General features: G+C 45.7%; 1 protein-coding gene across 2 annotated transcripts; it reads right to left on the bottom strand.

Annotated features, from left to right (window-relative positions):
* Positions 1-34,042: 34,042 nt before the first annotated feature.
* Positions 34,043-83,824, bottom strand: BOLA3 (bolA family member 3). 2 transcript variants are annotated; one of them, XM_085633452.1, is made up of 5 exons: positions 83,668-83,824; positions 82,950-83,073; positions 64,464-64,552; positions 62,323-62,427; positions 34,043-34,338 (listed from the first exon to the last, which is right to left on the bottom strand). In XM_085633452.1, the coding sequence occupies exons 1-4, from the start codon at positions 83,701-83,703 to the stop codon at positions 62,365-62,367; spliced, it is 312 nt and encodes a 103-aa protein (XP_085489578.1). In that variant the 5' UTR covers positions 83,704-83,824; the 3' UTR covers positions 34,043-34,338; positions 62,323-62,364. The 2 variants fall into 2 exon arrangements, with proteins under 2 accessions (XP_085489578.1, XP_085489576.1); XM_085633450.1 differs by lacking the exon at positions 62,323-62,427.
* Between the last annotated feature and the right edge of the window lie 33,604 nt (positions 83,825-117,428).

Raw genomic sequence — 117,428 nt, 5'->3', positions numbered from 1 at the left:
CTCCCATTCATAGTGGCCAAGCCAGGCATCTTTGATTGAGAGGCTTTGTCAGCAGAGGCCCTTGGCAGTAATTTTCCAGAGCCGTACTGCCACTGGGGAGCAGCTTTTAAAATACCTTAGCCTAAGAACGGCCCACAGAAAGAGTTGCCCCAGTTACTTATCAGTAATCTTCCTTACTCCGAGTATTGTCTTCCTTGCCACATGCTAAACGAAGTGAGCTTCAGGCCACACCAAAACCCTCCAAAGCAAGAGTTAGCCTCCCATGCTTCCCATCCTTTCCCTACATGGCCGCCCAATATCACCCCTGACCTCTTTAAGAGGAGGGTCGGCCCAACCCCCAGCCTGAAGAACTACCAAGCCCAAATATGAAGCCGATCGCACCCCAGGTAGGGATGGAAACTCAAGTGGAGAGGAAGACAATACTCAGAGTAATGAAGATTACTGGTAAGTAACTGGGGCATTACCTCCTCGTAAGTCTTCTTCACCACATGCTAAACGAAGTGAGCACATACCTAAGCCAAGAGGCTTCACAGTGAACAAGTAATCAACAACAAGGTGTACATGACAGCAAAACAGGATTTAACCGAGAGTATAAAAATACACAGGACAAACCACACAGGCCCAACACAGAAGGCCATCATCAAGGGACAGAGGACCCAGCACCGAGAACCACCTGCGCAAAATCCCCAGAAGAAGAACCACCCAAAACCACCTGGTAGTGCTCCATGAACATGTGTGGGGAGGCCCAGGTCGCAGCTCTGCAAATATCTTACGTAGAAACCCCCTTAAACGAGGCCCAAGAACTAGAGAGGACCCGGGTGAAACAACCCTGAACCCTGGCTGGGAGCTCAGACCCTTGGGACCTGTAGGCCAGCAAGATAGCCTGCTTAATTCAACAACTCAACGTGGAGACAGAAAGCTTGTGACCGGACCGGGTCAAACGTCACAAACAAATTGTCACAACAACAGAAGGTGGCCGTGCGGTCCAGATACACCATGACCGCCTGCCGAACATCCAGCAGGGACAGAGAACATCAGAACCCGAGTAAACCCCCGGAAGAAAAGAGGGCAAGACCACCTCACGGGAGCGGTTAATGACTGAAGGAACCTTGGGAAGGAACCGAGGGTCAGGGTGCAACACCAGACAATCTGGGAGACCCCGCAAGAAAGGAGGAGATCGAAGGAAGGAACCCAGTTCGCCCATCCTACCAGCCAAGACAATAGCCACCAAGAACACCACCTTGAAGGTGAGAAATTTTAAATCCACCGAGCCCAGCGGCTCAAAGGGAGCCCCCTGGAGGGCCCGCAAAAGCAAGGGGATCCCAGGCCATAGCAAGGCGAATAGCCCGAGGCCGCAGCAAAAAACAACTCCGCAGCAAGCAAGCCACCAGAGGATCGAGGACGTCCAGCCCCAGACTGCGAAAAGCCCACAAGGCAGCCCATTGAGGGCGCAGAGTGGAAGGAGCCAGACCCAGGGAAAACCCCTCAGCGAGGAAATCAAGGACCCGCAAGGGATCCACCGAGACAGGGTCAACCCCGTTCAGCCCGCACCAACGAAAGAAGGAAGACCAGTGCCGGGCAAAAGACAGCAGAGTTGAAGACCTGCGGGAACCCTGAAGCAAGTCCACCACCTCTACAGAACAACCCTGAGCCAGCAAGGTCACCCTCTCAAGAGCCAAGCCTGCAGATGGAGCCGGCGCAACATCCCCACAGGGAGCTGGGGGCACCGCAGTGGGTAAGGCAGATCCTGAACAGCAAGCTCGCTCAGGAGAAGAAACCAAGGGCAGCGAACCCAACCGGGAACCACCAACAGGACAAATGCTTTCTCCAGGCAGATCTTGCAAAAGACCCACGGGATCAAGGGGAAAGGCATACAGGAGGCCGGCCGGCCAAAGGAACGACAACGCATCCACCCGCCATGCTCCGGGGCACAGATGGAGAGTGCAGAAACATGGCAGGAGAGCATTGAACTTGTCCGCGAACAAGTTGATCCGCGGACCGTCAAATCAAGCCACCAGAAGCCTGAACACCTAGAACCTCAGGGATAGGGCAGACAGAGGAGGAAACAGGTGACCTGCCACACCATTCTCCTTCCCTGGTAGATACACCGCCCTGAGGGACAGGACCCCAGACTCCACCCAGGACATCAGCTCCTGGGGCAGCAGCCAAAGGGAGTGAACCCGCCACCCCTCCTGATGATTGATAAACCCCCGTACCACCTGATTGTCCGTCCGAACCAACACATGCTGAACCTGGAGAGAAGGGGCAAATTCCCAGCATGTCATGAGACCCGCCTTCAGCTCTCGAAAGTTAGAGGAGCACCTCGCTTGAAGCTGATCCCACCCACCCTAAACATACCATGAACCCAGGGTCGCCCCCCCAGCCAAGGTTATTGGCGTCAGTCGGGACCACAACCGTGATGGGGAGACCATGAAGGGGAGACCCCTGAACCCTCAACCACTGATGGACCAGGGCAGAATCCAGACCAAGGAGAGAACCCAGATCCCACCACAAGGTGTTCCGCCGTTCCAGAGGCAAGAACACCATCCCCCAGATCATGTCCAGATGACCCGCAATAAACATCAAGTCCTGGGTTGGCGATAGGTGAGACTTATTGAGATTGACCAAGAAACCATGGGATGACAGAACTTCACAGGACCTCTTGACGTGACTCGTCCCCTTGGAAAAAGAAGAGGCAGAAATCAGCCAGTCATCCAGATAAGGAAAAACCCTGATACCCTCCCGGTGGAGGATACCCACCAAAGGGGCAAGCACCTTAGTAAAAACCCTCAGGGCAGAGGACAAACCAAAGGGAAGTACCTGGAACTGGTAGTGGATGCCCCCTATGCAGAACGAAGGAAACGCTGAGAGGATGGGTGGACAGGCACATAGAGGTAGGCATCTAAAAGATCCAGGGATGCAATCACCTTCCTTGAACCAGCAGCGGTAGAATCTCCTGCAGAGAGAGCATTTTGAATTTAACATGGGGAATGAATGAATTAACCCACTTCAAGTCCAGGACAGGATGAAAGTCCCCAGACACCTTCCTCACCAAGAACAGGACCGAATAGATGCATCTCCCCCTCTGAGACGCTGGAACCGGCCGATTAGCCGCCTTGCAGAGAAGATCCTGAATGTCGCCCAGCAGGCCCACCCACTTCACAGGAGAGGAAGGCAGCGAGGTGGCACGGGAAGCGTCTGGAGGAGCGGAGCTGAACACAATGGAAAAACCATCCCAGACAATTCGGAGAGCCCACAAATCCGTGACGGAGCCCTCCTAAGTAGCGATTAAGAGGCGCAGGTATCCACCCACCGCACAACCCACTGGCGGGACCAGAAGATAGTCAGAACTTAGGGGCGGAGGAAGAGGCTGCAGGCCGAGACCAGGATTTGTTGAAGAACGGGGTGCCCCAGCCGCGACCCCTACCTCGAAAGGGCACACTGCCCCTAGCAGCAGATGTGGAAGAGAATGCCCTCTTGGGACCAAAAAAATGGCCCCTGGATGAACGAATGGGCGCCAACCGCTTCCTGTCCTCCGCAGATTTCTTAACCATGTCCTCCAAGGACGTGCCAAACAGCTTCGACCCCAAGAAAGGGATTTTCATTAGAATCGCCTTCTGGACAGTTTCAGCCTTCCAGTGGCGAACCCAGACTTGGCACTGAGTTTGAATCGCAGTGCCTCCAGCCGCAGCCGCGGTCCCCAAGGTATCAAAAGAGATGTCTGACAGGAGACGAGTCTGTTGCTCCATCAGCGTCAATGTAGGCACCACATCAGCCCCCTGGTCCAGTGGCTCCGCCAAAGATTGGAAGTCCTTCAACAAAGACTGGACCGTGTTTGACAAGTATGTTGAAGCACGGTTAGAAAAGTTGGCTGCCGCATAGGGCCGATTGGCCGCGGCCTCCACCGGTTTGTCAACCGGGTCTGAAGGAGAAGCATCCTCGGAGATGATGGAGCCCTTAGTGGCCAGACCGGCCATGAGCGAGTCCATGTTCACGGAGGGAGGGAACTCCTTAGCGAAGTCCTGGATGCTGTAGCGCTTGGCCAGATACTGAGGAAAGGCCTGTTTATCGACTTCCTGCCACTCATTTTCAATAACTTTCTTAATGGAAGAATGCAGAGGAAGGGACTCAGGCTTCTTGCGCTGGTACTGCAAGAAGAAATCCTCCAAAAGTTCATCAACCGTGGGAGCAGGAAATGCCATTTTATCCTTAATGTGCTGTAGGACATCAAGCAATTCTTGCCCCTGGACATACCGACCCCGAAGGTCCTCATCCTCCCCATCGACATCGGAGACGTGGACGTTTTGGGGGAAGAGGGACTCTGCCCCCCTTCGGGTTCATCAAAGGCATTCATCATCGGAGTCTGGATCATAGCCTGGATGGACTGTAAAGAAAGGGCCTCAGCGGGGACTTGAGAGCTAGAGCTAGCCACACACTGGAGGATCCGCCTCCTGCTCCATGAGAAAGACAACTGGAAAACCACACACAGGAAAAACCTCGTAGTGCGACAGTCAACAGCCACGGAATGACCCAGCCACAGCCTGTGACTTTAAATAGGCAAGAAACACCGTAAAAAAATGTCCAGAGAACAGCGAATGCCCCACGGCAGCAAGTTCCTAAGCAACCGGCCGTGCGGGAAGGGCGAACACGCCCGGACCCGCCCTGCAGGAGGCCGGTCACAAAATGCGGGAAGCGCGGCCCCCCGTAGGCAAACCCAGCTGCCGGTCTGCTTTGAGAAGATCAGGAACCCCCTGCGGAGCACTAAGAAGTGTTAACACCCGCCCATGCAGCATCACGTGTACAGGCATAATGAGGAAGTGAGGCAAGGAGATGGCGCCGGGAACTGCCATCCTCCCGGACGCCGGACCAAGGTAAGTCCAGGCCTCGAGCAGGAGGTTTAAAGAAGATTGCGGGCCCTCGCAGCAACCTGCACAAACTGCATGCAGCCAAGCAGGGTGTATACAGCGCGCAGGCTGCAGCGAGCCGCCCGCGAGCCCCACAGCCACTTTAGAAAGCAGGAAAGCTAACCCGGAGACCGCAGTAATTGGTCCGCCGGGCACAAACCGCCATCAGCCACATAGGAACCTGCCCCGCCCTGCATCGAGACAACCCATAAGTGGGAATATTGCATGCAATAAACAGATGAGGGGCCTTTGGGCAAGGCACCCCAGGTATAATCAGGATGATACCACGGCCGCAGGGGCAAGATGGGCCCATAGGCAGAGCCCCATTCCCCCGCAGCTGCCCCCCTATTAACACCTGGCTCGCTATAGCAGAGCCTAACTGCCTCTAAAAAGAGGAAACGGGAGAAGGAAGGGGGAGGATCCCCAAGCCCATGGGCCGGCTAGAGCAGGGTCTCCACCCAGGGACCCATGATCCCGCTAAAGCAGGACCACACTCACGTGACAGCGCACTTGGAGAGTCAGCGCAGAACCAAAAAACCAGGCTGGGGCCATGTTGGGAAGGGATGGGAGGCTAATTTTTGCTTTGGAGGGTTCTGGTTGTGGAGCTCAAGTTCACTCCGTTTAGTATGTGGCAAGGAAGACCTACGAGGAGGTAATACTATTTTTCAGAGAGATCAAATGTTTGATCATGCTCTCGTTCCTCGAAGAAAAAAAGATACAAAGCTCTTTCAAACAAAGCCAGTGAAACTGAATGTGTTTATGCCTGTAGTTTAATCGTCAAGACAGCACATTCATTAACGTGCTGTCTGCTGGGTTGTACTGATGTAACCAGGGCCACTAGAATTATGCAACAGTGGTGGGCCAAATTATGCAGCAGAGTTGAGTAAATTGTGCAGCAAGAAAAGGAAAATTATGTGGCCTAACGCAGCAAATTAATGATAGTATTACTTCATTCTTTTTACATTTTTACACTTGTTAACAGTGTCTTTGCATTGGCTGCACCTCATTAGGGCCAGTTTAACACTCAAAAAGAGAAAAAGAAACAAAAAGGTGAACAGTCAAGCATTGCAAATGGCCTTCTACTGCGCAGCAATACGTGTCGCTGTATTTTAGGTAACTTTTTAGCCCTTTGAGCTAGAAACAACTTTGTTTTGTTAAAATCTGCTAATTATGCAGGAAATGATGGAATATGTGGCATGCGGCAAATCTATATGCCAAAAATGCTGCATTCGCACAATTGTATAGTTCCAGTGGCCATGGATATAATTTATAAGCTTCATTCTGGACAGTACCAACCCAATTATTTCTCTTTTTCAGAAAAATGGATTATGGTATTAAAACATGTGGTAGGTACAGTGCTACGAAATGGCAGAAAATTTAGTGGAAGGCACTATGTAACAACTTAATTTGTATGTACCTTTCCTTACTTTTCTGCCCTTTTCAGCAACACTCCGCTTTTTGACTGTTGCACCAATGTCTGTAGCTCACTGTAATTGTCCTCACAGAACACATCACCATCCGTTTATCACATCAACACAGTGCTTAATTTGTGCAGACTATTGGTAGTGGTAGGCACAAACACTCATTTTTGGACACCATGGCTTACTTTTTAACTTGAGATTTTGTCCAGCGCAAGAGAGAGAAAGGCAAAAAACAAGGGGAAAGAGTCAAAGAAAAGCACTGACTGCAAAAATACACCCTGCTTTTACCAGGTAAGCTTAAGATTGCTAAAGATCAGAATTCTTTCTTCTCCACAAACCCTAAGTGGCCTGGGATTGGGCAGGGCAACAGACCTCTACACAGTCGGAAGGAGCCCCATCGGAATGGGAACGCCGAAGTGGAGGAGGTATTGCAGGAAGCAGAGGGCTAGACAAAGGGCTAAACAAATCTGTGCAGAAATGTAGAAAATGGTGCCTAAGGAGCAGCTGGTTCAAGAGACTCACCATGCAGTCATGATGATAGCAGCGACACAGCAGCCTTTGGAGGCAGAAACAGCACTAGACTCAGGACACTCCGGTGGAGTTATCTCATTGACATGTTTCTTCATGAGACCAGGAACTGAAAGCATGCCTGTTGTGACCCAGCAGACAGCGGATGACTTTACAGATACAGCAAAATCACTGTCAGAACTCCTTTCAGACGGCCACGGGGCACACAAGGACCACTGGGCCCAACCCAACAGGTCCAAGTAAACCCTTCTGCACTTGACTCTCAGTGCTAGCTGTGACAAGTAGTCAAAGGCTCCCTGGGAGGGGGTGGGTGAAGTGTAGATACAGGTTAGTGAACATAACTCAAAGTACACTAAGTAATGACAATAAATCAATGTCCAGTCAAATACTTGTTTTTATATTAAAAAGATGTATTTTATTTCTAACTCTGCATTCAAATAATTTGCAAGTAATAACGCAAACCCCTTGAGGTTGGGGCACTAGCGTTTATCGGGCAAATCCCTGTATCACCCTCTTTCTTGTAATTCTCCATTCACTGGTGTCAGCATCCAGAAAATGCTCACTAGTAGGTCTTACTTTAGAGTCCACTCCGACTCTTAGAAAATAGTCGTTTCTGCAGTGCCACAACACCTTCAGCAGCAAGTAACCCAGGGCCCAACAGGCCTGTATTGAGTCTTATCCACTCCAGCAGCATAGAAGCACTCAGCCTTTCAGCGGGTGCTCTGATTGCGGGTACTTCCACATCCTCCAGTCTTGTTCAGTTGAGTTGACCTACATGTAGGACATATGGCAGAACCCAGCAGGTGCAGGCTTTCTCCTGAGCTCCACGGCTGGCTTCGTCAGCAATTTGAGGTGTTCCAGGCTTCCTTTGGCTCAGTAAGTTCAGTTTTCCCTACATGGTGGGGAAATGGGTGTTCTTTGAGCATCTAAACTGGTCCTGACGATGGAGTGAAGACCTCTTGGTGTGCTCCAGAGTCCAGAGGGCAGGTCTGACAGTGTGCCACCTTTTAGGTTGTGCACTCCTGTCGGTTTCTTTGCCTCTGCAACCGCGTCTATAATACAGTGCAGACACACAGTGTTGCAACAAAACTTTAGGGGGGCCCCCTGCAAAGTACAAGGAGGAGGCTCCCCTTCCTGCCCTACCACTTAGGCTGACCGGGGCACCCGCCCTGCAGGTGCTGCTGGGGCAAAAGGATTCCCTCATTTGCATGGGGCCATGCTCCCATGCAAACGAGAGAACACCCTCTGGTGATAGTGCTGGCACTGTATGTGCGCCAGCGCTGTCTGGATTACAGAAAAGGCTGCACAAGTGTCTGTGGCCCTTTCTGTATTACCAAAGTGCCCAGGAGGGGTGCAAAGCGGGCGCACATGCCCTTTGCACCCCTGGGGCACTTTCCATACTATGGCCTCTGGGGACTGTGAAACACTGAGCAGCTTTGAAGCAGCCGCTGCATATTTCACTTGAATGGGCTGTCGCCAGGGCAGCACGGGTTTGCTGCTGCACTGGGGGCAGTCAGTGCATTCCATGTAATACGGCGCACTCTCCTTGTTAGCGCTGAGCTCACCTTTTGAAAGGTGCACCTGGCGCTAACAAGGAAAATGAGCCACATTGTATAATACAGCCCCAGATTGGTTCGCTATCGCAGCTGCCTGATGTCCCGGAAAAAGCCAACCAGCACTGTGCCTCAGAACAACAGTTAACAATCCAGTAATAAAATGAATACTCTGATTTGCCACCCATCGTCCCCTAATTCAATATTAATATGGATCACTTACAACATTTTAGCAAAATATTTAGAGTTCAAAACACCTGGAACTCTGAAGCATAACAGACAGAAGAATTTTGCCTTTCCACTACAGCCGTCCTCACATTAGCTCCCTCCTCTCGTCAGACAACACTGTATAGGCAAAATCACTCCCCTTTTAAGCTATATCATCAATGACGTCCTAGCTATCCCCTTTGCCGGCACTAAGCATAACAGGAGGAAGTTAATATATGCCTCAGTTAGGGATGGTCTGGTGGTAGGAGGCATGTCGACCTCACATCCTCCGTTCCTGAGAGCCTCAAGCACTGCCAGACATCCAGCTTTTATTATCCTTCTAAGGGGTACACATGGAGAGTATGCACACACAACCATGAGCATTATTTCCAGATCCTGCCTTCTTAGAACTATGCTAATGTGTCAGATCTTACCAATTAAATGTCCTCCCCATCCCCTTGAACTTTGAAAATCAGTGCCAGTCAGTAGGTCTTGTATTGGTTGGTATTTATGTAACACTTCCTGTGCCCACTGGGAGGCCTAAAGCCCTTTCTGGTAGTCCCTGTGCAAGGTCGTGAAGCACTCATATTTGCATCTGGTTCCTAGGAGCCCTCTGGAGTGCATGGGGGAAACGGTAATGTGGCTTTGCCTATATGGGACATCTTGGTGATGTGCGTGAGGTTTGATGATATGATTGATGCACAGTAAGCTGGGTGTCACAGCACACAAGAATGGGTTGTTGCAGAGTGAGAAAAACAAAGCTGCCCATGGAACCACCTACCTTTGGAGTGGGCAGTAGGTAGAAAAGTTCTGACAGCACACATCGAAAACCCGGTTGATTTGTGCCAGTGGGTTCCATTATTGTAAAAGGAGCTCACCCAGTGCCATCAGAAGACCCAAAACGACATACTGTTAAATCATCAGGGAAAAGAGAGAAAATGAAAAACGGCATGTGCTGCTCAAAGGAGGTCCAAAAGAGCAAGACAGCACACAAGAAGCACATACATTTTGCTCTTTTATTGGACACATGGGCCTACGTAGGAGAAAAGTTAAATAGGTGGATGAATGGAGGGAGAAAAGAGTGTGAGAAAGGGCCAGGAGTGGGGAAAAGTCTTGGACTACACTGAAGGACTGATTATGTAGTTCTGGTAGGGGAAGGACAAGAGGAAAAACAAAGAGAGACAGAGTGAGAGAAAACAAGAGAACAGATGGAATGAGAGGGTGGGTAAAAAGAATACAAGGAGGAAAGGAACGGCAAGACAGTAAAAGCTGAGAAAAAACAGGGGGAAGAGAAGGAACAAATGCAAAACAAATGGAGCATGTGTAAAAGTTTGTTGTATGTTACCGGATGTTGGACAAATGTGGATTGACTCCTGTAGTTCTTCAAAATGGGGCCTGCTAGGTTTCGTGCAGAGAGAGGTAAGCTTGTGATAGGAGAATTAGCGGTTCAGACCCAAGTTCATGCCGGGACCTACCAGGGCCTGTGAGGGGTCGCTACAAGGAGTGAATCCTTTACTGCAGACACTCAAAAGCAGATCCTCCAAGTGATGGATGTCCTGGGCAATAGCTCAACAATAACAGCACACCAATGTGGGGATATTTAGAAAACTACAATACTCAACCCCTAAACAAGTGAACATCGTTGTGTAAGAAGTTAAAGGCAAACTTCATGAAAAGACATGTCGAAGCATTAAACAATGCACAATTTAAGAAGGAAAGAAAATAGGGTATGCGGGAAAAAAAAAATCTCCTCCTTTTGAGAATAAAACACCACAGACAGATACATATAACTAGAGAGAGTCGGGGTGGGGGTCCAGTCTGAAGACAAGGAAAAAGAAGGGAAGTCTCAGCAAATGTTACTTTGCAAGGCAGCAAGACTTGCATTAAATTCTAAGTTGCTACACTTGAAACAATGGTGCAGGCGAGTCAATCACAGCACAGCAAGGTGGGGAAATTGAGAAAACTGCAATACTCAGGGTATCGGGAAGAGTTCACCACAAAGCCCTTTTGCCAAAAACAGTGATCATGATTTGACTTCTGCAACAGTTTATTTCTTATTTTCACTAAATACTTAGGACCCGAGTACGACTTTTGCAGTGTAGGAGCGGGCCACCACGCCCATTCCCGCTCCCACACCGCCAAAGTCAACTGCCACCCGCCAGATTAAGAGTTTCCTTGTGGCCTGATGGGTGGTGCTTTGGAGGACCCCCGCCAGTGCAGTTCGAAGGCCCATTAGTGAGTTTTAGAACTGCAGCTCCTAGGGAATGCCAAAGCCTGTTCCTGCAAGGCATGGACTATGCAGTCCATGCCGCGGAGGAATAGAAGTGCATGCACACAGGATGCACAACATGTGCCCCCATGCATGCACCCCCATGTACAGGGGCACCGCCTTACTTTCCTAACCGCCACACTTTTCATGGCGGGCTCACCGCCATGAAAAGTGTAGAGATCTGGAAAGTCGTAACATGCTTGGCTGTGCCACAGCTACACCACCAACATATCGCTACCCAAGACCGCCATGCCACTGCAGAGGGATTGCGGATCCTGGTCAGTTGCGGCATCCCATTGCAGTCCGACCGCCAAAGGTGTAATACGGTGGTTGGACCACTGGTGCAGCGGTAGCCGCTCCGCCACAAAGTGCAACTGTGAGTTTGGTGGCCCACGGACCACCAAACTCATAATCAGACCCGTAATCTACTGGTTGCAATAGGTGCAGAAAGTCAGGCATGCTTATACACTCGTGTTTGAGAGTAAGCATTTCTTCTATCCTTGGGCAGCTTTATTAGTTTGTCCAGTGACAGAGAAGTTTTTGAAATGTATTACTTTATTGATTGATTTGTTAAAAACCTTTACAACAGTATATAAAGATAGAGGATCATTGCTAGGTACTAACTTTGACAATAAAGTTAAAAGCATCATTATGTCCTTAGGTACTGGCTTTGACAATGAAGTTAAGAACATCATTAAAACCTAAAGTCTAAAAATTCATTAAGTTTTAGCTTAAACAGTTGGGAATTAAAAAAGAATCATTGTGACATAAAAGCCTCTATTGCCTGATGCACAGTCCATGATACTCTGGATTATGTTTATTTGAAGAAGAGAGTTTGGCATCTTCCTAATGAAGGGTAGAGAGGTTATGTGAAGAAAACAGTATAGACAAATAAACTCCTCTTGTGCTGTGCATTGATTAGAAGTTAAAAGCATGCCTGTTGGTCGATGAAAGGAGGCAATAGGCTCAGTGAAGGCGAGGAGACAGGTTACCTGTCTGTCCATCGTGTACACATCTCGCCTCCTCTAGCTTCTGGGTGAAGCGATCCATAAATCTGACTAAGGCATAGTTATGGGCACTGTTCCCTTTAGCGTGTGCACGCGTGCGCACTGAAGTCACCCCGAGCGTGAAGTGTCCAATATTTTGCACGCACACAGCACATCCCGGGAGCGGCAAGTGTCTGTGGGGTTCGGGAGGGCTCCCATTCTCCAGCAAGTGGAACTGGCACTTGCTCAATGCCTTTTCTTAATAGTGCATAGCTGTAGGGCTGAATGTGGGCCTTTGTGAAAGTATTCGTGTTAATCATAGCGCTGTCATACCGCAAAGGTACTCAATCAGCCCCGCAGCTATGCACTTTTAAGAAAAGGAATGCAGCAAATCTAAAGCAGGACGTGTGCTTTCAGACTCTGAAAGCACACATCCTCTTTGAGAATCTGCATTTCTTTTATTAATAGTGCACAGCTGCGGGGCTGATTGTGGGCCTTTGAATTGAATACTATCTCCAAGGCTCACAATCTGCCCGCAGCTACGCTCTATTAGGAAATGGAATGCAGCGAGCAAGATGGCGGCCGACAAGTCGGTCGGGTGAGTCGACCTTCTCTCCACTGACGATGCAGTGGCAGGCCTAAAGAAGACCTGTGGATTTTCGAGGGAGGTGGTTCGGAGCCGCGAATGCGCTGGAGAGTGTTCTCGCTGGGAGGCTGGAGAGACCACGGAGGCTTATCTCTTCACTATCTCATTGGCGGCCAGCCGTGGTGCACTTCTATTTGGCCGATGATGGCGTCGAAGGCTGCTTCTCGAGCGCAACGGGGGAAAGGCACTACATTGCTGGCCGGGACCCCTGTCAAAACTAGGAACGCTACGGCTGTGGCGGGAGCAAAGATAACGAGCAAACAAAACCTTAAGAGCACCAGCCCTGCAACTCGAAAGGGCTCGCTAACACAGACCCCGTCATCCCCGGGTACGGACTCCAATACAACATTGCTTGGAGGCTCGGCAAAGACGCAGACAAACACGCATAGCGCTTTCGCAATGGTACCGGCAATTTTCTCGCGGGTTCCGCGGAAAGGACAGACTCTCGAGCTGATGACTGTACCTGTGGAGGGAGGCAGTGGGGCGAGTAGCGAGCTGGAGGCCGATTTGGAAGGCACTGTTGGTGAGTCTATAACTCCCCCTTCGACTCGGCCAATCTCTGTCTCTGTCAATGTTGGGGGACTCCAGGGTCTGGATGAAGCGCTGGGTTTAGGATCGGGTCTTTTGTGCACCAAACCCGCTCCTGAAAGCCTTAGTGATCATCCGCTAAAACAATGCACTCTGGGAACTGTAGGCATACCAGATGAATCTATGCAGCCACGAGAGCTACTGTCTTCACCAGGCTTACCCCGGCAAGAGCTGATGCTCCCAATAGATACGAGAGCACCGAACCACAACATTGATCATAGCATAAATAGGGCGGTTAGTAGCCTCCACGAAAACCTGGAGGTTCCTAATAATTTGGATATTCCTGATAACGTCTCTAATACTGACAATTTTTTTTCTCTGTCTGAGCACTCGTCGGTGGAAAGTTTAGTCAAAGAATGGCTGGAAGACTCCAACCCAGACGAGGATGAAGGGAATTCAGACAAGTCGGGCTTTGCCACAACTGAGGAACGGGTGGTTCGCAATAAGAGCACTCTTGTGGTGAACAAACAACAGGGATCTGAACCTTCATTGTTTTGGGATTATCGGCATTCCCCAAATATATATACTATTTCTTCTAATGTGGCCGAGACTATTTCTGTTGGGAATGCTGGGAATGATTTAAGATCGGGGGACATTACGCTTATTACTATCTATGATCTTATAATGGCCCATAGAGCCGAAACCCAGGCAGAGAACAACCGTGCTCAGAGTGCTTGTAAGCAGTTACAGAACGCAATACGAAGGGTTTCTAAGTCTTGTGCTGAAATAGTAACACGGGTTGGTGAGACCGAAACCAGGATCTCAACCCTAGAAGACGATTTAGCAGCACAAAAAGAAGCAACAGCATCTCTGTTGTCCCAGAGAGAAGATATGCAATGGAAATTGATAGATTTAGAGAACAGGGCTAGACGCAATAACCTCCACATTTTAGGGGTTCCGGAGGGAAGGGAGGGCTCTGATGTAAGGAAGTTTGTTATCGAGCTATTGAGTGAGGCCTTCCCAGGTTTGGGTGAGTGGGATTGGCAAAAAGAGGTGTTGAGGGCACATCGCTTTCCATTTAATCAAAAGAAGAGGAAGGGGCAGGAAGAGGTTACATCACGGGCTACAAAATACAGCTAGGTTAAAAGTAATCTTTAAAGGCCATACACAGGTTTTCTTTTCTGAAGTTAAAGCTAATGAATTTCTACAAACCATGTGCTCCTAAGGGGGATTCCAATGGTGGGCCTTCGGGCGCAACCTCAATTTTTGGTATAATGTTACACTGTCACACTGTGTCTTTTGGCTTATTTTAAGCTAGGCATGACCCTTTTCTTTGTCTTTTTCTGTTGAGGCTTGCACTGCATCGGGGAGGGGGGGGTATGTGAGAGATCGACTCTACATCAAAGGGGGCATTTGTACCAATTGTGCACACGTTATAAGTAAGATTGCGTATTAGCATGAAATATCCACAACATTTATAGAACAAACAACTGTATAGGCAATGGATGACAAGAAACAGGGTTGTGTTCCGTTTCGCAGTTTTATGTGAAATTCTGTAGATCCAACCAGCCAACACGTGTTTCGTCAGAGGGTATAAACCCCAGACTTCTTCAGGGCTGGAGAGAAAGCATACATGAGGTACGTATCACTGACACAATCCTATAATCATATTACAGACATGTCATTTATAGTGACTCATATGTAGTTCTGGTGGGAACAAACACCATGCCAAAACAGCAGTTGCATCCAGAAATTGGATTCTGCAATATCTCTACTGTAATAGTGAACGAAAAGCAATGTGAGACAGAAACAGTGATATCCAAAACGGTTCAGAGAAACAAAATTCTGAGTTAACATATATGATCGACTTTCGCATTGACATAGGAAAAATCGCGAATTAGGAATTCAAAAGCCAACCTGACAAACACCAGGCAGTGTTGTGAGAAACTGCATGCATTAAATCGCAGAATCTGAGACCAAAGTGAGCTTTGAGTGCGATTCAAGGTGACTATAAGTGTCCAAAGTGACGATGGTAATTGAGTTATTTTTGACGAGTATTGACAAAGAGATATATCAAATTTACGTCATGTGAAAGTGATGCAAACGTGAGAATCTATCCGTAGGTACGCATGCGGATGGTTTATTGAAAAACCCCTACCTTCTATACGAGTTGTAGGAGTGTTAGACCTATTAATATAAAAGATTAATGCTAATTACTGAAAAGAATCTAGAGGAAAAAACTGATGTATCCCAACACGCCTGTAAACCAATTCAGGCTTACCTTAGAACCGGTGGTAATTCCGACCCGGTAGGTCCTAAAGGAAATGAATTTGTGTGTGTCCTCTCGAAAAAGTGGCTTCTTCAATAAAGTTCGTAATTGCCGCTTTTGTCTATATTGCCGAGGTTGAGAAGGGGAGAATGTGTATATGTCAGTCGGGAGCTAAGCGACCCAATTTAATGCCACAAAGTATGGTTTAGAGCGTTTACACGAGCAACTTCTTACCTGAGACGAGTACATCCAGGCAAAAGGTGCTTCCATCCGTAGTGTGGGTGACCGGCGTGTTGTTGAAGTGCGCATATCCGGAAGTGTCTAACCGCGTTATAAACGAAAAGAGAGACTAGAACGTGTGCGTCAGTGTAACGTGTGTCTCGATCGTGTAATGAACGTGATTTCAAATAGTGCGCATGCGTAACAAACTAATACTACGTATCCCGGAATTCGTACTAGTTGGTCGTAATGCTTAACTCGAAGGGTAGGGATACGAAGAAAGTCAATATGCAACCATTATTATTTAGACCACATAATGTGCCGAAACGAGACTGTACCTTGTAAGTCCGTCTGAAAACGTAAGCGTTGATCAAATCTTGATCGTGATTAGTGCAAGTGCGCATGCGTAACCGATACGCCACGCATCCTGATATTTGTCAAGTTGCTCAATTACTCGATTGTAATGTAAAGCAAGGAGCAGTATAATAATTATAAATTCATGATTAACATACATAAATCAGTTAAGTAAACACATACAGGAATCTACAAACTGGATGTTCAGTAAGACATCTATTGACCTTATATCCAAAACAGAATATATGACTTGTGAGGGCGGAACAAATTAAGCAACATAAGTGACTGTCATTCGTTGTTGATCATGTACAAGGAGGTACAATTAAAAACACGTTAATTGGCCCGATTGTTACTGGGGACAATCTCACAGTGTGAGATAAACCCAAGAAAAGGTTAATTAATTATCAGAATTCAGCGCAACATAAGAGATGAACATACCTGTCAATACAAAATTGCTAACAGTTATGTGAGCAAATTATCCCTTTGTATGTTGTGAAACCCCCAAGTTAACTTTATAGAGTCGAGAAGGGGGACAAGAGAAATTAATCCCGGTGTATGCTGGTATAATCACCATTCCAAATTTTGTTACCACAGTAGAACATCTCTTTGTAAGTTAGTACTAGGCTCATGGAATGCAGGCAGAATGGGTTCCAATGTATTTCAGAAATTCAGTTACCCAGGAAATAATGCATCTCGCTGTCACTGTTAAAACCTAGGTCATGAGTACGCAAACGCATAATCCAGAATGCTTCTAGTCTTCTCAAGTTAAGTTCCCTATTACCCCCTCTGGGGTTTTGTTTGCAGATGTCAATACCGTAGAACTTAAACTTTTTGTTTACACCTTGAGTAGGACAATCCCATATATGCAGGGCCCTGCATATATGGGATTGTCCTACTCAAGGTGTAAACAAAGAGATGTTCTACTGTGGTAACAAAATTTGGAATGGTGATTATACCAGCATACACCGGGATTAATTTCTCTTGTCCCCCTTCTCGACTCTATAAAGTTAACTTGGGGGTTTCACAACATACAAAGGGATAATTTGCTCACATAACTGTTAGCAATTTTGTATTGACAGGTATGTTCATCTCTTATGTTGCGCTGAATTCTGATAATTAATTAACCTTTTCTTGGGTTTATCTCACACTGTGAGATTGTCCCCAGTAACAATCGGGCCAATTAACGTGTTTTTAATTCTACCTCCTTGTACATGATCAACAACGAATGACAGTCACTTATGTTGCTTAATTTGTTCCGCCCTCACAAGTCATATATTCTGTTTTGGATATAAGGTCAATAGATGTCTTACTGAACATCCAGTTTGTAGATTCCTGTATGTGTTTACTTAACTGATTTATGTATGTTAATCATGAATTTATAATTATTATACTGCTCCTTGCTTTACATTACAATCAAGTAATTGAGCAACTTGACAAATATCAGGATGCGTGGCGTATCGGTTACGCATGCGCACTTGCACTAATCACGATCAAGATTTGATCAACGCTTACGTTTTCAGACGGACTTACAAGGTACAGTCTCGTTTCGGCACATTATGTGGTCTAAATAATAATGGTTGCATATTGACTTTCTTCGTATCCCTACCCTTCGAGTTAAGCATTACGACCAACTAGTACGAATTCCGGGATACGTAGTATTAGTTTGTTACGCATGCGCACTATTTGAAATCACGTTCATTACACGATCGAGACACACGTTACACTGACGCACACGTTCTAGTCTCTCTTTTCGTTTATAACGCGGTTAGACACTTCCGGATATGCGCACTTCAACAACACGCCGGTCACCCACACTACGGATGGAAGCACCTTTTGCCTGGATGTACTCGTCTCAGGTAAGAAGTTGCTCGTGTAAACGCTCTAAACCATACTTTGTGGCATTAAATTGGGTCGCTTAGCTCCCGACTGACATATACACATTCTCCCCTTCTCAACCTCGGCAATATAGACAAAAGCGGCAATTACGAACTTTATTGAAGAAGCCACTTTTTCGAGAGGACACACACGAATTCATTTCCTTTAGGACCTACCGGGTCGGAATTACCACCGGTTCTAAGGTAAGCCTGAATTGGTTTACAGGCGTGTTGGGATACATCAGTTTTTTCCTCTAGATTCTTTTCAGTAATTAGCATTAATCTTTTATATTAATAGGTCTAACACTCCTACAACTCGTATAGAAGGTAGGGGTTTTTCAATAAACCATCCGCATGCGTACCTACGGATAGATTCTCACGTTTGCATCACTTTCACATGACGTAAATTTGATATATCTCTTTGTCAATACTCGTCAAAAATAACTCAATTACCATCGTCACTTTGGACACTTATAGTCACCTTGAATCGCACTCAAAGCTCACTTTGGTCTCAGATTCTGCGATTTAATGCATGCAGTTTCTCACAACACTGCCTGGTGTTTGTCAGGTTGGCTTTTGAATTCCTAATTCGCGATTTTTCCTATGTCAATGCGAAAGTCGATCATATATGTTAACTCAGAATTTTGTTTCTCTGAACCGTTTTGGATATCACTGTTTCTGTCTCACATTGCTTTTCGTTCACTATTACAGTAGAGATATTGCAGAATCCAATTTCTGGATGCAACTGCTGTTTTGGCATGGTGTTTGTTCCCACCAGAACTACATATGAGTCACTATAAATGACATGTCTGTAATATGATTATAGGATTGTGTCAGTGATACGTACCTCATGTATGCTTTCTCTCCAGCCCTGAAGAAGTCTGGGGTTTATACCCTCTGACGAAACACGTGTTGGCTGGTTGGATCTACAGAATTTCACATAAAACTGCGAAACGGAACACAACCCTGTTTCTTGTCATCCATTGCCTATACAGTTGTTTGTTCTATAAATGTTGTGGATATTTCATGCTAATACGCAATCTTACTTATAACGTGTGCACAATTGGTATTTTGTTGATATTAGTGGACCTTCGTCCACCATTTGAGGGTTTTAGGGGTATTTTTCCCTCTTCTGTGGCACCGTTACAGATTTTCAGGTCCATTCACTTACGTGATTCCCAGTGCGCCCATCAGAAGCCTGACACATTAATAACACCCCCTGTTTGTTCAAAGGGGGCATTTGTCCCCAAGCTCCATGGGTTGGGTGGTGGGGGTGAGGGTGTGGGGGGGGCTGAGGGGGGGTGGTGTCTAGGGGTGGGGTCGTGGGTGGTGTGGGTGCTGGTAGAGGGGGGGCTGTGGGGGGGGAGAAAAAAAGAAAAATCTATCCATGAACTTTTGCTTTTGATCATTATACCTTTTGGATATCGCTTTATCCAGCAATATGCGCTGTTATCGCTCCTTCCCGCTTTTCTTTCTTGCTTGTTTCTGTATGCAGATTACAAATGTATCGGCTACTTATGCAGGATCGCCCATTTGTGCTTCTATATATTTTTACTTCTAATGGCTTGGGGCATAAGCAAACTGTACTATTAAATGAGGAAATTAATTGTGTACCCTTAATATCTCTGGGTTAAACAATCCTAAAAAGCGGAAGGTCCTAGCCGGGCTAATGAAGTCACAAGGTTGGGATTTAGTGTGTCTCCAGGAGACCCATATTTCATGGGCTCATAGAGTATGGTTGGGTATGCTTGGGATGGAATTATTGGGCTGCTCAAGACAAACAACTAATATTAGGGGGGGTCGCTATACTGTCGAGAAAAGGTCTATTGGAATGCAAAAGGAAAAGGGAGGATCCGTGGTGAAGGTGGGTGATTGTGGAGGTGAGGATCAATGGGGAGGGTCTTACAGTTTGTAGTTTGTATGGTTCTAATTTAGATGATGCTGAATTGATGGACTCAATTAACAATGAATTAGCACTCTGGCCACAACCTCTAGTAGTATGCGGAGATTTAAATATTCATTTGGAGACTGAGCTTAACGCTGACACTGGCCAGCCCTATGGGGGAGAAAACCTAGGGTTTTTTAAAGTTTACAGGGACTAATGCAGGATCAGGGATTATGTGACGCCTGGGCTAGATTAAGACCTAATCAACCCGGGTATAAATTTTTCTCGGCACCTCATAGCAAGCTGGTACGTTTAGATTTTTTTATGGTCTCGTATTCTATATTGGCAAGATCATTCGTGAAAATGCTACCAAGAATAATATCGGATCATAATCCTCTTATTTTGGAAATCTCTGGTATTGATTCTCCAGCATCTCTTAATAATTGGTCGTTTGATAGGAAACTTCTTTTGGATCAAGATTATTGCATACATATTGAAGAGTGGATTAAAATGTTCTTTTCTATCAATAAGGGATGTGCCCTCGAGCCTATAGTTTGGGATGCATTTAAAGCTGGGATTCGCGGCGAAACACTGAGTTTTGCGGCGCAAAAAAGAAAAAAAGTTAAAGACGAACTTGATAGAAGCTTGGCTACTCTAGCGGAAGTAGAGAAAGAGTTGACATATAAAATTAAACACAAATTAGATCTAGTAGAATGCCAGGCAAGACTCGCAGCTAAACGGTCAACAACTTATCAGCATTTTGCAGAGGAAGTGGCTTCAAAATTTGAGATCCATAAGAGAGAGTGCTATGAATTTGGGGAGCAAACTGGCAAGATTTTAGCCAATAGATTACGTCAGAGGGAGTCTCAGAATAAGATTGTAGAGATTAAAGATCTGCATGAAAAGTTACAGACCTCTCCTTTAAACATAAAACAGGCATTCAGGGAATTATATCAAAGACTGTATATGAACGACAAGACTGCAATAGCTGAAGGATATTTAGCGGGGATTGACAGATCGGTTTTATCACAAAGCAATAAGGATTATCTAGGTTCTTTAATTACTTGGAAAGAAGTGGAGTTGGCGCTTTTGTCTCTTTCCCGCAGAAAGGCAATGGGCCCAGATAAAATTCCCCTTGAATTCTATATAACTTTTCGTAGTGCTTTAAAAATGGATCTGCTTTCTATAATTCAGGGTGCATTTGATGGAACGCCACCGAATTCATGGTCAAGGACCACAATTGTGGTGTTCAAGAAAAAAGGTAAGGATGCCACGGAACTCTTATCTTATCATCCCATTTCTTTAATAAATGCGGACAGCAAGATCTTTTCTAAAATTCTTGCCATTCGGTTGGGGAAAGTTATTGCCCCGCTAGTATCCCTGAGGCAGCATGGCTTTATTGGTGGGCGAAGCACTATGGATTATATAAAACGGGTTATAGCACTATTTGACTGGGCTCAAGTGACGAAATCCCAAATGAGACTGGCCCTCTTAGACGCCGAAAAGGCATTTGACAGGGTGTCGTGGGATTTCCTATGGGCAGTACTTGCCTGGGAGGGCTTTCCGCCGACTTTCATTGAAGCGATACAGGCTTTATATAAGAATGCGTTCGCCACTATTAGGACTCTTGGTGGAGAGTCTGAGGAATTTGTGGTGAGCAGGGGGGACCCGGCAGGGGTGCCCCTGCTCACCCCTTCTATTCGCCTTGTATTTGGAGCCCTTCATTTCTAAACTTGAGACAGACCCTTTGATATCTCCTGTAGCCTCTCCGATAGAGGCTCCTAGGGTTCTGGCATTTGCGGATGACCTGGCAATAATATCCTCTGATATTAAAACCGCTCTGAATAGAATCGAAATTATTACCAACACATTCGGTGCGGTTTCAGGGTACAAACTAAATCTGGGCAAGACTCAAGTTCTCCATTCTGAGGCGGGCCTTACTCAACAGGTTGAAATGGTTTCCGAGGCAGTTCATTTGGGCATTCGCATTTCTCCTGATGTCCAGAAGATACCAGAGGCTAATATAGACCCGATTGTGGACTCCTCGAACAAGCTCCTACAAAAATTCAACAGACTACATCTGTCACTATATGGTCGATCTAATGTATTGAAAATGGTAATACTTCCCAAATTTTTGTATCTATTTCGTGCTATACCTTTGGTATTCACTAATGCTCTATTTAGCAAGACGGAAAGAATGTGTGTACGCTTTATGTGGGGATACAAGAGAATCAGGAGGGTGATAAAGTGGCTTAACTTACCTAGAGCTCGTGGTGGCTGGGATGTGCCGAATTTTAGGTACTATTATTGGGCTTCCCTTCTTCAGCATTTTGGGGATCTAATAGCTGGTGAAGAAGTAACGCACGACCCTGCACATACTGCGTCAATTTACAAGATGATCATAGGCAATAATGGCCGATACCTGTAAGTAAGGATTCTTGAGCCGAGCTACTACAAAAGGACTTGGTTTAAGGTTCTGGATGCTGCTTTTTTGATTTGGAAAAAGGTACGTATTATGTATAAGATCCCAAAAATATCATCCCTGACCCCCTTTGAATCTATAGGGTTACTTCCTAGTATCTTTCAAGATACTGTCTCTCGTAGGTGGGTGCTATCGGGTATTCGGGATATTGGGCATTTATATGAATCTGTACAGCGACTGTCTTTTGTACAGCTCCAGGATAAATTTGATTTGCGGAGGGGTGATTTTTTCAAATTTCTCCAGATACATAGTTTTTTGGATCATGCCCGGTCGAAAGGACTTTTTCAGGAAGGGCGAAACAATCTGCTAAAACTGATTACAGCCAAGTGTAAAATAGGCCAGATTATAGATGTCTAATATCAGTTCAATTAGACGATTTAGATATTCAGCAGGAAAATTGGAAATGCAGACTTGGCGATGTCCCGATAGACATACAGTCGATGTTGGAAATGGCTAATTCAGTGTTATTTGCGGGGAGTTTGAGAAGCCAATTCTATATGTCTGTCTTCAATCTATATTATACACCCTCAAAAATTGCTAAATGGAGGACGGGAAGGGGGGACAAGTGTCCTAGATGTAAGCTTTATGCCGCTGACTCTGTACACATGTTTTTTTGCTTGTCCCCAGCTTGCTGTATTTCTATTTGAGGATCAACATTTTCTCAACTCCTCCTTGGGCACAACATGTAAATTGACTGCTGAAGTTGTATTGTTTGGGGTATCATCAATCAGTGGCAATGGTGGGGGGCATGCTCCAGAGTTTTGTTTCTTATTTATTTGCATGTCTATTGTTAGATTATGTATTACATCTAAATGGATCGATTCTGATCCCCCCACGTTTTGGGAGTAGAGAACCAGGATTCTGGCTATATATCACTTAGAAACTGCTTTGTATAGGCTTAAACGACCTGGGAAAAAAAGATTTGGACTGCAAACTTGGGACTTTATCAAAAAATGGCTTGGATTTGTCTCTTCTTGCTGGAAATGTTTAAGTCTATTATTTTATATGTATTTGGCATGGTCTCTGCATTTCCTTTTTTCTTTCTTTTTTCTCTTTTTCTTTTCTGTTTGTTCATGGATAAATAAATAAATTTAAAAAAAAAAGGAAATGGAATGCAGCAAATCCATAGCTGCCAAGTTTTAGACACTTTGAGATTAAATGATTCACTTTCAGCTCTGCCATACCCTCTTTAGCCAGGCTACTAACAGTGCACAGGCGCTATGGTCGAAATTCTGAAAAGTGTTTACATCTAATATTCAGAGATAGTGATGTGTGTTTTCACTGTTGTAACAAAGCAGCAGCAGCCCACTAATTTTACAGCGAATAATATCTGGGATATCCTCCAATTTCTCATATGTGAGGACCCGTTTTGATTCAAAATAAACTTTTTATGGTTGTTGCATGAAACAAAAATATTTCTCTGCAAATAGTAATAGACTCTCTCACATCAATCACATTAAAAAGAAATTAAACAAAACAGTATTAATAAGAATCTGTTTAGGAATTATTCCAGGCCATCAGGGCAAAAATAGAGCTGCCTCTATGAAGGAGCCCCCTGAAAGGCTGGATTACAGTGCATGTAAATATGTCCTTTTGTAATTTAGGACGAAAACCTTAATGGCGCACGACATGCCCATACTTGTGTACAGGGGCGCAACTAGACCCGAACTTCGGGCGGGAGCTAACACTCCCATCCATCCATGTGAGTGCACGGTGAGCCATGCAACAGTGTGTGAGTAGGGTAAGAGGAATAACTGCAGGATGAGTGAGGTGACCATGTGGATGTAAGTGCAGAGTGAGACGAATGAATGTATGGTTAGTGATGGTCTTATTTGAGTGAAGATTGCAGATTGAGCAGTAAGGGGGACATGTGAGTGAAGTGTCGCATGAGTGCAGGGTGAGTAGTGTGCTTGTGTGACTGCAGGGTGAGGTACAGGGTGAACCTCACAAGTGCATTGTGAGTGCAGAGTGATCACTGAGTTCAAGGTGAGCGGGTGAATGGTGTGAGCGTATGGTGATCATTGTGAGGGCATTGTGATCGCTGTGAGTGCAGGGTGAGTGTGAAAATGGAGGGCGAGAATGAGGGGTGAGTTGTCTGAATGCATGGTGCATTCCTAGACACTTGAAGTAACTCAGCAGGTTATTGACGGCAGCGTAGCGTTTCAGATATGTTAAACTATTGCTATTATGGCATTAACCAGGGATCAGGGCAGAGTAAATAAATGTGCTGATCTTGCAACAAACTTCCAGTCTTATGATTAGGGTTTCCAGCTCATTATTTTGATGTCCCATGCAGTACAAAAATAAACAGTCACCTAAAGCTGTATTGTCAGCACTTGTCTGTGCATACTTTGGACAGCAAATATAAAAAGTAGCACTTTTAATTGTGTTCTAGGGCTGCCTGAATGATCCATGACTGATAATAAAATGGAACAAAGACAGAAAAGTCACATTACAAATGTATACATATTTCTTTATTTATAAGCATATTTAGTGTCAAGGCAAGCAATTTGCAGGCTGTTTAATAAACACATGACAGGCTGGCATTTTTCTTTTGGTAACTTGAAGCCCTGTGGGCGTTGCGGCGCCTGCCTGTGTAAATTTAAAAGAAACTTTGTCTCCTTTATGCTAAGAGCTAATCCTCCCAGGACAGGGTTAAACTCGTAGAGCTGAAATGCTTCAGCTGCAGTACAAGGCAGGATGTCTCCTCTGCTAAAACTGAAAGAAAGGAACTGGCAGTCATTTCAGCTGTAGTGGGAGGCAAGGAGTCTCCTCTGCTATGAAATCGAACTTGAAGGAACAGGACTGTCTGTTCTTTTGCTTTAAGCGCACATTGTGCCTTATCTATTTCCCCTCCCTCCCCCTCCAACCCTCTGTTACCAGAATTCTGTAATAAAAAAACTCCCATTTGAAATGGGTGAAGACTTGCGACGCCGCGGGACAGTAGAGGACCAACAAAGGTTAAGGTTTTAGTGTGGAGTGCGCGCCCCCCCTGAGATGGTGTCACGCCCCCCCACAGATTGAAGAACTCTGGCATAGATAAACCCCGACATTCAGACGTTCCTCTGCATGCAACGCTTTACAAATCTGCACATCCCTTTCAGCATTCCTGTGGATGCACATATTGTTGTATTTAGAGTAGAACCTTTCTTTACAAACCTATATTCCCCTCATCGTTCCTGTGCATGCAAGAGCCTATACATTGGCCCATCACAGGTGGAAGCCGGCTTTCCGAGGTTACCTGTTCACACCTGAGATGCTGCCAGTGCACGGCTATGGGCACGAGCCGAGCCCTCCCCTCTTCTCACGTTGGACCTGGGATCCATGGGGCGCATGTGCCAACGCTCACCTGTTAGTGCCTGACGCCAGACAGGCGAACCGGGGGCTCGTGCGCGAGTCACATGCTTTTACCTGTGAGTGTGTGCAGCGTTCACCTGGAACCCTCTCCAAGGCAGACATGCACAGTACAGCGCTTCCCACGCTTGGCCTCACAACATCAGAGCTGAGTAATCGGACAGCATGTAAAATGCTTACTTGAAACAATGACGCAAGCAGGAAGCCCCTAGTTCCATTCTCCAGTGTCCCACCTAATGTACCGTATGCCCAACACTTACAGCACTGCTGTAAATTCAGCCCCAACACTCACGATCACCGACTCCTATTACACAGGCATTGTCAAGGTGCTAAAAATACGCGATTAATGCATTTTAGTGTGGTGTTGCGGACCACGCCTAATGCGTGCTACTTGGCAGGGCTGGAGTATTCATGTTAATTTCAGCGCACACCTGGTTCCCGACGCACATAGCTTTGGTTGCAGCGCACAGACACCTTACACTGCCGCACATTGAGGAAAATAATTTGAGGTAACATTGGTTATGGGTAGTATTCAAGGGGTGAAAACAAGCCAGAACCGCAACTCTGCAGGATCTTATATCTTTTGCAATCCAACCCATTGGTTGCAGGAGGGTGATGGATTTTGAACCCTTCTAGGTGGTGTGGCTTCTGAAGCCATGTCTCTTGCAGTAGAATTATTTCAAAGGAACGCAAGTAGGATACGGTACACTGGTCGCTCAGTTTACTTGCTAGGCCATTAATATTCTAGGAACATATCTTAAGTGACAGAGAAGTTAATTTCTAGTCACTCAAGTTGTATTGGGCATAGGTGACTGAACTCTGGGAGCAATAGTTGCTTATTAGAAGGGAGTTATACATTTTAAAGTTTTATGAAATAAATAACTTTTATCTGTTGGTGATCCAAAAATTCAGTATCATCAGATCTGGTAGTTGAGCCTTCGATGTGGCCGTTTCTCTTCTTTCAAAGCCAGAGACACTCGAAGGCCCATGAACAATCATATAGCCCTCTAAAAAATAGAAGCTCAAGACATTCATGTTCCAATAGTGCTTTACAAAATAAAAATAATCTACTCTAGATAACATATAATTGGACAATGGCTTTCAAATCTGATCCTGGGATATAGGTTTTTATCTCTTTTAGTAATGTGCAAAGATGTCGGCACTTTATGCTTTGAGCTGGTAAAGGTTTGCATTTTCAGTTTTATTACCAAAGTGAAGCCCAACAACTTAGTGCATTCAATAATTATAGCTTTATAGCCTAGTAATTTTGGATGAGTGACAACACTCATTTTTGATGGGATTTCATTTTGGACATCCCTGACTGTCCAGCTTCTAGAATCCGTCAATTAATGCCAGGCCCTTAAGCTCTGTTTAAGTCACCAGCACACCACCAAACAATCAAGACAATGTGACTGTTGATTTTCCCAATAATTTCAATACTTCCTAAATAAAAACCAAGCTCTGTTCAGGGTAAAATTACTGGGGACGTGCAAAAGCAGTCAGCAGCAGAGGGTCAGGTCTAAAGCAACAGAATCTTAAGCCAGACCTCCTTGGGATACTGAATTATCAAGGGCTGAATTACAGTAACCTAGGAAACACTTATCCTGGAACCGGAAACATGTTAGTCTCTGTGCTGCCAGAATTCCTGAGCACCTAGGGAAAGGAGGAGGTTTATGAATGATATTCACATAACTGGTTCGCCATTTTAGGATTTCCTAGGTAAATATACAACTAGAAAGAGAGAGCAGCAAGGTTTAAATCTAGATATATTGTATAAGACTCTCGGTCTGTCCTTAGCAACTCTTTCAGTGCCCTTAAGGATTTCTAGCTCACTCCTACTCTCAGATATCCAAATTAATATTGGGTTGAGGATTCTCCTACTCACTTAGTGTTTCCCTCTAATACCTAACCTCTGCTGTACCGGTCTCCTTCTGATGTCCCCATCTACAGAAGAGTCTGTTTGATTTAATACTAGCAATTAGCATGTTTCTCTGTGTTCCCAGCTCTTGCTGCTGAGAGAACTGAGGCATAGGCATCTGTCCCCCAGTTGACCAGATAAACCAGCCCCTCCACACAGTGCCGAGAAGACACTCCCTGGAACCGGTTAGTCACTCTCTTTCAGATTTCTGAAATTGCAACAATCAAAAATACCATAACCATAGGAAATCAATACCTAACCTCTGCTGTACCGGTCTCCTTCTGATGTCCCCATCTACAGAAGAGTCTGTTGATTTAATACTAGCAATTAGCATGTTTCTCTGTGTTCCCTGCTCTTGCTGCTGAGAGAACTGAGGCATAGGCATCTGTCCCCCAGTTGACCAGATAAACCAGCCCCTCCACACAGTGCCGAGAAGACACTCCCTGGAACCGGTTAGTCACTCTCTTTCAGATTTCTGAAATTGCAACAATAAAAAATACCATAACCATAGGAAATCAACCTGAGGACCAAATCTCTATCATTAGATTGTTGGTCTGGAGAGTAAGCACTGTGGCGGATAGGTGACGAATCACTTAAATAATAAAAGAAAACATGGCAATTACATTACCTATTGTCAGTATCTTTTCTCCAACTGCAGCAACGGCGGGCCCTTCTTGCCGCACCTCACATCAGTTATCAAGATAAATGTAATAATTATCGTGCAATCAACCCCATACGCCAGCCGCTCAGTGGCGCTACTGTGCTCCAGATCAGTAAAACAAACAAATGAAAGAGGGGGTGCACGAATAAGATAGCCCAATGAGCCAAAGCGTTGTAACTGAATGTCCTCTTTAATTCAAAAATAAATTTGGGTTGATAAAGGAATGGTCAGCCAACGCGTTTCATTCCTTCAAGGGGAACTTCATCAGGGCTGTAACATGATAAAACAAGATAGATATTACACATAAATCATAAGGCACAGGACTAACAACACAAAAAAGATGACCATATAATATGAAAATTATAAAGACACATTTTTGGACAACATAGAAAAGTACCCATGTAAAATCACATGGATTGGACATGCAAAAGATTTTTTTCGATATGTACATATTTACCAGACCAGTTAATCCACTTATGGGTAAAATGGGAGAAAGACATCCCGGATATGCAGGAAGAGGAATGAATGGAAGCTTTCCCTCGAGAGGCGGCTATTACAGCTCTCTTTTGCCTAGTGCAACTCAAAATCCTTCATAGGGCCTACATCTCATGCGCTACATTAGTAAAGATTGGGAAACAAACCGAAACTCTGTGTCGCAGGGGCTGCAGATTGGAAGGCACATTCTTTCATATAATATGGGCCTGCACCAAAATTCAAGAGAATTGGGCTTCAATAATCCAGTGTTTAAATGAAGTGTATAGGAGTGAGTTGCTCATTTTGGCAAAATGGTGTCTGCTTAATGTGTGGGAGGCGATGGAACTGGGGAGAGGAGAACAAATGGTTGTGACTCCATCACTCAGGATTGCCAAAAGAAATATAGCACGAGCATGGGGCTCAGACATTCCCTTCCTGTGGGACTGGAAGAGAGATATGGACTAGTGTATGTTGGCGGAAAACATGGTCTATGCTAATGGAGGATGCCCCCAAAAATGAGGGAAGGTGTGGAATAAGTGGCATGGCTTCAAAGGCAACCTATGTATGGCTCCCATAAAACAGAGGAGGCGGGAGGAAATGCATGAGGAAATTGATTAATAAAGGAATAACGGGTGGGATACTTTATAAAGTGGTGCTATAAAGGTTGTTAGAAATGTAAAGGATGTAACCAGGAGATGTGACAATATATTGCATATGTGGTGAATCTAACTACTTTGTTGTTTTTGAAATAAAAAAAAAAATATATATATATCTGTCCACCCTATGCAGAGTGGAGCTCTTCAGGTTGAAGTTACCTGTAAACGATTTATAAGGATTATACAGCATATACTTTATTTTGGCCGTGTTAACCTCAAAACCCTTCTCGTCGCAGAAGTCTGAAAATGTATTCAACGGATTTTGTAACCCCATAAGGGTCTGGGATATTAACAAACAAAGTAGCTGGTATGGGAATTCCACGCAGTCTCAGGGAGTTGCGAGTACAATCTTCCAAGTAACTTCTACCATGATTAATATAAACTGAATATAAAGCGGGGGCAGAACACAACCCTGTTGTACTCCTCTCTCTATGGGTCTTTGCTTAGTATATTCGCCACTTGGTCTACATCTCAGCCTTGTGTATTCTTAGCATAACATCTAGTAATTCAGGAGTCTATACCCAGTGACCTTAAAATAAGCCACAGTTTTTGTCTTGGGACCATATCAAATGCGGCCCTAAGATCTACAAATACCACATCCAAGTGGTCCTTGGACAGCCATAGATATTTGCAACAGATTAAACTGAATGAAAATATCTGGTAAAACTTGCGGACTCTGGGACGAAAGCCTGCTTGTAAAGGGGACTGAAGGTTAGTTGCACTTAATCGATCGTGCAATTTATCTATAATTTGATGACCCAAAAAAACTTTCTGAAGGTTATCAAGCAAACTAATTGAGCAGAAGGTCCCAGGGCTACCCCGTTTCCCTTTTTATACACAGGTATGATTTCCGCTCTCTGCCATGAAGCAGGGGCATAGTTCCCACCCATAATTCTGTTTAAGTTTGTTGATATAAGGGTCTCATACATCTAGCACAGACATATATAAAGTCCCCAGGTATTTTGCAGGCCTGGGAGCTTTCGAAGGTTGTACTCTATTTATACCTCTTTGTGTTTCTTCATGTGGGAAAAAAAAAAAAAAAGTAGTCGAGTAGTTCTCCGGTCAGTAATAGCCTCTAGGGTGAGCCTGTAACATCCTTCCTTAGTTGTGGTATCTCTGCAACACGTTTGTATGCAGTATATAAGTCCGCAAAGTTTTTCTCCCACAAAAATGTCGGGACAAAAAATTCCAGAGGGCTGAAGAACAATGAGCTTCCATGAGCTACTATATGCCGAAAAGGCTTCCGAATTATTGGTTTTGGAGGCTTTCACAAGGTTAGCTCAATTGGAATCTATCCAATCTGTTTAGTAGTAGCGAGAATTTTCTTATACTTGGTTCTAGACTCTGATCTCCTGTGAGCCACATTGCTTTTCAGCAATAGTTAACTCTTATTTTGTCTTCCTACAATTGGCATTATACCAAGGAGAGGACTTGCATAGCGAGGGCTTGGAATATTGACTTTTAGATGTACATAGATTTTTTTTAACTCGTTAAACAGACTATGATGTAGCTCAAGAAAGGATCCTCTACTTGAATAGTTCTTGGGAAGGAGACCAATGATAAAAGTTAAATGTGTTGTAAAGTTGCATCATGTCAGGCTTGAAGGAAAATTTGGACCACTTCCTAGATCTTTTGTTGTTGCCAAGTAACAGCACTATCTCAGAAATGTTATAGGTTTTGTTTTCATCAGTAACAGAAGTGGTCTGTAAAGATAAAATAAGTGGATAGTGGTCACTGCCAGGTCTTGCAAACACACCAAAACTGCACATTGATTGCCATATTTCTAAGTCCAATAGGATGTAGCCTAGCCTGCTTTTACTCTGCTCTATTGTAAAAGTAAATTCTAGATGCCCATCTGATTTAAATCTGCCGTTACATGCACGCATACCATACTTCAATGTTAAGAACTGGAGTTGGATAACAGTATCAGACCATTTGTTTTGTGGCTCCCCTTCCAAGCTTTGGATACCTTAGGTTGCATAATCAGGAACAGTAATAAAATCAATAAAATATATTGGTTCAAAAGTTACGTTAAAATCACTGCCAATAATTAGCAGAGGATGCGATGATCTATTTGACAAGTGATATTCAAGTTTGGCCAATGTGAGAGAATCTTTGTTTGGGATCATTGAACATTTATAGATCTTGTATAAACTCACAATTACACCTTTGGACCACCTTATCATCAACTCATTCGCATCTGAGCTATAATTTATCAAACATTTTATAGACAAATTTAGCTAAATTTGTGACCAGATTACGATCTCCCGCCAGATGGGGACTCAGATCCTGATGGAGTGGCTTCAATACTGTGATTTATGTAACCAAGAATACACAAATGTTCAACAGGCCAAATCTCTTGGAGCATGATATGAAATTGGCCAATAAAATTTGACCAGTCTGGGCAGACCATCTTACCATGTAGCCCTGCAATGCTCGATGACAACAGGTGTAAACTAGAGGAACACTCTAACCCTGCCAAAGGTAAAGTGAATGGATTATAAGAAATAGAATTATAAACACCTGAAGTTTCAACAGTTGGGGATAAAAGCTCCAGGCTTGCATTACTTTATCCGTTCACTTTGTGTTTAAATAAGTCTTGTTTGGAAGATAAACATGAAAGTTCAAGCAGCTGGTTCTGGTTGTTGGCGCTTGTCACAGCGTCCAACTGGAGTGGGTTACAAAGTGTTGAACCAGATTCTTGTCCCCTCTCAGAGTGTCTGATATTGAGCCAATTCACTTCAATTAAGGCAGGAGCAGAAGGGCCCAAATATAGGGCTATTTTTTGAAGAGCCTTGGTAGCTGATGGGGTAGGCCTGTTTAAGACACATATGAATCAAATAACTCCCTTCCGCTTGGGTAACTGGGGGTTATACGGGCCAATGTTTACCCGTCACCAGATCTCAAATTGATTTTAAATTGAATATTTGAAACCAGTTGGAGGTATGGACCTTGCTTCCATTGCCAAGAGGCCATTTACTAAATCACAAACGTCTAGAACCAGTTTGATCGAAACAAATCTATCAGACTGGTCAGAGAGTCAATGAGCAGTGATGATATCTTTACGGATTAAGGAACGGATCCAATTGATTGTTTTGTTAATGAGTGCTTCCTTGTTTTTCCTTTGACCTGGTTTCAGCTTAGGTACATTTGTCAGGTAGATTTCAGCCTCTCTACCGAACCCTTTCTGAGACATCGATTCAGGATGTTCAAACTCATACTTGTTGGTGCTAGGTGAATAGCTTCTTTGCATTGCCCCCCAGGTTGTAAGATGAGGGATAGCGCCTCCTTCTACACTCCTCGTAGGATAAATGGGGTTAGATATTTCAACGTTCCAGGGATTCAACAGTAAGCCATTAGAACTTTGTAAAGAAATCGATTTTACCCTTTTACAACTATTTAAGACCAAACAATCATCTGTCCAGGTGTCCATCCTTGTATCAATATTTCGAACACCATTATATGAGGAAGGTGGCTTGTTTTGCGTGTGGATATAATCTGAGGCAACAACTTTAGGGGCTGGCCGGCTGGGGGACTCAGTCCTTAGAGTGGAGGGATACCTTACAGCTAAAGTCACATTAATAATGGAGGTCTCTTAGCCTGCAATTTAATGAAGGAATTGCCCGTTTTATGGGCGAGGACTATGCTTTTAAGTAGTCTATGACGACCTTAATTTCAAATTTATCATGTGCCTGGTTATCCATCGCATGGGCGATTTGGTCTTGTTCAGTTTTTCTGCAAAGACAAGCAATCAATGAGATCTGAGCTTTCTGGGTTGAGTTGCAAAATGGGTTCTTTCTGTGATTCTACGTCAGTTCTACAAAGGGTTTTATTATCAGGATGAACGGGCAGCTAACACCCATTTTGAGACAAGATGAAAGGCCCTGTAATCTCAGGTTTAGAATTAGAAGCAATCACTAAAAACTATTTGGGGGGGAGGGGTGGATTTCCTAGGGAGTGCCCTTGTGGCTTTTGTAGTGCCTATGTAAAAATGAGTTATTGTGTTTGTAGGTGGCAACTGTTTCTACCTTCAACCTCCATAATAACCTCATCGATGTCTGAGAGTACAATTTTGTCTCGCAACCTTTAACTCGTTGCCTTTGAGTGAGGGACCATCTACCGCCTTTCTTTTCCATATACTTTAGAAGGTTATGTAGTAAATAACAGGGTCGTACATCCCCAAAAATAAATCCCTTAAAGTAGCATTGCCTAAGAAATGATAGTAATAAATGACTTTACATACCTGCCAATTGTTTTATGATAGGGACAATTTGCATATAGCCCTCTCGATCGAAGGCGAAACTATAAGTTCTTACCAGTTTGTTTTCTGCAGGCACAAGGTGGTCTTGAGTACTGGGCTGATAGAGCCAAGAGGGATAGTCCTGTCCGGCCTCTTCCTGGCGCTGACTGGCTTTGCCTTGGCGCAGCGGGTAATGGCAGTGTGCCATATAGCAGCAGGTAAGCACTGGGGTCTCCTCCTTCCGCCCCCTCCTCCGTGACTGGAATTCTGGGACAGGTAGTCCCTCCACAAGCAGGGCATCTCTTATTATAAATGCATTTATACAATTAAAAGGAGAGGGCACATGGGTAGTGTAAAAAAAACACAAAAAAAACTTTTGCTGTAAACATTCAAACGTTGATGTTTTCACAGTACATTACCCTGTTGCATTTTTGGCTGACAACTAATCATTTTCATTGTGAGTGTCTAAATTACACAGAACAAAACTACCTTAATGGGTAATGCTTGGCTTGTTCTAGCAGTGGACAATAACTCAGCTGCCACACTAGGATCCTTATTTCATATTCATTGTGTATATCCAGTGGTCGCAAATGAATAAAAGTGGAAGCATGAAGCAATGTATATACATTCTTTAATTTTAATAGTCACAGTACGAAAATGTTTAACTATTATAATACACGTGAGCACACAGTTAAATAGAATCTTGAGGTTTTCTTCGTAGTTCAGTAGTTTCGTAAACTATCTGATAATTATTTTAGAAAATAGGCACTCATTTGGTTACAACATATCAAGTATGTGTCACAAAGTTTATACATTGCACATAGCCTCATGCTTTTTATTGTCCTCAGCGTTTGGGGAATGAAGTAAAAATCCTTAGTCCATGCATTCCTTTAATTTCTTCTTTAAGTGCCTGAGTAAGAAACACAAATTTAAAGAACATTAGATGTTTATCATAGACAAATGTATGTTATTTTAAAACATTCATACAATAGCAAACATTTTACAAATCTGAATTAAAATACTTTAACGTCAATTTTGTTAACTTCAGCCTACATTTAAATATCTGTTTCACAGGAGCAGCCGGCACGCATCGGAAGTGGCAGGGTAGGCAGTCGACGATCGAGGGGATGAAAAAAAAAAAAAGGAAAGAAAAAAAACACGTACCAACTCACCACTCTCCCGCTCTCTCCTGCATCTCAGTCTTACCACTACCGGGCCGGAACAATAAGCAGCCAGGACCCATCCCCTAATCCAATCACAATGCAGCGTTGTGTTTGGCCTGAGAGCCGTGGATTAGCGCTCAGACAGGGAATAGGGGCCTGGGCAAGATCTCCACGTGCGAAGTGCGCATGACTGTTTTGGACAGCCCCAGATGGCCGGCCAAACAGTCATTGCGCACATAGAGTGGACAAACCACTCCTCCCCCGCTCTGAAAGCAGAGCACCCCCTCCCCCCCCCCTCACCCAGCCCGCCCCACAAAGCTGCACAGCAGGAACAAATACAATGATAACCCCAGGTTATTATCATTGTATTTGTTCTTTCCTTCACTGCTTTGCAGCAGTGGGGTGACGCTCCTACGTTTTAGCAGAGGAGCCACCACTATTTCATCATTCGTACTGGACAGAATATTTTTCCTAAAAACTTTAAGCAATAACTTTACCCTCACTCTACAAAGTGGCAAACACTGGGTCAAAAAATGTCTAATGCTCTCCATTTCTCTATCATTCAATCAACGGTTTGGGTCAAGAATCTTTACTTTGCCCATGCTCTTCACACTTGCCAGATTTTAGTTTGGCCAAATCACATCCTAAAAATGGTATATAGTACAGGGGTCAATGAACTTTAGCAAATGATTTTAAGTAAGGTGGGGGGGGGGGGATTTATAGTTAGGCCAGCTGTTCTATAGGAAAAGTGTTTTTTTGCGTTGCTAATAACTTTGGCCCCCATTCAACACATCTCTATGAAACATTCCAAAGTTTGTGCATGGAAAGTTATGGGGTGATCCGTCAAGCTGGGGCAGAGAAAAATAAATAAATCAGGGCTCCAAAATGCTAAATCTCAATGCATTTTCCTGAGTTGTGTTTAAGAAGGGCTTCAGCAAAAACCACTGAACTGAATTACACCAAATTTGGCAGGAAGCTAGATCCTGGTAGGCAGATTGTGCTTTTAGTGATTTGGTGTACATCCGTTAAGTAGTTTTTGAGATATTAAGATTTTTAAAAATATAGATATCTGGACAGTGAGTTAGAGTCCCTCGAACCCAATTTACAAAATTTAAGTTTTTGGATTGGCCCACGGAGCTTATTTCCCCCCTTGGGCCATTTCGCTTTTACAGGAGTAAGACTCTTGCAGGAGCGAGCGCTTTGATTGGCTGCCAGCAACATGAGAACATTTTGCTGGCAGCCATTAAAAGACTCGGGCACTTAGTCCCCTATCCTGAACAAGAGAAAAAAAAAATAATAGTAAATAAATATATATATATATATATATATATATTCACTTTAAAAACCATAGGTTTCACACATGTTATAGTTAGGTGGATATTTCACTCGTAAAAAACCAATGAAATTCCCCCGTTATAGTTAGTTGAGATAACTATAACTCGCGCGCCCGCAATCCTCTGCTCATGACGTCACATATTACATCACTCATGACATGGTCAGTGGCATCACTCATGACATCACTGATGACATCATCCTTGTGATAGAGTGGCGGTCGAACGAGTTATAGTTATCTCAACTAACTATAACGGGGGAATTTCATTGTTTTTTTACGAGTGAAATATCCACCTAACTATAACATGTGTGAAACCTATGGTTTTTTAAGTGAATTTGCAAGGTTTTTTAAATGCTAATTCCCAACTATAACGTGTGTGAAACCTATGGTTTTTTCAGTGAATTGGTACGTTTTTTTAAATGCTAAGTTATGTATTATAATTTTTTTTAATATATTTATTTTTCAATAAACTACGTATTAAAAATTTTTTTTTCTTTTTTTATGGTTTTTTTACTGTGCGCGCACCCCCGCGATTTTTTTTTCAAAAAAATGTAAACATTTTTTCTGCCTTCGGAGTCCTTCAGGGACCCCCTGACCAAGGCTAGGGGGTCAGGAACTCTCTACCCTGCCCCCTTTTCACGTTCGCCACATTCCTTTTCCACTCTCGCACTGAAAACAAACAAAATGGCGGCCGACACTTCCTGATTTTGACCGATTCGAACGTTGACTGACATTTAACAACCAATCAGAATTACGCTCGCGCACGTTAGGGTGCGCGGCTATAGATATGTATGTGCTTTAAACTGCAATTTTCTCAGGAACTACTGAACAGATTGACTCCATATATGCAAAAGGCACATCCCTGACCTGAGGACGACCTCTCTGCCAAATTTCAAGTAATTCTGTTCAGCCGTTCGGGCTGTACCTTCGACTAAAGGTCCTATGGGAAAATGCATGGGGAAAACGCGTTTTGGGACCCCCCTTTTTTCTTGGCCCCCGCTTGACGAATCCCCCCCCCCCCCCGAGACTTTCAGGGTAGGAGCTGAGCGGAGCGCCCCATTAGTTTGGAAAATTTCGCGAAGATTCGTCAACCGGCGCCAAAGTTATTCAAAATAGAATTTTGAGATTTCCTATGGCAACACGGTCCTAACTATAACTATCTACTGGCGGCCGCCAGTAGATTATATACATATTATCTACTGGCGGTCGCCAGTAGATAGTTATAGTTAGGACCGTGTTTCCATAGGAAATCTGCAACATTCTATTTGGAATAACTTTGGCGCCGGTTGACGAATCCTCGCGAAATTTTTAAAATAGGTGGGGCGCTCCGCTCCGCTCCTACCCTGAAAGTCTCGGGGGAATTCGTCAAGCGGGGGCTGAGAAAAAAGGGGGGTCCCAAAACGCGTTTTCCCCATGCATTTTCCCATAGGACCTTTAGTCCGAGCTACAGCCCGAATGGCTGAACAGAATTACTTGAAATTTGGCAGGTAGTCCTCAGGTCAGAGATGTGCCTTTTGCAGGTCTGGTGTAAATCTGTTCAGTAGGTCCTGAGAAAATAGCATTTAAATCAATATATATATCTGTAAGCGCGCTCCGTGCGCTTACGGTAAGCTTACCGTACGCGTACGGTGCCGTGCGCGAGCTCAATTCTGATTGGTGGTTACATGACTGTAAACATTCGAATCGGTCGAAATCAGAAAGTGTCGGCCGCCATTTCCTGTCTCTCGCACTGAAAAACAAAGGTGGATAACGTGAAAAGGGGGCAACGAAGAGAGTTGCAGACCCCCTAGCGTTTGTCAGGGGGTCCACGAAGGACCAAAAAGTACGAAAAATACATTTAATATTTTTTTTTAAAAAATCGCGGAGTGCGCGTACGCGCACGGCAAAAAAAATAAATAAAAAATAAACAAATAAATAATCACATTTATTAAATAAATTGAAGGACCCGCAAGGGAGAAAAAAAAATTGTTACTGTGTAAAAAAAGGCGAGGTGCGCACGGTATGAACTGCGCAACGTGGGCGCTCGGTGCGTGAAGCGCAGCGATTGCCCACAGCGCGCGCACGGTGAAAAACCAGAAAAAAAAAAAAAATAAATAAATACATAACTTAGCATTTAAAAAAACGTACAAATTCACTGAAAAAAACCATAGGTTTCACACACGTTATAGTTAGGAATTAGCATTTAAAAAACCTTGCAAATTCACTTAAAAAACCATAGGTTTCACACATGTTATAGTTAGCTGTACATTTCACTCGTAAAAAACCAATGAAATTCCACGTTATAGTTAGATCAGGTAACTATAACTTGCGCGACCGCAATCCACAATGTGCCATTTCAGATGTCATCATTGATGTGAAGAGTGATGTCACTGACCATGTCATGAGTGATGTAATATGTGACGTCATCAGCAGTTTATTGTGGGCGCGCAAGTTATAGTTACCTGATCTAACTATAACGTGGAATTTCATTGGTTTTTTACGAGTGAAATGTACAGCTAACTATAACATGTGTGAAACCTATGGTTTTTTAAGTGAATATATATATATATATATATATATATATATATATATATACACACACACATATACACACACACACATACATACACACACACACCCACCCTGTGGGGGGGGACCCACCCACCCCGGGGACAAGAATAAAAAGCAAAAATTGGTGCAGTATTGTGGGACTCCCGCAGGATTGTTAACAAAACGGCATCCAGGCCACTTTTTTCCGTTATAGGGAGGGGTGAGCAGCTCCCCTCCCCTAGCCTTCACAGGCCCCAAGAAGCCCACCCCGGGGCTGAAATTAATGTATATGGGGAAGCCCCCCCTCCCTCAGCCATGACAGGCTCATATGGTGGGTGCCCTAGGTGGACACCTACCTATAAGTAAATCGGGCCCCGGGAGATGGGATCCTCAGGGCCAGAAAAGGCTTGAGGACTGGGGAGAGGGGTCGGCACGACCCCCCCCATTCCCTTGAATTTAAAAACCATCCCTTGGGAATGGTGTCCTCAGGGCTTAACAAGGCTCGGAAAGGGTGGCATTGCAGCCCGCCTCGCCTTTAATTTTAGTAGTGGCCTAGGGGGATGGGGTCCCAAGGGCCTAACAAGGCATGGGGAGGGGGACCAATTATATAATTTGAGACTCATCAGTTATGTCATACATCATGTCATAGAACATGTAATGCGTGATATATTATGGGAGGTCAAAAGCAGTGCATGGCGGGGGCGCAAGTTATAGTTAGCTCTGCTGACTCGAACTGGGGAATTCTGGTGTTTTTTTGGTTTTTTTTTTTAGTTCAAAACATTAATATTTCACTGATCTATTCACCCAACTATGACGTTACTTTAAACTCGCGTTTCTTCAGTGGATATTTACATATATATTTTTTTTCTCCCTGAAAAAGCCAAAAGGTTAAAGTAATGTTATAGTTAGGAAAAATATTAGCGAAAACTTAATGTTTTAAACAAAAAGAAAACAGTGAAATTCACCAGTTATCGTTATCTCAAGCAACAATGGGAACTACCTAAAGTTCCCCACTTTAAATTGATTCAGTGAGGGTTTTTGTTTTGCAGATGTGCTGCTATTTGAGACTAAGATTTATAAATCTTCTATTGTCTTGTAAGCGACTGAACTTTGTTCCAGATATTTATATTTGCTTTTACTCCCAGTTCCACTAACCTAAGATCATTGTGAGTTTACTGAAAGGTCTTCACCCTCAAGTGCAAAGCACTTAACTTCAATAGTTTTTGTAATCCTTTTTCTTTTATTTTCAGTTACACTCCAAACAGCTCTAATATAATAAACACTGCAAGACCAAATATCAAACAACAAAATAGTTGCTATGTGTAGACATTGATGGAAACAGGAGGTAAATAAATATATGGTCATCTCCCGTTGGCCATGTTTAGGCCAAATCTCCAGGCTTATTTATTGTCAGATGTGCCGGTCAGATCTCTGCCCCATGACGTGTCCATCTATATCTCTGGCATAACCGTTCTACAATAACAACAAGTAGTCCACATGTTTTTAGTCAGTACTACTATAAATCAGTACATCCTCATATAGAATCTCGAATTTCAGTGGCCAATTTCGATTTTCATATACATCACTTTCTGTGCAGCTCTATGACAATCCATATTACGTGTCGATTCCAAGACTGTTGTTAACTCTGCGGACCCGCATTTATTGGTGCAGTCCCTTTTAGTCACAGTGAAACTCTAATTCACAGTCTCTGGTATCAACTCAAGTACTCTATCAGATCTTCAGCTACACGGTTAAAGAAGTGGTCTCTATTGGCTGATCCACCATATGTTCCAGCACCCTACCTCTCCTCTGCAGCAGAATGCTATCACCGAGCTTCCCCACAGTATATGCAAAAAGGTGCACCTTTGTCAACATCTTCCCATGCAAAATTAATTGTGCCAGTCCAAATTTATGGAGATGTAGCACTCCGTAGTAAATTCTATGGTGTCTCTTAAGTTGTATCAGCCTAAAGCTGGTTCTCTTAGAAACCGGAAAGCATACTCCCCTATATTGCCTTCTATCCTTTTTTTTTGTCCTAAAGGAGTCCATCAGCTTCTGTCTAGAGGCAAGGATTACATAGTTTCTTCATCCATCCCTATGCTCACAGCTGGTACCTGTTTCAGGTGAAGATACATGAAGGTCTGTGATGTATTCATTTCACGTTTGACCTATAGGTGTGTGAATGATACGACTCCCATTAGCATCTAACACTTTGCTCAGCATTGATATTCTAATGTTGTCCGAGTGTCCAAATCCCTCTGGGGTGGCCCGTCCTCATTTTGGTACCCATCCATAACAGTGTCTAAAGGGTCAATCTATTTTTCCATCCCATTTCCTTATTAATCCGGCTCCAGATTTTCACCGCTGATGGTTGTGGGAGGTGTGATGCATGTAACTGCCCCTCCATATAGGACATGAAGGCAACGCTGTGAGGGAGTCTTTGGGCGCATTCCCACTAGCGAGATTAAAGCCCCGCAGAGTACAACATGGATTCCTTACCATAACGAAGACGATGACACCTCCGGACCGGCACAGCTAATGGATGACTCTTCCCTCCTTCCGCAGAACGCCGGAAGTAACCCGGATGTAGTCTGTCTCTTGGAAGGCAGGACGGAAAACGTCACCAACCAATCAGGAACCAGGGTGAGAGGTCAAGATTGGCAGATAAAGGAAGGAGACGCGACACCAGGCGCGTCAGAAGAGGAGAATCCGGAAGAAAATTGCCGAGAGACCGAGGAGCTGCCGAGGAGCAACGCGGACGCCAGAGCGGGAGAAACCGAAGACGAGGGACCAGAGACGTGGAAGATTGGTGGATCCCGGAGGACGTACGAGCCACCACAACTCAGGAGAGTTGTGGCTCTTAGCGGTACGTGACGGGCAAAGGGACTTAGGGAGGGGGAGGGAAGGTGTAATGGGCGGCAAAAAGAAATCAGGGGAGAACGGGTGGCCCGAGGATAGCACTAATAACGTGACCACCTTTTAAACACTCCTGTGCACTTCCGCTTTAACGCCAACAGTCTTGACCCGTCCCAAGTACCCTCAAATCATTCCTCTGAAGTACCTCCAAAAGTAAAACGCACATCACTTTCCTCATTCCCTCTCACATGGTTCGGTGACGGTGCCCTGTTTCTTTAATAGGACTCGGTTCTGACCGCTACTTTCTTTTGTTTTTGAGCTTACTCCGGGATCACGGCAGACCATCTGAAACCCATAATAGGTTTTGTGACCACATTGAAGGAAAAGCTACCATCAAGTTCTACCAAGACCCTGAGGAAGCCTCCTACGTCCTCCCCTGGTGCCTCCAGACCTCCCTTTCAACCAGTTCATCTTCTTGTCCAGAATGTTCCTTTTTACCTCAATTTGTGTTTGTATCCTTAATAAAACTCTCACTATTGACCACATACGGCCTCCTTGCTTCGGTTTCCGACCATCCCTCCGACAAACGCCTTCCATCCAGCACTTGTACCATGTGGAGGGGCAGTACAATGGCTAGACATGTAGATAACCCCTGACTATCCAACACTTGCCTATCAATTCTAAACGCAGGTTCCTCCTATGGGCATGTCCCCATTTATTCCCTGTGCACAGTGGTGCAGCTTTCAAATTTTTTTTTTTTTTTTTTTTTAACATTCTGGAGTGAGAAACCCCCTTCATTAGCCTTTGAACTGTCTTCAATGCCGTCCTTAGAACTCCACCCACCCATAGCAATACCCTGGGTAAGTGGTCAAGTTTCCTCAAGAACTCTGCAGGCACAATGTATAGCATGTTCTGTGACAAACATAAAAAAGAGCAATTCATTTGTACAAAGCTGTCCTTTCCAGCAGTGAAAGCAGAAGCTCACGGTGGTCGGATACATCATTTTCCAGTAAATTTAACAATATTTCAAGATTGTCAAAATATTGTGTTTTGTCAATAAAAAGCCATATAGCTAGATATTATAAGTGTTTCTGTCAGGCTCAACCCCTGTTCTTTTTTCAATTGTCAGGTGGGACAATCTGATACAAATTCATGTAGTTCGCTCTGGTCACTTGTTTTGGAGCTGCTAAAGTGTGGATGTAATCGTAAAATACTTCTGCTGCAGCCATATTTCCCACAACCTCTTGTCCCTTTGCATCTGGATATGTAGTATTGTCATATGCGTCTCATTCCCTTCTCTTGCCTGCTTAGCCAAGCCAATGGCTTTCTGGACTTATCTCCTACATCTTCTTTATCATACAAGTTCCTTGGTTTACACATGTTTATTGCCCAGGATTTGTTTGTTAATACAGCATAGCATTCATCTTTTTTTTTTTACTTGTGCCCGTCTTGTTAATCGCTCTGATGGGTCTCCTTACGTCTCCCACTTCTCCAGAGATCACGCAGCCCCTAATCACAGCCCCATAGAAGTCACGGTAGGCTCAACTGACTACTTGTTAACACTAAAGTAATTTTATGTTGCCCTTTGTTGATAGTCTACCATTTTCGGATTGGCCAAGCACCATGATGTGTAGCGCCAATCATCAAATTGTTCAAAGTTTCTAGAATTTAGCATCACCATGAGAGAAGAGTGATCAGAGATTCACCTAGTAGTACACCCATGGTCCATGATTACCTAACAGGGGCATTGGGTAGGCTTTGTTTAGCTGTGCATCTATTACTAATTTAAAGTCATATTCTATTAATATCAATGCAGATAGGACGTCTGCCATCAATGTGACTAGCATAGCTAGTGCGTCATTTAGAAGCCTGGGTGCAGACAGACGAGGGTCAGGGGTATTCGTTCCCTTTCACAAGTTCCCAGTGCCACTGCTTATCTTCGAGCGAGCACCAAAAGCTTGTTCTAGGTGGAAAGGGAAATTTATTTTAAGTTAACATGGCCACCTCCATGAATCCATTGGGGTTTGCCCAGTAGCAAAGTACTTTATATGCCCCCTCCTGATAAACTGGCATTGATTATCCTTCTACTGTGTCTCCTGGGGGTACACCATACCACTTTCTGGATGGATAATATCCTTTGTACCAACCCTTGCTTTAGCTTATTAATGAAACGACTGACATACCATGTCCTGTATGTCAGTGACTGTGCCGTCCCAGGGGACAGTTACTAACTATGTTCAATTGCCCTAATAGAAGAGTTTGCATATTAAAGCCTGTTTCCTGCCCCACAAAGGTCACCACTGTTTTCACAGAAAGCCTATAACTGTGAACTACCCCCACCCAACAGAATCATTGTTTGGACCTCGAACTGCCCCTCTCCGACATTACATCACGTAATTTGTTTGGAAAAAGATTCTCCAATCTCATTTGCCAACTTGATCATCAAGCCCCAAAACCTGCCCATGCCCAACCAATGCCTTCTGTTCGCTCCGGTCTCAAATAACTTTCGTTCCCACAAAGGAGGTTTTAGCTTGATAGTGGACTCAACTCTCCTGGCAATTAGGCAAGCAGCTTTTTTTTTTTACCAGTTTTCCTTTTTTCCAATGAGATTAGTATAAAGCATACCCCTTTAAAACATACCACTCGTATATTACACTGTGTCATTTCCTCATTCGAGTCCAATGTCTGCACTGTTGAGTGTTCCTCACTTAAAGCAATCCGCCCTCAGGGCTCTGGGCAGTTCATTCACCACATATGTTTCTGAGCTGTAAATAGGTGATTAACCAACGTCTTTCCACGGGCGCTGTCCAGAGTTGTGTTTTTTTTAGTGTGCAGTCTACAATCCATCAGGCTGTGCGTCAATCCTCCAATCAATCCAAAATTGATTTAAAACAGGGGAAGTAAAGAGACAGGATTTCCTCTGCTCAACTTGGCCAGGTACATCATCATATACTTTCAGATATTTTTCCTCAATTTCCTTTTCATTGCAACAAACGATCAGTATTGTGCCTGGGTGAAGTCCAGGAAGATCAGGATCTGTGTATTTTTTAACTGTAGGGGGCCTTTGTACCTTGCTCTCTCCATAGTCGAAGTAAAGGGTTATTATTGCTCTGGGCCAACCCCCACTTCCCCTCCCCCCACACGGCACAGGCACCACAGCCAGGAGGGTCAGAGGATTTCCAGATGTGACATTCCACAACCAAATTAGTCATTCCACTGCTCTGGGATTTCCACCAGGTGAAAGTTTTCACCAGTTGCAACTCTGTGTCCTCCGCTTTTTCCAACAGCCACTGGTTGTTTTCTCACCAACAAATGTTCTCTTCATCATTCTTTTGTTTTACTTAGAAATATTGGTCCACTGGTCACCTCCAAGGAGAGTAATGTCTAGCATTACAGTATCGACCTTGAGCTCCTGTGACGTTCACGTCTCATGAACTACTGCTAGAACCAGTCCTAATGATGGTTCCATCTCATTCCACTTTTGTTTTCACATCTGTGTTTCATTCATGGATGAAGCAGGACTCGTTAGTGGACCCTTCAAGAATGTGTACTCCTCCAGCCTTCTCTGCTGAAAGGATATCACGGTCCGGTCTCAGCTCATTAGGCACAGATAAATGTAACAGAATTCCTCCCCCTACTTTGCTGAGGCTGTCGATTTGAGGTACCCAGGGATCTGTTCCAGTATGCTGCCCCCACACGTCGATGATAGATCTTTGCCAGATGCCGCATTGCAACTCACGTCCAACAAAAGTACCCTCCAATCCCTGGTAAGTGGCTGTCCAATACAATGGCATTACACACTTCTGCACTGAATATTTTTATATCACTAATGTTTAAATAACAAGCTTCTTTGGGTGTTAAAAAACATTTGGATAAAATGTTTTAGACTGTTTCAGTTTGTATTATATGTAGTCAATTTTATAATTAGCCTACCTCTACTCAGATATGTCTCTTTTAGGAGGAATAAAGCTCTCCTGCATTGCTAGTCGAAGAGTGCTCGCCTGCCTCATGTTCATCATAGCAAATTCTGTCTCTTTTCAGCCTCCACCTCAGCACACCGACAACAGGCCTTTTTACCTGTGCCTGCCAGGCAGAGTCACCTACCACTCTCTTCCACCTTGTTAAACTACAACTAGGTTCTTCACCCATGTATAGACTCTTCCCTACTCTACCACTCCTTGCATCATCTCATACCTCTTTTACTATTCCAATACCTCAAAATAAGCTTTTCTAAACCCTTCCCTCCGACTGTTCCCTATCCACATCCCTTTTACTCATCTCAAACCTCCTCCTACTGCTACAACCTCCAAAAGAATTAAACAAAAAGTCTAAATACTTCCCTTTTCTATCAGCCCACTATCCTTTTCAATCCAATTAACAGACTAACATGTCCACCTCTCAAATTAATTTAATATTTCACTTCACTAATACACCACTTATCCTTTATGTGTTTCGGAGTAGCATGCTACTCGCCAAAAAAGCGCTTCAACACCTCATCAGGGGTAGCAAGCGCTATATAAATGCAAACCTTTCCCCCCCCCTCTATCCCTCCGCTATTCTTCTCAATCCATATAACTGACTAACATATCCACCACTCAAATTACTTTCATATTTCACTATACTAATTCACCACTAATCCTTTATGGGTTCCGGAGTAGCATGCTACTCGCCGAAAAAGCGCTTCAACACCCCATCAGGGGTAACAAGCGCTATATAAATGCAAACCTTTTTCCTCTCCTATCCCTCCACTATCCTTCTGAATCTAAAACACTGACCTATATTTCCACCACTGCGTGACGGAGCAGACTGTGTGGACAGGCTGTTGGTTGCTGTGTGCGTGGTCCCCAATGAGGAATACTTGTGCTTGAAGGCTGGTTTGTCTCTCCTTCCCCCCCCCCCCACACAGTGGTGGGTGGAGATGTCTGGTGGCACGGATCGGCCCGGGCGGATCAGTCTGAGGTTGCATGCCTGGAACTGCATGCAACGGAGAGGCCCTCGAGAGTGAAATTCAGAGATCGCACCGTTCAGAGACCGAGAGCCCTACAGCACATGGGGGCCCGGTGAGTCTTGCCGGAAGCGCAGTCGAGCTGGGCACCAGCTTGGACACTCTTTAAACCAGCGCAGACCAGTAGACACAGATTTAGCAAGTGCCTAAACGGCCCAGCGGGAGGGGGGACGGGAACTCTGAACACTGCTGGTCAAGACTGTGACCGTGGGGCTCACTGTGGGGGGCTGGACTGGGACGCAAAGAAATACCCCGCCCTCTTAAGGCAGAAACACATTGCGACCAAAGGGCGCTCCCCTGCCACAGACCAACAAACAGGGTAAATACAGGGAACTCAGGAGACGGCAGAGCCCTCTTCAGAGTCGATCATGGTTGCTATCCAGGAGTTGGGAACGACCCTGGAATCCAAGATGGACAAGGTCACAATTAAGGTGAACCTCCTAAGAACAGACATGAACAAGGCCTCAGAAAAGGTCGCGGTGGCTGAAACGAACATTTGCGAACTACAAGCCGCCACCAAAAGAAAGAAAGAATGGATACAGCAACTCACGCACCATCACAAAATAATGGCGGCAAAACTGGAGGATCAGGAGGTACAGGCCAGAAGGAACAACATAAGGGTAGTGGGGGTGCCGGAGGGGGCAGAGGGCCCTAGTGTGGACCTATTCTTGGAAGACCTCATACTTAAACACCTCCAACCCAAGCGTCTGTCAAACTTTTCGGGGGAAAGGGCACACAGAGCACTGGTGCCACCGCCCAAACCAGGGGCCCGCCACAAACCATCATTGCACGGATCCTCACTTTCCGGGACGGCGAAGGCATCCTACAGGCAGCCCGAGCCATGGGCGATCTGCCCTATGAATACGCAATTAGTTTTTTCCCCAGACTTCACCCCCATGTTCCAGCGCCAACTGCGCACCTTCGACAAGGTCAAAAGAACACTGCGGACTGAAAACCTCAAATACATGATGCTATGTCCAGCCAAGCAGAGAGTACTGGATAATGGCAAGTCATGGTACTTTACATCACCCGGCGAGGTATGGGAATGGCTTGAAGGAGGGCGAAAGGCCATTCGATAGGAACGACAGGGACATAATCGAAGGCACGGGGATCGGAGGGATGCCTCTCCTCGGAGACTCCATACTGAGCGTATAGAAGTGGGCCCACTGTTGGAGACCGGCCCCCTGGACCCGACCAACTGAGGTGTGGGGGGTGGGGAGGGCATGGAACCTTCCTTTTAAATGAAGGTAAGAACTTGGGACTGTGCCTGACTTGAGAGACGAGAGCAACATCGAATGCCACAGCAGGTAAAAAAGAATCCTCCTACATTCAAGGAAGATATCGGAGGAGGGTCTACGACCTCGATATATTGAAGGACACATGTTTAAACAAGTAATGTACAGAGGGCAGGGGGACTGCTGTCTGTTCACTAGACGCGGTGCCGGCCAACCCCAGGTTATAGATTAATGGTTCTATTTGGGCGACAGGCACTCTACAAATTGGGGAAGTGGATAGTTTTAAACCTATGGTGCAGGGTGGCAGGGAAGGGGGGGTTATACAAAGTGAACTTGCTAAACAAGTTCAAGGTTATGTTTACTGTTCATTTTTTGTGATCCACTTTTGAATCACCACCTCAGACAGGACACAAGGGGCAACTGCCAAGGGAGGGAGGGTTAGGGAGGGAGCTGGGGAAGCAAGTCCAGACACTAACTACCTGGTCACAGATATGGCATGACAATCTACAACCACACTGAAAATCCTGACATGGAAAGTAAACGGTTTAGGGGACAAGATCAAATGAACCATGGTCCTGCAATACCTGCGTAGGCACTTCCCTGATCTCGTCTTCCTGCAAGAGACACACTTGCGAGGCAATCATTATCTGGTACTAAATAGGTTTGGATACACCCTCCTAGCTCACGCAGGCTTCACGTCAGGCTCCAGGGGGATGGCAATTTTAGTTAAAAATTAGTTGTATTGAGCCGCATCTGGCAGGACCCACTGGGCAGGTTTGTGGCCCTGGCCGGGACATAGGAGGGCCGAAATCTAAACCTATGTTCCACATACATTCCACCAATCTTCTCAGAGCGAAGCAATACACTACAAGAAATGCCCCCAGGTGTGCTCATATTGGGAGGGGACATAAATGCTGTAATGTCCCATGAACTGTACAGGACTGTGGCACCCGCTCGGGTGGGGTGAAAAAACCTCTGCGGGCATTTGTGAAGGGTCTCTCGGATTCGTGGAGGCTCCATAATACGACCAGTAGACAGTACACGCACCTCTCCGCGGCACACGATAGTGGGTCAAGACTGGACTACCTCTTTACACAATGTATACATGTGGGTCACTGAGCCAGTTGAAATCCTGCTGTAAGGCCCAAACAGAGACCACACCCTCCCACCACGTATAGCTCCCTGGATAAATTTAGAGAGCGAACGCAGCAATATGTTTACAAAAACGCGGGGTCGGTTGACTCACATTGCTAGTTATGGGAGGCTTGCAAAGTAGTGGCCAGGGGATACATACAGGTAGGGACAGGGGGACCGAGTATACAGACGCTCCAGGAGCGACGAACTAGAAAACAAGTTTGACGCCCTTGAGCAAACAATATGACAAAATGAGTCGGATGACCCAGAGCTGAGGCATAGGGTATGCCTTAAGCAAAGGGAGCTCAGACATTTTGAGGAAGACGCAACGCGACAACATGCAATAGCCACGCGGAGGCGGCTATACGACCTAGGGGACAAGGCTAACAAACTTATCGCATGGTTGGGAAAGCGAGACAGAGAGCGTAACTGGTTCGCCAAAATCCAAATGATTGACGGAGCGAAGCGGAGGTCTGGCACAGACATAGCTGAGGCATTCGCATCCTACTATGAGTCACTACATCCAGGACACAAGAGGAGAGCGTTGAATTGCTCTCAGATATCTTCCTGCGACTCTCTTGCGCGAGAACAGGGAAACCACTGAACGGGACTTGGCGAGGGAGGAGGTAGAGAGGGCCATCCAGGACCTACAATCCAAGAAGGCTGCAGACCAGAATGGGCTACCCGCAGAACTCTTTAAATATGTGACAACAGGGGTGGTCAACTGTAAAAACGCCATAAATCCAAATATTTGTCAGATGCTTTATTGGCAGCACGGCTTACATCCTTCCTGGTTGCTCTTCAACAACAACTGAGACAACCAGTGGAATGCAAGCTAAGACACTCCAAATAGAACATGGAATGTCTAATGAAAAATGCACATTGCTGGTTACATTATGACAATATGAACACATGTATATATTTGAATATCTAAGCAGAATATAACACATCTCCCTCATCAACAAAATAATGCAGATACAACCAACTGCATAAATATGATAAACGCCAATATAATGTACAACGTAAATTAATCAAAATCATAAAATCTTTTGGGAACATGTCTTATGCGACTATTGATTTTAACCCTTGACGCTACTGTATCTTTACTTTGTACTGAGGGTGGGATTATATAATTTTGATTATTATTCTTAACACAAAGTCGTTGACACGAACTTGGACCAACATTTTTGACTGGACATTTGACTAATCTTCTGACATTCCACACTTTCCCATCTTCCGTAATAACACTGTTGCAAAAGATTTCTTTTATTTGTATGGCTTTGCCAAATTTTCCAGTACCTTTGCAAAGTATACCTGGTTTAAGAATTCAAACCCAATCTTCAATTTTGAAATTATGCGCTTTTGCCTTCCATTTGTTGTCATACCAATCTTTTGGTCTTAATTTGTTTAAGCCCTACTCTCTCAGCAGTAACATGCACACATTCTTTGTTATTAGCAAGTGACTTACATTTATCCTTGACCCACCATGGACATATGCTAGACGCAGGGTCCCTTCCTTTCAGTAATTTGAATGGACTGATGCCAGTAGTGATATGTGGGGTTATTCTATAAACCCAAAGACGCTCTCTTAAAGCACTCAACCAATCCTTACTGTCTTTTAAACAGTCTGAAACGAAAGTTTTGAGTACTCTGTTGAACCTTTCTACTTGCACATTTTCATGTGGTTAATAAAGAGATGTCAACATGTGTTTGATACCACAATTATTCAGAAATACCTTCATTTCATGTGAAGTAAGCTGCACACCATTATCAGACACCAAAATGGCGGGGCATCCTTCACAAGCAAAAATTTCTTGAAAGAAACTAATTACAGCACTGGTGGTAGCTTTCGACACAAATTTGACCTCAGGCCATTTGGAATGATAGTCAATAATGACCAATGCAAATCTAAAATTCTCAGACAAATTACTAAATGGTCCTGAAATATCAAACGCTATTTTCTGCCATGGCTCCTTGGGCCATGGAACAATTTTCATGGGTGGAACATTCAACTTCAACATCTTTTCGCTGGAAGTACATTCATCACACTCCCTGACACCCCAGTCAATAAATCTATCCATAGCTGGCCACCAAAAATAGCTTCTAATCAACCTTTTCATAGGTGAAATACCTGGATGAGTTCTGTGGGCTAATTTAAGTATCATTTCCTGAACTCTTTTAGGTGGAACACACTTACCCGCTTTTATAATTAAATCACCTTCAAGTTCTAGTTGATCAGAAATATTTAAAAATGGTGTTAATTCTGACCTTACTTGGTGTTTATTGGGCCATCCATATAAGATGAAATTTTTTACGCTACTCCTTACATCATCTTCTTTTTCACATTCAGCCCAAAAAGTTTCTGTGATTTCTTGGAAATCTGGAGAACACACCTCATTGATGCTTACCACAAACTCTGTTTCACTAATAACAATAACATCACCATGGTCACACGGTAATCGTGATAAGAAATCCGCAGTGCCATTTTTTTTTCCTGATACGTACTCAGTTTTAAAGTTGTACTCTTGAAGCCTTGATACTAACCTAGAAATTCTGGCAGTGGAATTCCACCCTCCACCTGTAGATAAAATAGTAACTAAGGGTTTATGATCTGTTCTGAGTGTAAATTTACTTCCCCAAACATAAATCCTATAATGTTCTACTGCCCATACACACGCAAGTAATTCCTTTTCAATGACAGCATATTTACATTCCGTATCATTCAAAGTCCTTGATGCAAAAGCCACATTCCATTCATGCATCCCTTCCCTCTGAGATAATACACTACCCAGACCATATAGACTAGCATCTACTGTAATAATGCATTCTTTTTTCATTCTGAATGGTTTCAGCATGGGTGCACTCACTACATCCTTTTTTATACTTACAAAAGCATTTTGTTGTTCATTCTCCCAAGAAAATGTAACATTTTGCCTCAACAACCTTCGTAGTAGTTCCATTTTTGTTGCAAAATTTTCAATGAACTTACTATAGTATTCACACATGCCTGAAAAAGATAACAGCTGATCTTTGTTCTTAGGAGTAGGAGCATTAATTATAGCATCAACATTAGATTTTTTTGGTACCACACCATCTCCAGATAGTGTGTGTCCTAAGTACTCCACAGAATGTTTAAATAGTTTGCACTTATGAGCCTTCAATGTAAGCCCATGACTATCCAGTCTTTTACACACTTCGTTCAAATGTAACTCATGTTCCTCAACATTCTTTGAAAAGATTAAAATGTCATCTTGAAAGCATTTAACATACCCATCTATGTCTCTGAAGATTTGGAACATAACTCTTTGGAACACTGATGCTGCAGATGCCAAACCAAAAGGCATTCTAGTGTATTGAAATAAACCTTGAGGATTGATGAATGCAGTTAATTTCTTTGATTCCTCCGTGAGCTCTATTTGATGGTATGCAGATCTTAAATCTAACGTGGAATTTTTTTTAGCACCATCTAACATCGGCACTACTTCGTTGATGTTTGGGAGTGGATGACAATCTATAACGATATTAGTGTTTAAAACCCTCAAGTTCACACATATTCTGAGTTTTTGATCAGGTTTGCGCACCAAAACAATGGGCGAAACCCACTCAGAGGACTCAATTGGTTCTATGATACCTTCATCCGCTAAATCTTTCAGCATCTCTTTCAATTCTTCTCTTATGTGTATGGGTACACCTCTCAATTTTTGTTTAACAGGAATGGCATTTCTCTTTAAAATAATTTTATGAGTAAAATTTTTCAACTTCCCCAGTTTGTCACAGAACACTTAGTCATAACTTTCAATTAGTTTTGTTTCTTTGTAAATCAAACTATCATTTTGATTGACTATAGCTATACTTTTACTATATTCTTCACTTAAAGAAACAGGTTCTTTGGCTCGTGGATTTAAAATAATACCTAATCTCCATTGGTCACGCCACCCTAACACATTCACTCCCTTGATGGCAATGTACAGTTTAATCTGAACAAACCTTCCTTTGAAACTTAACGTTACATGTAGAAAACCTTCTATATCAATTTTTGAAACATCAAAACTTTCTGCACAAATATCAGATGGTTGTAGATTATTAAGATCGCACACATTACTTAGCTTCTCATTGAAATATTCCATGGTAATAATTGTCCAAGGTGATCCGGAATCCACCATAAGATCTATGTCAGTTTCCATGACACTGAAAGTACATTTTGGTGATTTAATGTTAACCTCAGGATCTTTATTTAGAATTGAAACCACAAATCATTTGTCTTGTTCCGAAACTTCCTTAATACTGGTGACTTTGTAAGTTTCTGGATTACTTGAGATATTGCGTGTACGGTTGGGATAACGTTTCACATCCCTACAAACATTACTGAAATGACCCACCCATCCACAAACTCTGCATTCCTTATTAATAGCTGGACAGCTTGAAAATGATGCAACATGGAATTTACTTCCACATCTATAGCAAAAGGTGTGACTATTAGTGTCAAATTTCCTATTAGCGTGGCTAAAAGTTGGTTTCGATGTGCCTCCATGGGAGTTATAATTTTTTGGTTCAATTTTTGACTTAACACAAATTTCCTCTTCTTTAGATGTTGTATTGGACTTTTTGTTGACTATGTCCATCCATTTTTCAGATTGTTCAGTAGATTTTGCTGTAGCGATTGCCTCTTCTAAATTTGGGTCTCCCATCACCCATAGTTTTTCTTGAGTTTTTTTATTTTTGACGTGAACAATTATTTGATCACGGATCATTTCATCCGTAATGCCACCAAAAATGCAATGTAAGCTCAAGGATCTAAGAGCAGTTAAAAAATCGTCAAAAGATTCTTCCTACTTTTGTTCTCTAATATAAAATTTAAATCTGTTCAAGGCAATATTTGTGACTTTTTTTGAATCTCTTTTCCATCCTAGCTAAAGCTTCAGCGTACACATTCATATTATCTCCACTTCCATTCACCGTTGTGACCTGAGGTAGTGCTCTAAATATGTCTTGTCCCTCTGATCCTAAACAATGTAATAAGATGCTTTTTTTCCTCTCCGCACCCATACGTTCACCATCGATAGCCTTCATATAATTTATAAATTCCTCTTTCCATCTTGACCATGGAATGGGTGGGTCTCCTTTATTTTGTAAAAATGTTGCTGGTGGATCAAACTGCATTATGTTCCAAAAGATAGAATGTTTTGTTACGTTGAAATATATTAAAATATGTTCAAATATATAGCAATTCAATTTTAACTTAATACTGTGAACAGTATCAATATTTACCAAATGCACTGTGTCTTTGGATAACAATGAAAATACAATGTTTGTCTCAGCAACTTAAAAGTATTCTTATGAGAATCAGCTAAGTTAATTTCATGGACAGAAAGAAACTGGTTGCCATAAATAGCGCTTGAACGTTACATACCGATTCAAAATACCTCTTATTCTCCGTGACTTTGATGTGCCAGAAAAATACACCAAATTTAAGCCCCCGTATCGGTATACACAAATTGCAGATCCGTGCTTCTCCGTAGTTCCGATGCGTTGCTCTGGTAACAAGTGAAGCGTTGTGACGAATAATCGTTGCACGCACGTTTCGTGTGAATATGTGACGTTTGATGTCATACGCACGTTGCCGTTGTTTGTTGTCCCTTTTCGCTGCCAGTGTCGAAATGGAATTTTGATGGCGCGATGATGGCGGGGTCTCGAGAAGGTAGGCGGTTGCAAATATTCTTTTAAATTGTAATACTGAATTTATAGTAACTCCGGCTCGAAGATTGTAGAAAATCGCTCCCCGCGAATGAACGTTATTTTATCCGACCAATATGTAGAATAAATTTCCAATAATATCACGTAGGGTAATTACCGCAATCCAGAATAAGATCCTTTGTAGCTACTGCACACACTCCGTTCCCGTGCTGCAGTTAAGACAGGAGTGTAGATTCGTTTTCCCGTCGTCGCCAAGGAAAAAACGCCATAAATCCAAATATTTGTCAGATGCTTTATTGGCAGCACGGCTTACATCCTTCCTGGTTGCTCTCCAACAACAACTGAGACAACCAGTGGAATGCAAGCTAAGACACTCCAAATAGAACATGGAATGTCTAATGAAAAATGCACATTGCTGGTTACATTATAACAATATGAACACATGTATATATTTGAATATCTAAGCAGAATATAACACCAACCAATGCTGTATATGTTCAATACTGCACTGCAAGATGGGCGCCTACCTGAGGACCTGAGACTAGCCACAATCGTAGTCATTCCAAAGAAAGGCAAATCCATGGTGCTATGCAACTCCTACCTGCTCATCTCCTTACTCAATTTCGAAAGTAAAGTCCTGGCAAAGGTATTATCAACCTGCTTGCACCCATCATCTCCACCATAGTCCACCCAAACCAATCGGGATTCATACCTCAGAGAAGCACTAGACTGAACCTCGGACGTCTATATGGTGTAATGCACGCTACGGTGGCGAATCCAAATGAACCCGCGGCACTACTGTCACTGGATGACCGTATGGCATTCGATAGCATTAAATGGCCCCATCTACAGGCAGTCTTGCCTAGGCTCGGCTTCGGTCCAAACTTTTGTGCATGGGTCCGCCTCCTCTATTGTGACCCAAAAGCCAGTGTGTGGGTGAACGGGTCGGTCTCTAGGTCGTTCGCACTCTACAGAGTTACGCATCAGGGGTGCCCACTCTTCCCCATAATCTTCGCGATGGTGCTTGAACCACTCGCGTCATGGGTCCAAGGGGACCCCTAATCCGAGGAACAGACGTCGGGAGGGGATGGGAGGAGCACATTTCACTGTTCATTGATGACGTACTGCTCTACGCTAAAGACACATACTCTTCAACTCCGACTCTTTGGCACTTACTCTGGGTACCAGATAAACTGGGACAAATCCCTCATTTTCAGTCTCTCCGGTGAGCTCCCACTGCTCACAACCGACTGCAAGGCCCTATTACAGCTCAACAAGTTTAAATATCTTGGCATACGGATCACAAGATCAGGGGAGGAATTCCTAAACATACACCCAACTGGCGAGAATGCGTGGCGAGATAACACACTGGCGCCGTCAACCAATATCCATCATGGGAAGAGCAGTGATGTTTAAAATAATGGCCACCCTGCGCCTGCTCTATGACCTGCAGAACACCCCATACAAGATCCCAGCCACCTTCTTCCGGGCCATTGAGAGGGGAACAACGCAATCTCCTTTGGGAAGGTGGCAAACCACTCCAGCGGGGAGTATACAAAGGCGGACCGGCGATCCCAGACATCCGGAGATACTACCTAGCGGCCAAACTCATTAATGTCAATGGCTGGGTCTTAGCACCCCACTCCGAGCCGAAGTACCGGGTAGACCAATACTCAATGAGAAACGGAGGGGCCTCGGCGGCACTGTATCGCAGAAGCAGGGGGAAGTCTTTACCCGTCCACACACAAAGGGTGGCACGAGCGTGACACATGGTCACTAAATTACTGGGGTGGGAGGCCAGATGGACTCAGCAAACCCGGTTTTGGGAAAGTGATGTATTGGGCGAGGTGGGCCGACAGCAGGGATTCTGTAGATGGAGCCTCATTGGCATAGACACCCTCTGGGACATATGGCGGAGTGGTAACATGATCACCTTCAAGGAACTCCGGACAGAATACCAAATGACTGACCGAGAACAGATCCGATATTTACAACTGAGACATGCTCTGAGATGTCACGTGCCAGAAGGGTAATCATTGCCTGGTCCTCCCCGTTGGAGGACCGACTGATACTAGATCCCATGATTGACAAAGCGGTCTCCCTCACATATATAAAGTTACTGAACAATCTCCCCAACCTCTTAGGTCCGTTAAGAGCAGCATGGGAAGCAGATTTGGGATTGTTGAAAGATGATGACTGGCAGGAAGCGATTCAGAGTCCCAAAGAGATCGCCATACGGCAAGATGCAGACTTATCCAACTTAGTCTTACACAGATCATACATTCCCCGCACGCTTCATTAAAGACTAGGTAGATCAGACACAGACCACTGTGACAGGGGATGCGGGCAAACAGGCACCTTTTTTCACATTATCTGAGAGTGTCCTAAAATTCAGCGCTACTGGGCAGGAGTGACAGGGTTTATGTCGGAAGTGCTGGGATACATGTAGGACAATGGTGGCGAGATGCACTCTTACGGATCACACGGGAATCAGGTTTCCCTGTCATGTGTGATGATTACCATGATAAACTCACAGACTATGCTATGGACATTTAAAAAATAACAAAAAAAAACATTTTGAAACATCAACTAAACGTGATAACCCTGTGAATAGGCGCAGCTTTAGATGCAATGTTTAAAACCTGCTACATTACATATTGGTTATCAGTTTAAGTTTAATGAGATATTGAGATATTAGTAACGTGTAAAGAACTAGGCTGGGGAGTAAAAGACTTGGGATGGTAACTTTGAAAAGGATTCTGGGAATCAGAGTACATGAGTAAAATAGCTAAAACGAGCGCCTGCATAATAAATCGGTTGAAGCTCAATTCACTATATATTAAATGAGCGCCTGCGTAAATACGGTTGAAACTCAATCTATAGTATAACAAATGCACCTACATAAGAGAGGGGCAAGTGGTACGTACAACAGTAGAATTCCTGTTCACAATTTAGGGAGTACATAACGACACGTGATGGACCCTCCCAGGGGAATGGAGCGGGGTTAAAAGTGAGAAAGGACTGGGAACAGCGTAGAGCAGTTAACTTCGAGAAGGAAAGGCAAATGAAGAAGTGTCACGGTAAGCGCATTATAGAACTGCAGCGTTTTGTAAATTATGAGATAAAACTTTGGTTTAAGTGGTTAACATGGGGTTATGATGGTACTCTAGAGCTGTGGAATTTAGTTGGAGTAGAGACCAAATCAAAGGGCATAGTGGCGAGTATGAACATCAAAGCAGCATTAAATACATGGGTTTTACACTGGTGCAATTAGAGATGTTTTAACTGATGATTGTAGATATAGAAATAGGCTGTGCAGAGTGAAGTAATGTTCCATAACTATTAATTTAAAAATAACATCATAGCTTGTGTATAGTATTATAAATGTATTTGTTTAACCAATGGTTAGTCATCTTTTACACATATGTTTTTTAAACAATGTTTTCAGATACCCCTGATGAAGGGTTGTCCCAAAATGCATTGGGTGTTTTAAATAAATCGTGACATGTGGAAACACTTGACTCTCGTGTGCTTTTGAGAACATGGGCAATTAACAGAATGAGTAAAATGAATTGAATAAAAGTATGGATTAAAAGAAGAAAATAAAGTAGTACAAAGTGGAGTAAATGAAGAGTTGAATATAAATATGAATTTGATTGATTGGATTCATTCATTGGGAATGGCTGTGCAGCTTGAAAGGAGTCCGAAATGGGTCCATTGTGTTCGTTTCAGGAAGTGCTGGGCTTACATATACACCTAGACGCATGCTGACAATTACTGGGGGTTACGGGGAGGCCCGGTGGCCCACATATACAAAAACCTGGCTCATGCTGGACTTGGGGGTGGTGAAGCAAAATATAGCGAGGATGTGGGGGGCACAGGATCCACCGAAGCTCTCCAGTCGGAGAAAAGACATGGACTGGCAGAAAGAGTTGTATAAGAAAGTAGAAGTTGCCCCCAAAAAATGGGGAAACATTTGGAGCCCATGGGAGAAATACAGGACCTACCTGGGGGATGGGGTCAAACGTGGGGGAGCTAGTGAGAAATAATTGAAAGACGTATTATGTGTGATGTCTGTGATCCTTCCCAAATGTATGCAATATTGTATTTCCCGCTCTGAATGTTGCCCAAAACACATTTGCTCGATGAGCTTTATTTAGAAGGGTGGATCGATTACATGTTCAATAAAGAGATTTTCAACAAAAATAAAAATCTTCCTCATTTTGCTTTCCCTATATTGGCATGTATACAGCAAAGAACTAGCTGGACCAGCAAGAGTGGGATAAGCAAAAGTGCAAGAATTGCCCGGAATGTGTCTGAGGAGTGGTAGAAAGAAAATATTGTCTGCATGTCTATGAAAATGTGGCAGCAACTTCTGTCTAGTCTGCAGAGATTTCTAGATCATAACCCACAGTCTGCACACCAATGGCAATGGAGAAATTGTGATCCAAGGCTAGGGTATTCACTGTCAACTTCCTTTGCCCGGTGCAGCATCATTAACCTGAGGATCTTTGACCAACACTGCTAGAAGATCATGCCTGGGCCAAGGTTCAAGAGTGAGAGCAGACGTCTGCTCAGGAAGAGCACTGGAGATGTCCTTGCAAGAGGGAGATGCTGATTAGTCAGGAAGCAAATATGAAGGAGCCTAAGTGAGGGGAACCAAAAAAGTCAAAAGGACCTGCACTGCTCTGCAAAGCAGCAGCTCAGGGTTCCCAGAGAGACCCCATAGCATGAACATAACTGTGTAGTGAAGGGAATTGGGCAATATGACCCCTACTATGAAGTCAAGAACCAAAAGTATTGAGGCACTAGAAAAAGCTGGGTCACAACCTGCGGTCTCCCTGAGGGAGGAGGAGGATAACCTGCATCCACACAAAGGCCTGCACCAAAACTGGAGTACTCAATGCTATTACCAGGGTCTAACACCCAATTAGTTGTGGTGGTAGGATTTGTGATTGATCCCAAAAAAGATCCGCCAAGTTATGAGGGCAGCGAGTACACTACAGTCCCCTTGACTAATGCTGGTACTGCCTGTGCTTGCTCGATTCATTGCACAGGTGTTAAAGACACTGCTCGTGCACAAGTCGGTCAGGCCGGCACAGAGATATGCCTCTTCGTATTCTGTGAGCCATGTGGTGCATACAATTTGAATCAGCGCTGCCACTGCTTTGAATGAATAGACAGACAACAATGTACTGTGAAGAGCAGGAGAACATGGAAAAGAGTGGGTGGCACCCCTTCCAGTCAAATAGACACTTTGTGATTTTGACACAATCGGTATCTTAAAAAGGCTGCACCAACAGAACAGCCTAGCCTGCGTCCACAGTAAAAGTTGAAAATGTATGAAGCACTCTACATTATATTGAATGTGATTTAGAAAAGTACTTAGTTTTCAATGAACACAGAATTACTAACTTTTATTGGTTAATTTGCTAAGTTCTGAGGATGTAACCCTACTGCACCTCCATGATTAAGACTTGGACTGCCTGACTTCACTACCCTGAGGGTTAGGTGCTATCCGGCTGTTACCTGGTGCTCAATTTTGGGCTCAGCAGTAATGCCAAGCACCAGGACAATAGTAGTACAAGACTGTGATTGTCACAATCAGAACCCTGTAACCCCCACTGCCCCCAAGTGTCCTGGGACTCCTAAAAATACTCCCCAGAGTCAAATAGCATTGCTTGAATAGCTGTTGCTTCTAGTTTCTGTGTAGGTTGATGTTTGTCCCTAAAAAATTTGCAAGTGCAATATATTATTTGTTTTTAGTTTATGCTTTGTATTTTGTTCACTCATGACATTTACAAGACTGAATCACCAAGATGATTACCAAACTCATGCTGAAGAGCGTAAATAGGTTGTGGATTCTCCTTTTGGGGTACTTTTAGGTTTCTGAGTTGGAAGAAATGCGCCAGGTTGCAGATGCCTTACATAATCAAGATGAAGCAAAGTTTCCTCTGTGCAATTTTCAAGAATATGGTTAGCCTTTTATACCTCGAACACTTACTTAAAAATGCATTATGCAATTCTGGAAAATATATTTTTTTTTTTAACACATGTTAATTCTTCTATCCAGTTCTCCTTCCTCCAGCCCCAAAGGGAGATTTTTCAGCATTTGAACATTCGCAAAGGGAAGAGCATTGCAGGTGAAAAGTTTGCAATACATTGCAATAGTAGTTTTAAAATGGTGCATAATTATTTGGCAAGTCCAAGTATCTCAATGGAATCCAGTACTGCTTTGCAGTCAGTGAACAAGTGTGCTTATTCTCCAAGCATGATCATCAAAGTTCCTGGGTCCTGCCCAACCTTTCACTTGCCATTCCCACACTTGCCCTGACCAGACATTCAGCCACCAAATTGCTCCCTTGCTCTCTGTACGGTCAATGTAAACATTAGGTGCTATGGACATTTTGTCAGTCACTGTAATTTAATATTTTTGTGCCATTGGGTCATGGGTTCTCTTCCTTAACTAGTCTCACAAAACCAAAGATAGATGTACAAGCCACACCAAATTAAAAAAAACAAAAAAAAGAGAGGTATGCTTTAGTAATGATTTCCAATATAAATTTATAAACATTTTCTCCTATCCATTTGGCACTCAAACCCACAAAGGGCATGTTGTTTCACCTGGATCTCTGCTTTATTTCTTCAGTCATAACCATTTCGATCTTCATGTCTTCACAGAAAGTAAGGACTTAATCCTTAAGTATTCGCAGGGTTTCTGAATACAGATCCACTCCTACACTTCAAACATTTTAACAGCATCGATTGATCAGTTGCTAAGCTTATTAAGCCTTTCAACAAGGACATGCCAAACATCCCATAATTACACCACCAATGCCAGTGTTAGACTGTTCTGGTATCCATACAGCTCAGCTGTCTTTACTGCTAGGTCAGCTTTGTGGACAGGGCAGCCAGGAGCTGCAATGAACTCTTCGAGTAATTTATATTTTCCTCTGTTTTTCCCCATTATGTAGTAAAAAAAAAAAATAGTTTGGAGGTTTCTTCGGGAAAAAAAATGTTTTCTTTCATTATCAAGTAAGAGCGGAAGGAGCTTGACAGACACACAAACCTCTCAGCAGCACATCATGTGCCTCCAAAGCTTCAGGGTTTCGGGCAATGGTCACTAGATGGGCCAGAGGAGCATAAAAAGGTGTAGATGGGAGTGTCAAATATCTGACTGGTCAAAGCAAAATGGCTACATTTTGTACATCATCACTGTGTAAACATGAAAGTATAAGAACCTTTTACCACTGGAAAGAGCTTAGCCAGTTGCTCGCTTTTGTTAGAAGCTGTGAAGGATACAAAGAAAGGTTTTGTGGACTGTTTGCCAATATTGCCACTGGAAGATTTGCCACACAGCAGAGAGGCCATAATTCCTTTGAAAGGATCTTTCCGGTCTGCTTTAGAAGTTATCAAAGTCTGATGGCTTGGAGGAGTGCAGTGAAGAAAATGACCAATTGTCTTACTGACACCACTCTAGCTTTACATTTTCTCAATTGCTTACGTTAGGTTACAAATTTGTACTTTTCCTCAAGGGTAGTAAAGCAATATTGTGTTGAAATGGTTACTAAAGAAATATAGGCAAGCGTCCCACCAAGAACAGACTCAGTTCACTGCAGCAGCCTCCTTCTAACTCTCTGCACCTGGTTTCACAAAGACATGGAGAAACATTTCTTTGCATTGTCTCTCTCACTCTACACCACATATACGGCAAGGACCTTATCAGTCAACCCAAACAAACACACATATAAACAATAATCCACTTCAATAGGAATATTGCTCTGGAAATAATCTTTGGTAAATATTTGAGGTTGATGTAGAAGCAATAGTGGCTAAAGCACAAAACCAAAAAATTCAGGAAATTCACCAATTAAGATACTGACTTAGCCATAAATGACCGCTCTTAGATCTTTTAAAAACGGAAAATGATAAAAAGTTCTCATACCTGCATAAACTTTTTAGAGCTGTAAATCGTAACACAAAGCTTTTAATTCACATGCAGTACGTTTCTGGACTGGCAATTGAGTTGATCACCGCTTTTTCCACCACGCTGTACCATAAATTTAGAAACCCATTTTAACACTTGGGATTCTAGATGACATACAAAATATACGTAAAATATTTACAGTTTTTACACTTTTGTTTTAGGCATAGTTCACAGTGAATATTATTTGAGATTTTTGGACTGCAAACACAACGCTAAAAATAAAAACGAAATGCCACTTTGATATAATCACAATAACAGCATTAATTCAAACTCCGAACAGCTTTTGTCCATTTACCAGTGAGACCCTGAGGACTACTAAGCACCATCTTGACAGCTTTAATTACTAAGAGCTACTTTGTGCAGCCTTGAAGGGTGTCATTCAAAGATTTAGATACCGCTGGGATGCTTTTGGGTAGCCATGCGCTTTAGAAATGCCTTTCAATTCAATACCGCCATGAAACAAAGAAAAAAAAAAAAAAACACTGACCTGCTCCTCAGACTCCCTACAGATTTGCCTGTTTTTGTTAGGAAAAGAGATAACCTCATGAGTACAGGGCGTGACTGCACAAACAGCCTATTCATGTGAGGCCACCCAAGGATCTATATCCAATATGCAAGTGTGGTAAATAATATGAATAGTTTTGATTTTACTTCAGTACATGGTATCCCAGCGCCTCACAGATGAGGCATGTCATCTGCTGCGATGCCAAAAAGCTTGCATTGTCCCGAAGACAATCCATTGGAAACCATTTGTAAATGTATACTCAGGTCGCTGTGTGGATCTGACAAAGATCCACTTTTAGCAGACTATCGTTAATCTGTGACCCAAAATGGATACATCTGCTGGAAACTCAAGCTGGGGTGCATCAGATGAAGACCTTGCATCAAGCGAAGCATGCTGGGAAGTGGCAGAGATGATAATTCAGCAGGTCACAAAGTGGCAGAGCAGACAATGATTCTTTAAAATGGGTCGAGTATTTAAGGAGGTCAAGTGACAGCAGTGGCGACTAAAATAAAACTGGCATGAAGAGCGGTGGACCTGGTGCAGTGATATAGTGCAGTGTTGGGTAGGTGGTGCAAGGGGTGCTGGATGAGATTGACAAGCTGCTGTTGAACTGGGAAGGGGTATCAACGTGTATGGTCTTATTACTCCTATCTGCATGTGATGGAGGCCCAGTGCACTGAAATTCTTGTCTGCCCTCAGACTGTACAGTGGGACTGGGAATGTTAGAGACCCTAGTCTCCTAGGGCAGTTCAGCATGTTGCCAATTGGCGTGGATCTTTTGCAGGGCCAATGGTGACTGTCCACATTTCTGGGAGGAGTAGAGCTAAGACAACCATATTTTCTTGTATCATATTGAATCTTCCTGCAAAGAAGAAACACGAACTATAATGTTAAGTTTCCAACTACAGTGATCCTAACAAACAAATGCAAGCCCTTGCTGTGTTTTAAAACAGTGAACTTTCTAGGGCATGTATGCATTAACGGGGCCTTCTATAGAGCCCTTTGTCTTTTAGCCACATTTGGATTAATTTGGGACATTAAAAACTGAAAAATACCATGGTAACTTAAAATCCTGGGCAGATCATTGAACTATGCCAAAACCAATCCTCCCAAAAGCAACAAACCGATTTTCGAAAAATAATGGGCAGATGCCAAGTACGATCACAACTGTAGGAGATACTCAGCACAACTCTTGGTACTGTAGTCAAACATTTCAGCTAAAACTGATTGGCTATCAGTAATATACAACACCAGAACATTCTTTCAAGCCTCAGAGAGTACCTCGATTTTGTTAATTTCACTTCAGTCAAGCAATTCCTAGACTAAACAGTTTCCATGGAGAAGTCCGGTCAGTACTCTTTTAAATTCATGTAAAAGGTAATCAAATCTCTTCTCACTCATCTCTTTTATGGAAAGCTACCCCAAAATAATGTGCCTCCATCATAATCTATCTTTAGGTGCTTTTAATAATTTGGTGGTACAGTTCACCAATATCCTAACATATAGATGTCTCAGAGGAAGAAATACAGGTTAAATAAAGTCGTCACATATGTCAAATTTATCTTGAGTTATAAATAGGAAAGATTATATATACCTGATTAATCATTTGATGTTGTTGAACTGTCCTTTTATCCTTAAATTCCTCGGTTTCCACATGAATTTCATACATATCACCACAGCCCCCTACAAAAAAAATGATATTCCTCACATATCAAAATTATTCTTAAGGTGGTTCAACTGTTTGTCCATAATTATTCAAGAGCTTAAATGCATGGGAATTTAAAGATCAAAAAAATGAAGACAGGCAGTATTTGTCGAAAAACAAAATGGAATTAACATAACTTGCTTGCTCTCACATAGGTCTTTCAAAGTGAAATCCTTTTGTTGGAAAACATTTATGTTTTAAGATCTATTCCATCGAAAGAAAGGGATTTATTCAGCAGAGTCAAGGAGAGACCGCTTAACTCTTTGAAATTACATCTAATAACCAAAGCAGATTTTGCAGATTTTGTAAAACTTGCAAAGACAATACAGTCTTCCAGAATCCAAAGACAACATGGCTCTCGTTATGCTGCTCTAGCTTCATATCTCAAAACTTTGCACCAGATATAAAACAACAAAAGCTATTTTTCCAATTAACCCCAAAGCAAACTACTATTTTGTGCACTACATATGGCTAATTAAGAGTCACATATTGGCCAAAAGCAGCCTACTATGACCAAATCCGAGCAATGATCCTACTCTTTTGTTGCTGCACTTCTCATATGGTCTCCTCGCTTTTTTTCACATGCTGGGGACTGTGCAGCATTAAAATATTTCTTCAAACCATTTGAATGCACAATTGCCTTGTTCTTTACCAGGTTAGGTGCTGGTTTCCAAATTACAAGGTCCAAATTCTATTAAAGATATGGTGGCGAGTATTATCCACCTTCTAGGTCTGATGTGGAATGGAACATCAAGGTGGAAAGACTGGCGATTTTAATGGAAACCACTGTTTTATGCATTGTGTTCCTGCAGTATTCCAGGTCTGAAGCGAACAGATTATATTCTCAGGATACTTCAGGAGCAGAGTGCAAGCTAATTGATCATGAAATTTAAGACTTCCTGAAGATTTCCTGGATTGACTTGACAATAGAAACTGTCATACTTGTGATTTTGGAAGTTTGATCATCTATGGCAAGTTACTACATAAGGGTACATGAAATAGGAGGCTGACACTGTGGGAAGCATACAAAACAGTCCTACGTGGCCAGGCTCTCTCACTGGTGACACATCACAAAAAACAGCATCACCAAATTCAAGCACTAGAAAGGCAGTTAGAGAGGGCAGAAGTAGATCACGCCTCAGATATCAATGAGGCTACAACACACAGTCTCAAGCTGGCACAACAAGAATATACAACCTTCGTATGGGAAGAAACAAAATCTAGACTCAAGGCCACACAGCACACTGTTTACGAACAAGGTGATAAGGCAGGCAAACTCCTGGCTTGGCTAGACAAGAAGGAAAGAGTCAGTAGATGGATAGCACAGCTAGAAACACAACAAGGTAGTATGACCTCAGATCCCGAGGTCACAGTCAATGAATTAGCGGCCCATTATGAGCAGATATACACACCCATAGCCACTGTTACAGTGGACGAAAACATAGCCTTTCTAAAAGACATTAAAATGCCAACGCCAGCAGCGGCACAATCCTTAGAGGCGGATCTCACACAAGATGAAATGACACGGGCAATACTAGCCTTACATACAGGTAAGGCCCTGGGACCCAACGGAATTCCTAGCGAATTCTACAAACAGACGACTGGTGTTCTTGCGCCTCACCTGCTTAACATGTGCTCAGACAGTTTGGAGAAGGGTGAACTCCCTAGAGATCAACGACTGGCAACGATAGTTGCAATACATAAGCCAGGCAAACCACCACACAGCAGCATGTCATACAGACCTATCTCCCTTATCAATGCAGAAGCAAAGATATTAGCGAAAGTGCTGGCAACAAGATTGCAGCCATATTTAGAAAGATGGATTCAATCAGGATTTATGCCACACCGCAATAGGGAATTGAATCTACGAAGGGTCCATAGTGTCATGGTGCGCAGATCCACTATCGAAGAGGACGCAATCATTTTATCTCTGGATGCACAAATGGCATTCAACATGGTCGAATGGCCCTTTCTGTTCGCGGTTCTTCACCATTTAGGCTTTGGACCCAAATTTATACAATGGGTGGAATTATACATGAAACCAATGGTGCAGGTGGTAGCCAATGGGCGCATCTCTGCTACCTTCCCGTTGGGTAAAGGAACATGGCAGGGTTGCCCATTATCGCCACTACTGTACGCAATCGTATTGGAACCCCTAGCGGCATGGATACTGCAAGACCCGGTAATCCGTGGACTCAAGTGGGCAATGGGATGGGAGGATCGCATCTCGCTCTATGCTGATGATGTGCTGCTATACTCCGCTTCGCCCACACGTTCCCTTAACTGCCTCCTGGATATCTGCGTGGCATATGGGCTCGTGTCCGGCTACACCATAAACTGGATGAAATCATATTTTCATACTCTCGGGCGATCCCCCGCGCAATTGTGACATTCAGATAGCTAACTAGGGGTTTAAATATCTGGATATTTATATAACGTACCAAGACACACTTTATGGCAGAAAATCTCATGAAACCCCTGGAGCATTTTCGCAGTGATGTCATCCACTGGCGGTCCCTACCACTCACATTGTTGGGCAGGGCGGCCCTCTTTAAAATGATGGCGCTCCCCAGATTCTTATATATCCTACAGAATACGCCATTTCCGGTCCCCCCAACATACTTCATAGCAATTAACAATGAAGTGAATAAACTGTTATGGAAGGCAACCCGTATTGCTATGCACAAGCTGGTCCGATGGAGGCATAGCACTCCCACATCTCAAAACATACTACTGGGCATCCCAACTGGCAGTAATAAATCAATGGCTTCACACCACACAGGAGGAACTGGCATATCGCATGGACAGACATCTCTTAGGTGTGAACGGTATGATGGGGGAACTATATAATAAGAATAGAACAAAGACTCTAACAGGGCCGACAGCACACACAATCAAGATTGGCATGAGGCGCAAAGAGCATTGGGATGGGAGGAAGTCCTGACACAGGCTACGCCACTATGGGACACAACAAAAATTAGGCAAGCTATGCAATACTAAATGTTTCAGGCAATGGGACCTAATAGGCATTTCAAAGGTGGGGGACCTATGGAATAAAGGTGATGTCATCCCATTTAAACAAATACAACAGACCTATGACCTAGCAGACACGGAGACCTACAGGTACATGCAAATACGACATGCACTCGCAGCATTGATTCCGTAAGGCACACAACTACCAGAATCGTCACCCTTAGAGGATAGACTACTTACTGATCATATGACGAAAAAAGCCATCTCACTAACTCACAAGAAAATAATAAACAACCAACCGGACCCGACAGCAAGACTGAAAACTAGATGGGAGACTGACTTGGGTGAACTAGACAAGACAGACTGGCGGGAAGCACAGGCATCTCCCAAGGAGGTAGCGATCTCTTCTAGATTCAGACTAATACATCTGAAGGTTCTACACCGCACGTACTATACCAGAACCCTTCTGTATAAATTAAACAAGATAGATACACCACTTTGCCTTCGGCAATGTGGAGCACGCAGCACATTCTGGCACACAATCTAGCAATGCACAGAAATTAACAATGTACTGGAAAGCAATTATGCACACAACTTCGCAGGTAACAAATAACAGATTGCGCCGGAACCGAAAAGATGTATACTCAACATCTGGGAACCGACAGATCTCAATCAAGGGGCACAAACTTGGGTAGCGCTAGGTATGGCATTAGCAAAAAGGAATATTGCACAACTATGGGGAGCCAGACAGACCCCCACGTTGGGTAGGTGGTGTCGAGATATGGACGAATTAATGGTAACTGAAAAATCAGTGTACATACATAGGAGATGCCCCAAAAAATGGACACGGGTTTGGGGAAAGTGGAATCTGTATCGGGGAAATATTTGCGATCCCCCACAGGAAGAATCCCAATCAGAAGATACCGATTAGCAGCTGTGTAAATAGAAGGTGCCAATACACTATATATAAATGTGGACAAAATTAGGGTGGACACAAAAACCCGACATGTATATGGACAAATCTTGGTTGTTCGTGGTCTGGCTACAGTCCATTAATCTGATGTATGCAACAGTGAAAACGTATGGTATTGCAGCAAAGATTGCAATTGAAAATGTTAATAACAATATTTTTTTTAAAAAGAAATAGGAGGCTGGCCAGAAATTTTTCATAGTAATCTGGTGCTGGGTTCTAGATTACTCAGTATTAAACCATGGGGGTGCAAAAACAACTACTTGCTTCATGGGTCACAGGAATAAAGGTTTTGTACTTTTTCATTGCTGTCGAGTTTATACAATGCATTGGTGTTAAATAAAACGAAAAACTACAATTTACAGTCAGAATTCACAAAAAAGAACTGTGTTTGACAAAGGACTCCAGCACCATTAAAATAATTTGCGATGGTGCGCATTTGGGGCATCTGAATATGATGGGGCTGAGAAAAGGGACATGCCATGTAACTGGTAAACTTTATGGCACACTTAATCTAGCCCTGTCAAAATATATCCTGGTTTCACATTATGATAGTTGAGGATGTAGGCCAATTGTTATGGTATAAATTGGATAACAAACGCCTTCTGTTTGGTACTTCCTGTGAAAAGTTTTGTCTGCTTCTTTTGTGGATTATATTAATCCATCTGTTTTAATATTTCACAGATTTAATCTACATTACATTTGTATTGATCTGTTTTTTATTATTCTAAATTAATTAAGATAAACTGCAAATTAATAGAAACCCAACTGTTAACCTCTCTGTATCCCACCAGAATACTTCTAGGATCATGCATTAAAATAAGCATTACAATACCAGGAGTAACGGACGCCCCACCAGAAAAATTAAAATAAAAACTATTCTATGGTTGAATGTTTTCCCACTATGGTATGATCCATAACAAAAAGGGAATGACTACAATTTATTGCATTTGGAAATAAGGCAAAAAGCTGCAATTCCTAATTTGAAAGTTAGTTTGAGAGCAATCTCACTGACCTGGTCAGTGAACTGCTTCCCTTCCCGCACAGCTCTGCCTGGTAGTTGCTGCTCCCGACTCTTGCAGGTCTTGTGTTCGAGTCCCTCCTCCACCTGTAGGCACCCACCTGCACCTCATCACTGGTGGTCCAGTGGGGAGCATCTCTGATCTGCTGCTGCTCTGACCCCTGTCTCTGCCTTTTTCTCCTCGGTTCTCTTTTTTACCTTCCTTTCATCTTTTCTGCTTTTTGTCACTTTGTCACCTTTTACTCGTTTTGCGCCTTTTTTCTCTGTGTCCCTGCCGCTGCTCATCCCCCGCAGTCAACCCCCCTCCAGCGCCACATCCCGCCTTCCAGCTGTCCAGCCCTCCTCCCGACACTACTTAATGGCGCCCACTGCGCAGTGAAAAGTGCAATCTCACTGACTTAGTCAGTGAACTGCTTGCCTTCCCGCACAACTCCTCCTGGCAGCTGCTGCCCCTGACTCGTGTATATTCGAGGCCCTCCTCAAACCGCAAGCACCAGCCTGCGCCTCCTTCATCCCAGGTGGTCCAGTGGGGAGCACCTTCGCTGGCCTCTGCACTCCAGACCCACCGAACGACCCTGAAGAACTGGACCCGACAACCTCAGATGCATCCTACTCAACACCTGCACCCTCAGAAGACACACCGTGGCGATCTGGGACCTGCCCGACTTCATCTCCCTCAAACTCACCTTCACAGAAACCTGGAGGACCTCCGGCTCAGCCCCGTATATCGCAACCGCCATCCCAGACGGCTACAAAATCATCTACAAAAACTGTCAACCAGCCAGGAGGAGGCATCGCCATAGTACACAAAAAGACACCTTCAACCTCACTATCAGCTCAGACGACCACTCACCCGACATGGAGCACCTTCACTTCCAGATCTACCTGAACACTACCCTCCACGGCCCCTTCCACTACAGACATCCCTTTCAGCAAAGCCATAACCAACTTAATCGCTCACCACTCTCTCACATCAATGGACTACATCATCCTCAGCGACCTCAATTTCCACCTGGATAACCTCAAAGGCCGCAACACCTCATCCCTACTGGAGAACCTCGCCACCATCGGACTCAAACAACTGGTCACAATGCTAACCTACTCAGCAGGACACACGCTCATCCCCATCTTCTCCACAAGCAACAACAACTCAGTCAGCCACACCTCTTAGCCCCACTGGACAGACCACCACTGCGTCCACTTCACCCATTCCCAAACCTACCATAAGCCACCACACCCACCGCAATCCTCGCAGGAGCTGGAATTATGTCACCGATGACCAGCTTACCACCTCCCTCAGCAAGGCCCCACCACAGACATCCACGGACACCAAACCCTCAGCACGTAACATCCACTGCTGGATCTCCAACTGCGCCAACATACTGGCTCCCCTCAGGAAACCCTCAGGCAAGCAGATCTCCAAGAAAGCCAGCTGGTTCTCCCCCACCCTCCAAGAGTCCAGGCACACCCACAGACAGCTCGAAAAAAGATTGAGCAGCACACCAAAAACATGGCAGACCACGCAGCCTTCAAATCCGTAGTCACCGCTCACCACTGCCTCATCAGCACAAAAAAAAGCAGCCATTGAGGAATGCATCAACGCCAACGCACACAATAGGAAAGAACTCTTCGCAGGGGTCAAAGAATTCGCTAAACCCAGCACAGAGACAGCAGACATCCCCCGTCTCAAGACCTCTGCGACAACCTCGCCACCTTCTTCAATCACAAGATCAAGGAGATGTAGGACCACTTCGCAAACCAAGACTCACCCACCCCACCCACAACCACCGCACCCAATGGCTCCAGCCCCCAAAAGACCTTGACCAACTGGACTACTCTCCCCTCTGTCAACACCCTCAGGATCATGAAGAGCAACCACTCAGGAGCCCCCTCGGATCCCTGCCCTCATCACATCAACAGAGCCGGCACCTTTATCACACCCGAACTCTGCCGCACCATCACCTGCTCCATCAAGTCCGCAACCTTCCCAGAAGGCTGGATGAACGCAGAGATCATCCCCATGCTGTAGAAACCGTCTGCTGACCCAACAGACCTCAAGAACTACAGACCCATCTCTCTGCTCCCCTTCCCAGCCAAAGTCATCTAGAAAGCCAACAATGCCCAACTCTACGAGTTCATCGAAATGACCATCATCTTGCACCTCTCCTAATTGGGCTTCAGAAGCATCCACAGCACTGAGACCGCTCTCCTAGCCGCTACAGACGACATCCGCACCCTCCTTGACTGAGGCGTGACTGCTGCCCTCATCCTCGTGGATCTCTCAGCCACCTCCGACTCAGTCTCCCACCACACCCTCAGCGCAAGACTCCACGACGCCGGCATCCACGACAAATGCCTAGAATAAAAACGCTCCTTCCTCACCAGCCAAATGTCAAGACTTCCACTGTTCAACTCAGAACACACAGAGATCAGCTGCGGAGTGCCTCAGGGATCTTTCCTGCGCCCCACCATCTTCATCTACATGGCCCCGCTTGCAGCCATCTCAGAAGCCATGGGCTCAACACTGTTCAGAAGTGATCTAAAGTTCTGGGGTCTGAGCCTCAAAATTTATACCACAGAATCCTTTGCTCTCTGGTGGCAGAGAAGCCCTGTGCTCAGTCAAAACCAGTTCTGTCCTCTCTGGTGCAGCTTCCTGGCAGGATGTGAAAACAGCATAGTGGAAGGCAGACCACGCCCATTCAGGTGAAAGGCAATCTCCTTCCCCTACTCTAAATGCAGCCCAGGTCTATTCAGCTCAGCCCTGACTCATCAGACTCTCTAGAGCCACTGCACCTGCCCACCCCTGACACACCAATCCCGGACATTCAATCCACATCCCAGCAGAGGCACACTGGATGGCTAAGCAAGAAAATACCTACTTTCTAAAAGTGGTATTTTCAAACACAGAATGTAAAAATCACCCTCACTAAAAGATGCATTTTAACATTCTGAGTTCAGGCACACTAAACTTTATATTCCTACCTTGTTCCCAGGGGTAGTTAGGCTTAGGATGTTCTAAGCAAACTCCCCATTCAATCCTATGGGAACAGGTAGTCTTGCAATAGTGAAAAACGAACTTGGCAGAATTTGATTATTAGGACATGCCACACACACCAGGACATATCCTACCTTTCACATTAACTGCACCCTGCCCACAGGGGTACCTTGGGCCTACCTTAGGGGTGACTAACATGTAAGAAAAGGGAAGGTTAGGGCATGGCAAGTGGACGTGCTTGTCAAGTCAACATGGCAGTACTAGACTGCCCAGGGATACTGCAGGGGCAGATCTGAGTCACATTTACAGGCTGCTTATGTGGGTGGCACAATCAGTGCTGCATGCCCACTAGCAGCATTTCATTTACAGGCCCTGGGCACACACAGTGCACTGTACTAGGGCCCGACTAGTGAATCAAATATGCCAATCATGGAAACACCAATCCATAACAATAATTTACAAAGGGAGCACTTGCACTTTGGCACTGAACAGCAGTGGCAGTGCCCTAAGCATCCAGACCAGCAAAACGGAGTCCAACACCCAGCAAAAACACAGGAGGTCAAGGCAAACAAAATACAGGGGGGGGGGGGGGGGGGACGCACTCCAATGATGCCAGGTCTAACACTAACCATTTCGTGTATCTAGAGGCATAGCTACTAAATTGCCATTTTGCACGATCTGCTAAAGACTCAGTAATCAGGGTGGACAGAAATTTTGGAAGCACTAGTCAAAGCTAAACAGCCTCACTTAAACTCAAGGAGCTCTAGGTTAGAGGTTTCATGCTTTTAGGAAGTAGTCCATTGTCCACATTTTTTTTCATCGAATGCTATATTGCACTGCATGATGCAAAGATTATATTTCACAAAAAAGAATTCACATCCATTGGCTGAACACTCACCAAAACCCACAAATTTCTGGAAATTTAGAAGGGCAAGAACTAAGCTATCCATATAGAAAAGTGGCTCACTTCCGATACCAAAACAAACTTATCCAAATCTGTGTGGACTGTACCCCCTAAACTCACCCCTTACCATAACAGTGTTGTTGGCCGGGGGGGAAGGGGAGAGCAAGGGTGGATGGTCATGACTTAGACGCCAACTAAGATGGACACTTGAATGTGCAGCTCCGATGCTGCAATAACAAGTATGCACAAAACCACCCTTAAACAGTGGCATCCAAAGAAAAATGCTAATTCCAGGATACCTGAAACCGTCCCTAGGTGAAAGACTATTAAATCATGAGCTGGGATTCAGATGCTGTACAGTTACACAATAGGTAGGCTGGAGACACGAAAAGCTCTCTAGGGGGTTACCCGATGGATCAGGCACGGGGCCTTATGAGACCATGCCACTACTGTGGATGTTATGACTCTTTATTGTTTGGTTTAAAAAACCATTTACAACAACATGCTAAAAATTGAGTAATCAAGTTAACTATGATAAAAGTTTTAAAACAATTAATCAATAAGATAAAATTCAATGATCATAAAAAAGTCTGGTAATATTCTAATACAATACATCACCCTGGATTTCATGTAGTTTCTGATTTGGATAAATCGTCTTTTAGTTCAAAATCTCTACTCTGGCTAGAATGAAAGTTTGGCTTCAAGAAGTCTTGACGCTTTATGAACAAATTTCGAAAGCCCAATATTTAACTTGGTTTTAACAGGGTTGAGGGCAGCCATTATTGCTTGACGGCAGGAGCGTACACCCAACATAATACATTGGCCTCTCAGCAACTGCCGTCTGGCTTGGAAGTAATGCTGGGCATGCACAAACAATATGTTCCATTGATTCAGTATGATAGCCGCACAGCCTGCATGCAATGCTACTGCCCGACCGGCGCCATACCGGGAGATTCTTCAAAAAGGGCCATTCTCCCATCCTCAAGGCTAAAAACTTACGTTTCCAATAAAGTGCATATGTGCTAGACAGGTAGGGCAACTGGACATCCACTTCGTAATTGGCAATTACCGCCCAGGCATGTCCCCTCTTTGATAGTGTTGCCCTGTCTGAATGGAAGGACCACAACCTAACAGATTTCTTTATAACAGATTTTAACACCGATGGAGAGGGATTTGAGTCCCATAGGTCTTTTACGCCTAACAGCTGTAAACTGTAATCCAAGAGTTGTCGGTGCTTTTGACTTGTAGGCTTTTTCTGTATTTCCTGCCAGAGTCGGGCCTCCAAAGAACCCTCCCTGGCCTGGCGCAGTCTATGGCACAATTTAACAAAAGCACCTGCCTCCACGCCGAGGTGATCTTGAAGTCCCAGTTCTAGTCTCACCTGGGCTGGCGATGCAGATTTTGGCAGCCGAAAGGCTCGTTTGAAGATTTTTGTAATTAATTTATTTATGTACTGGTTGAGCCCTTGGTGATCTCGTGACCATATGTCAATGAGTTAATTACTTTGGCTTTCATTACTTTCAGCATAGGTGTAAGGCTGGGACCGAATAGCTGGTTTGTCAATTTTGCGGCGGCCACCTCTAATGAAAGTGCTTTTATTTGTAATGCTTCCTTGTGCTTACCAAAGGAGCCACTTGCCTCCAGAAAGATGCCCAGATATTTATAACTGGGAGTTGAGTCCAGCTTTGTTTTATTAAATTACCACCTTTCTATTGTCCTTTTTTGCTTCCCAAAGGAGATAGTTTTGGTTTTTGACAAGTTAAGTTCTAGATGTTTTTTTGTCGAGTATGACAACAATTCGTCCAATAACCTCTGTAGACCCAATTTTGTGTGGCTTAGTAGCACCAGGTCATCGGCATAAAGTAAGTTGGTAATGCGGGTCCCATCAAGTTTAGGAGGGTGACAATTTACTCTATCAAGTGCTGGGGAAAGGTCTGATATGAATAGGTTAAACAGGAGTGGAGCCAATACACATCCCTGTTGATCTTCCTGGAGACATGACGGCCTTCGCCCAGCTTGATTTTAATCCATGTTTCGGTATGAAGCTGAATTATTGCCTGTAGAAGAGACTGTGGTATTCCCCATGATTTTAATTTCTGCCATAACAGGCTTCTGGGCACACGGTCGAAGGCTGCTTTGAAGTCTACGAAGCAGCAGTGCAGCTGTATGTGTTGGCATGCTGCTTTATCCATCACAACTGTTAATGTTAGCAAGTTGGTTATTGTCCCGGTGTTGGCTACGAAGCCCGTCTGATTGAAGGGGAGACACGCAGTGGTTTCAGCCCAGGCCTGTAGCTCCTCTAGTAAGATGTTTGCAAAATACTTGGACTCCACGTCAAGAAGTGCAATCATTCGATAATTTTTTGGCTCGTTTCTCTTTCCGCCTTTATAGATCGGGTGAATGATTGCTCCTCGCCAAGATTCTGGGACCGTGTTGTTTAATCTGCAATAATAGAACAGCGGGGTCAAATAATCTGACCATAAATTGATGTCAGATTTAAACATTGCTTGGGGGAGGCCATTCGGACCCGGGGCTCCATCAGCTCTTGCTTTCCTTATGTGATTTGAAATCTTATTTTTTAATACTGCTGGCAACACCGTAGGCTCTGGTAGGATGTCATTCCGTTCCATAGGGTCCTTTTTTGTCGGGTCATCTAATGGGGTGTTTTCGGGCCAAACCCTCCTCTGGCTCTCTGGACCCGAGAAAAGGAACTTAAAGCTTACTGGGCTGGCAGAGTCGAGACCAACTTTGTTGTCATGAGTGTCTCCAAAATGAAGAGATAAAAACTTGCTCCAGTCTGCTTCACTGATGTTACACTTTGATTACTCCTATTCACAAGGGACCAGAAATGCTTCGGATTAGGATTTTTACTTTCATGGATGAGCTTCAGCCAAAATTGATCCGAGGCCTTCAATTTTTCTTTTTGGATGGCGGTTCTGAAAGAAACTTGCGTTTGCTTGTAATTATTAAAGTAGATTTTGTTACTAGGGAACCTTCTTGAAAGACAGAGTGCTCAGTTCCTCTCAGTTCTTAATTTCCTTGTGGCTTTTGAGATGACAAATTGAGAGGTTTGGTTTCTCGGGCCCCTCCTTATGTGAAGTTCATTGAGAAGAAGATTTATGAGAGAGGCCCAACCACTGACCACATGGGTGTTTAAATCTCGAGATTGATTTAACAAAGCTCTACTTTTTTCCATCAAAGATGGAGCCATGGAATCCGACCACTTTAACCGCTTAAGATCCTCTGAATGGCTACCTAAATGGGTGTGAGCCAATTCCTGATGATATGAGTCGCCAATGGATAATGTTATTATTTGAGCCCGATGATCACTATCTCCCTGTTGGGCAATTTGATAGCTCTTAATCCAAGGCAGTAATTCTCTGCTCCCTAAAGTAAAGTCCAAAAACGAATGGGATCTGCCATTTGACCAAGTCCAAGCAGGCGGGGTATCAGAAGAGAAATGCCCATTCAATAAAGTATATCCCAAGTTGTTGAACTGTGTTCCCACGTATTCCCCCAATATTGATGATTTGTTCCCAACGGGGATTACCTGAGGTAGAAAATGTGAGGGGGTTCTTGGAGGATCCGGGCATGTATCATCTACATGGTTGCAAAATAGATTAGTGTTGAAATCACCCGAGATGATGCTTGGTGTACTTCTGTGGATGTGGATGCGGCTGCTCCCTGCTGAGGCAGCCCATACCCAGGAAGCAACTGACAAACGGATTAAAGAAGAGGGGCAGTGCAGAGCTTTCAGGCAAGCTCCTTCAACTTGGGAGGGCTCGCTGCTGCCACCATGCCTGGCTCTTGGCACTGCAGCTGCACTGGAGGGCCCAGTGTGGTGGTGAAGATGGAGCCCTTTCCATCAGAGAACGGGGGTGTTTTAAAACTATTGTGGAGGAGCGGACCGCTGGTGGGTTGAATGCAGTCAGGTAAGGCACCACCCCTTCTTGAGTTCAGTACCCTGAATCGGTGCCATAATGGAGGTATAGTTTGTATAATCAGCCACAGCAAAGAGTAACCAAATTACCCATAGGGACAGGAGATGGTCCTAAATGACCCATTTGCTGGTTGTGAGAAGGCGAGGATTACAATGTCAAATTAACGCCAAACTGGTGACAATGTGACTGCCTAAGCAAACACTGTTGTTTAGTTTCCACCAATCAGTAGGAACTGCACGTTTGCGGACAACATAAATTTAGGATGGGGTCAGACTAATTCCATGCACCCCGTAGGATATGTTGTCCCTTGGACCAGCTAGCTTGCAGTGCCACTGTTAGCCCTACTAAATCTGAATCAGGAAGCAACCAGTTCCGGCAACCACTGAACATGACAACTCTGTTCTCTCAGGAGCCATAGCGACAAACTTCAACTTTCACTTAGTCACTTGTGCTTTCTCTTGCTAAGAAAAATATGAGAAGGGGGGCGTGGCCAACTTCCGGGCATGGAGGACGTGAGCTGAGAGAGCTCCGTCGCCTACCCTGAATCTTAATTAAATATCCTGCATATCCCCTGGACCTCCGTAGCTGGGTCATCGCTCCTTGGGCTGCGGATCTCATTGAGACCCTGTGGCTAGGACTTGGGCACCCAATACCTGACAGAAGCAGCCGAACTGTGTGATATTTCAGGACGGCTGAAGGCACGAGACGGCGAGGGGCGGAGTCCCGTATTCTGCATGGAGGCTTCGCCGCAGCTAGCAACTTGTGCAATGTTTCAGCGATTTTGGGCACTACCGGCGTGAGGACGGAGGTCGGAGCTCCAGATCGGGATGGAAGCGCTGATCGGGACGAGCGTCTGCATTTCTGCTCTACTGCGCCACACCTACGGCAGCCGCGGACAAGATGGCGGATACGGCTGACCGCGCCCAGCGTCGGCGTGTGTGAGGCACAGCACTGGAGACTCCCCGGTAAGGGAATGAACTCAGGCAGACACTTTGGCGTTGTGGTACGTGGAGGCTGACGGAGCCTCCCCCCCCCCCCCCCCACTCTCCTGATCGGGACATGGCTGATAGCGGGAGGAAGACACGCTGTGTGGCATACTAATGGAGCTGGAGGGGGACGCCCTTGTCACTGTATTGAACATTGCGGTTGCTCCACACATAGGAAACTCGCCCTCTGTATGCGATTAAATTGGGGCGGTATGAGCACGCTGCCTACGCCGTTGGGATCTATGTCTCACCTGCCCTATATTGACTGGAGCGCTGCTGGGTGCCTTGACTAAGACGGATTACACCCCTGTACGCTGTGTCTGGCACTCACGTGGGTTGAGCGCGGTGCCGCTCTCCACCTATGGCATACCCTGCTTGTGGGAGGCGTCCACGCTGAGCTGAAGGAGCGGTGTAGTTCTCACCACTGGGTCTGTCCTGGTAAATACTGGTGAGACGGCGACTGATATCCCTGCACTGGCCCACTTTGGAGGGATATGATTCATTCTTCATGCACTAGATGAGGTGCTGCTGCATGGTTGGCCTACGGGCATCTGTGTCCCTGCCCGCCCTCTTCAGAGGCCACACGAACTGGGCGCGGTAACGCTCTCTCCTGCAACGTACCCTGGCTGTGGAGTGGGACAGACGATTACGTGGGAAGTGTGATATAGCTTTACCGCTGGGACTGTCCTGATGGTCACTGGAGTTGCTGAGTCTGACTTCCCTGTTGGTGTCCGCCGGGGGTGTGCAGCCACAGAACGGACGAGTCTGACTGCTTGCGGCCTGTGAAACTGGTGTCCCTAGAGGTAATTTGGATGTTCCAGTGACCTGTGCTTCGCTGGCTGAGTGAGTGATGTGGGATATTGCCCCCGAGACCCCCCAAAAGAGCATTCTGGAGCAGAGACGAAAGGGAGGACGCCAAGGCACGATGGGTCGCAGCAGAAACAAGCAAGCGGATGGCACTGCAGGTGGCGCAACGCAGCCCACAATTGGCAGTGATCCCTCGAACGCTTCAGACAATGACGTGATACCTCTTACTGGTACAGACCCCACGATGCCAAGCTGGACTTAATACTGAAAGAAATCCGAGACTCATGAACGGCGCTGGAGGCACGCATGGCACGATGTCCACTAATTTTAGCTTACTACAGGCGGATCACAGAAAACTGGCCAATAAGGTCAAATCGAATAAACTGGCACTGGATGATCTTATACCCCCAGCAGACTATGCACTCAACTCAAACAATTCCAGCGACAACTGAAGGGCCTGCAGGACAGGGTGGACGACGCGGAAGGGAGGTCTCGCCGCAATAACGTTCGCATCCTTGGAATACCGGAACGCAGCGAGGGATCCAACCCTACACAGTTTGTGGAGGACTTGCAGAGAGACCATGTAGCGAAGGAGGGCCTAACACCCCTGTACAGCATGGAGCGGGCGCACCGGGTGCCTTCCAGACCTCCTCAGCCGGGTGCGCCACCTCGCCCGTTGATAGTGTTGCGGTCCTAGTAGTGTAAAATGCGCGCTATCTTGCGGGCTGCCAGAGAGAACGCTCCTGTGCGTTTCGAGAACAGGACAATTTCACTCTACCCGGGTTTTACCCCAGCAGTTCAGAAAGCTAAAACTACGTTTTTGGGAGTGAAGAAAAGCTTGCGCGACCGCAATTTGAAATACGCACTGCTCTTCCCAGCTAGCCTGAAGGTAGTCTATGGTCAGAAATCATATTTTTTTGAGACTCCTGAGGAAGTGGCGGACTGCCTTGAAATTACTCTTACACAAGAGGCTTCTCAGACTTCGCGGCCATCGGAACAACTGCATAGAGCCTCCCTGATACGAACGACTAGACTACCCCGATCGGGTCATGGCACTACAAACTCTGGCCCAACCTCGGAACAGATCACGAACAGCCAGAAGGATGCACTCCTTACAGCGGCGGCTCATGATGCCCTGGCTGCGGCGTCTTCGGAACACTCATCTGACGCTGACACGGTGCTCTCTGAATCGGACACTACCATAACGCTGTTTCCCTCGATTACGGCCCAGGTTGCAAGAGACTTCTGATATTGTGATCCGGAATGCCCAGGAGTGGTAATGTATGAAAGGGACATGCACTGTGTGTATTGCTGGTGGTGGCTGCTTGGCGGGTCCAGGGTATATATGCTTTATAGGGAAGTGTGTTAATGTAATCAAGACATACTCGAATGTATATTATGTTGATTTCACAAACTGACGCATTCTTGGCCTCCACCCCCCAAGCGACTGCGAGGACGCATTTTTTGTTTGTAGCCCATGTTGGACTATTGTTCTTTGTTTGGTCCTCTGCTGTTTTATGGGGGAACCTAGTATTGGGGAGTTTATATGTGAGAGCGTGCTCGGCTTTTCAGCAGCTTCTATCTACAGGATTTCGGTCTCCACAGGTCACACTACAATTACACTTTCTGCACCACAATGTCATTACATAATACGTACACCTATTGTACATGGAACGTGAGGGAATTAGGTTCAATTCATGAAAGACACCGGGTTTTGGTACAACTTACTAGAAGGAAGGTTGCTATAGCCTATTTACAAGAAACTCATCTTAATGTTGATGAGGCAGCCAAAATTGCAGAGAAAATGGAGAGGGCAACTATTTGCCACGACATATTCAGCTTTCTCCAGGGGGGCAGCGGTGTGGATGCGGAGCACTGTCCCTTTCAAGCTCCTAGAGCAGAAGATAGACGTCAACAGTAGATATGTACTGTTTCATGGCTTATTGGATAGAACACACGTGGTCATGGGCTGTATATATGCACCAAACACTGACCAGGACAAATACCCGACTACACTATGAGCGGCCTTGACGGAATGGGCTGCATATCCCTGGGTGATAGGGGGGGGACTTCAATCAGAAGGTATATATAAAGATTGAAGGGGAGAGGGACGAGCCCTGGGGCACCCCGCAAGAGACTGGACAGATGGGGGCGGAAAAGCCCTCCAGTCTAATGGCCTGGGTGCGGTCCGTCAGGAAGGAGGAGAGCCAGGCCAGAGCCGGACCCCGAACGCCGGCGCCCCCGACACGGTCTAAAAGAGCAGAGTGGTCGACCGTGTCGAAGGCGGCGGACAGGTCAAGGAGGACCAGGGCCTGTGGAGAATTAGTGTCAGCGCTCCTCCTGAGCTCATCCACCACGGAAAGAACAACGGACTCCGTGGAGTGAGTAGGGCGAAAACCAGCCTGGTTTGCGGCGAGGAGATGGTTATTTTCGATAAAAGTGGAGAGGCAGGAAGTGAGGTAACTCTCCAGGATCTTGCTCAGGAATGGGAGTAAAGAAATAGGTCTAAAGTTCGAAAGAAGGGTAGGGTCAGCACCCACTTTTTTGAGGATGGGAATGACCCTGGCGGCTTTAAAGAAGTCAGGAACAATTCCCTGAGAGACAGAAGAATTAAGCAGGGTAAGGGGGGGGATCCGGGCAGCTGGAAAATATCTCCCTCAGAATATGGGCAGGACAGGGGTCGCAGGGAGAGCCTGTCTTGACTTTCCTCAACAGGGTGAGGAAGGCCTCCTTGGAGATCAGAGGGAAATGGTCAAGGGTGGAAAGAGTAGGCGAAAGTAGAGGAACAGAGAAAAAAGGGGGAGGCCGTGGAATGTGGCGCTTGATCTTGGCAATCTTCTCAATAAAGTAGTCGTTGAGGTCATTGCAGAGGGACTGAGAGGGAGTAGGCTTAGGGGCAACTCTATCAGAGGCTGCGAGCTCGTGCACGATCGTAAAGATCTATTTGGGTTTATTGGCCGTTTGATGGATTTTTGGGAAAAAATAGTCCAACTTGGCTGAGAGTATGGCTCTTTTATAATCCCGGAGAAGGGCCGAGTAATGAGCCTTCAAATCCGGGCAATACTTGTGTCTCCAGCGGCGTTCGGCCTGCCTAAGCGCAATTTTCTGGGTTTTAAGATCATTGGTGAACCATCTGTTGGCGTCGTGGGAGCGACAAGTTCTAACCCGTTTGAGGGGGGCAACTTGGTCACAAGTAGCGAGCAGCCAGCTATGGATGGTGGTCACCTGAGAGTTAGAGGAGGTGTCAACTAAGACGGGGGAAGAAGACGCTAGGGAGCGGCAAAGGGTGGGCAAATCCACACGGTTCCAGTTTCGGGCATAGATGTTTTTGGGAAGGGAGGGGTTAGTGGCCACCCGCAAGTCCTTTTTATTTTTCAAAGACATGCTTGCAATAAAAACACAGATATTTGAAAAATGATCCTGCCTGACAAGGTCAGACCTACTGGCTTTGTCAATGATCATTTGCATTGTATTTTATTGTCAAGCGGTAAACAAAATCACAATTTAAAGAGAAATAAATAGAACTGGATTGAACAGTGAGATTTCATCATGATACCAAGTTACTGTTGAATACTTTGTCTGAATGCAAGTCAACTAAAGAATTTCTGTATATTTAATAAACTACTAGAAGGTTTGAACAAGATAGGTCTAGCAGAAATGTAATCAGGACCAGAGTATATCGTGGTCTTATCAGCTTTACTTCACAAACAAACACTGTATGACAAACAATTGTGGCTGATCGTAAAATCATGTGAGGCACTGTTAAATAAAAAGTTACCTGAAATATCCACTACTTTTACAGAGGTAGCTTTAGGAAACCTTTCTTTAAGAATGTGGGTTATTCGGGCTTCTCCATCTGGTTTAGGAATTAGCGTTCTCATGGCATCATACCAAATGTTATTCTATCAGTAAACCAAACATAAAACGTTACAGTTTGCAAACTCAGGATGTAAATCATAGCCATTTCATGGTGGTGAAATAAATGTGGCAAAGTAACATTTGAGTTATGTCTAGCTTTTCAGCCCCTGTACTAAGGAACACACATTTGTTACTTCGATGAAAAGGTCAAATTCGAGCTTATTTCCACAATACAACACAATTGACATTGGAATCAAACGTTTTAAGACTCGCAATTTGCATGTGATAACTACTTTACACAAGGAAAGAACTTCTCTAATATTCCCAAGTTATATTTACTGATTTAACCATACTGCGCAAATGTAACACCTTGCATCCTGGTTTTAATTAAACACATTTTGTTAAAACACGTACCCTTAAAAAAAAAAATCGAGGTTTAATTTATCCAAATATAAAACCAGGACTTCTACGAAACTACCTGCAATGGACTATCTAGTTAGGTAGGCAGTGTCATTTGAAACTCATAACCTACACAAACCCTCTTCTACCATTCGCAACATCAACGCAGAACGCATTGTATCCTCTCCCCTGACAAATGCATCTCTACTCCCATACCCTCATTTCGCGGCGACGCTTACCCTGGCACTCCTCAGAAGCCGCGCGACACAATTCATTCTCTCCCTACAGTACAACACGTTCTCCACCGTCCCTCAGTTCACAAACTCCCGGGACATACATAACATGAAGTGAAGTCGCTGTGTTACGACGTCACTGTCCTCTGCCGTCTGAAGCAGGACACCGCGCGGGCTTTTTATGTCACTGCGCTCTCCACACTGAGTGAGAATATTATTCCAGCTTCTAGTGCACCAAACCACGCCCGCAGGTTAGGCGTTTCCAATCTTTCTTTTATCGGGACCCTACGGCTTATTTTGCTACGTTGCCGGTTAATAGGCAAAGACTGGGACTCGAGTAAAAATTTAAGTATCCAGCCTAGTGAGATCTGCCAATTGTTAAAAAATGTTTATTAAAGTTACCCTACATATTGTGAATATTTGGCTTAATAATTAGAAATCATGTCATACGAAGTGTGCTGTAAGAAAGCACACTTTCGATACATTTTCTCTTGCCCACCCACTTTATCTGCCTTTTTCACGCAATTTCAATTTTTAGATCATTCTTTTTTCAGCACTCTGAGCTGTCAAGATTACTCTGTTATGATAAATGTCAGTTTCCACCGTGATATACCAGAACTGCAGTCTGTAATATTTACTTTATAGCGCAGAGGATAGAAAATACCACGGTTGCCACATTGTTTGTCAGCTGTATACAATGTTTCTAATTCTGTTTTTTTTTCTTTTACAATGTAACGTAGTCCCAGTTTATTTTTGTTAACATTTGCTATAGTTTTAGTATTTGCACATCTGCCTTAGTGTAACTCCTTAGCGTTTTATCCTGTGGGGTGTGTGTTTCTACAAGTTTCCTTAGAGTTTTCTTAGAGTGGAGTCCAAGTCTTCATCTTAAAATGTCCTTTGGGTATTATGCTCTGGTCACTATCTAAGAAATAGGTTTGTCCTCCTTTATAAACAATCGTATGGATGGCTTTTTCTTGATAGTTACATTTAACTGCATCCTGAATTTACTCAGAGACACCTCTAGAACAACCCCTAGACACCTTGGCCCTACCTTTAAGGCACTGATGGCTAAGTTGCAAGAATTCAATTTCCCTGCGATATGGGGGACCCAGCACCTTGAGCAGATGGGTTACTCCTTCCACTCTGATGTACATGACATGTATTCTTCTACTAATTGCCTGATAATAGTTACTTTGATACTCTTTGTGATTTTTCATGTCTCACCAGCTCGATAAGTCCTTGTTGGACTGCAATTGTCGGTGCGGTTCAAGATGAATATAGATCCACTTTCTAGTCCAATCTGGGGCTACGGTGCTGCTCTATTTGAGATCTAGTGTATATTGAGAGTCTGAAAGAGATTGGCACGTTCTGCAGGGATGACATATTTAATGATATCAAATGTGAATTATTAATTTAATACAGCATAATTCAGCATTTCCTAAAAGCATGTATTTATTTAAGAAGAAATTAAAGGTAAAGAAATGGGTGGAGAAAAGTAAATGAGGCCTTGTCAACTTAGCAGTGTAATTATGTTAGAAATTAGTGCTTTTTACAAAAATCATATTGCACATATATTTGCACATTTGAGAAAAATCACGTTTTCATTTATTTTATTCTTTAAGCGTTCTCAAGTTAATATTTTTGCGTAAATTAAGAAAATTGTTTTAAGCTTAAATGTTCCTGCTTTATCAATCCCTCCATCTGATCGTTATCTTAACCATCGCACACGTTTGTTTCCCATGTGAGTTCGCAGTGGAGGGCACTCTCATCAGTTGAGTCCTGTCTTTTCCTTTTCAGACCTCTAAATTTCAGTAATTTTTTTTGGTGAGGCATGGCTTGGAGCGTCAAGATGGCGGTCGCACTCTAAGAATCGGCAGCCATCCTCTTGCTGTGCCTCATTGCCAAGAGCCACACTACAGTTGGGCCACCTGATACTGCCGTGGCATCGTGCAGCTGAAGGCATTTACGAACTTTCCGCATGGGCCTCTGAAATATCCATCTTCCATCATGGTGGCACCCGTATAATCGGACCTGCGCCGGGCCCCAGAGGCGGCCCTGTGGGCATCCGTGTGGCAGCTCGCGGCCCTCCTGGTCCAAGCTCTGCTGCGGGGAAGAGGCGCCATGAACGGGGGCACTCCCCGATCTGCAGGCCTGCGGCGTCCAGCGCCTTGGTGGCCCAAGGAGGAGAGAGACGGTGCAGCATTGCGGCCTAGGCCTTTTCCCGCCCTCCGACTGGACCCCTTGGCGCCAGTGCCACTGCACCAGCCAATCTGCAGGAATAGTGCTGGTGGATCGTCCGCGACATCGCGCGGCGGGGCTCTCTGGATGGGCCCCCCCTCCTGCGGCGAACAATCCTGAGACCCGAGAGGCCTGACTGCTTCCACCGGGGACCTACGCTGAGTGTGCCGTGCAGCGGCCGCCCTTGCATCTGACGGCAGCAGGACTCCAGGCCCGCCGGTGCGGAAGGGCTCCTGGCGCTTCTGCCCCCATGTCTTGTGGGAGAACTCCTGCACCCTACGAGCCCCGTCTGCACTCACCTGGGTCTCGCGCTGAGGGTCCGGTGTGGCGTCTGCCCTTCACCTCCGGTGGTGGCTGGACTTTGGGCTGCAGGCACAAGGGAGCACCTATAAATCAAATGGCCAGGTGAGTCGGGTGGACGGCGATGTGCAGTGGGAGGGGAGCCTGCCCTGTTTGGAGGCTCCCCCTGTGGTGCTGAGCCACCGGAGGCCCTGAGACCCCATAGCCAATCGACCTCGGGACTGGGAGGGCTGCGGGAAGGTGCTTCGGCTGTCACACTCAGGCAGCAAGGGGATCCGAGGAACTTTTAGACCCCCCCCCACCCGCCTCCCTCTCGGGCCGGTAAAACTCCCGGGCCTGCTTCACTCCGCTGCCTCGCTCTGCGATCCAGGGCCTGGTGGATCTGTGCCACGCCTGGCCTTGCGGTGCCTCGGCCTGGTGGGCAGTGGAGCTGCAGACGCGCTGGACGGACTGACCTTCGGGCCGTGGGACTCCCGGTGGGGGCACACTGGCTTGATCCTGGTGGCCTAGTTCAGTGAAGATTGCGGGACGGCGGGCGGTGAGGGGATTGGCTGCGGGATCGTGCAGCAACGGCCCTTGAAGGACTTCCTTCCCTCTCATGTGGCCCAATCTGGGCCCTTTGTTGGGGGTGACTGGCCCGAGCACCTGACAGGAGCCGCCGGGGGATGGCGGCATCACCATCCATTGGGAACGCAGTCCACAACGAGGCCCATTGAGGTGCCCCCATGGGGAGGAGGGGGATGCCCGAGCGGTGCCCCGCATATGCTGTGTGATCAGCGCCCCATGTAGTGACTCCTGTGGGCCGCCTAAGACATGATGCCTGTGGCGCTCGCCTGAAGCTCATGAACAGCCTTGGAGAGTGACCTGTGCCTGCGCAGCCTTAGTCTTGGAACATCTCTCCCTGCCTGATACCTACTGGCAGGCCCAGATGACGGAGAAGTCGGCGTCCAGTGGACCAAGGTGGGCTGTCGAACTGCCCTGTGGGACCGCCTTCTGAACCGGGCTGCCCCCCCTCTCCTCATCATTCGTCCCTCGCTAGCCCTGACTAGCGAGCCTACCTGAGACCGGGGGGGCGGGGCACTGAACCCCTCCTGGACATGTGGTAACGCCGAGGGTGACCCACTGGCTTGTGGGCTGGCTTGTGTGCGCCGACCACTTACCTGAGAGCCTCCAGCACTGCCTTCTACTCCCTCCCTCTCTGTAGACAGTGACTGGGGGTGCTTTGGAGTGATGGGCGGGCCTTGGAGGGCCCCCCGACGACCCTGGTGAGTGTTACCAGCGGCTGTTTGGGGGCCCAATCTGCACATTTTTCCCCTAAGCACTAAGGCCCAGTACCAGCACAGCAATGGGCCGGTGGGGGTGAGCTCGGCTGCGCTAATCGAGTGGCGAGAGGGTTCGGGGAAGGAGCTCCCCCATCTCCCCCCTCTTCTTCTCCCACGTGGACTTTTCTGGACATTGGCGACTCAGACCGCCGCCCGAGCTGGGTGAAAACGCCACTTACCCGTGCTTAATCTCTGTGGACTATACTCCATCCCACAGCTGAAAAACTGTGGGACCCAGACCCTCGGGATGCCTACTGGGTCGTCACTACCCACGGGCTGCCCTTGGGTGGGGGTTTCCCCCCTCCTGCCTTGTCTTTAGTACCGCACGCTCTGATGCCCTGGGCAGCCGTTGCCATCCCTCCTGACACCGCAATGGGAAAGGACCGCGTCCCTAAGGCATCCGCAGCGAAGAATCAAACCAAAATGGACCAGTATACTACAACCGGACGAAATCTGGCAGAGGGGAAGCCTGGGGGTCCCTCCCTCCCTGGGAGCTACCTATCGACCATCCTACAGGCCATCGGTGCTTCTCAGGCCTCCGTGGGGAACAAGATCGGCGAGATCCGGGTCAACATGGCCCTTATCCACCAGGACCTGCGCGATGCCACAGCACAGGTTTCGGAAGTGGAGTCACGCATTTCCACAGTTGAGGATGAGTTCAGTCATCTGAAGGATTAGGTATCCCACCTGCAGACACGTACTACGGAGCTACACCGCAGGGCCAAAGATCAGAGAATCGTTAGCTCCATAACAATCTGCGCCTGGTGTGGTTCCCTGAGGGAGTCGAGTAGGGTCACGCGGCCACCTTTGTGGAAACCTGGCTGAAATCCTGGATGCCCAAAGATGCTCTCTCGACATGGTTTGTATTTGAGCTCGCCCACCGTTCCCTGGCCCTAAGCCGCATCCTGGTGCCCCACACCATCCAATCATCGCGAGGATCCTAAACTTTAGGTACAGTGATGCCATCCTGAACGTGGCCCAGGCTCAGGGTCCCCTAAAGTTCCAAAACCACACTATAATGCTCTTTTCGGAGTACACAAGAGAGGTTCTGGACCAGCGTCGTTCCTACACAGAGGTCAAGATAAAACTCCGTAACTTGGGCCTGCAATATAGCCTTCTCTTCCCGGCCCGCCTGAGATTGGTCTTTCAGAACAAGACCCTTTTTTCGACACCCCACAGTCTGCATGGACCTGGCTAACTGAGGAGCGACCCCTGTGGGTCCGCTCGGCCTCCCTCAATGAACTGTCTGGTTCGCAGAAGATTGGCCCGCTCCCTCCTAAGCAACAGAGGAGGCGCACACAGTCCCGCAGGGGGCAAGGACGGCGTGAGGGGGGATCCACGTCACCTGGCCCAGTTACTAGAGAGTCCACTATCAATGCGGCCCCCCCTATCCCCCGGGACCGAAGCCGTGACAGCTCTGAGGATCAGCATCGCAGTCCGCCCCCTCCGGTGCTCCGAACCCCGCGGCCTCAGACTCCGATCTTTACAGAAGTCCTGTGATCTAGAGAGTTGCAAGTGGAGCTGGTGCATATACCGCGGAGATCTTGACTGGTCAGTGAGGAAAGATATACCTCACGGACGAATCAGATGCAAAGGCATGCTAATGACACTATCATATCCGCTAATGTGGAGGAGTCCACCATTACCACGCAATGCCCATCTAAGCGTTTCAGTTCAGCTTATTGTTATCGTTAACTGACATTCTTTTTTCAGGGCGACAGATGCTTTGATTCCGGAAGTATAGGGTGGGCGGGTTGTGGGGGTAGGGTGGGGACCGTTGTCCTCAGAGTTGTTTTAGTCCTGACCATGTTCTGGTCACCATTCTTTATTGTTTACAGCACCTTGACACTTGCCCAATGCACTGACACCGCACGACAGTACAACACATCGTGCGAGCCACGCCTGCACGTTTATGCTGAAATGTATCAGTCCCCTTGGGAGCCAGAGCCCTCTGACCCACTGCCTTTACACACCACTCACGACGCAGATGTCCACCATAGGTAGATCCCTCTATTTTCTGTCCTGGAACGCGAACAAGCTTTTAGATAACATCAAGCAAACGGCTGATTTCACGATGGGTTGCAATCCTAACACGCCAGGGGCACCCCTTCACCCCTGACCGCATTGTGACAGACCCGTAGGGTCAGTTTGTGACCGTGTCCGGGAAGCTCGAGGGGAATTCCCTGAACCTGGCTTCCGTATACGTCCCACCTGCAACACTCCCCTCAACCCTGCTCCGCCTCATAGATATAATTTCCTCACTGCCCCTGGGTCAGACTATAATCGAGGGTGACTTTAATGCAATTATTCAACCGGCATTTGACACGACTGGTGCGCCCTCCCAGACAAGTCTGGCCCACGCTAAGAAGTTAACTGACTGGTCAGCCGCCCTCGGCCTATGTGATGTCTGGCGGATATGGAACCCTCGAGGTACTCAATATACCCATACCTCAGCGGCCCACCACACACCCTCCCGCATTGACCTGCTCCTTTTGGCGGCCCCCGATTGCCAGAATGTTTCTACTATTTCCATCCTCCCCCGGAGAATCTCGGATCACTCAGCCCTGTCTTTGCGCTTGGGTGGAACCTCAAACATGACTCAGACGCCGTGGAGGTTGAACGCTTGGTTCTTACAGGACAAGGAGTTTAAGAAAGTGATAGAGGTGGAACTAAATCACTATTTCCTTACTAATCAGGGCTGGGTTCCCTCCCCGGGTACTCTCTGGGAGGCAAGCAAAGACACTATCTGGGGAGTGGCCAGAGGCCATATACACGTGAAGCTGGCGGCACGGAACGACCGCCTGACCCTGCTTGAGGCTCAAGCCACATGGCTGGAGACAGCCCTCTCGGGGGACTTTGACGTTCGCCCAGACTGGCAACTCGTGGCTATTCGTGAAGAAATTAGACAGTTCTCACTTGACTCGGCCATGATGCTATGGCGTTCCTCTGAGGCCCGAGTATATGGATGGGGCGATGAAAATGGGAAGTTGTTGCATAAAATAATTTCCTACCCACTAGCTAACAGGGTCATACCTGAAGTCCGAGATGCCTCGGGTAATAGTCAATGCACGTTGCCCGCAATCTTGCAAGCGTTCGCGGATTACTACACTCGGCTCTACTCTGTCCGCGAACCAGAGGCCACCCTCTCGGATATGTTCGGCCAGGCGGAGACCCAGCTCTCTTGCCTCACCGAGGTGGAAAAAACAGAATTAGATCTCCCCTTTACCTCAGAGGAGATACATGGTGCCATCTCCCTGCTGAAGGCTGGAAAAACGCCAGGGCCAGACGGCTTTCCGCAAGAGTACTATGTGGCCTACAGGGACCTGTTGGTTCCTCACCTCGTTGAGCTCTATCAACATGTTGCCGAAGTGGGCTCCTTTCCCCCGAGACTGATGTGGCAACTATTGTTGTGATCCCCAAGATCCAACCGCCCTCTCCCGTATGTGTGGACTTCCGCCCGATCTCTCTAATTAATACTGAAATGAAAATTTATGCCACAATCCTGGCCCAACACCTCCACCCCCTTCTACACAAGCGGGACCAATGTGGATTCATGCCAATGTGTGGCACCAGACATTGCCTAAGGTGCCTTCACCTCACCCTAGCACACCGCCAGCTCCTCACATCGTACCTGACGCTCCTCCTCGCCGATTTTGAAAAAGCTTTCAATACGGTAGACTGGCGGTGTTTGGACGTTTTCCTTCACGCGATGGGTTTTGGCCACCAATTCTGACTTTTTGTCCAAGTCCTTTACTCGAATCCCAGAGCCAGAGTTTTTACCAATGGTGGCCTCTCGAAGACATTCCCAATCCAGAGAGGCACACGGGAGGGGTGCCCCCTCTCACACCTACTATTCGAGCTGGCGATAAAACCCTTGGCCTGCCTTATTTGGGATGATCACCGGGTCCAGGGCTGGGCTTGGAGTTACCAACATGTTGACAAAATCGCCCTCTACGCGGACGATGTCCTGCTCTTCCTTGCGGACCCAGCCAGCACTGGCCCTAGATGCCTTGAGTTGCTCCAAGCCTTCGAAAATATCTCTGGTCTCCGGCTGAACCTGGCTAAATCCACCCTTGTCCCCCTTCATCTCTCTAGGGAGTGCTTCGATTGGCAATCGCCAACCCCATCAGGAGACAATCGTTCAAGTACCTTGGGATATGGGTGGCCTTGCGCCCAGAGCTGGAATGGGCTCTGAACATTACCACTCTGGTCAAGACAGCCAAAGCTGACCCCAAACACTGGCAGGCTCTACCACTCAACCCTCTCGGGAGGGTGGCATTGTTCAAAATGATGATTCTGTCCCGCTTCCTACATATCATCCAGAACACCACCTTCCACCTTCCGGGCAGCTGGTTTAGAGAGATAGATGGTGTGATCACAAGGTTTCTGTGGGGAGGGAGGAGACCGCGTGTCGCCCTCGCCTGTTGCAGAATCCCACCTTTTGACTGAGGCATGGGTATGACCGATCTCCACCTATACTATATGGCTACCAGACTCCTCATCATGACCCGGCCTACAAAACTGAGCTCAAGGACCTGGACTTTCCCCAAATACAATCATATTTATATGGGTCCCCAATACCCAAAACGATACCACAGATAACCAGAGCGGTCCTCATGGCCTGGCGCATGGCCCTGCGGCACACGCGGTGGGATAAACGACTGACCCCACACATGCCTCTCTGGCAAGGTTTATGGTCAACGGAAGTAGCAACCCTCACGGGCTTCTGACGTTGGGACCACATAGGGCTATCTCTACTAGGTGATGTCTGGGTAGGGCACCATATTAGGGCCTTCCCCGACTTACAGAAACGTTTCACCCTGCACACCTCTCAATTTTACAAATATTTACAGCTCCGCCACGCCCTTAATGCACATATCTCAACAGGCACATACTCCCTAAATTTAGCCCGCTGGAAGCCCAAATCATGATTGGGAACCTGGGAAGGGGAGGGGTATCTCGGATATACCACACCCGGGTCAACAACGGCCCGACATCTCTTAACCCACTCCGTACTCACTGGGAGGGATGGCTGGGCCCCCTGGAGGAGGAGGATTGGCGCGATGTTTTTATGGCTCCCAAAACCACTGCGACATCGGCCAAACTTCGGCTCATTCAGCTCTACTACCTGCACACGGCTTACCTCACACCAGTGCACCTACATAAAGCAGGCTTGTGCCCCTCCCCGGATTGTACACGCTGTGGCCATGCACCGTCAGATTTCTATCACATGGTGTGGACATGCCCCAATCTTTCCCCATACTGGACAGGGATAGCGTCTGAACTCACGCAGATCCTGAGCTGGTAAGTCCCCCACGACCCCTTATGACTTATCATTGGGGTGTTGGACGGCCTGGATGGCTCTAGATCAGACAAACTATTCCTCGGGACGGCAATTGCCGTGGCCAAGCGCGACATTGCAGGGGCCTGGGCGCAGGTCAAACCCCAGAGTATAACAAAATGGCACCGAGGGGTGGATTGGTGCGCCGCTCAAGAGGAACCCTTATTTGAGGCTCGTGGATGCCCGGCCAAATACAACAGGGTCTGAGGCAAATGGCTAAACCAACTGGACTAAATGTATCCCTTGCACACTCCCATACCTATGCATACTGTCCTTCTGTCTAGGTGGCTCGCTCGACCAATAATCTACCTGTATTCCGAATTGTCTCTTGCGAAAATTCCATTTTGAAATGTCTTGTGCTGACGTTTTGTTTGCTCTTTAAAACCAATAAAATTGATTATCAAAAAAAAAGTCAGTGATTTTAATCATCATTCAATATTCTCCTCAAACTTAAATCTTCTGTATATAACTTTCTGTGCATTCTTTTCTGTCTTTTGCATAAAATATAGCTACAGCTCATAAATAAATGGGAAAGAAATATTAAACTATGCCCTATTATTATTATTTGCATTAGTATAGTCTTTAAAATCCCTTTACCTGCTGTTGAAAACCAATTTCCAATCGTTTGCACTCCCTTCCCAAAATGTTCAAAAATACTTGGGCCCTGATTACGATGTCAGTCGATCACTGCGGATTGGAAACCAACCAACCTCAGGTCGCCGTTTCTAACCACATTATTTGTATCTGATCGCACATGGTGCGGTCGCACACTCCCATTTTTCAATGAGAGTTTGTGCGGCAGGATGAACCTCTCGCAGCACAATCTGCTTTTGAGAAATGGGAGTTTGTGAACATCCCTGCAGCGTGTAACAGGCACCTCATGGTACCTGCCACACAGTGCAGGGATGTTTTTGGGGGGGGGGCACCATATGTGCCCCCCAAGCACAGATGCTGAGGGGTAGAGGGGGAGAGGGCCTACTAGGGGCTCCCAATTTCGCATTCTGACAGCCTTTTCTTGTCGGAATCCCGACAGCGTAAATGCTGTCCTTAAGGGTTTATGAGGCCTTTCCAACTGAGCCTGTCGTATTGCGTCGGTTGGTCCCTCCGACTGCTGCCTCTGACTGCACACATCGTAATACGTTAGTTGGACCACAGCAGTAGATGTGGTTCGGACCGCAATGGACAACCTGGCGGTTGCGTTCCGATCCGCATCGTAAGTGTTTCCAGTTCCTGTAATTCAGGTTCTAAACCTGAAATTGTCTTTGCAAATCCTTTTATTTCTTTACTTCCATCAGGAATGTATGTACAGCAATGGGTTAATTTTAGCATTTTGCAGACTCCGTTCTTCTCTGCAAGTAAGATGCCTAGTGCAAGTCGGTCTTGGAGTACTACAGACCTTATTGTGATTAACTCAGTGCTCGTTGCTATCTTGTCAACAACTGTAGCTAACTTTCTAAAGCCATTATGTATATTTTCTCCATTGGTCACATTCAGTATGTTAAAATATTTGTGTAAGCTTGAACACTATAGATCTGTAAGGGAAGAAATAATGCTGGGCTATATCCACTTGTCTTGCTTTCCGGTGTAAAATCATGCTTTCTACTAAAGGCACTCTAGGGAGTATCAGATCATAGTTAGAATAACAATATTCAAAATGTCCTCTTCTGTAAACTAAGGAAAGTAAAATGCTGCATGAAATGGCCTTAGATAAAGGCATGTGGTAGAATATTGCTACTTCTGAAACTGATATTGGTAAATGTGCACAAACATAGCAACCTTTTGCATCCATAGCATTAGTATATTCTTGAACCAACCTAGAATAAATGTTAGTAGAGAAATAACTTTTCCTATAGCTCACAAAGGAATATTTAAATTGATCTTCTAAGCTAAGGTATGTATGCGCTTTAGTAGAATCTTTGTTTTACTCTTTGTCTCAGGAGTTAAGTAAAATCCTATTAGTACTCTATAAATCAATACTATTGTTATTACAAAATGTTCTTCTAAAATGTTCTCCCTACTTTTCTACTACAGACTTGTTGATCTTCCATAAAATAAAAGACTAAAATGCCAAAGGTCTAACAACGCAAATCGTTTCAGCAATGAATTCTTGAATGTTTCTTCTTTTTGGTCTTTCACTTCTTTTCGCCTCAATTATTCAGATCACTCTCAAGTGGGCTCTAGCAGTTTAGGGTAAACTTTGCACAAGTCCTCCAAAGTGAAATTCAGTGCGGTGTTCACATAGTGTGACAATTCAGGTGCTGAGTACCTGTGATAAGGCACCCTTGGTCTTTTGGATCTTCTCAGAGTTTGTTCTTTCCGATCTATACCACTTTTATCACTGGACTCCCTTTCTTCAAGTATAGACTCAGGTATCTGTGCTACTGACGAGCTTGATTTTTGTGCTCACAGTTTTGTGGCCATTCAGCTTGTCGAATTGCTTTCTTAATCCAGTACTCATTCCTTCACCTGGATTTTCTGTCTGTGCTAGGACAATTTCTGTACTACTTCTGTTCTGAGGATGTGTCTCTGTTTCTTTTTCATTAGAGGCTTCAATTCCACTTTGTGTGATCTCAGATACTTGAATCTCGTGTTCAGCCTTTTGATCTTCACTTATCTCTTCCTCTTGCTGGCAAAGGTGCTGCTGGTCTTGCTGGTCTCTCAGGTATTGGTGTAATCACCAATGCTCTTCGTTCAGGATCGTTGACCACGACTGCTTCGCCTGTATTTCTCACCTACTGGGTGAGTGAAACATGAATCTAGTTTGGGATACCAGCACACTTAATCAAATCAAAATGATCTGGAAGGGGCCTTTTAAACTGGGCTCTAGGCAAGTCTTCCTAACAGGCTTCTTGACCATGACCCAGTCACGAGGGCTGTGGTTGTAGCATAATCTTTGGTGTGGATCTTGAGTTGTTGCTGAAACCTGAAGAGAAATAGAACAGACCACATTAGCCAATCCTTTGCAGTAAACCAAGATAATATCATCAGTTACTTTTAAAAGAGCATTTGCAGGGTTAGCTAGTAATCTTATGGCCCTCGCCATGAGAATCTCATGTGCGTACAGACCAATCTTCCTGTCTGGAGTACTTTGAATGATCATCTACACTAAAGGTAATGCGTCCAGCCCTTTCAGAGAAGTTGAAGCACAAATATTTGCTAATCTGGACTTTATAGTTCTGTTCAAATATTCCGAATGCTTCTGGTCTGTAACTGCAGTGTAATCTTTGCTCAATCTTTAATGCAATACAGATCATTTTCGGAACTTCATTATTAAAATGGATTCCTCTATCTGACTCAAGAGAAATAGGCATTTTGTACCTGGGTATCAGTTCTCTGAATAACAGCTTAGCGACCGTGAGACTGTCATTTCACCGAGTTAGGTAGGCTTCACCCAACTTGAGAAAATGTGTACAATGACCAGGACGTATCTCGGCCCTTTACAAATGAGCATTTTGATAAAGTCCATCATCATCCTGTTGAAGGGGCCACCAGATATCCCTACATGTGTCAGTGTAACATGTGTTTTCTTCCCTGCATTCATTTGCTGACATATAACACACCTAGGCAAACTTTTTCAGCCAACATCCAAAATCTGGGATTGACCCAACTTTGCTGGAAAAGCCTCACCATGCAATCCCCTCCTAAGTGTGTGTATCCGTGGTAGTATCATGTCATTGGAAACTACAAGCTATCAGGTAACACTGATCTGCCATCAGCAGACTTCCAAATGTCATTTGCATTTTTCTCACAACCTGCCTTTATCCAACTGTTATATTTTGCCTCTGAAACATTTTCCTGGACTCATTTTAGTTTGTCACAGGCGTCTGTCACTTTCATCAGCATGGTGAAAGAAATCTTTTCCTCGGACTCACATGTGAAATTTCCATTAAATATGCAGGTTAGCAAAGCACAATATTGTGCCACTGAATCTGCGTATCCATTGCCCATAGCAACATAACCGTTACCACCTTGATGAGATGCACACTCAGCCACCACTATTTCCCTGGGCAATTGCAAAGCTCCAACAAATTCTTGACATGAATCCCATTCCTAATCAAGGTACCTGAAGCGGTCAAAAAACCCCTTTGTGACCAAAGTTGTCCAAAGTTGTGGAACACACCAAGCCCATGCTGACTGTTTGTGAAAATGGTGACTCTCATTTACCCGCGACAGGCAAGGGCCCAAAACATAGTGAGGCGACATCAACATTGCCTATCAAAAATTGTTTTGGGCCCTTGCCTGTCGCGGGTACTTGGGCCTCCCACACAAGTGAAGCACCATTTTTACCGGGTGACCTGGGGGAACACTGGATGGTGGGAAATTTGTGTGAGCTCGGTGATGCCACAACTTTACCATACACAAATGTGTGAAAAAGTGTTTTTTTCAGCTAAAATTGAGGTTTGCAGGGGATTCTGGGTAAGGAAACGTTGGGGGATCCACGCAAGCCATACCTCCCTGGAAGCCCCCGGGTGTCTAGTTTTCAGAAATGTGTGGGTTTGGTAGGTTTCCCTAGGTGCCGGCAGAGCTAGGATTCACAAACTACAGCTAGGCCAAAAAAGTGTCATTTTTCACTGCGAAATTGAGGTGTGACCACGTTGCGTTTTGTGCCGTTTCCTGTCACGGGCACTAGGCCGATCCACACAAGTGAGGTGCCATTTTTCTCATAAGACTTTGGGGAATGCGGGGTGGGTAGAAATTTGTGGATCCATGCAGATTCCAGAACTTTCCACCACAGAAATGTGGGGAAAATGTGTTTTTTTGGACACATTTTTAGGTTTGCAAGGGATTCTGGGTAACAGACCCTGGTGGGAGGCAGCTACATCACCCCATCCTGGATTCCCCTGGGTGTCTATTTTTCGAAAATGTATAGGTTTGCTAGGTTTGCCTAGGTGCCGGGAGACCTATGGTTAAAAAACTACAGCTAGGCACTTTGCCAAAAAAGGGTCATTTTTCACTGTGAAATTGAGGTGTGACCACGCTGTGTTTTGCACCGTTTCCTGTCGCGGGCACTAGGCCGACCCACACAAGTGAGGTACCATTTTTCTTGTAAGACTTTGGGGAATGCGTGGTGGGTGGAAATTTGTGGATCCACGCAGAATCCAGAACTTTCCACCACTGAAATGTGGGGAAAATGTGTTTTTTTGGACAATTTGTTAGGTTTGCAAGGGATTCTAGGTAACAGACCATGGTGGGAGGCAGTCAAGTCACCCCATCCTGGATTCCCCTGGGTGTCTAGTTTACAAAAATATATAGGTTTGCTAGGTTTCCCAAGGTGCCGGCAGAGCTAGGGTTCAAAAACTACAGCTAGGCACTTTGCCAAAAAAGGGTCATTTTTCACTGCGAAATTGAGGTGTGACCACGTTGCGTTTTGTGCCGTTTCCTGTCGCAGGCACGAGGCCGACCCGCACAAGTGAGGTACCATTTTTCTCGTAAGACTTTGGGGAATGCGGGGTGTGTGGAAATTTGTGGATCCACGCAGAATCCAGAACTTTCCACCACAGAAATGTGGGGAAATTGTGTTTTTTTGGACAATTTGTTAGGTTTGCAAGGGATTCTGGGTAACAGACCCTGGTGGGAGGCAGTCAAGTCACCCCATCCTGGATTCCCCTGGGTGTCTAGTTTTCAAAAATGTATAGGTTTGCTAGGTTTCCTAAGGTGCCGGCAGAGCTGGGGTTCAAAAACTACGGCTAGGCACTTTGCCAAAAAAGGGTCATTTTTCACTGCGAAATTGAGTTGTGACCACGTTGCGTTTTGTGCCGTTTCCTGTCGCGGGCACTAGGCCGACCCACACAAGGGAGGTACCATTTTTCTCTGAAGATTTTGGGGAATGCGGGGTGGGTGGAAAATTATGGATCCACGCAGATTCCAGAACTTTCCACCACAGAAATGTGGGGAAAATGTGTTTTTTTTTACAATTTTTAGGTTTGCAAGAGATTCTGGGTAACAAAACCTGGTGGGAGGCAGTCAAGTCACCCCATTCTGGATTCCCCTGGGTGTCTCGTTTTCAAAAATGTATAGGTTTGCTAGGTTTCCCTAGGTCCCGGCAGACCCATGGTTCAAAAACGACAGCTAGGCACTATGTCAAAAAAGGGTCATTTTTCACTGCGAAATTGAGGTGTGACCACGTTGCGTTTAGCGCCGTTTCCTGTCGTGGACACTAGGCCGACCCACATAAGTGAGGTACCATTTTTCTTGTAAGACTTTGGGGAATGCGGGGGGGGGTGGAAATTTATGGATCCATGCAGATTTCAGAGCTTTCCACCTCAGAAATGTGGAGAAAATGTGTTTTTTTGTCAATTGTTCAGGTTTGCAAGGGATTCCGGGTAATAAAACCTGGTGGGAGGGAGTCAAGTCACCACATCCTGGATTCCCCTGTGTGTCTAGTTTAAAAAAATTTATAGGTTTGTTAGGTTTCCCTAGGTGCCGGCAGAGCAAAGGTTAAAAAACTACAGCTAGGCACTTTGCCAAACAAGCATTTGCAATGCAATAGGTCTCGCATTATAAAAGTGTGAGAAGTTGGCATTGCTAATAATAATGCAACACTAGCTATTGGCATTGTAAATGATAATGGCATTTATTTATGTGTTTGTTTTATAAAATAGATAAAAAATGCATTGTCATGAACAATGCCAATAGCTTAAACTTTTGCAAATGCGAGAACTATTGCATTGCAAATGCTTGTTTCAGTACTGCAGGCTTTTTAAAAGTTTTAGTCACTACTCAAAATGAAATCCATTTTATCAGCGTTGCCAGTGCTCCTTTATGTTTAATGCCATAAATGAAACACAATCTTCTAAGCAGATTGCTAAATAGCATCTCCAGCCCCGATCACAATGTCTCACTTCATGCTGGACAGTGGGCACCCTGTTTTCATGCAGTGCCAAGACGGGGTGAACTATTGCACAGACTGAGGTCTGTCAGCCTCCGAGGCTCAAAGCATTCCTTGCAACAGTCCGCTGTGTCAAGGTATTGCCATGTCTACAGCACACACTCTGCAACAGCAAGTGGTTTCAAAGTTGGGGGTGACTTCCCAAACTTTCCCGAAGTGTTCATCGTGTTTGGTGACAGTGTATTTATGCTGACAGCCCAAAAAACTGTTTGTGGTTGTGTGTGTGTGTTGTGTGTGTGTGTGTGGTTGTGTGCGTGTGGTTGTGTGTGTGTGTGGTTGAGTGTGTGTGGTCGTGTGTGTTTATGTGTGTGGTTGTGTGTGTGTGTGTGGTTGTGTGTGTGTGTTTGTGGTTGTGTGTGTGTTTGGTTCTATGTGTGTGGTTGTGTGTGTGGTTTTGTGTGTGTGTGGTTGTGTGTGTGTGTGGTTGTGTGTGCTTGACCAGTTATTTAGTGGACTGGGAGAGAGCAACTGTGAAAACTAAGGAAGCAGTGTTGGAAAGGGTGAACAAAAATGTTTCCCCGTGTAATTTATTTGTTTGAGTTATTAAATGTAGAGTAAATGAAATGTTACTAAAGTATATATAAAGTAATTTGTTCATTTTTGTTTTGAGTACAGTCACTTTTAGTCTTTCCCCATTAATGGGGTCCATATATTTATTGTTGAGTTTCTTACGTGACAGGTCATGAAACATATATATTTTCTCATATTGAATATATAGTAAAGAGTCCCAAATATAAAGCTGTATAATGTATTTTTAAAAGAAATCAGAATTCTGCTTTATCGACATAAATCTGGAAATCCTTCCAACAATATCCTGCCTGAGGAAAGAGGGAGTAGGTTGGACCTATGAATAATTACTATCCCTCTGAACATCTTATCAACAATGCCGTGCACTCGTATTAATATGCTGTAATGTCCAAGGGTGTTGTGACCCTAGTCTGCTAAATTTAGATGATGCTTGCAAGGCTCAGTAGGCCCTTACCATCCCGCAACTTGGCTGACTATGGGAGACTTAAATAAACGAGTGCAGTGAAGTGAAATCAGTCAGAAGATTCAACCTGTATTGCATAGTCACATCTATTGTAGCTCCTGGAAATATTAAAATCCATTCACAATGTTGCCATAGGCTTGATAGGCGACAAGCATATGCCACTAAAAAGTAAGAGGACTGCATATGTTTAGCACAGGGCCCCGCGACCAAGAGCCCCTTGTAGATTAGGCCAAGGGATTTGTTCCAGTCTTTAAGCAATCGTGATTAGGAAGAAATTCACGTGTAGTGAGAGCACTCGAGGTGTACATGGAATTGGTAGCGCGCTGTGGTGCCTACCAGGGGCTATATATGGAAAAGCATTTATTATAACATCATTTTGTTTTAGTGATTTCTCCTAAGGCTCCAGAAATATCTGTGAGAAGGTAAATAAGCCCTATACACAATATGCTGTCATTGGTGCATTTCATTCCATGTCTCAATTTCGGCCCAAATGTTCGCTTAAAGCCCACATCCCAGTTGGCTCTTTCAGATCTACATTAAATCTGTTTACAGTAGACAACAAATGTGAGACAGTAGTGCAGTGTGTGAGTGCAGTGTGTGAGTGTAGTGTGTGAGCGCAGTGTGTGTAAGAAAGAGCAGTGTGTGTAAGACAAGTGTGAGTGTGTGAGACAGCAGTGTGTGTGTGTGTGTGTGTGTGTGTGAGACAGCAGTGTGTGTGTATGTGTGTGAGACAGCAGTGTGTGTGTGAGAGACAGCAGTGTGTGTGTCGTACTGAAAGCATGGTGTGTGAGAGAGAGCAGAGAAAGAAAAAGCAGTGTGAGAGAGAGAGTAGTGTGTGTGTGTCCTCATGCGAGCATGTTTGTGAGAAATACAGCATTGTGAAAGAGACTGCAGTGTGCCACTTTGTCCAAAGCTAACCCAAAGTAGTGGTATGTGAAAATACAAAACTGTCCAATATTTGTTGGTGTTCTAAATGTATACTAAAAATGTTGAGGCATTTTACAAGTGTGGAGTTCATTGTAAAACACATCACTGCGTTGTGGTTTTGTTTTCGAACTGTGAGCGGACCCACATCCCAAAAACGGAAGCCTATTAAGCTGCAGCAATCGGAAAACCGTAAAAGCAATTTTATCAAATTAGACCCACTGATTGAGGGGCCTCCATACTGAGAATGATAATAATGAATAAATGCCACTACTCTTGCATAAAAGCTGTAATCGTTTAAAATACAGTAAAAGTAGATGTGATAACTTATTCGAAAGGATGCCTATGAAACGATCAGAGAAGCAACAAAACAACACTCTGCAGCTCTTCAAACTCTTAAAAAACTTAAGGCCAGAGCCGCTGTCCCAGTACCACATGCATCCAAAACATTTTAAGGGCAAGATAAGTAAAATACAGTATCCTGTTCTACATCCTGCTGCCTGTGGCTAGGGCCCTGCGGGGGTGGAACTAGGGTAAGGTGTGTTATGTTATGTTATGTTATGATAATTTATTAAGCGCACTACTACCCGAAGGTGTGGGGTGTGTGCACAGAAGCCAGGTGCACAGCTGACTTACTAACAAAGCAGAAAGTCATAATTGTCTGAGGAACATAATCACAAAACTGTCTCTCCCAGTTCTAGCAAACATTTTCAGTTCAGCCTTGAGTTAGGCCACTACTACGCTATCTTCAGGTTGGCAGAAATTACTTACTAGCACACTTGTATTAAATAGCGGAAGTCAGCCCATATATGCTATGATTTCCAAGTTTCCCAACTATGCATATCTGACTCTTTTTTGCCCTTTTTTACCATCCATGTATATGACATGTAATGCCTCCTAGAATTGCTTGCTGTATTTTGTTGCCTTGTGTCGTGTTTTCCACAACAAGCAATATGGCTAGGGAGAGGTTTTCAAAGGGAAACATCTCCCCCTTCATCTCACTTCCTGTCAGTCAGATCAAAGCAGCCTGCCATTGGAATGCCTGATTCCCTCCCGTGGCGGAAGATCCTGGCGCAGCCATTTGCCTGGGGACACAGAAAGAGGTCTTTCCTCTCTCCTAATTAACGGAGTAATTATCACATTACTGAGATAGCAAAGAGCCTGGGCTTTTGTTGAATCTTTCCCAGATCTAGCAGGCATTTTTAGGCAGAGAAAGACAATATACAACCTAAAGTGGTGCTGGATAAAGAAACAATAAGCGGCCGGTGGTGGATGTGGAGCAGAGATATAGAAGAGAGGGGAAGTGAGCGAGAGTTATCGACATTCAGAAATCTGAACATTTTGAAGCACCCCATGGCAGAAGCCTTGCTGTGGCACACAGACAGATAGGTAGAAAGAAAGAGGGAGGGAGAAAGTGACAAAGGAACAGAGATGTAAGAGGCAGAGAGTGAGACAAGGAGGAGGGAGAAAAGGGAGGGGCAGAGAGAGAGATTAAGAGGGGGAGATAGTGACAGTAAGATGGAAAGAAGTGAAAGATTGTGGCACAGAAAGAGAGATTGAGAAAGAGAGACAGAAAGTAAAGGTAAAGAAAGAAAAAGACAGAGCGCTAGACCGGTAGAGGGAGAAAGAGAGAGAGGAGAGAGCTCCGCTTGCACGAAAGAGAAAAACAGAGCGTGTGAGAGAGAGCGATTGTGGTAGAGTGAGAGGTAAAGAGTAAGAGAGACAGAAAGGGACAGACAGGAGAGCGCATCAGGGGAGTTATAGAGACAGCAAGAGACAGACAAGAGAGAGTACCAGGGGCGCGAGGGACAGAAATGACATGCTTTGCCACAAGCTGAGCTCATCCCGCTGGCTCTGGAGGTGACATTGTTTTTGTACACGTCTGCAGAAGATGCCGGTGGAGTGACAGGAGGCGCACTCCAGGGAGCAGGGAGAAGAAAAGACGTCAGAAGGCATCAGATGATGGTGCTCGCGGAGGTACGTGAAGGCGGTGTGCACACAGGGAGTGTACATAATGCAAACGAGCCCTGGGGCAGTGGGAAGCCAGGATTTCTAGAGCAGCCACTGGAGCATCATCACGGGACATCCACCCCACGGGCCACGTCCTGTTCCCAATGGCATGGACTGGTTGGGGGGTAAGGAGGACAGCGAGATGAAAGGGTGGGAGAGCGAGATGAAGCAGCGACGGGGCGTGTGAGGGATCAAGATAAAGCCAAGTGCAGTGCTAAGCCGAGGAAACGCTTGTTCCAATTAAAAATTCAAGGAGGGCGAGTAGGTTCAAATGCAGCTACTGAGGGAGAGAGCGGCGCCCGACCCCGCAGACTCTACAGTGCACAGCCGCAGTGAACACTTATCAACACGGTGCCCAGAGTAAAAAAAAAGGGAAAGGCTCGAAGAGAGAGGAGAATAAGCGTCTGTGAAAGATAAAGTGTGGCATCCATGAATCGGGTGCAAGGCTAAGTCAGGGAAAAGCTCATTCAAATAAATTTTAAAAAATCCCTGAACAGAAAGTAACATCCAAATCCTTCGGCGATACTCCACGGGAGTGGACAACTTGGAACAAGACAAGCCCGGCGGAGTGTGGCGCGGGCGCTTGGCGGGGGCAGGGGAGCGCATTCCAGGCGGGGGAGCGGACCCTTTGAAGTGCGATGCCAAACGGATTGCATGGCGGCACGATGCGCGGGATTGTGCCATGCAATCCGCCTTTCGGAGCACTTTTGGGAGCCCCTTCCAATAGTCTTGCTTCGCGCTCGCTTACGCGATAGCAAGGCGAGACCTAAAAAGGGTCATGATTACCTGCGAAATTGAGGTGTTTCAACGTTGCGTTTTGCACCTTTTCCTGTCACGGGCACTAGGCCGACCCACACAAGTGAGGTACCATTTTTCTTGGAAGACTTTGAGGAATGCGGGGTGGGTGGAAATTTGTGGATCCACACAGATTCCAGAACTTTCCACCACAGAAATGTGGGGAAAATGTGTTTTTTTGGACAATGTTTTAGGTTTGCAAGGGATTCTGGGTAACAGATCCTGGTGGGAGGCAGTCAAGTCACCCCATTCTGGATTCTCCTGGGTGTCTAGTTTTCAAAAATGTATAGGTTTGCTAGGTTTCCCAAGGTGCCCGCAGAGCTAGGGTTCAAAAACTACAGCTAGGCACTTTGCCAAAAAAGGGTCATTTTTCACTGCGAAATTGAGATGTGACCACGTTGCGTTTTGCTCATTTTCCTGTCGCGGACACTAGGCCGACCCACACAAGTGAGGTACTATTTTTCTCTGAAGACTTTGGGGAACGCGGGGTGGGTGGAAAATTGTGGATCGACGCAGATTCCAGAACTTTCCACCACAGAAATGTGGGGAGAATGTGTTTTTTTGGACAATTTTTTAGGTATGCAAGGGATTCTGGGTAACAGAACCTGGTGGGAGGCAGCTAAGTCACCACATCCTGGATTCCCCTGGGTGTCTAGTTTTCAAAAATGTATAGGTTTGCTAGGTTTCCCTAGGTTCCGGCAGACCTATGGTTCAAAAACGACAGTTAGGCACTTTGCCAAAAAAGGGTCATTTTTCACTGCGAAATTGAGGTGTGACCACGTTGCGTTTAGCGCCGTTTCCTGACGTGGACACTAGGCCGACCCACATAAGTGAGGTACCATTTTTCTTGTAAGACTCTGGGGAATGCGGGGTGGGTGGAAATTTGTGGATCCACGCAGATTTCAGAACTTTCCACCACAGAAATGTGGAGAAAATGTGTTTTTTTGTCAATTTTTTAGGTTTGCAAGGGATTCCGGGTAACAAAACCTGGTGGGAGGCAGTCAAGTCACCACATCCTGGATTCCCCTGGGTGTCTAGTTTTCAAAAATGTATAGGTTTGGTAGGTTTCCCTAGGTGCCAGCAGAGCTAGGGTTAAAAAACTACAGCTAGGCACTTTGCCAAAAAAGGGTCATTTTTCACTGCGAAATTGAGGTGTGACCACATTGCGTTTTGTGCCGTTTCCTGTCGCGGGCACTAGGCCGACCCGCACAAGTGAGGTACCATTATTCTCTTAAGACTGTGGGGAACGCGGGGTGGGTGGAAATTTGTGGATCCACGCAGATTCCAGAACTTTCCACCACAGAAATTTGGGGAAATTGTGTTTTTTTTGGACAATTCTTTAGGTTTGCGAGGGATTCTGGGTAACAGACCCTGATGGGAGGCAGTCAAGTCACCCCATTCTGGATTCCCCTGGGTGTCTAGTTTTCAAAAATGTATAGGTTTGCTAGGTCTCCCAAGCTGCCCGCAGAGCTAGGGTTCAAAAACGACAGTTAGGCACTTTGCCAAAAAAGGGTCATTTTTCACTGCGAAATTGAGGTGTGACCACGTTGCGTTTAGCGCCGTTTCCTGACGTGGACACTAGGCCGACCCACATAAGTGAGGTACCATTTTTCTTGTAAGACTCTGGGGAATGCGGGGTGGGTGGAAATTTGTGGATCCACGCAGATTTCAGAACTTTCCACCACAGAAATGTGGAGAAAATGTGTTTTTTTGTCAATTTTTTAGGTTTGCAAGGGATTCCGGGTAACAAAACCTGGTGGGAGGCAGTCAAGTCACCACATCCTGGATTCCCCTGGGTGTCTAGTTTTCAAAAATGTATAGGTTTGGTAGGTTTCCCTAGGTGCCAGCAGAGCTAGGGTTAAAAAACTACAGCTAGGCACTTTGCCAAAAAAGGGTCATTTTTCACTGCGAAATTGAGGTGTGACCACATTGCGTTTTGTGCCGTTTCCTGTCGCGGGCACTAGGCCGACCCGCACAAGTGAGGTACCATTATTCTCTTAAGACTGTGGGGAACGCGGGGTGGGTGGAAATTTGTGGATCCACGCAGATTCCAGAACTTTCCACCACAGAAATTTGGGGAAATTGTGGTTTTTTTGGACAATTCTTTAGGTTTGCGAGGGATTCTGGGTAACAGACCCTGATGGGAGGCAGTCAAGTCACCCCATTCTGGATTCCCCTGGGTGTCTAGTTTTCAAAAATGTATAGGTTTGCTAGGTCTCCCAAGCTGCCCGCAGAGCTAGGGTTCAAAAACTACAGCTAGGCACTTTGCCATAAAAGGGTCATTTTTCACTGCGAAATTGAGATGTGACCACGTTGCGTTTTGCTCATTTTCCTGTCGCGGACACTAGGTCGACCCACACAAGTGAGGTACCATTTTTCTCTGAAGACTTTGGGGAACGCGGGGTGGGTGGAAAATTGTGGATCGACGCAGATTCCAGAACTTTCCACCACAGAAATGTGGGGAAAATGTGTTTTTTTGGACAATTGTTTAGGTTTGCAAGGGATTCTGGGTAACAGAACCTGGTGGGAGGCAGCTAAGTCACCCCATCCTGGATTCCCCTGGGTGTCTAGTTTACAAAAATGTATAGGTTTGCTAGGTTTCCCTAGGTCCTGGCAGACCTATGGTTCAAAAACGACAGCTAGGCACTTTGCCAAAAAAGGGTCATTTTTCACTGCGAAATTGAGGTGTGACCACGTTGCGTTTAGCGCCGTTTCCTGTCGTGGACACTAGGCCGACCCACATAAGTGAGGTACCATTTTTCTTGTAAGACTCTGGGGAATGCGGGGTGGGTGGAAATTTGTGGATCCACGCAGATTTCAGAACTTTCCACCACAGAAATGTGGAGAAAATGTGTTTTTTGGTCAATTTTTTAGGTTTGCAAGGGATTCCGGGTAACAAAACTTGGTGGGAGGCAGTCAAGTCACCACATCCTGGATTCCCCTGGGTGTCTAGTTTTAAAAAAATGTATAGGTTTGGTAGGTTTCCCTAGGTGCCGGCAGAGCTAGGGTTAAAAAACTACAGCTAGGCACTTTGCCAAAAAAGGGTCATTTTTCACTGCGAAATTGAGGTGTGACCACGTTGCGTTTTGTGCCGTTTCCTGTCGCGGGCACTAGGCCGACCCCCACAAGTGAGGTACCATTATTCTCGTAAGACTGTGGGGAACGCGGGGTGGGTGAAAATTTGTGGATCCACGCAGATTCCAGAACTTTCCACCACAGAAATTTGGGGAAATTGTGGTTTTTTGGACAATTCTTTAGGTTTGCGAGGGATTCTGGGTAACAGACCCTGATGGGAGGCAGTCAAGTAACCCCGTTCTGGATTCCCCTGGGTGTCTAGTTTTCAAAAATGTATAGGTTTGCTAGGTCTCCCAAGGTACCCGCAGAGCTAGGGTTCAAAAACTACAGCTAGGCACTTTGCCAAAAAAGGGTAATTTTTCACAGCGAAATTGAGATGTGACCACGTTGCGTTTTGCTAATTTTCCTGTTGCGGACACTAGGCCGACCCACACAAGTGAGGTAGCATTTTTCTCTGAAGACTTTGGGGAACGCGGGGTGGGTGGAAAATTGTGGATCGATGCAGATTCCAGAACTTTCCACCATAGAAATGTGGGGAAAATGTGTTTTTTGGGACAATTGTTTAGGTTTGCAAGGGATTCTGGGTAACAAAACCTGGTGGGAGGCAGTCAAGTCTCCCCATCGTGGATTCCCCTGGGTGTCTAGTTTTCAAAAATGTATAGGTTTACTAGGTTTTCTGTGAGAAGTTGGCCTGGCATATGCTGTCTCCTAGTTATAGGGACACCTTGCACCAGTCCAATTCGACTCTTATTGATGATAGGTTTAAGACAACCTTTAAAGAAAGCTATCCTAGTGGTAGCTGTGGAGAGCAGCCTTCAGGCTAAGTCTTGAAGGAGTGTTAAGCTTATTGTTTTACCATAATAACCTCTTGAATAACCAAATGAAAGAGTAGCCCACACAGGTATACATATAAAATATATGTATTTATTCTAGACAGAATCCCACAGTCTCTTTATGAGGCTAGTGGCAAAGTTACAATTCAAACAAGCATTTATAAACACAATAAATAGCACAGGAATCACTGGGCCCCAGGGGGGGACCAAACCATATATCAAAAAAGTGGTATAAGAACCACGACAATTCTACAGACAATGCCTAGGGCATTTAGGATCGCTGGCCTCTTAAGAATCCACCCCAGGTTATGAGGAAGGGGACCCAAGGGAGGCGCGTGCAGTGGAAATAGCTGCTATCGGGATCTCCATTATAGTCTATGGAGAATGTCGCGGTGGAAATTACACAGATTAAAGTCACTTCTAGCAGGAGTACAAAGTTAAAACTTTAGACTTAAGCTTTTGAGGAGCCCACTACCACGAGAGTACCAAGGTACCACTGTTACCTGCCCCAGGGAAGCCGGGTGCATAGGTCGATTCTGGTGTCGGGTTGCGGGCTGATTTTCTAAAGGAAAATGTTCAAAAGTGCTGCTAGCCAAAAGCGTCGATGATGCCGTGAAGATCAAAGATGTGACGATTGTAGAGAAGAACCTGAAAGCAGAGGGGACAGAGTCTGGGTCATGGCAAAGTGACCAGGAGGCTCAAAGCAAAGAGCCCTTCAATGTCGGGTGCTTCAGGTGCAAAGTGGTGTAGCTTGGATCTGCAGCCACGGGCTCCGGGAGGCTTCAAGGAAGGCCAGCTTCCGGAGTGCGACTGTCCAACATTGGATGAGGGTCGCTGCGGTGTTAGTGTCCGGATTGGATCCACTAAGCCTTGGCAACCACAACCCACGAAGAATAAACAAATCAGCTACAGTGCAGACCCACGAGGTCTGGGAGAGGTCTCCTTTGGAGATACTGTAGAGCACGCCTGGAGCAACCAGGGTAACTCTTGATTGTCAAAATAGACCTCCGCTAGGGCCCACAAGTCGAGAGACAAGAGACCGTGTGAGGCGGCAATTTGGAGTGCATAAAAGGGCCACCGGGGTGGGCTAGGGCACTGGTCTTTGGCACAATTGCTGTAGAGTGGTTGGCTCGAAAATGGGCCAAAGCACAACTTCCCCACTGGTCAGGGTCGTGTGCTACGCAAGAGGTGGCCGGTGTCCTGGGGTATTGGGGATCTCGGCACCCACGCGGCCCATGGTGCCCAAACTCGTTGAGCACACTCACTGGCCTCTGGGATGCGCTGGAAACCCACCTCAATGGTGCTGGAAGTCGTCGAAGTCCGTAGGAGCAGCGAGGTTCCAACCAGGTCACTTGCAGTGTTTCAGGTGCCTGCCAAGCAGGGGGATAACTCCTTTATCCCAAGGGAGATTTCTTCCGTCAGCTGGGCAGCAGCAAGTCGAAGGTCAAGACTGTAAAGTTCAAGATTAATCTGCGGCTCTGGGGCCACGTTATTCACCTTTATCCCCAAGATTAGGGGAGTGTCCAGAGTAGTGTCCACCAATGAGTGGTGAGACGGGAAAGGGTGGCTACACCCTCTCCCCTTTGTGTGTTTCCTGTCTGGGCGAGGGGCAGGATGCCCCTGAACCGGTTCCAAGTGGTGTATGCAGAATGAGGTCTCTGCAGCTGCCTACGTGCAACTCTGAAAGGACATTTGGTGCACCCACCCTGTTCCAATCCACATTATCCTGTCTGGGGAGATGCTAGCACCTCCCTGCCACAGGAGCCATTTTGTCCAGCTGGCGAGGCTGGGGTTTTCCCCAGCAACAGCCAGCCAGGGTCGTGTAGGTGGCGGGCAGTAGCCATTTTGTGTTACTTGTGCACTTTTAAATTGGTGTCTCAATTCTGCCGCTTTTCCCATATCGCCCCTCTAGCAGGGGGGAATCGTACCCTCATGCCCATGGCTGGACTGGGGGTATGGTTCCTACATGTTTGACACCAAAAACGATATGTTTCTGTGTAGCCATTCTCAAGTTATCGCGATAGACTTATAATGCGGTTAAGAGTATATGGTATGGCTACACTACAAACAGCCCAGCAATGATTTTACGAAGGTTGCAGGGAGGTCCTACTCATGTAGGGGTCAACCCTCACACATACCTCAGCACCCTGCCTTGTAGGATTACCAAGGCCTGCCATATGGGTGACCCATGAGAGTACATGTGTTGTAATGGGGTGGGATATAGGCTACCTATATCCCTGTAAGGGGTGCTAGCACCACCTTACCCAGACTACAGTAGTGGTCTGGTGGTGTCAGTTTGTGTGGCTGCCCCAGGGTGGCACAATAAGTGCTGCAGCCCTGGTAGGCCTACTGAGGGACCCATGCCCTGGGTACCTAGGGTACCATCTACAAGGGACTGTCAGGGCACCCTCAGCATCCACTTGGTTTGTACCTAGGGTACTTCACATTAGTTTTAGGGAGAAAGCAGATAGGCTGGGGTCCTGGATAGCAGGATCCCAGCCAGACTAGTCAAACACCACTCAAATACCAGGCAAAAAGTTGGGGGCAACCATTAGTCAGATTCTACCTTCCTACATAACCCCCCCCCCCCCAAACGAAAGGAGATAAGGCTAACCTTGTCCAGATAAGCCTTTATTTCCTGAGTGGCCATATAAGGAAGAACCTGCACTAGCATGGTTGCTCCCTGTCTCATAGTCCACTTGGGAAATCCTACCCCAAGGGGTTCTAGAGTTCCTCCAAAGTCTAGGGGAATTACCTGTAATGGTTTTTGGTACAGAGGTGGGCTGGTGGGGTGTCTGAGTCTGGAAGTGAAGCCCTATTTGGGGTGGCCTCAACCTCCTCAGGTCACTGGTCACCATGGAAGCTTTTCTGCCCATGACTGTGTCATATCTGGCCCTAAGGGTCAACCTCTGGCTGCCTACAGCTGGGGGTTGGATCCCTTTGGTTGGAATAGTGGAGGGCACTGGAAGGTTTGGGGCAACTATGACCCCGGTTTCCCTCTGCCCAACAACATCCATGTGAGGGGTACCTATACCTAGGGGTAAGGGGGATCCCTCAGGTTGTAGAGGAATATTCACCTGGCTAAAACTATTCTGCTGGGTGTCCCTAATCTGCTGATGAGGGGGTTCCTCTGGGCAGGGGCCCATTAAGGGTCCACTGACCTCCCTGACCTCCGCAGCCCTGGGCTGACTGAGGCAGGGTAGAGAGGGGCAGGATACCTGCTCCAGACTGGGTACCACCTTGGAAGGATCCCCTGCCATCAGAGAGGTGGCCAGGCCAGGCCTGTCCACTTCTGGGGCAGTTACTTCACAAGGGGCAGGATCACTTCCCTGAGAAACTTGACCCTTACCTTTAGTCTGGTGGGGGGAGGACTGTACCTCTTCCCCTATGTTCTCTGTTTGGGTGGAGTGATCCATAGTTTCAGGCTTCACTCTTTTTACTTTCTCCTGGGGTGGAGGTGAGGCCTTTAAGGTCTCTTCCACTCTCTCAGGGATGCCTACCATTTTCAAGTGGGCCTTGTGATCTACCTCAGCCCAGGCTGAGATTTCCAGATCATTCCCCAGTAGACAATCTACAGGCAAGGTTGGGGACACTGCCACTCTCTTTGGGCCAGTGACCCCTCCCCAGCTGAGATTTACCACTGCCATGGGATGGTCTGTCTTAATTCCATCTATGTTGGTCACCTGGTAGCTAAACCCAGGTAAAAGCTGTTATAGGGGCACTAGCCTCTTGGTCACCATGGTGACACTGGCCCCTGTGTCCTTGTAGGCCACAGCCTGCTGACCATTGATCATGGGCTCTTGTCTGTACCTGCCCAAGATATTGGGATCTATGGTAAAGTTGGCAAACCCCATGCCACCATCACATACTAGAGTTGCTTGTGTAGGGGACCTGGTTAGGTCAGAGTTCACCTGAGTTCCCCAAGAAAGCCCAACTAAATTTTTGGGTGCACTCCCACCACCTGGGGGATTACTACTAGTAGTAACAGGAGGTGTTGGAGCTGCAATGGGAGGAACATTTTCTTTATTGCCATTCTTTGGACAGCTGGAGTCAGTTTTCCAGTGGCCAGGTTGCTTACACACATGGCAATATGGTTTCTTGGTAGAAGAGGAAGTATTTTGGGACCCACCCCCAACACTGTGTTTTTGGGGCCCTTCAGGGGATTTTTCTGTTTTATTATCCCCACCTTTCTCTTTGGGCTTGGTAGAATCTTTCTTCTGGTCACCACCTTGGTTCTTGGGCTTGATCCTGGTTCTGACCCATTTGTCTGCCTTCTTTCCCAATTCTTGGGGAGAGGTCAGATCAGAGTCCACCAGGTGCTGGTGTAAGAGTTGGTTATGACAATTATTAAGAATCTGCTCCCTCATTATGAGATTGTACAATCCTTTGTAATCATTAACTGTACTGCCATTTAACCAACCTTCCAATGCATTGGTAGCACAATCAACAAAGTCCACCCAATCTTGATCCTGTACTTTGTGGGTGTCTCTGAACTTAAGTCTGTATTGATCAGTGGTTAAGCCAAACCCATCTATTAAAGCATCTCTCAAGATATAGTAATCATCAGCATCCTCTTCTCTTACAGAGAGGAACTTGTCTCTACCTTTGTCTGCAAAGGAGAGCCACAGAATTGCTGCCCACTGCTCTACTGGGACCCTTTGTACTTTACAGGCCCTCTCAAGAGCAGAGATCCATTTGTGGATGTCATCCCCTGTCTTATAGGGGGGCACAATCTTGTGGAGGTTCCTATTGTCAGGGACTTTCTCTCTAACTCTAGGGGTTTCATCACTGCCACCAGGGGTCTCTAGACCCCACTTTCTTGAAGATTTCTGAAGCTCCAGGGACTCCCTGTCCAATGCCAACTGTTCTCTCCTGAGCTGTAGTTTTGCCTGCTCAAACTGGATCAGTCTGCATTTCCTCTCTTGGGAGGATTCTCTCCTCTGAGGAGAGGCAGAGGTCCTTTTGGATCTCCTAGAATGGTTGGACCCCACTGAGGGGGGTCTGTTCCTTCTACTTGGATCCACCACTCTCCCTTTAGGGATGGAGAGAGTGCCTCTTGGGCCATCACCTCCATGTTGTGAGTGGTCTGTTTCTTCCAGGTCAGGATCTCTATCCTCTCCCTGGTCCTCATCAGAGTCCACTCTGGGAGTGTCCTCTTCAGAGGGATGCCCACCCTTCCTGCCTACCCCATCAGATACTAAAGTCTGCTTAAAGTCTGCTATGAGCAGGATTTCCCTGAGGCGTTGGGTGTTGGCACCTTTGTTTGTCTTAAGTTGCCTAGTGGTGCACATCTCCCTAAGCTCAGCAAAGGAGAGATCATCATATTTGTTGACTGGGATCCTTCCAGAGCCTTATGGGCACCTCCATTCAAAGACATTTCTAGTGTAGTGATAGTGGTTTATCTACCTACTCTAGGTGTGGCCTACTGAACCCTTTCTTGAGTTGTAGTCAAGGTGTGCTAAACCCTCTACACACAACTCCTAAGTTCAGTAGAACTTATTGTATTCTAGCTTGAATTTATATGTACCTTTGGTACCAAGTGGCTTTCACTTTAGAAATTCAATTTGTTATCTGGTAAAACAATGGCAAGCTTGAATCCAACCGCTGCACACCAATGTGAGAAGTTGGCCTGGCATATGCTGTCTCCTAGTTATAGGGACACCTTGCACCAGTCCAATTCGACTCTTATTGATGATAGGTTTAAGACAACCTTTAAAGAAAGCTATCCTAGTGGTAGCTGTGGAGAGCAGCCTTCAGACTAAGTCTTGAAGGAGTGTTAAGCTTATTGTTTTACCATAATAACCTCTTGAATAACCAAATGAAAGAGTAGCCCACACAGGTATATATATAAAATATATGTATTTATTCTAGACAGAATCCCACAGTCTCTTTATGAGGCTAGTGGCAAAGTTACAATTCAAACAAGCATTTATAAACACAATAAATAGCACAGGAATCACTGGGCCCCAGGGGGGGACCAAACCATATATCAAAAAAGTGGTATAAGAACCACGACAATTCTACAGACAATGCCTAGGGCATTTAGGATCGCTGGCCCCTTAAGAATCCACCCCAGGTTATGAGGAAGGGGACCCACGGGAGGCGCGTGCAGTGGAAATAGCTGCTATCGGGATCTCTATTATAGTCTATGGAGAATGTCGCGGTGGAAATTACACAGATTAAAGTCACTTCTAGCAGGAGTACAAAGTTAAAACTTTAGACGTAAGCTTTTGAGGAGCCCACTACCACGAGAGTACCGAGGTACCACTGTTACCTGCCCCAGGGAAGCTGGGTGCATAGGTCGATTCTGGTGTCGGGTCGCGGGCTGATTTTCGATAGGAAAATGTTCAAAAGTGCTGCTAGCCAAAAGCGTTGATGATGCTGTGAAGATCAAAGATGTGAAGATTGTAGAGAAGAACATGAAAGCAGAGGGGACAGAGTCTGGGTCACGGCAAAGTGACCAGGAGGCTCAAAGCAAAGAGCCCTTCGATGTCGGGTGCTTCAGGTGCGAAGTGGTGTAGCTTGGATCTGCAGCCACGGGCTCCGGGAGGCTTCAATGAAGGCCAGCTTCCGGAAGGCGACTGTCCCACGTTGGATGAGGGTCGCTGCGGTGTTAGTGTCCGGATTGGATCCACTAAACCTTGGCAACCGCAACCCACGAAGAATAAACAAATCAGCTACAGTGCAGACCCACGAGGTCTGGGAGAAGTCTCCTTTGGAGAGACTGTAGAGCAGGTCTGGAGCAACTAGGGGAACTCTTGATTGTCGAAATAGACCTCCGCTAGGGCCCACAAGTTGAGAGAAAAGGGACCGCGGGAGGCGGCAATTTGGAGTGCGTAACAGGGCACCCACGGGCCACCGGGGTGGGCTAGGGTGCTGGTCTTTGGCACAGTAGCTGTAGAGTGGTTGGCTCAAAAACGGGCCAAAGCACAACTTCCCCACTGGTCAGGGTCGTGTGCTATGCAAGAGGGGGCCGGTGTCCTGGGGTATTGGGGATCTCGGCACCCACGCGGTCCACGGTGCCCAAACTCATTGAGCACACTCACTGGCCTCTGGGATGCACTGGAAACCCACCTCAAGGGTGCTGGAAGTCGTCGAAGTCCATAGGAGCAGCGAGGTTCCAACCAGGTCACTTGCAGTGTTTCAGGTGCCTGCCAAGCAGGGGGATAACTCCTTTATCCCAAGGGAGATTTCTTCCGTCAGCTGGGCAGCAGCAAGTCGAAGGTCAAGACTGTAAAGTTCAAGATTAATCTGCGGCTCTGGGGCCACGTTATTCACCTTTATCCCCAAGATTAGGGGAGTGTCCAGAGTAGTGTCCACCAATGAGTGGTGAGACGGGAAAGGGTGGCTACACCCTCTCCCCTTTGTGTGTTTCCTGTCTGGGCGAGGGGCAGGATGCCCCTGAACCGGTTCCAAGTGGTGTATGCAGAATGAGGTCTCTGCAGCTGCCTACGTGCAACTCTGAAAGGACATTTGGTGCACCCACCCTGTTCCAATCCACATTATCCTGTCTGGGGAGATGCTAGCACCTCCCTGCCACAGGAGCCATTTTGTCCAGCTGGCGAGGCTGGGGTTTTCCCCAGCAACAGCCAGCCAGGGTCGTGTAGGTGGCGGGCAGTAGCCATTTTGTGTTACTTGTGCACTTTTAAATTGGTGTCTCAATTCTGCCGCTTTTCCCATATCGCCCCTCTAGCAGGGGGGAATCGTACCCTCATGCCCATGGCTGGACTGGGGGTATGGTTCCTACATGTTTGACACCAAAAACGATATGTTTCTGTGTAGCCATTCTCAAGTTATCGCGATAGACTTATAATGCGGTTAAGAGTATATGGTATGGCTACACTACAAACAGCCCAGCAATGATTTTACGAAGGTTGCAGGGAGGTCCTACTCATGTAGGGGTCAACCCTCACACATACCTCAGCACCCTGCCTTGTAGGATTACCAAGGCCTGCCATAGGGGTGACCCATGAGAGTACATGTGTTGTAATGGGGTGGGATATAGGCTACCTATATCCCTGTAAGGGGTGCTAGCACCACCTTACCCAGACTACAGTAGTGGTCTGGTGGTGTCAGTTTGTGTGGCTGTCCCAGGGTGGCACAATAAGTGCTGCAGCCCTGGTAGGCCTACTGAGGGACCCATGCCCTGGGTACCTAGGGTACCATCTACAAGGGACTGTCAGGGCACCCTCAGCATCCAATTGGTTTGTACCTAGGGTGCTTCACATTAGTTTTAGGGAGAAAGCAGATAGGCTGGGGTCCTGGATAGCAGGATCCCAGCCAGACTAGTCAAAAACCACTCAAATACCAGGCAAAAAGTTGGGGGCAACCATTAGTCAGATTCCACCTTCCTACATTTCCCTAGGTGCCGGCAGAGCTAAGGTTAAAAAACTACAGCTAGGCACTTTGCCAAAAAAGGGTCATGTTTCCCTGCGAAATTGAGGTGTGACAGCGTTGCGTTTTGCACCTTGTCGCGGGCACTAGGCCGACCCACACAAGTGAGGTACCATTTTTCTTGGAAGTCTTTGAGGAACGCAGGGTGGGTGGAAATTTGTGGATCCACACAGATTCCAGAACTTTCCACCACAGAAATGTGGGGAAAATGTGTTTTTTTTGGACAATTTTTTAGAGTTGCAAGGGATTCTGGGTAACAGAACCTGGTGGGAGGCAGCTAAGTCACCCCATCCTGGATTCCCCTGGGTGTCTAGTTTTCAAAAATGTATAGGTTTGCTAGGTTTCCCTAGGTCCCGGCAGACCTATGGTTCAAAAACGACAGCTAGGCACTTTGCCAAAAAAGGATAATTTTTCACTGCGAAATTGAGGTGTGACCACGGTGCGTTTAGCGCCGTTTCCTGTCGTGGACACTAGGCCGACCCACATAAGTGAGGTACCATTTTTCTTGTAAGACTTTGGGGAATGTGGGGTGGGTGGAAATTTGTGGACCCATGCAGATTTCAAAACTTTCCACCACAGAAATGTGGAGAAAGTGTGTTTTTTTGTCAATTTTTTAGGTTTGCAAGGGATTCCGGGTAATAAAACCTGGTGGGAG

Source organism: Triturus cristatus, chromosome 11 (genome assembly GCF_964204655.1).
Source record: "Triturus cristatus chromosome 11, aTriCri1.1, whole genome shotgun sequence".
Classification (NCBI taxonomy): domain Eukaryota; kingdom Metazoa; phylum Chordata; class Amphibia; order Caudata; family Salamandridae; genus Triturus; species Triturus cristatus.
This window is presented reverse-complemented; position numbering and strand designations above follow the sequence as displayed.

Coding starts and splice junctions, on each gene's coding strand:
- BOLA3 (XM_085633450.1), bottom strand. CDS start 83,703: ATGAATTGTGTCGCGCGGCTTCTGAGGAGTGCCAGG. Junction 83,074..83,667: donor GGCTTCTGAGGAGTGCCAGG/GTAAGCGTCGCC, acceptor GTTTACTGATAG/AATAACATTTGGTATGATGC. Junction 34,339..64,463: donor AACATCAAATGATTAATCAG/GTATATATAATC, acceptor TTTCTTACTCAG/GCACTTAAAGAAGAAATTAA.